Here is a 115519-nt window from a genome sequence, read left to right as displayed (position 1 = left end):
ACGAAAGTTGAGAAAACAACACTATTATCAAGTAGGCAACATTGACTACAGGGTCCTGGCCCACTGAGTCTGGATAAGATTCTAACAGTGGAGAGAATGCTACAGAATTTGTGCTTTCAGCAACTGTAACCACAGAATCTTTCACACCTTTGGAAGGCAAACCAGGGAGTCAATAGTGTAGATGAAATGGAATGACCCTCTTCACATAAGAGATGAGGTGAAAAGTGGCAGCCAGTATTACTATAACGTGGGTGACTTTCTTTTATATCATTTCAACACGATATTATTGAACTTCCCTTGTGGTGATGAGGATTGGCAAAGGCCTCCCACATGCTGAATGTAGGCTCTACCACTGAGCTGCATTCTCAGTCCATTTACTGGTGGGACAAATGCTCTACCTCAGTCATGGGCAGGGTCAAGAAAATTACACTGGACTTTTGCATACTGCAAATGAAGCCAACAAGAATTGATTTTCTTTCTTTTTGGAGGGCAGAGTGTTAGCATAGAGTGAAAGCTCAACTCATTGATGGTTTACATGTGGAAACATAAAAGTGTTTCATGTGAGATACTACTCCCTTGAAATGGCTGCTTTGCGCCCATGCTTCTTCCACGATTCTCTCACTGGAGATCCAGTTCAAGGTGCATAACTGCTAAGTGATGACCTTTCCAGTAGTTCTCATGGTGGGAGGTGATGGGAGCTGATGCTGAGCTCCTTTACACTGCACAGGCATGAGGGACTCTAGCTAGAATGGAGGGGCTTCTTAGCATCCTCCTCAGATGAGGACAAGGAGACAAAGCACACTGACCTCTCCGGAGCTTTGCCACACCGGCAGGTGGAAATTATTCCCAAAGGTGTTTGTCCTTGGTCTGTTTGCATCTCCTATATTCTGCTATGCTGCAGAGGGCAGTCACCATAGTCTTAGCTTCCTTGTGTCTGGAATTTTCATCCTCAATGGAGCAAGTTAAACTCAATCCTTGGAGAAGCTCCTTTCACTCCTATACAAGATGAAAATACTCATAATTTCTGGCACCATTAGTCTACAGACAAAACAACAACAGCAACAAGGTGCAGTTTGGGATACTGATCAGGTGTAGATGCCAGTTCCTCTGTCTGGTAGGGTCATAGGTATTTGCACAATTTGTTATGATTATTAACTTCTGGTAAAGTTGTCTCTTTGCCTTTAAAATATACAGGAAAATGTAAATTAAGAGTTCTCCATATATTTATTGTATATAAATCAATATTCGCTTGAAAGACTATCCAGAAATGGTGTCAAAGTATATGTGGTAGCAAAACTTTAGCCTTGGCATTTAATAGTTGTATTTTTCTGCAGTTGTTTATAGCACATTTTGTCTTTTTCTTTCATAGTGAATGCAGGAACTGAACAGAAGACTCCAATCAGGTAAGAGTATATGTGTTTTAAAATACACTGTATATCTGGAGATATCAAATTTGGAAATCACACTGTTTTCCTCTGTGTAAGTCAATTTCACCATCTTTATTCTTCCTTTATTCACAAGCTGAATAATTATTTGTAGAGCACACAATCTTGCAATTACTGATTACACCTGATGCACTGTGAAATACTGTTAAGAATCCATGGCTAGAGAGATGGTTCAGTAGAGAAAGTGCTTGCCATGTGTGTGTCAGACTGGGAGTTTGGATGCCCAGAAGTCACATGAGGCCTGATGGTCTCATGTGCATCTGTAATCTTGAGGAACTTAGAGTGAGTTGGAAGGGAGACAGAGAATCCCCCAAATTTGACTCAATAATTATTTGGGGGTGTGCATTCATGGACAAGACACAGCAACAAAAAAAAGGTTGAAGGTGAAGGTTGACCTTCCCCGCAGTTTGTACTCTAATTGCCAATCTATGCACCCTGGCATGCATGTATGTACCTGAAATCACATATGCATGCAAGTGCACTGCCCATAACATGCTATGCACATGTATTTAAAGTATCAGCTTCAGGTCATTCATTCAGATCACTAGTATGTTTGGGCCAAGTTATCTGTTGGCAGGAGTGTGAGTAACAAGGCAGGGTTCAAGACTCTCCCAGGCATTGCTGAAGATCTCTTCAGAATGGCCTTATGGACATGTTCTGCACAGACATAAAGAGCCTCCTCAATGAGTTCCACAATGGTGCTGAAAACCAAGGTCGGTGGAAGGTAGGAGAACGAAGAGGTTTATTATTACCAACAACAAGCCCTGAAGTCTGGAGTTCTGAACTGTAGTTTGGATAAAGTGGTGCTGAGGGGACAGCGTTGCTCCCCACTGTGCTATAAAGACTCAGCATTACAGAATTGCTTGTTGAGCATAAAAGTAGCCATTTGACAGCTTCATCATATACTTGTGAATAAACTATCAAAGAGCAGCTTTAAAGTACCAAAAATGTGGTGGCTTCTGAGAGTGCTGGCCCTTCAGTGCTTAGAGCTATGAATCAGTTTCATGTTCTACCCACCAACCTCTTGGGAGGGAGCATGAGACTCAGCGAAATACCTAAAAAGTTTCCTGATAGTGAAGGGACCATGGTGCTCTAGGGTGTGGGAAAGGAATTAAACAGGAGCATTAAGTGCATTGAGCACACAAACAAAGTCAGCAGTTCCTGCAGCCATGGGAACAAAGTGTGTGGAAGAACCCCTGGCCCCTCCTGTGTGTGATCATTAATTTCTGCCCTCATGTCCAGTTCCACTTTGTTGTGTTCTTGTTTCTCTGAGGCACAAAGATGCATCATTAAGTTATTTGAGATCGTTCTGACTCTTTTTAATGTAGGTACTTATAGCTACTGATTTCTTTCTGAGTATGTCGTTCATTGCATACCAAAGATCTAGCATGGAATATTTTAAATTCATTCAATTTTAGAGAATTTAAAATTTCTTCTTAAAGCCTATGATGTATATAACTCATTGCTCAAACAGAGAAAAATCTGAGTTAAATGCCAGAGTTTTGCCAAAGGCTTTAATCTCAGAACTCAGGAGGCAGAATGCAGGCATATCTCTTTAAGTTCAAGGCTTACATGGTCCACATACTAGGTTTCAGGTCAGCTGGGCTACATAGTGAGATCCTATATCAGATAGGGACTCAAAAGTAAAGCATTTAGAGCACTTGCTAAATGTCTTTCATACTAATAGTACAATAATGATCAATTTTAACATATGTCACAGCAAAGGAACATCTGCCAAAGAGCCAGAACAGAGAAACAAAAAGCTTGTGAGAGTCAACACAGGTAAGATTTTTATAGTGAACTACTCTATCTGTTCCTAACTACCCTAAATAAAACAAATAAGAGTGAAAATTTTAACACCCCCAATGGAGTTAAGGAAATCAAATATAAATGCAGTTATTTTGTTTTAAATTTTGTTTCCTAATATTCTGGAAATATCAGAATCAATTAAACATTTCTAAGCACTTTCAACCATGAAAATATACCATCAAAAATGTTGCTCATTTGACTTGACACTGATACATGTACTGTCTTGGTATAAAGGAGAAAACTGTTTAACCTGGCAGGGGACCTCCATAAGCACACTAGCAAATTGGACTGTTATAAAAACTGATTTTTTTCTTTCAGTTTTTATAACAAATGCTTCATCCTTTGTGCTGCATATGATTACAAACTTGAATGTTACTAAAACGTAATTATGTCACAAACTTAATAATCAGTCACTTTAATTAATTTCTTGCCTAATGAGGTAATTACAGTCATCTTGGTGTTTTATTTATCTTGCAATTTCTCACTTGAGATAGATTCCACACGCTTAACTAAGTTTATCTTTAGTCCTGTCCCATAGTAGACTGACAATGCTGAGTCATAGAAAGTGTAATAGACTTTAAGAAGACTGTCAATCCTTATATGTTCTTCTGTTCTTTGTTTCTTTCTTTGGTTTTGGGTTTTTGAAGTTCTGGGATTGAATGCATGGCCTTGTGAATATTCTAGGTTGCACCCTTCATATTTACTCTACCCTTATAACGTTTTCCCTTGAGTTTTGTTAAGTACATAAGGGTATGATAAAAACATGGCTTACACACTGAAAAGCACAATTTCCAGAGAAACTTTGGACATGAAGGGAGAGTTGAGCCAATGACATCATTCTGTATGTCAAAGAATTAGCTGCATCTCCACTGAGTCTAGAGAGACTCTCTGACAGTGGAAGGAACACTGCAGAGTTTGTATTTCAACAACTGTCATCACAGTGTCTTTTATACCTAACTTGCCACTGGCAGCCACACTAGGTAGTAAATCCAAATGCCTTCTTCCCTTCAGAGGTAAGACAAAAAGTGTCAGTATTATGGTAATGCAGGTAAATTTCTAGTATCACGTTACTGTGAATTTTGTTGTTCTCTGCACTTATAGTGATGAGGGCTGACTGAGGGCTCCCACATGATAGGCGTAGGCTTTACCACTGAGCCACAGTCCCAGCCCATTTGATAGTGGGTCAGATGCCCTTCCTGAGTCATGGGGAATGCTAAGAAGGTACAGAAAGTTCCTCTTGAAACAAGACAAAAAGAGGAGTAATTTTCATTTATGAAAGACAAACTGTCAGTGTACAGTGAAAACTTGAGTGAGTTCCTATTTTGTGGACACAGACATGTAAATTGATTCCAGGTCAGCAGGAGACCCATGGGATGTGGTGCTCCACCCCACTGATGTTCCTGCTGCTCTCTCACTGTGAGATACAGCTCGCCATACATAACTACTTGAAGGATTCATTCCAACAACTGTTTTTATGGGAGATGACGGACACTGTAATGACCGTGTTTTAAGCTGCACATGAGTTTGTGAACAGAGCTGAAACTAAGGGGCCTCTTTCCCAAAAAGGATGAGGAGAGTAAGCACATTGTTCCCTCTTCAGCTTTTTGTAAAGGTCTTTGTCCCTGGTCCGTTTCTGTCCGCCGAATTCATCATGCTGCGAAGGACAGTTGCTGTACACCCAGCTTCCCGGGCTAGGGCTATTTACCTAAACTGAACAATATCAGCTAAAGGACAGTTGCTGTACACCCAGCTTCCCGTGCTGGGGCTTTTTACCTAAACTGAACAATATCAGCTAAAAAGCTGAAGAAACTTCTTTGTGTTTTTGAAGGAAAAGAAAGAGGATTATACAGTTTAAGAAATTTTCCTTTTTGGTTTTTTATGTTATGTGACTAATCTTTTTGTTATGAAGCTCTGGCTGTCCTAGAACTCACAGAAATCTCTCTGGCTCTGCTGCCACCTTGTGTTAAGGGTGTGCACCACCACACCAAATCAAGAATTCTTTCTAGTACTTTTAGCCCAGAGTCAAACAACAACAAGAAGCTATTTTGTGACTCAGTCAGTTTGAGGTCCTGAGTCTGGTAAGGATACTGCTCTCTCTGTCTGAGATTGTTTAGTTAGGATCAACACAGATCTGCATAGGAGTTTATCTTTAGGCTTTAATGCTTGATAGATTGCTCTCTCTTTGAGTTTAAATATACCGTGAATGGAAGTAAGAGCTCTCTGTGAATTAATTGCCTACAACTGAATGTTTACTCTAGAATAGTCTACACATTGATCTTAATGGAATTGATATTGATAATGAGTTTATTTCCATTTATATATTTTTGTGGAGTTGTAATAAACCCATTTTTCTTTATCTTTAGAAGTGCAACACAGTACTGATCCAAAGCCTTTCTGCAAGTAAGATTTAAGAGATTTAACAGTACATTAACATTAGGGAAATTCAAAGATAAGAGACTAATTCCTGTTTGGTGTGCTCTGAGTTAGGTACTCTATACTGGATGCTTGCTGTGTCTTACAGTCCCTATGGTATTATGAATATAATTTTAGACTGAGAACTTGTTCATTTTTGTTCATATAGACACAAGTTTTACACTCAACTATCATTTCCCAAGCACTAACTCTCTGCTTTGGTAAAGGAACCTTTCGTGTTACTCACACTTATTAATATCAAATCGACTCTCCTTACTTATTCAAAAACATTCTGAAGTCAGCATTGAACCTAGACTTTCACTAGCAGTTATCATTTTTGACATCTTTTTTTTTTTTGACATCATCTTTCCTGAGAGCATACATGATTTGGGATCATTCTGAATTATCAGAAGGTATCAGAGGCAGCCAACATTTGACTTTCCTTCTCTGATACCAGAATTACATGCAAAGTCCCTTTGTATCAGGTATAGCACCCAATTTTCGATGGTGAAGACCCACTCCATCCTTTTCCCAGAAGAGCTCCATTCATCAATTGTTTCATCAGTGATCTGTTTTCCCCCATAATGAGTCCTATGAATCTCAAATCTTAACCACAACAAGACTACTAGTTATGTCTGTCTAAAGAGTTTTTTCCTTCCCTGTTATTTGGACATAAACACAGAGGTGAAAGCACATTTGTGTCCATGATCTGCTAGCCTAGACACTGCTTAGGTAGAGAATTTAACCTTCATTTCAAGCCAGTTCTGTCCTCGGTATAGTTGACTAGGTCCATAATAGAGGACATTGTTATCTTCTTTAATGGGGCTGTATATAATAAAACATCTGTTACATATTATTAAATAGCTGATTTACTCCAAGATTTACTCAAATCCCCAAGTTGGCAGAGTTAATTACCCATGTAATGATTCATAATTTTCTGGTAGCTACATTTCAAAGACACACCTTGAATGTTAAGTTCTACTTGGAATTCTAAATAGCTCCACAGCAAATAACAAAAACTATCCACCAGGTTTAATTTTTGTCTTCATGTTATTACCTTGTTTAGTCTTTGTAGAAATCCTTGCTTAGCACGTAAACAGCCAGATTGTGGTGCAGGATTCCCTCCTGAATGGGCTGTCAAGGAAAGGTTTGAGAGTTAGAGTGTTAGCAGAAGTGGGACTCTATTCCATGGTCTGCAAACCAAGCTCTTGGGAGGTAACACCACAGTCACTGAAATGCCAAAAGTATGACAAAGAAGGTGCTGTGGTGCTCTAAGGGCAAGGAATGGGGATGGAGTCAGGATATTAATTCCATTGAGCATGTGACTATAGAACCACCAGTTACTGTAGCCATCGAACAAAGGCTGTGAAAGAACCAGTGTTTCTTCTGTCTACCTGCCTCTGACTCTCTGTCTCTCTTTCTCTCTGTCTCTCTGTCTCTAGCCCTCTCTCTGTCTCTCTGTTTCTCTCTGTCTCTCTGTGCTTTTGTTGAGGTATTTTTTTGTGGCTGAGTTCTTTCTTTTCTTCAACACAAGAAAAAGTTGTGAGGAAAGAGTCACCCACTACAGTCAAAATGTTGAAGAACTTATTAGTAGCTGTTTGTAAATTTATAGTGTAAGTTATGTTATGAACTGAAACAACAACAAATTCAAATCATTGGGTAAATGTTTTTTTTTAAATGGTTATTAAATTATCACTTTTAAAATCTGTCACAGTGAAGAAAGACATCCAGGAGAGCTACAATCGATACTTAAAAAGCCTGTCCAGATCAGTACAGGTAAGATTAATAGTGAATACTCTATTGGTCCTACCCTAATTGAAAAAAAGAGTAACAAGTTTGTTTTTTCCAGAAAAAAAAAAGGCCAACGAAATCCAATATAAATGCAGTTATATTTTTTCTTAATTTGCTTCTTAACAGTTGTAGAATTTAAAATCTGTTAAGTTCTTTCTAAGAAATTACAGTCTCAAACCCTATCATCTGAAACATGTTTGTTTGTTTTTTAACATGAGCCATTGACGAATGTAATATTTTTGTATAAATATGAAAATGATGTTTAACCTAGTCCAAATGTCCTCTATATCCACTTCATAGCAAGATGGCTCTGTTATAAAATGGATTGTTTTTCAGTTGTTATAGTAAACGCATCATTTTTTTTGCTATGTATTATTATATAGCAATGTGATTATGTTTAAAACCAAAAATGCAATATCCAATTACCTTCATTAATTTTTGTGACTAGATGTAATTAGGATGATCAGATATTTTTCCATTCTGTAATTTCTCAATTTAGACGTATTAGACAATTGACATATTGTCTTACTGTTACCTTTAAGTATCTGCCACTTAATGTGAATGTGTCTTGAAACAGTATGTAATAGGCTCAAGGAATAACTTTTAAAAGTCAATGGATTTTGAATTTTGTAGGCAGTACAAAATGGATTGAACACTGCCATTGTGAGCATTCTAGACAAGTGCTTTCCCTATCGGCTATGTTGCCAGCACCTAGGGTATGATGACACATTGTTTATATGTTGTAAGACACACTTTCCGGCCAGTGCTTCTGGGCCCTCCATGTGCTTGCCCACAATCGCATGACTGCACGCACCCACGACAGGGAGATGCTGCAGCTTCTGCGCTCCTCCCTGTGCTGGGTGCTCGTCAGTGGCTCTCTGTTCGGACCTCCAGCGCCCGCCACGCGGAACAGCAGCCCTGGGTTTCACGAGGATTCGCTGTGCACCACGTGTCGCCGCCGCGCCACGCATTCCCACGCGTCCGCAGCTTGCCGTGGCCTGCTTGCCCCGGGGAACTGCAACCCTGGCCCCCCAGGACTGCAGTAATGGATGCGCGGCACCCTTCGCTGGAGAATGAGGATCAGAAGTGGCTGAGACTTTTAGGGCCAAAGACCTTGTCATTACATCAGCCACTGTCTTGAAGGAAAAGCCAGACCCCGACTCTCTGGTGTTTGGAGCTACGTTCACCGACCACATGCTGACCGTAGAGTGGTCCTTGGCATCTGGATCGGAGAAACCTCACATTAAGCCTTTTGAAAACTTGTCTATACATCCTGATGCCTCAGTTTTACACTATGGCGTGGAACTGTATGAAGGCTTGAAGGCCTTTCGAGGAGTCCATAACAAGATCCGGTTGTTTCGGCCTGAACTCAACATGAAGAGAATGTGCCGATCTGCTCTGCGGGCCACTTTGCTGGTGTTTGACCAGGAGGAGCTTCTGGAATGCATTCGGCAGCTTATACAGATAGACCAAGAGTGAGTCCCCTATTCCACCTCTGCCAGTCTCTACATCCGCCCCACGTTTATCGGGACTGAGCAATCTCTTGGAGTCAAGAAGAAGCCATCCAGAGTCTTGCTCTTTGTGATCCTGAGCCCTCTGGGACCTTATTTTTCTAGCGGAACCTTTAATCCAGTGTCACTGTGGGCCAATCCAAAGTATGTCAGAGCCTGGCAAGGTGGAACTGGGGAGTGCAAGGTCGGCGGCAATTATGGTGCGTCCCCTTTGGCACAGTGCGAGGCAGCAGAGAATGACTGTCAGCAGGTCCTCTGGCTGTATGGCAAGGATGACCAGATAACTGAAGTGAGCACGATGAATCTGTTCTTCTACTGGATAAATGAAGATGGAGAGGAAGAGCTGGCGACACCTCCACTAGATGGCATCATTCTCCCAGGTGTGACCAGGCAGAGCATCATAGTTCTGGCACAACAGTGGGGTAAATTTAAGGTGTGTGAGAGATACCTCACCATGGATGACCTGACCCCTGCCCTGGAGGGGAAGAGAGTGAAGAAGATGTTTGGCTCAGGGACGGCCTGCGTCGTCTGCCCGGTTTCAGACATTCTCTACAAGGGCCAGATGCGGCACATTCCAACAACGGAGAATGGTCCCAAGCTTGCAAGCCACATCTTGGGAAAGTTGACTGATATCCAGTACGGAAGGGTGGAGAGCAACTGGACAACAGTGTTACCCTGATGGAAACCCCATTGGTTTGGTGATGTGCCACAGAAGACGGACCTCTGCCCTCAACCGTGACCACCTGTTAGTAGTTTTGCATATTGCAGTTGCAGAGTTCATGTTTTACCAAGTGGAGGTTTTTTCTTGAGCCACAGAAAATTGCCAATGCCAAATGTCACCTGTAAACGTGGTAGTAATTGCTTCCTGTAGCATTCTCTGGAAAGATGATGATAAATGCCTATCCTTGTCCTGAAAAAAAAAAAAAAAAAACAGATACACTTTCCAGAAAATATGCCACAGTAGCAGGAAAGTTGAGAAAACAACACTATTATCAAGTAGGCAACATTGACTACAGGGTCCTGGCCCACTGAGTCTGGACAAGATTCTAACAGTGGAGAGAATGCTACAGAATTTGTGCTTTCAGCGACTGTAACCACAGAATCTTTCACACCTATCTTGCCTTTGGAAGGCAAACCAGGGAGTGATAGTGTAGATGAATTGGAATGACCCTCTTCACATAAGAGATGAGGTGAAAAGTGGCAGCCAGTATTACTATAACATGGGTGACTTTCTTTATATTATTTCAACACGATATTATTGAACCTCCCTTGTGGTGATGGGGACTGACCAAGGCCTCCCACAAGCTGAATGTAGGCTCTACCACTGAGCTGCATTCTCAGTCCATTTACTGGTGGGACAAATGCTCACCTCAGTCATGGGCAGGGTCAAGGAAATGACACTGGACTTTTGCATACTGCAAATGAAGCCAACAAGAATTGATTTTCTTTCTTTTTGGAGGGCAGAGTGTTAGCATAGAGTGAAAGCTCAACTCATTGATGGTTTACACGTGGAAACATAAAAGTGTTTCATGTGAGATACTACTCCCTTGAAATGGCTGCTTTGCGCCCATGCTTCTTCCATGATTCTCTCACTGGAGATCCAGTTCAGGGTGCACAACTGCTAAGGGACAACCTTTCCAGTAGTTCTTACGGTGGGAGGTGATGGGAGCTGATGCTGAGCTCCTTTACACTGCACAGGCATGAGGGACTCTAGCTAGAATGGAGGGGCTTCTTAGCATCCTCCTCAGATGGGGACAAGGAGACAAAGCACACTGACCTCTCCGGAGTTTTGCCACACTGGCAGGTGGAAATTCTTCCCAAAGGTGTTTGTCCTTGGTCTGTTTGCATCTCCTATGTTCTGCTATGCTGCAGAGGGCAGTCACCATAGACTTAGCTTCCTTGTGTCTGGAATTTTCATCCTCAATGGAGCAAGTTAAACTCAATCCTTGGAGAAGCTCCTTTCACTCCTATACAAGATGAAAATATTCATAATTTCTAGCACCATTAGTCTACAGACAAAACAGCAACAGCAACAAGGTGCAGTTTGGGATACTGATCAGGTGTAGATGCCAGTTCCTCTGTCTGGTAGGGTCATAGGTATTTGCACAATTTGTTATGATTATTAACTTCTGGTAATGTTGTCTCTTTGCCTTTGAAATATACAGGAAAATGGAAATTAAGAGTTCTCCATATATTTATTGTATATAAATCAATATTCACATGAAAGACTATCCAGAAATGGTGTCAAAGTATATGTGGTAGCAAAATTTTAGCCTTGGCATTTAATAGTTGTATTTTTCTGCAGTTGTTTATAACACATTTTGTCTTTTTCTTTCATAGTGAATGCAGGAACTGAACAGAAGACTCCAATCAGGTAAGAGTATATGTGTTTTAAAATACACTGTATATCTGGAGATATCAAATTTGGAAATCACACTGTTTTCCTCTGTGTAAGTCAATTTCACCATCTTTATTCTTCCCTTATTCACAAGCTGAATAATTATTTGTAGAGCACACAATCTTGCAATTACTGATTACACCTGATGCAGTGTGAAATACTCTTAAGAATCCATGGCTAGAGAGATGGTTCAGTAGAGAAAGTGCTTGCCATGCGTGTGTCAGACTGGGAGTTTGGATGCCCAGAAGTCACATGAGGCCTGATGGTCTCATGTGCATCTGTAATCTTGAGGAACTTAGAGTGAGTTGGAAGGGAGACAGAGAATCCCCCAAATTTGACTCAATAATTATTTGGGGGTGTGCATTCATGGACAAGACACAGCAACAAAAAAAAGGTTGAAGGTGAAGGTTGACCTTCCCCGCAGTTTGTACTCTAATTGCCAATCTATGCACCCTGGCATGCATGTATGTACCTGAAATCACATATGCATGCAAGTGCACTGCCCATAACATGCTATGCACATGTATTTAAAGTATCAGCTTCAGGTCATTCATTCAGATCACTAGTATGTTTGGGCCAAGTTATCTGTTGGCAGGAGTGTGAGTAACAAGGCAGGGTTCAAGACTCTCCCAGGCATTGCTGAAGATCTCTTCAGAATGGCCTTATGGACATGTTCTGCACAGACATAAAGAGCCTCCTCAATGAGTTCCACAATGGTGCTGAAAACCAAGGTCGGTGGAAGGTCGGAGAACAAAGAGGTTTATTATTACCAACAACAAGCCCTGAAGTCTGGAGTTCTGAACTGTAGTTTGGATAAAGTGGTGCTGAGGGGACAGCGTTGCTCCCCACTGTGCTATAAAGACTCAGTATTACAGAATTGCTTGTTGAGCATAAAAGTAGCCATTTGACAGCTTCATCATATACTTGTGAATAGACTATCAAAAAGCAGCTTTAAAGCACCAAAAATGTGGTGGCTTCTGAGAGTGCTGGCCCTTCAGTGCTTAGAGCTATGAATCAGTTTCATGTTCTACCCACCAACCTCTTGGGAGGGAGCATGAGACTCAGTGAAATACCTAAAAAGTTTCCTGATAGTGAAGGGACCATGGTGCTCTAGGGTGTGGGAAAGGAATTAAACAGGAGCATTAAGTGCATTGAGCACACAAACAAAGTCAGCAGTTCCTGCAGCCATGGGAACAAAGTGTGTGGAAGAACCCCTGGCCCCTCCTGTGTGTGATCATTAATTCCTGCCCTCATGTCCAGTTCCACTTTGTTGTGTTCTTGTTTCTCTGAGGCACAAAGATGCATCATTAAGTTATTTGAGATCGTTCTGACTCTTTTTAATGTAGGTACTTATAGCTACTGATTTCTTTCTGAGTATGTCGTTCATTGCATACCAAAGATCTAGCATGGAATATTTTAAATTCATTCAATTTTAGAGAATTTAAAATTTCTTCTTAAAGCCTATGATGTATATAACTCATTGCTCAAACGGAGAAAAATCTGAGTTAAATGCCAGAGTTTTGCCAAAGGCTTTAATCTCAGAACTCAGGAGGCAGAATGCAGGCATATCTCTTTAAGTTCAAGGCTTACATGGTCCACATACTAGGTTTCAGGTCAGCTGGGCTACATAGTGAGATCCTATATCAGATAGGGACTCAAAAGTAAAGCATTTAGAGCACTTGCTAAATGTCTTTCATACTAATAGTACAATAATGATCAATTTTAACATATGTCACAGCAAAGGAACATCTGCCAAAGAGCCAGAACAGAGAAACAAAAAGCTTGTGAGAGTCAACACAGGTAAGATTTTTATAGTGAACTACTCTATCTGTTCCTAACTACCCTAAATAAAACAAATAAGAGTGAAAATTTTAACACCCCCAAAGGAGTTAAGGAAATAAAATATAAATGCAGTTATTTTGTTTTAAATTTTGTTTCCTAATATTCTGGAAATATCAGAATCAATTAAACATTTCTAAGCACTTTCAACCATGAAAATATACCGTCAAAAATGTTGCTCATTTGACTTGACACTGATACATGTACTGTCTTGGTATAAAGGAGAAAACTGTTTAACCTGGCAGGGGACCTCCATAAGCACACTAGCAAATTGGACTGTTATAAAAACTGATTTTTTTCTTTCAGATTTTATAACAAATGCTTCATCCTTTGTGCTGCATATGATTACAAACTTGAATGTTACTAAAACGTAATTATGTCACAAACTTAATAATCAGTCACTTTAATTAATTTCTTGCCTAATGAGGTAATTACAGTCATCTTGGTGTTTTATTTATCTTGCAATTTCTCACTTGAGATAGATTCCACACGCTTAATTAAGTTTATCTTTAGTCCTGTCCCATAGTAGACTGACAATGCTGAGTCATAGAAAGTGTAATAGACTTTAAGAAGACTGTCAATCCTTATATGTTCTTCTGTTCTTTGTTTCTTTCTTTGGTTTTGGGTTTTTGAAGTTCTGGGATTGAATGCATGGCCTTGTGAATATTCTAGGTTGCACCCTTCATATTTACTCGACCCTTATAACGTTTTCCCTTGAGTTTTGTTAAGTACATAAGGGTATGATAAAACATGACTTACACACTGAAAAGCACAATTTCCAGAGAAACTTTGGACATGAAGGGAGAGTTGAGCCAATGACATCATTCTGTATGTCAAAGAATTAGCTGCATCTCCACTGAGTCTAGAGAGACTCTCTGACAGTGAAAGGAACACTGCAGAGTTTGTATTTCAACAACTGTCATCACAGTGTCTTTTATACCTAACTTGCCACTGTCAGCCACACTAGGTAGTAAATCCAAATGCCTTCTTCCCTTCAGAGGTAAGACAAAAAGTGTCAGTATTATGGTAATGCAGGTAAATTTCTAGTATCACGTTACTGTGAATTTTGTTGTTCTCTGCACTTATAGTGATGAGGGCTGACTGAGGGCTCCCACATGATAGGCGTAGGCTTTACCACTGAGCCACAGTCCCAGCCCATTTGATAGTGGGTCAGATGCCCTTCCTGAGTCATGGGGAATGCTAAGAAGGTACAGAAAGTTCCTCTTGAAACAAGACAAAAAGAGGAGTAATTTTCATTTATGAAAGACAAACTGTCAGTGTACAGTGAAAACTTGAGTGAGTTCCTATTTTGTGGACACAGACATGTAAATTGATTCCAGGTCAGCAGGAGACCCATGGGATGTGGTGCTCCACCCCACTGATGTTCCTGCTGCTCTCTCACTGTGAGATACAGCTCGCCATACATAACTACTTGAAGGATTCATTCCAACAACTGTTTTTATGGGAGATGACGGACACTGTAATGACCGTGTTTTAAGCTGCACATGAGTTTGTGAACAGAGCTGAAACTAAGGGGCCTCTTTCCCAAAAAGGATGAGGAGAGTAAGCACATTGTTCCCTCTTCAGCTTTTTGTAAAGGTCTTTGTCCCTGGTCCGTTTCTGTCCGCCGAATTCATCATGCTGCGAAGGACAGTTGCTGTACACCCAGCTTCCCGGGCTAGGGCTATTTACCTAAACTGAACAATATCAGCTAAAGGACAGTTGCTGTACACCCAGCTTCCCGTGCTGGGGCTTTTTACCTAAACTGAACAATATCAGCTAAAAAGCTGAAGAAACTTCTTTGTGTTTGTGAAGGAAAAGAAAGAGGATTATACAGTTTAAGAAATTTTCCTTTTTGGTTTTTTATGTTATGTGACTAATCTTTTTGTTATGAAGCTCTGGCTGTCCTAGAACTCACAGAAATCTCTCTGGCTCTGCTGCCACCTTGTGTTAAGGGTGTGCACCACCACACCAAATCAAGAATTCTTTCTAGTTCTTTTAGCCCAGAGTCAAACAACAACAAGAAGCTATTTTGTGACTCAGTCAGTTTGAGGTCCTGAGTCTGGTAAGGATACTGCTCTCTCTGTCTGAGATTGTTTAGTTAGGATCATCACAGATCTGCACAGGAGTTTATTTTTAGGCTTTAATGCTTGATAGATTGCTCTCTCTTTGAGTTTAAATATACCGTGAATGGAAGCAAGAGCTCTCTGTGAATTAATTGCCTACAACTGAATGTTTACTCTAGAATAGTCTACACATTGATCTTAATGGAATTGATATTGATAATGAGTTTATTTCCATATATAAATATAATTTGTGGAATTATAATAAACCCATTTTTCTTTATCTTTAGAAGTGCAACACAGTACTGATCCAAAGCCTTTCTGCAAGTAAGATTTAAGAGATTTAACAGTACATTAACATTAGGGAAATTCAAAGATAAGAGACTAATTCCTGTTTGGTGTGCTCTGAGTTAGGTACTCTATACTGGATGCTTGCTGTGTCTTACAGTCCCTATGGTATTATGAATATAATTTTAGACTGAGAACTTGTTCATTTTTGTTCATATAGACACAAGTTTTACACTCAACTATCATTTCCCAAGCACTAACTCTCTGCTTTGGTAAAGGAACCTTTCGTGTTACTCACACTTATTAATATCAAATCGACTCTCCTTACTTATTCAAAAACATTCTGAAGTCAGCATTGAACCTAGACTTTCACTAGCAGTTATCATTTTTGACATCTTTTTTTTTTTTGACATCATCTTTCCTGAGAGCATACATGATTTGGGATCATTCTGAATTATCAGAAGGTATCAGAGGCAGCCAACATTTGACTTTCCTTCTCTGATACCAGAATTACATGCAAAGTCCCTTTGTATCAGGTATAGCACCCAATTTTCGATGGTGAAGACCCACTCCATCCTTTTCCCAGAAGAGCTCCATTCATCAATTGTTTCATCAGTGATCTGTTTTCCCCCATAATGAGTCCTATGAATCTCAAATCTTAACCACAACAAGACTACTAGTTATGTCTGTCTAAAGAGTTTTTTCCTTCCCTGTTATTTGGACATAAACACAGAGGTGAAAGCACATTTGTGTCCATGATCTGCTAGCCTAGACACTGCTTAGGTAGAGAATTTAACCTTCATTTCAAGCCAGTTCTGTCCTCGGTATAGTTGACTAGGTCCATAATAGAGGACATTGTTATCTTCTTTAATGGGGCTGTATATAATAAAACATCTGTTACATATTATTAAATAGCTGATTTACTCCAAGATTTACTCAAATCTCCAAGTTGGCAGAGTTAATTACCCATGTAATGATTCATAATTTTCTGGTAGCTACATTTCAAAGACACACCTTGAATGTTAAGTTCTACTTGGAATTCTAAATAGTTCCACAGCAAATAACAAAAACTATCCACCAGGTTTAATTTTTGTCTTCATGTTATTACCTTGTTTAGTCTTTGTAGAAATCCTTGCTTAGCACGTAAACAGCCAGATTGTGGTGCAGGATTCCCTCCTGAATGGGCTGTCAAGGAAAGGTTTGAGAGTTAGAGTGTTAGCAGAAGTGGGACTCTATTCCATGGTCTGCAAACCAAGCTCTTGGGAGGTAACACCACAGTCACTGAAATGCCAAAAGTATGACAAAGAAGGTGCTGTGGTGCTCTAAGGGCAAGGAATGGGGATGGAGTCAGGATATTAATTCCATTGAGCATGTGCCTATAGAACCACCAGTTACTGTAGCCATCGAACAAAGGCTGTGAAAGAACCAGTGTTTCTTCTGTCTGCCTGCCTCTGACTCTCTATCTCTCTTTCTCTCTGTCTCTCTGTCTCTAGCCCTCTCTCTGTCTCTCTGTTTCTCTCTGTCTCTCTGTGCTTTTGTTGAGGTATTTTTTTGTGGCTGAGTTCTTTCTTTTCTTCAACACAAGAAAAAGTTGTGAGGAAAGAGTCACCCACTACAGTCAAAATGTTGAAGAACTTATTAGTAGCTGTTTGTAAATTTATAGTGTAAGTTATGTTATGAACTGAAACAAAAACAAATTCAAATCATTGGGTAAATGTTTTTTTAAAATGGTTATTAAATTATCACTTTTAAAATCTGTCACAGTGAAGAAAGACATCCAGGAGAGCTACAATCGATACTTAAAAAGCCTGTCCAGATCAGTACAGGTAAGATTAATAGTGAATACTCTATTGGTCCTACCCTAATTAAAAAAAAGAGTAACAAGTTTGGTTTTTCCAGAAAAAAAAAAAGGCCAACGAAATCCAATATAAATGCAGTTATATTTTTTCTTAATTTGCTTCTTAACAGTTGTAGAATTTAAAATCTGTTAAGTTCTTTCTAAGAAATTACAGTCTCAAACCCTATCATCTGAAACATGTTTGTTTGTTTTTTAACATGAGCCATTGACGAATGTAATATTTTTGTATAAATATGAAAATGATGTTTAACCTAGTCCAAATATCCTCTATATCCACTTCATAGCAAGATGGCTCTGTTATAAAATAGATTGTTTTTCAGTTGTTATAGTAAACGCATCATTTTTTTTTGCTATGTATTATTATATAGCAATGTGATTATGTTTAAAACCAAAAATGCAATATCCAATTACCTTCATTAATTTTTGTGACTAGATGTAATTAGGATGATCAGATATTTTTCCATTCTGTAATTTCTCAATTTAGACGTATTAGACAATTGACATATTGTCTTACTGTTACCTTTAAGTATCTGCCACTTAATGTGAATGTGTCTTGAAACAGTATGTAATAGGCTCAAGGAATAACTTTTAAAAGTCAATGGATTTTGAATTTTGTAGGCAGTACAAAATGGATTGAACAGTGCCATTGTGAGCATTCTAGACAAGTGCGTTCCCTATTGGCCTGGTTGCCAGCACCTAGGGTATGATGACACATTGTTTATATGTTGTAAGACACACTTTCCGGCCAGTGCTTCTGGGCCCTCCATGTGCTTGCCCACAATCGCATGACTGCACGCACCCACGACAGGGAGATGCTGCAGCTTCTGCGCTCCTCCCTGTGCTGGGTGCTCGTCAGTGGCTCTCTGTTCGGACCTCCAGCGCCCGCCACGCGGAACAGCAGCCCTGGGTTTCACGAGGATTCGCTGTGCTCCACGTGTCGCCGCCGCGCCACGCATTCCCACGCGTCCGCAGCTTGCAGTTGCCTGCTTGCCCCGGGGAACTGCAACCCTGGCCCCCCAGGACTGCAGTAATGGATGCGCGGCACCCTTCGCTGGAGAATGAGGATCAGAAGTGGCTGAGACTTTTAGGGCCAAAGACCTTGTCATTACATCAGCCACTGTCTTGAAGGAAAAGCCAGACCCCGACTCTCTGGTGTTTGGAGCTACGTTCACCGACCACATGCTGACCGTAGAGTGGTCCTTGGCATCTGGATCGGAGAAACCTCACATTAAGCCTTTTGAAAACTTGTCTATACATCCTGATGCCTCAGTTTTACACTATGGCGTGGAACTGTATGAAGGCTTGAAGGCCTTTCGAGGAGTCCATAACAAGATCCGGTTGTTTCGGCCTGAACTCAACATGAAGAGAATGTGCCGATCTGCTCTGCGGGCCACTTTGCTGGTGTTTGACCAGGAGGAGCTTCTGGAATGCATTCGGCAGCTTATACAGATAGACCAAGAGTGAGTCCCCTATTCCACCTCTGCCAGTCTCTACATCCGCCCCACGTTTATCGGGACTGAGCAATCTCTTGGAGTCAAGAAGAAGCCATCCAGAGTCTTGCTCTTTGTGATCCTGAGCCCTCTGGGACCTTATTTTTCTAGCGGAACCTTTAATCCAGTGTCACTGTGGGCCAATCCAAAGTATGTCAGAGCCTGGCAAGGTGGAACTGGGGAGTGCAAGGTCGGCGGCAATTATGGTGCGTCCCCTTTGGCACAGTGCGAGGCAGCAGAGAATGACTGTCAGCAGGTCCTCTGGCTGTATGGCAAGGATGACCAGATAACTGAAGTGAGCACGATGAATCTGTTCTTCTACTGGATAAATGAAGATGGAGAGGAAGAGCTGGCGACACCTCCACTAGATGGCATCATTCTCCCAGGTGTGACCAGGCAGAGCATCATAGTTCTGGCACAACAGTGGGGTAAATTTAAGGTGTGTGAGAGATACCTCACCATGGATGACCTGACCCCTGCCCTGGAGGGGAAGAGAGTGAAGAAGATGTTTGGCTCAGGGACGGCCTGCGTCGTCTGCCCGGTTTCAGACATTCTCTACAAGGGCCAGATGCGGCACATTCCAACAACGGAGAATGGTCCCAAGCTTGCAAGCCACATCTTGGGAAAGTTGACTGATATCCAGTACGGAAGGGTGGAGAGCAACTGGACAACAGTGTTACCCTGATGGAAACCCCATTGGGTTGGTCATGTGCCACAGAAGACGGACCTCTGCCCTCAACCGTGACCACCTGTTAGTAGTTTTGCATATTGCAGTTGCAGAGTTCATGTTTTACCAAGTGGAGGTTTTTTCTTGAGCCACAGAAAATTGCCAATGCCAAATGTCACCTGTAAACGTGGTAGTAATTGCTTCCTGTAGCATTCTCTGGAAAGATGATGATAAATGCCTATCCTTGTCCTGAAAAAAAAAAAAAAAAAACAGATACACTTTCCAGAAAATATGCCACAGTAGCAGGAAAGTTGAGAAAACAACACTATTATCAAGTAGGCAACATTGACTACAGGGTCCTGGCCCACTGAGTCTGGACAAGATTCTAACAGTGGAGAGAATGCTACAGAATTTGTGCTTTCAGCGACTGTAACCACAGAATCTTTCACACCTATCTTGCCTTTGGAAGGCAAACCAGGGAGTGATAGTGTAGATGAATTGGAATGACCCTCTTCACATAAGAGATGAGGTGAAAAGTGGCAGCCAGTATTACTATAACATGGGTGACTTTCTTTATATTATTTCAACACGATATTATTGAACCTCCCTTGTGGTGATGGGGACTGACCAAGGCCTCCCACAAGCTGAATGTAGGCTCTACCACTGAGCTGCATTCTCAGTCCATTTACTGGTGGGACAAATGCTCACCTCAGTCATGGGCAGGGTCAAGGAAATGACACTGGACTTTTGCATACTGCAAATGAAGCCAACAAGAATTGATTTTCTTTCTTTTTGGAGGGCAGAGTGTTAGCATAGAGTGAAAGCTCAACTCATTGATGGTTTACACGTGGAAACATAAAAGTGTTTCATGTGAGATACTACTCCCTTGAAATGGCTGCTTTGCGCCCATGCTTCTTCCATGATTCTCTCACTGGAGATCCAGTTCAGGGTGCACAACTGCTAAGGGACAACCTTTCCAGTAGTTCTTACGGTGGGAGGTGATGGGAGCTGATGCTGAGCTCCTTTACACTGCACAGGCATGAGGGACTCTAGCTAGAATGGAGGGGCTTCTTAGCATCCTCCTCAGATGGGGACAAGGAGACAAAGCACACTGACCTCTCCGGAGTTTTGCCACACTGGCAGGTGGAAATTCTTCCCAAAGGTGTTTGTCCTTGGTCTGTTTGCATCTCCTATGTTCTGCTATGCTGCAGAGGGCAGTCACCATAGACTTAGCTTCCTTGTGTCTGGAAATTTCATCCTCAATGGAGCAAGTTAAACTCAATCCTTGGAGAAGCTCCTTTCACTCCTATACAAGATGAAAATATTCATAATTTCTAGCACCATTAGTCCACAGACAAAACAGCAACAGCAACAAGGTGCAGTTTGGGATACTGATCAGGTGTAGATGCCAGTTCCTCTGTCTGGTAGGGTCATAGGTATTTGCACAATTTGTTATGATTATTAACTTCTGGTAATGTTGTCTCTTTGCCTTTGAAATATACAGGAAAATGGAAATTAAGAGTTCTCCATATATTTATTGTATATAAATCAATATTCACATGAAAGACTATCCAGAAATGGTGTCAAAGTATATGTGGTAGCAAAATTTTAGCCTTGGCATTTAATAGTTGTATTTTTCTGCAGTTGTTTATAACACATTTTGTCTTTTTCTTTCATAGTGAATGCAGGAACTGAACAGAAGACTCCAATCAGGTAAGAGTATATGTGTTTTAAAATACACTGTATATCTGGAGATATCAAATTTGGAAATCACACTGTTTTCCTCTGTGTAAGTCAATTTCACCATCTTTATTCTTCCCTTATTCACAAGCTGAATAATTATTTGTAGAGCACACAATCTTGCAATTACTGATTACACCTGATGCAGTGTGAAATACTCTTAAGAATCCATGGCTAGAGAGATGGTTCAGTAGAGAAAGTGCTTGCCATGCGTGTGTCAGACTGGGAGTTTGGATGCCCAGAAGTCACATGAGGCCTGATGGTCTCATGTGCATCTGTAATCTTGAGGAACTTAGAGTGAGTTGGAAGGGAGACAGAGAATCCCCCAAATTTGACTCAATAATTATTTGGGGGTGTGCATTCATGGACAAGACACAGCAACAAAAATAAGGTTGAAGGTGAAGGTTGACCTTCCCCGCAGTTTGTACTCTAATTGCCAATCTATGCACCCTGGCATGCATGTATGTACCTGAAATCACATATGCATGCAAGTGCACTGCCCATAACATGCTATGCACATGTATTTAAAGTATCAGCTTCAGGTCATTCATTCAGATCACTAGTATGTTTGGGCCAAGTTATCTGTTGGCAGGAGTGTGAGTAACAAGGCAGGGTTCAAGACTCTCCCAGGCATTGCTGAAGATCTCTTCAGAATGGCCTTATGGACATGTTCTGCACAGACATAAAGAGCCTCTTCAATGAGTTCCACAATGGTGCTGAAAACCAAGGTCGGTGGAAGGTCGGAGAACAAAGAGGTTTATTATTACCAACAACAAGCCCTGAAGTCTGGAGTTCTGAACTGTAGTTTGGATAAAGTGGTGCTGAGGGGACAGCGTTGCTCCCCACTGTGCTATAAAGACTCAGTATTACAGAATTGCTTGTTGAGCATAAAAGTAGCCATTTGACAGCTTCATCATATACTTGTGAATAGACTATCAAAAAGCAGCTTTAAAGCACCAAAAATGTGGTGGCTTCTGAGAGTGCTGGCCCTTCAGTGCTTAGAGCTATGAATCAGTTTCATGTTCTACCCACCAACCTCTTGGGAGGGAGCATGAGACTCAGTGAAATACCTAAAAAGTTTCCTGATAGTGAAGGGACCATGGGTGTGGGAAAGGAATTAAACAGGAGCATTAAGTGCATTGAGCACACAAACAAAGTCAGCAGTTCCTGCAGCCATGGGAACAAAGTGTGTGGAAGAACCCCTGGCCCCTCCTGTGTGTGATCATTAATTCCTGCCCTCATGTCCAGTTCCACTTTGTTGTGTTCTTGTTTCTCTGAGGCACAAAGATGCATCATTAAGTTATTTGAGATCGTTCTGACTCTTTTTAATGTAGGTACTTATAGCTACTGATTTCTTTCTGAGTATGTCGTTCATTGCATACCAAAGATCTAGCATGGAATATTTTAAATTCATTCAATTTTAGAGAATTTAAAATTTCTTCTTAAAGCCTATGATGTATATAACTCATTGCTCAAACGGAGAAAAATCTGAGTTAAATGCCAGAGTTTTGCCAAAGGCTTTAATCTCAGAACTCAGGAGGCAGAATGCAGGCATATCTCTTTAAGTTCAAGGCTTACATGGTCCACATACTAGGTTTCAGGTCAGCTGGGCTACATAGTGAGATCCTATATCAGATAGGGACTCAAAAGTAAAGCATTTAGAGCACTTGCTAAATGTCTTTCATACTAATAGTACAATAATGATCAATTTTAACATATGTCACAGCAAAGGAACATCTGCCAAAGAGCCAGAACAGAGAAACAAAAAGCTTGTGAGAGTCAACACAGGTAAGATTTTTATAGTGAACTACTCTATCTGTTCCTAACTACCCTAAATAAAACAAATAAGAGTGAAAATTTTAACACCCCCAAAGGAGTTAAGGAAATAAAATATAAATGCAGTTATTTTGTTTTAAATTTTGTTTCCTAATATTCTGGAAATATCAGAATCAATTAAACATTTCTAAGCACTTTCAACCATGAAAATATACCGTCAAAAATGTTGCTCATTTGACTTGACACTGATACATGTACTGTCTTGGTATAAAGGAGAAAACTGTTTAACCTGGCAGGGGACCTCCATAAGCACACTAGCAAATTGGACTGTTATAAAAACTGATTTTTTTCTTTCAGATTTTATAACAAATGCTTCATCCTTTGTGCTGCATATGATTACAAACTTGAATGTTACTAAAACGTAATTATGTCACAAACTTAATAATCAGTCACTTTAATTAATTTCTTGCCTAATGAGGTAATTACAGTCATCTTGGTGTTTTATTTATCTTGCAATTTCTCACTTGAGATAGATTCCACACGCTTAATTAAGTTTATCTTTAGTCCTGTCCCATAGTAGACTGACAATGCTGAGTCATAGAAAGTGTAATAGACTTTAAGAAGACTGTCAATCCTTATATGTTCTTCTGTTCTTTGTTTCTTTCTTTGGTTTTGGGTTTTTGAAGTTCTGGGATTGAATGCATGGCCTTGTGAATATTCTAGGTTGCACCCTTCATATTTACTCGACCCTTATAACGTTTTCCCTTGAGTTTTGTTAAGTACATAAGGGTATGATAAAACATGGCTTACACACTGAAAAGCACAATTTCCAGAGAAACTTTGGACATGAAGGGAGAGTTGAGCCAATGACATCATTCTGTATGTCAAAGAATTAGCTGCATCTCCACTGAGTCTAGAGAGACTCTCTGACAGTGAAAGGAACACTGCAGAGTTTGTATTTCAACAACTGTCATCACAGTGTCTTTTATACCTAACTTGCCACTGTCAGCCACACTAGGTAGTAAATCCAAATGCCTTCTTCCCTTCAGAGGTAAGACAAAAAGTGTCAGTATTATGGTAATGCAGGTAAATTTCTAGTATCACGTTACTGTGAATTTTGTTGTTCTCTGCACTTATAGTGATGAGGGCTGACTGAGGGCTCCCACATGATAGGCGTAGGCTTTACCACTGAGCCACAGTCCCAGCCCATTTGATAGTGGGTCAGATGCCCTTCCTGAGTCATGGGGAATGCTAAGAAGGTACAGAAAGTTCCTCTTGAAACAAGACAAAAAGAGGAGTAATTTTCATTTATGAAAGACAAACTGTCAGTGTACAGTGAAAACTTGAGTGAGTTCCTATTTTGTGGACACAGACATGTAAATTGATTCCAGGTCAGCAGGAGACCCATGGGATGTGGTGCTCCACCCCACTGATGTTCCTGCTGCTCTCTCACTGTGAGATACAGCTCGCCATACATAACTACTTGAAGGATTCATTCCAACAACTGTTTTTATGGGAGATGACGGACACTGTAATGACCGTGTTTTAAGCTGCACATGAGTTTGTGAACAGAGCTGAAACTAAGGGGCCTCTTTCCCAAAAAGGATGAGGAGAGTAAGCACATTGTTCCCTCTTCAGCTTTTTGTAAAGGTCTTTGTCCCTGGTCCGTTTCTGTCCGCCGAATTCATCATGCTGCGAAGGACAGTTGCTGTACACCCAGCTTCCCGGGCTAGGGCTATTTACCTAAACTGAACAATATCAGCTAAAGGACAGTTGCTGTACACCCAGCTTCCCGTGCTGGGGCTTTTTACCTAAACTGAACAATATCAGCTAAAAAGCTGAAGAAACTTCTTTGTGTTTGTGAAGGAAAAGAAAGAGGATTATACAGTTTAAGAAATTTTCCTTTTTGGTTTTTTATGTTATGTGACTAATCTTTTTGTTATGAAGCTCTGGCTGTCCTAGAACTCACAGAAATCTCTCTGGCTCTGCTGCCACCTTGTGTTAAGGGTGTGCACCACCACACCAAATCAAGAATTCTTTCTAGTTCTTTTAGCCCAGAGTCAAACAACAACAAGAAGCTATTTTGTGACTCAGTCAGTTTGAGGTCCTGAGTCTGGTAAGGATACTGCTCTCTCTGTCTGAGATTGTTTAGTTAGGATCATCACAGATCTGCACAGGAGTTTATTTTTAGGCTTTAATGCTTGATAGATTGCTCTCTCTTTGAGTTTAAATATACCGTGAATGGAAGCAAGAGCTCTCTGTGAATTAATTGCCTACAACTGAATGTTTACTCTAGAATAGTCTACACATTGATCTTAATGGAATTGATATTGATAATGAGTTTATTTCCATATATAAATATAATTTGTGGAATTATAATAAACCCATTTTTCTTTATCTTTAGAAGTGCAACACAGTACTGATCCAAAGCCTTTCTGCAAGTAAGATTTAAGAGATTTAACAGTACATTAACATTAGGGAAATTCAAAGATAAGAGACTAATTCCTGTTTGGTGTGCTCTGAGTTAGGTACTCTATACTGGATGCTTGCTGTGTCTTACAGTCCCTATGGTATTATGAATATAATTTTAGACTGAGAACTTGTTCATTTTTGTTCATATAGACACAAGTTTTACACTCAACTATCATTTCCCAAGCACTAACTCTCTGCTTTGGTAAAGGAACCTTTCGTGTTACTCACACTTATTAATATCAAATCGACTCTCCTTACTTATTCAAAAACATTCTGAAGTCAGCATTGAACCTAGACTTTCACTAGCAGTTATCATTTTTGACATCTTTTTTTTTTTTGACATCATCTTTCCTGAGAGCATACATGATTTGGGATCATTCTGAATTATCAGAAGGTATCAGAGGCAGCCAACATTTGACTTTCCTTCTCTGATACCAGAATTACATGCAAAGTCCCTTTGTATCAGGTATAGCACCCAATTTTCGATGGTGAAGACCCACTCCATCCTTTTCCCAGAAGAGCTCCATTCATCAATTGTTTCATCAGTGATCTGTTTTCCCCCATAATGAGTCCTATGAATCTCAAATCTTAACCACAACAAGACTACTAGTTATGTCTGTCTAAAGAGTTTTTTCCTTCCCTGTTATTTGGACATAAACACAGAGGTGAAAGCACATTTGTGTCCATGATCTGCTAGCCTAGACACTGCTTAGGTAGAGAATTTAACCTTCATTTCAAGCCAGTTCTGTCCTCGGTATAGTTGACTAGGTCCATAATAGAGGACATTGTTATCTTCTTTAATGGGGCTGTATATAATAAAACATCTGTTACATATTATTAAATAGCTGATTTACTCCAAGATTTACTCAAATCCCCAAGTTGGCAGAGTTAATTACCCATGTAATGATTCATAATTTTCTGGTAGCTACATTTCAAAGACACACCTTGAATGTTAAGTTCTACTTGGAATTCTAAATAGCTCCACAGCAAATAACAAAAACTATCCACCAGGTTTAATTTTTGTCTTCATGTTATTACCTTGTTTAGTCTTTGTAGAAATCCTTGCTTAGCACGTAAACAGCCAGATTGTGGTGCAGGATTCCCTCCTGAATGGGCTGTCAAGGAAAGGTTTGAGAGTTAGAGTGTTAGCAGAAGTGGGACTCTATTCCATGGTCTGCAAACCAAGCTCTTGGGAGGTAACACCACAGTCACTGAAATGCCAAAAGTATGACAAAGAAGGTGCTGTGGTGCTCTAAGGGCAAGGAATGGGGATGGAGTCAGGATATTAATTCCATTGAGCATGTGACTATAGAACCACCAGTTACTGTAGCCATCGAACAAAGGCTGTGAAAGAACCAGTGTTTCTTCTGTCTACCTGCCTCTGACTCTCTGTCTCTCTTTCTCTCTGTCTCTCTGTCTCTAGCCCTCTCTCTGTCTCTCTGTTTCTCTCTGTCTCTCTGTGCTTTTGTTGAGGTATTTTTTTGTGGCTGAGTTCTTTCTTTTCTTCAACACAAGAAAAAGTTGTGAGGAAAGAGTCACCCACTACAGTCAAAATGTTGAAGAACTTATTAGTAGCTGTTTGTAAATTTATAGTGTAAGTTATGTTATGAACTGAAACAACAACAAATTCAAATCATTGGGTAAATGTTTTTTTTTAAATGGTTATTAAATTATCACTTTTAAAATCTGTCACAGTGAAGAAAGACATCCAGGAGAGCTACAATCGATACTTAAAAAGCCTGTCCAGATCAGTACAGGTAAGATTAATAGTGAATACTCTATTGGTCCTACCCTAATTGAAAAAAAGAGTAACAAGTTTGTTTTTTCCAGAAAAAAAAAAGGCCAACGAAATCCAATATAAATGCAGTTATATTTTTTCTTAATTTGCTTCTTAACAGTTGTAGAATTTAAAATCTGTTAAGTTCTTTCTAAGAAATTACAGTCTCAAACCCTATCATCTGAAACATGTTTGTTTGTTTTTTAACATGAGCCATTGACGAATGTAATATTTTTGTATAAATATGAAAATGATGTTTAACCTAGTCCAAATGTCCTCTATATCCACTTCATAGCAAGATGGCTCTGTTATAAAATGGATTGTTTTTCAGTTGTTATAGTAAACGCATCATTTTTTTTGCTATGTATTATTATATAGCAATGTGATTATGTTTAAAACCAAAAATGCAATATCCAATTACCTTCATTAATTTTTGTGACTAGATGTAATTAGGATGATCAGATATTTTTCCATTCTGTAATTTCTCAATTTAGACGTATTAGACAATTGACATATTGTCTTACTGTTACCTTTAAGTATCTGCCACTTAATGTGAATGTGTCTTGAAACAGTATGTAATAGGCTCAAGGAATAACTTTTAAAAGTCAATGGATTTTGAATTTTGTAGGCAGTACAAAATGGATTGAACAGTGCCATTGTGAGCATTCTAGACAGGTGCTTTCCCTATTGGCTATGTTGCCAGCACCTAGGGTATGATGACACATTGTTTATATGTTGTAAGACACACTTTCCGGCCAGTGCTTCTGGGCCCTCCATGTGCTTGCCCACAATCGCATGACTGCACGCACCCACGACAGGGAGATGCTGCAGCTTCTGCGCTCCTCCCTGTGCTGGGTGCTCGTCAGTGGCTCTCTGTTCGGACCTCCAGCGCCCGCCACGCGGAACAGCAGCCCTGGGTTTCACGAGGATTCGCTGTGCACCACGTGTCGCCGCCGCGCCACGCATTCCCACGCGTCCGCAGCTTGCCGTGGCCTGCTTGCCCCGGGGAACTGCAACCCTGGCCCCCCAGGACTGCAGTAATGGATGCGCGGCACCCTTCGCTGGAGAATGAGGATCAGAAGTGGCTGAGACTTTTAGGGCCAAAGACCTTGTCATTACATCAGCCACTGTCTTGAAGGAAAAGCCAGACCCCGACTCTCTGGTGTTTGGAGCTACGTTCACCGACCACATGCTGACCGTAGAGTGGTCCTTGGCATCTGGATCGGAGAAACCTCACATTAAGCCTTTTGAAAACTTGTCTATACATCCTGATGCCTCAGTTTTACACTATGGCGTGGAACTGTATGAAGGCTTGAAGGCCTTTCGAGGAGTCCATAACAAGATCCGGTTGTTTCGGCCTGAACTCAACATGAAGAGAATGTGCCGATCTGCTCTGCGGGCCACTTTGCTGGTGTTTGACCAGGAGGAGCTTCTGGAATGCATTCGGCAGCTTATACAGATAGACCAAGAGTGAGTCCCCTATTCCACCTCTGCCAGTCTCTACATCCGCCCCACGTTTATCGGGACTGAGCAATCTCTTGGAGTCAAGAAGAAGCCATCCAGAGTCTTGCTCTTTGTGATCCTGAGCCCTCTGGGACCTTATTTTTCTAGCGGAACCTTTAATCCAGTGTCACTGTGGGCCAATCCAAAGTATGTCAGAGCCTGGCAAGGTGGAACTGGGGAGTGCAAGGTCGGCGGCAATTATGGTGCGTCCCCTTTGGCACAGTGCGAGGCAGCAGAGAATGACTGTCAGCAGGTCCTCTGGCTGTATGGCAAGGATGACCAGATAACTGAAGTGAGCACGATGAATCTGTTCTTCTACTGGATAAATGAAGATGGAGAGGAAGAGCTGGCGACACCTCCACTAGATGGCATCATTCTCCCAGGTGTGACCAGGCAGAGCATCATAGTTCTGGCACAACAGTGGGGTAAATTTAAGGTGTGTGAGAGATACCTCACCATGGATGACCTGACCCCTGCCCTGGAGGGGAAGAGAGTGAAGAAGATGTTTGGCTCAGGGACGGCCTGCGTCGTCTGCCCGGTTTCAGACATTCTCTACAAGGGCCAGATGCGGCACATTCCAACAACGGAGAATGGTCCCAAGCTTGCAAGCCACATCTTGGGAAAGTTGACTGATATCCAGTACGGAAGGGTGGAGAGCAACTGGACAACAGTGTTACCCTGATGGAAACCCCATTGGGTTGGTCATGTGCCACAGAAGACGGACCTCTGCCCTCAACCGTGACCACCTGTTAGTAGTTTTGCATATTGCAGTTGCAGAGTTCATGTTTTACCAAGTGGAGGTTTTTTCTTGAGCCACAGAAAATTGCCAATGCCAAATGTCACCTGTAAACGTGGTAGTAATTGCTTCCTGTAGCATTCTCTGGAAAGATGATGATAAATGCCTATCCTTGTCCTGAAAAAAAAAAAAAAAAAACAGATACACTTTCCAGAAAATATGCCACAGTAGCAGGAAAGTTGAGAAAACAACACTATTATCAAGTAGGCAACATTGACTACAGGGTCCTGGCCCACTGAGTCTGGACAAGATTCTAACAGTGGAGAGAATGCTACAGAATTTGTGCTTTCAGCGACTGTAACCACAGAATCTTTCACACCTATCTTGCCTTTGGAAGGCAAACCAGGGAGTGATAGTGTAGATGAATTGGAATGACCCTCTTCACATAAGAGATGAGGTGAAAAGTGGCAGCCAGTATTACTATAACATGGGTGACTTTCTTTATATTATTTCAACACGATATTATTGAACCTCCCTTGTGGTGATGGGGACTGACCAAGGCCTCCCACAAGCTGAATGTAGGCTCTACCACTGAGCTGCATTCTCAGTCCATTTACTGGTGGGACAAATGCTCACCTCAGTCATGGGCAGGGTCAAGGAAATGACACTGGACTTTTGCATACTGCAAATGAAGCCAACAAGAATTGATTTTCTTTCTTTTTGGAGGGCAGAGTGTTAGCATAGAGTGAAAGCTCAACTCATTGATGGTTTACACGTGGAAACATAAAAGTGTTTCATGTGAGATACTACTCCCTTGAAATGGCTGCTTTGCGCCCATGCTTCTTCCATGATTCTCTCACTGGAGATCCAGTTCAGGGTGCACAACTGCTAAGGGACAACCTTTCCAGTAGTTCTTACGGTGGGAGGTGATGGGAGCTGATGCTGAGCTCCTTTACACTGCACAGGCATGAGGGACTCTAGCTAGAATGGAGGGGCTTCTTAGCATCCTCCTCAGATGGGGACAAGGAGACAAAGCACACTGACCTCTCCGGAGTTTTGCCACACTGGCAGGTGGAAATTCTTCCCAAAGGTGTTTGTCCTTGGTCTGTTTGCATCTCCTATGTTCTGCTATGCTGCAGAGGGCAGTCACCATAGACTTAGCTTCCTTGTGTCTGGAATTTTCATCCTCAATGGAGCAAGTTAAACTCAATCCTTGGAGAAGCTCCTTTCACTCCTATACAAGATGAAAATATTCATAATTTCTAGCACCATTAGTCTACAGACAAAACAGCAACAGCAACAAGGTGCAGTTTGGGATACTGATCAGGTGTAGATGCCAGTTCCTCTGTCTGGTAGGGTCATAGGTATTTGCACAATTTGTTATGATTATTAACTTCTGGTAATGTTGTCTCTTTGCCTTTGAAATATACAGGAAAATGGAAATTAAGAGTTCTCCATATATTTATTGTATATAAATCAATATTCACATGAAAGACTATCCAGAAATGGTGTCAAAGTATATGTGGTAGCAAAATTTTAGCCTTGGCATTTAATAGTTGTATTTTTCTGCAGTTGTTTATAACACATTTTGTCTTTTTCTTTCATAGTGAATGCAGGAACTGAACAGAAGACTCCAATCAGGTAAGAGTATATGTGTTTTAAAATACACTGTATATCTGGAGATATCAAATTTGGAAATCACACTGTTTTCCTCTGTGTAAGTCAATTTCACCATCTTTATTCTTCCCTTATTCACAAGCTGAATAATTATTTGTAGAGCACACAATCTTGCAATTACTGATTACACCTGATGCAGTGTGAAATACTCTTAAGAATCCATGGCTAGAGAGATGGTTCAGTAGAGAAAGTGCTTGCCATGCGTGTGTCAGACTGGGAGTTTGGATGCCCAGAAGTCACATGAGGCCTGATGGTCTCATGTGCATCTGTAATCTTGAGGAACTTAGAGTGAGTTGGAAGGGAGACAGAGAATCCCCCAAATTTGACTCAATAATTATTTGGGGGTGTGCATTCATGGACAAGACACAGCAACAAAAAAAAGGTTGAAGGTGAAGGTTGACCTTCCCCGCAGTTTGTACTCTAATTGCCAATCTATGCACCCTGGCATGCATGTATGTACCTGAAATCACATATGCATGCAAGTGCACTGCCCATAACATGCTATGCACATGTATTTAAAGTATCAGCTTCAGGTCATTCATTCAGATCACTAGTATGTTTGGGCCAAGTTATCTGTTGGCAGGAGTGTGAGTAACAAGGCAGGGTTCAAGACTCTCCCAGGCATTGCTGAAGATCTCTTCAGAATGGCCTTATGGACATGTTCTGCACAGACATAAAGAGCCTCCTCAATGAGTTCCACAATGGTGCTGAAAACCAAGGTCGGTGGAAGGTCGGAGAACAAAGAGGTTTATTATTACCAACAACAAGCCCTGAAGTCTGGAGTTCTGAACTGTAGTTTGGATAAAGTGGTGCTGAGGGGACAGCGTTGCTCCCCACTGTGCTATAAAGACTCAGTATTACAGAATTGCTTGTTGAGCATAAAAGTAGCCATTTGACAGCTTCATCATATACTTGTGAATAGACTATCAAAAAGCAGCTTTAAAGCACCAAAAATGTGGTGGCTTCTGAGAGTGCTGGCCCTTCAGTGCTTAGAGCTATGAATCAGTTTCATGTTCTACCCACCAACCTCTTGGGAGGGAGCATGAGACTCAGTGAAATACCTAAAAAGTTTCCTGATAGTGAAGGGACCATGGTGCTCTAGGGTGTGGGAAAGGAATTAAACAGGAGCATTAAGTGCATTGAGCACACAAACAAAGTCAGCAGTTCCTGCAGCCATGGGAACAAAGTGTGTGGAAGAACCCCTGGCCCCTCCTGTGTGTGATCATTAATTCCTGCCCTCATGTCCAGTTCCACTTTGTTGTGTTCTTGTTTCTCTGAGGCACAAAGATGCATCATTAAGTTATTTGAGATCGTTCTGACTCTTTTTAATGTAGGTACTTATAGCTACTGATTTCTTTCTGAGTATGTCGTTCATTGCATACCAAAGATCTAGCATGGAATATTTTAAATTCATTCAATTTTAGAGAATTTAAAATTTCTTCTTAAAGCCTATGATGTATATAACTCATTGCTCAAACGGAGAAAAATCTGAGTTAAATGCCAGAGTTTTGCCAAAGGCTTTAATCTCAGAACTCAGGAGGCAGAATGCAGGCATATCTCTTTAAGTTCAAGGCTTACATGGTCCACATACTAGGTTTCAGGTCAGCTGGGCTACATAGTGAGATCCTATATCAGATAGGGACTCAAAAGTAAAGCATTTAGAGCACTTGCTAAATGTCTTTCATACTAATAGTACAATAATGATCAATTTTAACATATGTCACAGCAAAGGAACATCTGCCAAAGAGCCAGAACAGAGAAACAAAAAGCTTGTGAGAGTCAACACAGGTAAGATTTTTATAGTGAACTACTCTATCTGTTCCTAACTACCCTAAATAAAACAAATAAGAGTGAAAATTTTAACACCCCCAAAGGAGTTAAGGAAATAAAATATAAATGCAGTTATTTTGTTTTAAATTTTGTTTCCTAATATTCTGGAAATATCAGAATCAATTAAACATTTCTAAGCACTTTCAACCATGAAAATATACCGTCAAAAATGTTGCTCATTTGACTTGACACTGATACATGTACTGTCTTGGTATAAAGGAGAAAACTGTTTAACCTGGCAGGGGACCTCCATAAGCACACTAGCAAATTGGACTGTTATAAAAACTGATTTTTTTCTTTCAGATTTTATAACAAATGCTTCATCCTTTGTGCTGCATATGATTACAAACTTGAATGTTACTAAAACGTAATTATGTCACAAACTTAATAATCAGTCACTTTAATTAATTTCTTGCCTAATGAGGTAATTACAGTCATCTTGGTGTTTTATTTATCTTGCAATTTCTCACTTGAGATAGATTCCACACGCTTAATTAAGTTTATCTTTAGTCCTGTCCCATAGTAGACTGACAATGCTGAGTCATAGAAAGTGTAATAGACTTTAAGAAGACTGTCAATCCTTATATGTTCTTCTGTTCTTTGTTTCTTTCTTTGGTTTTGGGTTTTTGAAGTTCTGGGATTGAATGCATGGCCTTGTGAATATTCTAGGTTGCACCCTTCATATTTACTCGACCCTTATAACGTTTTCCCTTGAGTTTTGTTAAGTACATAAGGGTATGATAAAACATGACTTACACACTGAAAAGCACAATTTCCAGAGAAACTTTGGACATGAAGGGAGAGTTGAGCCAATGACATCATTCTGTATGTCAAAGAATTAGCTGCATCTCCACTGAGTCTAGAGAGACTCTCTGACAGTGAAAGGAACACTGCAGAGTTTGTATTTCAACAACTGTCATCACAGTGTCTTTTATACCTAACTTGCCACTGTCAGCCACACTAGGTAGTAAATCCAAATGCCTTCTTCTCTTCAGAGGTAAGACAAAAAGTGTCAGTATTATGGTAATGCAGGTAAATTTCTAGTATCACGTTACTGTGAATTTTGTTGTTCTCTGCACTTATAGTGATGAGGGCTGACTGAGGGCTCCCACATGATAGGCGTAGGCTTTACCACTGAGCCACAGTCCCAGCCCATTTGATAGTGGGTCAGATGCCCTTCCTGAGTCATGGGGAATGCTAAGAAGGTACAGAAAGTTCCTCTTGAAACAAGACAAAAAGAGGAGTAATTTTCATTTATGAAAGACAAACTGTCAGTGTACAGTGAAAACTTGAGTGAGTTCCTATTTTGTGGACACAGACATGTAAATTGATTCCAGGTCAGCAGGAGACCCATGGGATGTGGTGCTCCACCCCACTGATGTTCCTGCTGCTCTCTCACTGTGAGATACAGCTCGCCATACATAACTACTTGAAGGATTCATTCCAACAACTGTTTTTATGGGAGATGACGGACACTGTAATGACCGTGTTTTAAGCTGCACATGAGTTTGTGAACAGAGCTGAAACTAAGGGGCCTCTTTCCCAAAAAGGATGAGGAGAGTAAGCACATTGTTCCCTCTTCAGCTTTTTGTAAAGGTCTTTGTCCCTGGTCCGTTTCTGTCCGCCGAATTCATCATGCTGCGAAGGACAGTTGCTGTACACCCAGCTTCCCGGGCTAGGGCTATTTACCTAAACTGAACAATATCAGCTAAAGGACAGTTGCTGTACACCCAGCTTCCCGTGCTGGGGCTTTTTACCTAAACTGAACAATATCAGCTAAAAAGCTGAAGAAACTTCTTTGTGTTTGTGAAGGAAAAGAAAGAGGATTATACAGTTTAAGAAATTTTCCTTTTTGGTTTTTTATGTTATGTGACTAATCTTTTTGTTATGAAGCTCTGGCTGTCCTAGAACTCACAGAAATCTCTCTGGCTCTGCTGCCACCTTGTGTTAAGGGTGTGCACCACCACACCAAATCAAGAATTCTTTCTAGTTCTTTTAGCCCAGAGTCAAACAACAACAAGAAGCTATTTTGTGACTCAGTCAGTTTGAGGTCCTGAGTCTGGTAAGGATACTGCTCTCTCTGTCTGAGATTGTTTAGTTAGGATCATCACAGATCTGCACAGGAGTTTATTTTTAGGCTTTAATGCTTGATAGATTGCTCTCTCTTTGAGTTTAAATATACCGTGAATGGAAGCAAGAGCTCTCTGTGAATTAATTGCCTACAACTGAATGTTTACTCTAGAATAGTCTACACATTGATCTTAATGGAATTGATATTGATAATGAGTTTATTTCCATATATAAATATAATTTGTGGAATTATAATAAACCCATTTTTCTTTATCTTTAGAAGTGCAACACAGTACTGATCCAAAGCCTTTCTGCAAGTAAGATTTAAGAGATTTAACAGTACATTAACATTAGGGAAATTCAAAGATAAGAGACTAATTCCTGTTTGGTGTGCTCTGAGTTAGGTACTCTATACTGGATGCTTGCTGTGTCTTACAGTCCCTATGGTATTATGAATATAATTTTAGACTGAGAACTTGTTCATTTTTGTTCATATAGACACAAGTTTTACACTCAACTATCATTTCCCAAGCACTAACTCTCTGCTTTGGTAAAGGAACCTTTCGTGTTACTCACACTTATTAATATCAAATCGACTCTCCTTACTTATTCAAAAACATTCTGAAGTCAGCATTGAACCTAGACTTTCACTAGCAGTTATCATTTTTGACATCTTTTTTTTTTTTGACATCATCTTTCCTGAGAGCATACATGATTTGGGATCATTCTGAATTATCAGAAGGTATCAGAGGCAGCCAACATTTGACTTTCCTTCTCTGATACCAGAATTACATGCAAAGTCCCTTTGTATCAGGTATAGCACCCAATTTTCGATGGTGAAGACCCACTCCATCCTTTTCCCAGAAGAGCTCCATTCATCAATTGTTTCATCAGTGATCTGTTTTCCCCCATAATGAGTCCTATGAATCTCAAATCTTAACCACAACAAGACTACTAGTTATGTCTGTCTAAAGAGTTTTTTCCTTCCCTGTTATTTGGACATAAACACAGAGGTGAAAGCACATTTGTGTCCATGATCTGCTAGCCTAGACACTGCTTAGGTAGAGAATTTAACCTTCATTTCAAGCCAGTTCTGTCCTCGGTATAGTTGACTAGGTCCATAATAGAGGACATTGTTATCTTCTTTAATGGGGCTGTATATAATAAAACATCTGTTACATATTATTAAATAGCTGATTTACTCCAAGATTTACTCAAATCTCCAAGTTGGCAGAGTTAATTACCCATGTAATGATTCATAATTTTCTGGTAGCTACATTTCAAAGACACACCTTGAATGTTAAGTTCTACTTGGAATTCTAAATAGTTCCACAGCAAATAACAAAAACTATCCACCAGGTTTAATTTTTGTCTTCATGTTATTACCTTGTTTAGTCTTTGTAGAAATCCTTGCTTAGCACGTAAACAGCCAGATTGTGGTGCAGGATTCCCTCCTGAATGGGCTGTCAAGGAAAGGTTTGAGAGTTAGAGTGTTAGCAGAAGTGGGACTCTATTCCATGGTCTGCAAACCAAGCTCTTGGGAGGTAACACCACAGTCACTGAAATGCCAAAAGTATGACAAAGAAGGTGCTGTGGTGCTCTAAGGGCAAGGAATGGGGATGGAGTCAGGATATTAATTCCATTGAGCATGTGCCTATAGAACCACCAGTTACTGTAGCCATCGAACAAAGGCTGTGAAAGAACCAGTGTTTCTTCTGTCTGCCTGCCTCTGACTCTCTATCTCTCTTTCTCTCTGTCTCTCTGTCTCTAGCCCTCTCTCTGTCTCTCTGTTTCTCTCTGTCTCTCTGTGCTTTTGTTGAGGTATTTTTTTGTGGCTGAGTTCTTTCTTTTCTTCAACACAAGAAAAAGTTGTGAGGAAAGAGTCACCCACTACAGTCAAAATGTTGAAGAACTTATTAGTAGCTGTTTGTAAATTTATAGTGTAAGTTATGTTATGAACTGAAACAAAAACAAATTCAAATCATTGGGTAAATGTTTTTTTAAAATGGTTATTAAATTATCACTTTTAAAATCTGTCACAGTGAAGAAAGACATCCAGGAGAGCTACAATCGATACTTAAAAAGCCTGTCCAGATCAGTACAGGTAAGATTAATAGTGAATACTCTATTGGTCCTACCCTAATTAAAAAAAAGAGTAACAAGTTTGGTTTTTCCAGAAAAAAAAAAAGGCCAACGAAATCCAATATAAATGCAGTTATATTTTTTCTTAATTTGCTTCTTAACAGTTGTAGAATTTAAAATCTGTTAAGTTCTTTCTAAGAAATTACAGTCTCAAACCCTATCATCTGAAACATGTTTGTTTGTTTTTTAACATGAGCCATTGACGAATGTAATATTTTTGTATAAATATGAAAATGATGTTTAACCTAGTCCAAATATCCTCTATATCCACTTCATAGCAAGATGGCTCTGTTATAAAATAGATTGTTTTTCAGTTGTTATAGTAAACGCATCATTTTTTTTTGCTATGTATTATTATATAGCAATGTGATTATGTTTAAAACCAAAAATGCAATATCCAATTACCTTCATTAATTTTTGTGACTAGATGTAATTAGGATGATCAGATATTTTTCCATTCTGTAATTTCTCAATTTAGACGTATTAGACAATTGACATATTGTCTTACTGTTACCTTTAAGTATCTGCCACTTAATGTGAATGTGTCTTGAAACAGTATGTAATAGGCTCAAGGAATAACTTTTAAAAGTCAATGGATTTTGAATTTTGTAGGCAGTACAAAATGGATTGAACAGTGCCATTGTGAGCATTCTAGACAAGTGCGTTCCCTATTGGCCTGGTTGCCAGCACCTAGGGTATGATGACACATTGTTTATATGTTGTAAGACACACTTTCCGGCCAGTGCTTCTGGGCCCTCCATGTGCTTGCCCACAATCGCATGACTGCACGCACCCACGACAGGGAGATGCTGCAGCTTCTGCGCTCCTCCCTGTGCTGGGTGCTCGTCAGTGGCTCTCTGTTCGGACCTCCAGCGCCCGCCACGCGGAACAGCAGCCCTGGGTTTCACGAGGATTCGCTGTGCTCCACGTGTCGCCGCCGCGCCACGCATTCCCACGCGTCCGCAGCTTGCAGTTGCCTGCTTGCCCCGGGGAACTGCAACCCTGGCCCCCCAGGACTGCAGTAATGGATGCGCGGCACCCTTCGCTGGAGAATGAGGATCAGAAGTGGCTGAGACTTTTAGGGCCAAAGACCTTGTCATTACATCAGCCACTGTCTTGAAGGAAAAGCCAGACCCCGACTCTCTGGTGTTTGGAGCTACGTTCACCGACCACATGCTGACCGTAGAGTGGTCCTTGGCATCTGGATCGGAGAAACCTCACATTAAGCCTTTTGAAAACTTGTCTATACATCCTGATGCCTCAGTTTTACACTATGGCGTGGAACTGTATGAAGGCTTGAAGGCCTTTCGAGGAGTCCATAACAAGATCCGGTTGTTTCGGCCTGAACTCAACATGAAGAGAATGTGCCGATCTGCTCTGCGGGCCACTTTGCTGGTGTTTGACCAGGAGGAGCTTCTGGAATGCATTCGGCAGCTTATACAGATAGACCAAGAGTGAGTCCCCTATTCCACCTCTGCCAGTCTCTACATCCGCCCCACGTTTATCGGGACTGAGCAATCTCTTGGAGTCAAGAAGAAGCCATCCAGAGTCTTGCTCTTTGTGATCCTGAGCCCTCTGGGACCTTATTTTTCTAGCGGAACCTTTAATCCAGTGTCACTGTGGGCCAATCCAAAGTATGTCAGAGCCTGGCAAGGTGGAACTGGGGAGTGCAAGGTCGGCGGCAATTATGGTGCGTCCCCTTTGGCACAGTGCGAGGCAGCAGAGAATGACTGTCAGCAGGTCCTCTGGCTGTATGGCAAGGATGACCAGATAACTGAAGTGAGCACGATGAATCTGTTCTTCTACTGGATAAATGAAGATGGAGAGGAAGAGCTGGCGACACCTCCACTAGATGGCATCATTCTCCCAGGTGTGACCAGGCAGAGCATCATAGTTCTGGCACAACAGTGGGGTAAATTTAAGGTGTGTGAGAGATACCTCACCATGGATGACCTGACCCCTGCCCTGGAGGGGAAGAGAGTGAAGAAGATGTTTGGCTCAGGGACGGCCTGCGTCGTCTGCCCGGTTTCAGACATTCTCTACAAGGGCCAGATGCGGCACATTCCAACAACGGAGAATGGTCCCAAGCTTGCAAGCCACATCTTGGGAAAGTTGACTGATATCCAGTACGGAAGGGTGGAGAGCAACTGGACAACAGTGTTACCCTGATGGAAACCCCATTGGGTTGGTCATGTGCCACAGAAGACGGACCTCTGCCCTCAACCGTGACCACCTGTTAGTAGTTTTGCATATTGCAGTTGCAGAGTTCATGTTTTACCAAGTGGAGGTTTTTTCTTGAGCCACAGAAAATTGCCAATGCCAAATGTCACCTGTAAACGTGGTAGTAATTGCTTCCTGTAGCATTCTCTGGAAAGATGATGATAAATGCCTATCCTTGTCCTGAAAAAAAAAAAAAAAAACAGATACACTTTCCAGAAAATATGCCACAGTAGCAGGAAAGTTGAGAAAACAACACTATTATCAAGTAGGCAACATTGACTACAGGGTCCTGGCCCACTGAGTCTGGACAAGATTCTAACAGTGGAGAGAATGCTACAGAATTTGTGCTTTCAGCGACTGTAACCACAGAATCTTTCACACCTATCTTGCCTTTGGAAGGCAAACCAGGGAGTGATAGTGTAGATGAATTGGAATGACCCTCTTCACATAAGAGATGAGGTGAAAAGTGGCAGCCAGTATTACTATAACATGGGTGACTTTCTTTATATTATTTCAACACGATATTATTGAACCTCCCTTGTGGTGATGGGGACTGACCAAGGCCTCCCACAAGCTGAATGTAGGCTCTACCACTGAGCTGCATTCTCAGTCCATTTACTGGTGGGACAAATGCTCACCTCAGTCATGGGCAGGGTCAAGGAAATGACACTGGACTTTTGCATACTGCAAATGAAGCCAACAAGAATTGATTTTCTTTCTTTTTGGAGGGCAGAGTGTTAGCATAGAGTGAAAGCTCAACTCATTGATGGTTTACACGTGGAAACATAAAAGTGTTTCATGTGAGATACTACTCCCTTGAAATGGCTGCTTTGCGCCCATGCTTCTTCCATGATTCTCTCACTGGAGATCCAGTTCAGGGTGCACAACTGCTAAGGGACAACCTTTCCAGTAGTTCTTACGGTGGGAGGTGATGGGAGCTGATGCTGAGCTCCTTTACACTGCACAGGCATGAGGGACTCTAGCTAGAATGGAGGGGCTTCTTAGCATCCTCCTCAGATGGGGACAAGGAGACAAAGCACACTGACCTCTCCGGAGCTTTGCCACACTGGCAGGTGGAAATTCTTCCCAAAGGTGTTTGTCCTTGGTCTGTTTGCATCTCCTATGTTCTGCTATGCTGCAGAGGGCAGTCACCATAGACTTAGCTTCCTTGTGTCTGGAATTTTCATCCTCAATGGAGCAAGTTAAACTCAATCCTTGGAGAAGCTCCTTTCACTCCTATACAAGATGAAAATATTCATAATTTCTAGCACCATTAGTCTACAGACAAAACAGCAACAGCAACAAGGTGCAGTTTGGGATACTGATCAGGTGTAGATGCCAGTTCCTCTGTCTGGTAGGGTCATAGGTATTTGCACAATTTGTTATGATTATTAACTTCTGGTAATGTTGTCTCTTTGCCTTTGAAATATACAGGAAAATGGAAATTAAGAGTTCTCCATATATTTATTGTATATAAATCAATATTCACATGAAAGACTATCCAGAAATGGTGTCAAAGTATATGTGGTAGCAAAATTTTAGCCTTGGCATTTAATAGTTGTATTTTTCTGCAGTTGTTTATAACACATTTTGTCTTTTTCTTTCATAGTGAATGCAGGAACTGAACAGAAGACTCCAATCAGGTAAGAGTATATGTGTTTTAAAATACACTGTATATCTGGAGATATCAAATTTGGAAATCACACTGTTTTCCTCTGTGTAAGTCAATTTCACCATCTTTATTCTTCCCTTATTCACAAGCTGAATAATTATTTGTAGAGCACACAATCTTGCAATTACTGATTACACCTGATGCAGTGTGAAATACTCTTAAGAATCCATGGCTAGAGAGATGGTTCAGTAGAGAAAGTGCTTGCCATGCGTGTGTCAGACTGGGAGTTTGGATGCCCAGAAGTCACATGAGGCCTGATGGTCTCATGTGCATCTGTAATCTTGAGGAACTTAGAGTGAGTTGGAAGGGAGACAGAGAATCCCCCAAATTTGACTCAATAATTATTTGGGGGTGTGCATTCATGGACAAGACACAGCAACAAAAATAAGGTTGAAGGTGAAGGTTGACCTTCCCCGCAGTTTGTACTCTAATTGCCAATCTATGCACCCTGGCATGCATGTATGTACCTGAAATCACATATGCATGCAAGTGCACTGCCCATAACATGCTATGCACATGTATTTAAAGTATCAGCTTCAGGTCATTCATTCAGATCACTAGTATGTTTGGGCCAAGTTATCTGTTGGCAGGAGTGTGAGTAACAAGGCAGGGTTCAAGACTCTCCCAGGCATTGCTGAAGATCTCTTCAGAATGGCCTTATGGACATGTTCTGCACAGACATAAAGAGCCTCTTCAATGAGTTCCACAATGGTGCTGAAAACCAAGGTCGGTGGAAGGTCGGAGAACAAAGAGGTTTATTATTACCAACAACAAGCCCTGAAGTCTGGAGTTCTGAACTGTAGTTTGGATAAAGTGGTGCTGAGGGGACAGCGTTGCTCCCCACTGTGCTATAAAGACTCAGTATTACAGAATTGCTTGTTGAGCATAAAAGTAGCCATTTGACAGCTTCATCATATACTTGTGAATAGACTATCAAAAAGCAGCTTTAAAGCACCAAAAATGTGGTGGCTTCTGAGAGTGCTGGCCCTTCAGTGCTTAGAGCTATGAATCAGTTTCATGTTCTACCCACCAACCTCTTGGGAGGGAGCATGAGACTCAGTGAAATACCTAAAAAGTTTCCTGATAGTGAAGGGACCATGGGTGTGGGAAAGGAATTAAACAGGAGCATTAAGTGCATTGAGCACACAAACAAAGTCAGCAGTTCCTGCAGCCATGGGAACAAAGTGTGTGGAAGAACCCCTGGCCCCTCCTGTGTGTGATCATTAATTCCTGCCCTCATGTCCAGTTCCACTTTGTTGTGTTCTTGTTTCTCTGAGGCACAAAGATGCATCATTAAGTTATTTGAGATCGTTCTGACTCTTTTTAATGTAGGTACTTATAGCTACTGATTTCTTTCTGAGTATGTCGTTCATTGCATACCAAAGATCTAGCATGGAATATTTTAAATTCATTCAATTTTAGAGAATTTAAAATTTCTTCTTAAAGCCTATGATGTATATAACTCATTGCTCAAACGGAGAAAAATCTGAGTTAAATGCCAGAGTTTTGCCAAAGGCTTTAATCTCAGAACTCAGGAGGCAGAATGCAGGCATATCTCTTTAAGTTCAAGGCTTACATGGTCCACATACTAGGTTTCAGGTCAGCTGGGCTACATAGTGAGATCCTATATCAGATAGGGACTCAAAAGTAAAGCATTTAGAGCACTTGCTAAATGTCTTTCATACTAATAGTACAATAATGATCAATTTTAACATATGTCACAGCAAAGGAACATCTGCCAAAGAGCCAGAACAGAGAAACAAAAAGCTTGTGAGAGTCAACACAGGTAAGATTTTTATAGTGAACTACTCTATCTGTTCCTAACTACCCTAAATAAAACAAATAAGAGTGAAAATTTTAACACCCCCAAAGGAGTTAAGGAAATAAAATATAAATGCAGTTATTTTGTTTTAAATTTTGTTTCCTAATATTCTGGAAATATCAGAATCAATTAAACATTTCTAAGCACTTTCAACCATGAAAATATACCGTCAAAAATGTTGCTCATTTGACTTGACACTGATACATGTACTGTCTTGGTATAAAGGAGAAAACTGTTTAACCTGGCAGGGGACCTCCATAAGCACACTAGCAAATTGGACTGTTATAAAAACTGATTTTTTTCTTTCAGATTTTATAACAAATGCTTCATCCTTTGTGCTGCATATGATTACAAACTTGAATGTTACTAAAACGTAATTATGTCACAAACTTAATAATCAGTCACTTTAATTAATTTCTTGCCTAATGAGGTAATTACAGTCATCTTGGTGTTTTATTTATCTTGCAATTTCTCACTTGAGATAGATTCCACACGCTTAATTAAGTTTATCTTTAGTCCTGTCCCATAGTAGACTGACAATGCTGAGTCATAGAAAGTGTAATAGACTTTAAGAAGACTGTCAATCCTTATATGTTCTTCTGTTCTTTGTTTCTTTCTTTGGTTTTGGGTTTTTGAAGTTCTGGGATTGAATGCATGGCCTTGTGAATATTCTAGGTTGCACCCTTCATATTTACTCGACCCTTATAACGTTTTCCCTTGAGTTTTGTTAAGTACATAAGGGTATGATAAAACATGGCTTACACACTGAAAAGCACAATTTCCAGAGAAACTTTGGACATGAAGGGAGAGTTGAGCCAATGACATCATTCTGTATGTCAAAGAATTAGCTGCATCTCCACTGAGTCTAGAGAGACTCTCTGACAGTGAAAGGAACACTGCAGAGTTTGTATTTCAACAACTGTGATCACAGTGTCTTTTATACCTAACTTGCCACTGTCAGCCACACTAGGTAGTAAATCCAAATGCCTTCTTCCCTTCAGAGGTAAGACAAAAAGTGTCAGTATTATGGTAATGCAGGTAAATTTCTAGTATCACGTTACTGTGAATTTTGTTGTTCTCTGCACTTATAGTGATGAGGGCTGACTGAGGGCTCCCACATGATAGGCGTAGGCTTTACCACTGAGCCACAGTCCCAGCCCATTTGATAGTGGGTCAGATGCCCTTCCTGAGTCATGGGGAATGCTAAGAAGGTACAGAAAGTTCCTCTTGAAACAAGACAAAAAGAGGAGTAATTTTCATTTATGAAAGACAAACTGTCAGTGTACAGTGAAAACTTGAGTGAGTTCCTATTTTGTGGACACAGACATGTAAATTGATTCCAGGTCAGCAGGAGACCCATGGGATGTGGTGCTCCACCCCACTGATGTTCCTGCTGCTCTCTCACTGTGAGATACAGCTCGCCATACATAACTACTTGAAGGATTCATTCCAACAACTGTTTTTATGGGAGATGACGGACACTGTAATGACCGTGTTTTAAGCTGCACATGAGTTTGTGAACAGAGCTGAAACTAAGGGGCCTCTTTCCCAAAAAGGATGAGGAGAGTAAGCACATTGTTCCCTCTTCAGCTTTTTGTAAAGGTCTTTGTCCCTGGTCCGTTTCTGTCCGCCGAATTCATCATGCTGCGAAGGACAGTTGCTGTACACCCAGCTTCCCGGGCTAGGGCTATTTACCTAAACTGAACAATATCAGCTAAAGGACAGTTGCTGTACACCCAGCTTCCCGTGCTGGGGCTTTTTACCTAAACTGAACAATATCAGCTAAAAAGCTGAAGAAACTTCTTTGTGTTTGTGAAGGAAAAGAAAGAGGATTATACAGTTTAAGAAATTTTCCTTTTTGGTTTTTTATGTTATGTGACTAATCTTTTTGTTATGAAGCTCTGGCTGTCCTAGAACTCACAGAAATCTCTCTGGCTCTGCTGCCACCTTGTGTTAAGGGTGTGCACCACCACACCAAATCAAGAATTCTTTCTAGTTCTTTTAGCCCAGAGTCAAACAACAACAAGAAGCTATTTTGTGACTCAGTCAGTTTGAGGTCCTGAGTCTGGTAAGGATACTGCTCTCTCTGTCTGAGATTGTTTAGTTAGGATCATCACAGATCTGCACAGGAGTTTATTTTTAGGCTTTAATGCTTGATAGATTGCTCTCTCTTTGAGTTTAAATATACCGTGAATGGAAGCAAGAGCTCTCTGTGAATTAATTGCCTACAACTGAATGTTTACTCTAGAATAGTCTACACATTGATCTTAATGGAATTGATATTGATAATGAGTTTATTTCCATATATAAATATAATTTGTGGAATTATAATAAACCCATTTTTCTTTATCTTTAGAAGTGCAACACAGTACTGATCCAAAGCCTTTCTGCAAGTAAGATTTAAGAGATTTAACAGTACATTAACATTAGGGAAATTCAAAGATAAGAGACTAATTCCTGTTTGGTGTGCTCTGAGTTAGGTACTCTATACTGGATGCTTGCTGTGTCTTACAGTCCCTATGGTATTATGAATATAATTTTAGACTGAGAACTTGTTCATTTTTGTTCATATAGACACAAGTTTTACACTCAACTATCATTTCCCAAGCACTAACTCTCTGCTTTGGTAAAGGAACCTTTCGTGTTACTCACACTTATTAATATCAAATCGACTCTCCTTACTTATTCAAAAACATTCTGAAGTCAGCATTGAACCTAGACTTTCACTAGCAGTTATCATTTTTGACATCTTTTTTTTTTTTGACATCATCTTTCCTGAGAGCATACATGATTTGGGATCATTCTGAATTATCAGAAGGTATCAGAGGCAGCCAACATTTGACTTTCCTTCTCTGATACCAGAATTACATGCAAAGTCCCTTTGTATCAGGTATAGCACCCAATTTTCGATGGTGAAGACCCACTCCATCCTTTTCCCAGAAGAGCTCCATTCATCAATTGTTTCATCAGTGATCTGTTTTCCCCCATAATGAGTCCTATGAATCTCAAATCTTAACCACAACAAGACTACTAGTTATGTCTGTCTAAAGAGTTTTTTCCTTCCCTGTTATTTGGACATAAACACAGAGGTGAAAGCACATTTGTGTCCATGATCTGCTAGCCTAGACACTGCTTAGGTAGAGAATTTAACCTTCATTTCAAGCCAGTTCTGTCCTCGGTATAGTTGACTAGGTCCATAATAGAGGACATTGTTATCTTCTTTAATGGGGCTGTATATAATAAAACATCTGTTACATATTATTAAATAGCTGATTTACTCCAAGATTTACTCAAATCTCCAAGTTGGCAGAGTTAATTACCCATGTAAAGATTCATAATTTTCTGGTAGCTACATTTCAAAGACACACCTTGAATGTTAAGTTCTACTTGGAATTCTAAATAGTTCCACAGCAAATAACAAAAACTATCCACCAGGTTTAATTTTTGTCTTCATGTTATTACCTTGTTTAGTCTTTGTAGAAATCCTTGCTTAGCACGTAAACAGCCAGATTGTGGTGCAGGATTCCCTCCTGAATGGGCTGTCAAGGAAAGGTTTGAGAGTTAGAGTGTTAGCAGAAGTGGGACTCTATTCCATGGTCTGCAAACCAAGCTCTTGGGAGGTAACACCACAGTCACTGAAATGCCAAAAGTATGACAAAGAAGGTGCTGTGGTGCTCTAAGGGCAAGGAATGGGGATGGAGTCAGGATATTAATTCCATTGAGCATGTGCCTATAGAACCACCAGTTACTGTAGCCATCGAACAAAGGCTGTGAAAGAACCAGTGTTTCTTCTGTCTGCCTGCCTCTGACTCTCTGTCTCTCTTTCTCTCTGTCTCTCTGTCTCTAGCCCTCTCTCTGTCTCTCTGTTTCTCTCTGTCTCTCTGTGCTTTTGTTGAGGTATTTTTTTGTGGCTGAGTTCTTTCTTTTCTTCAACACAAGAAAAAGTTGTGAGGAAAGAGTCACCCACTACAGTCAAAATGTTGAAGAACTTATTAGTAGCTGTTTGTAAATTTATAGTGTAAGTTATGTTATGAACTGAAACAACAACAAATTCAAATCATTGGGTAAATGTTTTTTTTAAATGGTTATTAAATTATCACTTTTAAAATCTGTCACAGTGAAGAAAGACATCCAGGAGAGCTACAATCGATACTTAAAAAGCCTGTCCAGATCAGTACAGGTAAGATTAATAGTGAATACTCTATTGGTCCTACCCTAATTAAAAAAAAGAGTAACAAGTTTGTTTTTTCCAGAAAAAAAAAAGGCCAACGAAATCCAATATAAATGCAGTTATATTTTTTCTTAATTTGCTTCTTAACAGTTGTAGAATTTAAAATCTGTTAGGTTCTTTCTAAGAAATTACAGTCTCAAACCCTATCATCTGAAACATGTTTGTTTGTTTTTTAACATGAGCCATTGACGAATGTAATATTTTTGTATAAATATGAAAATGATGTTTAACCTAGTCCAAATGTCCTCTATATCCACTTCATAGCAAGATGGCTCTGTTATAAAATAGATTGTTTTTCAGTTGTTATAGTAAACGCATCATTTTTTTTTGCTATGTATTATTATATAGCAATGTGATTATGTTAAAAACCAAAAATGCAATATCCAATTACCTTCATTAATTTTTGTGACTAGATGTAATTAGGATGATCAGATATTTTTCCATTCTGTAATTTCTCAATTTAGACGTATTAGACAATTGACATATTGTCTTACTGTTACCTTTAAGTATCTGCCACTTAATGTGAATGTGTCTTGAAACAGTATGTAATAGGCTCAAGGAATAACTTTTAAAAGTCAATGGATTTTGAATTTTGTAGGCAGTACAAAATGGATTGAACACTGCCATTGTGAGCATTCTAGACAAGTGCTTTCCCTATTGGCTATGTTGCCAGCACCTAGGGTATGATGACACATTGTTTATATGTTGTAAGACACACTTTCCGGCCAGTGCTTCTGGGCCCTCCATGTGCTTGCCCACAATCGCATGACTGCACGCACCCACGACAGGGAGATGCTGCAGCTTCTGCGCTCCTCCCTGTGCTGGGTGCTCGTCAGTGGCTCTCTGTTCGGACCTCCAGCGCCCGCCACGCGGAACAGCAGCCCTGGGTTTCACGAGGATTCGCTGTGCACCACGTGTCGCCGCCGCGCCACGCATTCCCACGCGTCCGCAGCTTGCCGTGGCCTGCTTGCCCCGGGGAACTGCAACCCTGGCCCCCCAGGACTGCAGTAATGGATGCGCGGCACCCTTCGCTGGAGAATGAGGATCAGAAGTGGCTGAGACTTTTAGGGCCAAAGACCTTGTCATTACATCAGCCACTGTCTTGAAGGAAAAGCCAGACCCCGACTCTCTGGTGTTTGGAGCTACGTTCACCGACCACATGCTGACGGTAGAGTGGTCCTTGGCATCTGGATCGGAGAAACCTCACATTAAGCCTTTTGAAAACTTGTCTATACATCCTGATGCCTCAGTTTTACACTATGGCGTGGAACTGTATGAAGGCTTGAAGGCCTTTTGAGGAGTCCATAACAAGATCCGGTTGTTTCGGCCTGAACTCAACATGAAGAGAATGTGCCGATCTGCTCTGCGGGCCGCTTTGCTGGTGTTTGACCAGGAGGAGCTTCTGGAATGCATTCGGCAGCTTATACAGATAGACCAAGAGTGAGTCCCCTATTCCACCTCTGCCAGTCTCTACATCCGCCCCACGTTTATCGGGACTGAGCAATCTCTTGGAGTCAAAAAGAAGCCATCCAGAGCCTTGCTCTTTGTGATCCTGAGCCCTGTGGGACCTTTTTTTTTTAAATTTTTATTTTGCAATACAATTAAGTTCTACATACAGGCACAGATTCCCTTGTTCTCCTTCCTCCCGCCCTCCTCACCTTCCCCCCAGAAAGCCCCCCTTTCCAATCTCCTCCAGGGCAAAGCCTTCCCCACAGACTGAGATCAACCTGGTGGACTCAGTCCAGGTAGGTCCAGTCCCCTCCTCCCGGGACCTTATTTTTCTAGCGGAACCTTTAATCCTGTGTCATTGTGGGCCAATCCAAAGCATGTCAAAGCCTGGCAAGGTGGAACTGGGGAGTGCAAGGTCGGCGGCAATTATGGTGCGTCCCTTTTAGCACAGTGCGAGGCAGCAGAGAATGACTGTCAGCAGGTCCTCTGGCTGTATGGCAAGGATGACCAGATAACTGAAGTGAGCACGATGAATCTGTTCTTCTACTGGATAAATGAAGATGGAGAGGAAGAGCTGGCGACACCTCCACTAGATGGCATCATTCTCCCAGGTGTGACCAGGCAGAGCATCATAGTTCTGGCACAACAGTGGGGTGAATTTAAGGTGTGTGAGAGATACCTCACCATGGATGACCAGACCCCTGCCCTGGAGGGGAAGAGAGTGAAGAAGATGTTTGGCTCAGGGACGGCCTGCGTCGTCTGCCCGGTTTCAGACATTCTCTACAAGGGCCAGATGCGGCACATTCCAACAACGGAGAATGGTCCCAAGCTTGCAAGCCACATCTTGGGAAAGTTGACTGATATCCAGTACGGAAGGGTGGAGAGCAACTGGACAACAGTGTTAACCTGATCAAAACCCCATTGGTTTGGTCATGTGCCACAGAAGACGGACCTCTGCCCTCAACCATGACCACCTGTTAGTAGTTTTGCATATTGCAGTTGCAGAGTTCATGTTTTACCAAGTGGAGGTTTTTTCTTGAGCCACAGAAAATTGCCAATGCCAAATGTCACCTGTAAACGTGGTAGTAATTGCTTCCTGTAGCATTCTCTGGAAAGATGATGATAAATGCTTATCCTTGTTCTGAAAAAAAAAAAAAGACAAACTTTCCAGAAAATATGCCACAGTAGCAGGAAAGTTGAGAAAACAACACTATTATCAAGTAGGCAACATTGACTACAGGGTCCTGGTCCACTGAGTCTGGACAAGATTCTAACAGTGGAGAGAATGCTACAGAATTTGTGCTTTCAGCGACTGTAACTACAGAATCTTTCACACCTATCTTGCCTTTGAAAGGCAAACCAGGGAGTGATAGTGTAGATGAATTGGAATGACCCTCTTCACATAAGAGATGAGGTGAAAAGTGGCAGCCAAGCCAGTATTACTATAACATGGGTGACTTTCTTTTATATTATTTCAACACAGTATTATTGAACCTCCCTTGTGGTGATGAGGACTGACCAAGGCCTCCCACACGCTGAATGTAGGCTCTACCACTGAGCTGCATTCTCAGTCCATTTACTGGTGGGACAAATGCTCACCTCAGTCATGGGCAGGGTCAAGGAAATGACACTGGAATTTTGCATACTGCAAATGAAGCCAACAAGAATTGATTTTCTTTCTTTTTGGAGGGCAGAGTGTTAGCATAGAGTGAAAGCTCAACTCATTGATGGTTTACGCGTGGAAACATAAAAGTGTTTCATGTGAGATACTACTCCCTTGAAATGGCTGCTTTGCGCCCATGCTTCTTCCACGATTCTCTCACTGGAGATCCAGTTCAGGGTGCATAACTGCTAAGGGACAACCTTTCCAGTAGTTCTTATGGTGGGAGGTGATGGGAGCTGATGCTGAGCTCCTTTACACTGCACAGGCATGAGGGACTCTAGCTAGAATGGAGGGGCTTCTTAGCATCCTCCTCAGATGGGGACAAGGAGACAAAGCACACTGACCTCTCCGGAGTTTTGCCACACTGGCAGGTGGAAATTCTTCCCAAAGGTGTTTGTCCTTGGTCTGTTTGCATCTCCTATGTTCTGCTATGCTGCAGAGGGCAGTCACCATAGACTTAGCTTCCTTGTGTCTGGAATTTTCATCCTCAATGGAGCAAGTTAAACTCAATCCTTGGAGAAGCTCCTTTCACTCCTATACAAGATGAAAATATTCATAATTTCTAGCACCATTAGTCTACAGACAAAACAGCAACAGCAACAAGGTGCAGTTTGGGATACTGATCTGGTGTAGATGCCAGTTCCTCTGTCTGATAGGGTCATAGGTATTTGCACAATTTGTTATGATTATTAACTTCTGGTAATGTTGTCTCTTTGCCTTTGAAATATACAGGAAAATGGAAATTAAGAGTTCTCCATATATTTATTGTATATAAATCAATATTCACATGAAAGACTATCCAGAAATGGTGTCAAAGTATATGTGGTAGCAAAACTTTAGCCTTGGCATTTAATAGTTGTATTTTTCTGCAGTTGTTTATAACACATTTTGTCTTTTTCTTTCATAGTGAATGCAGGAACTGAACAGAAGACTTCAATCAGGTAAGAGTATATGGGTTTTAAAATACACTGTATATCTGGAGATATCAAATTTGGAAATCACACTGTTTTCCTCTGTGTAAGTCAATTTCACCACCTTTATTCCTCCTTTATTCACAAGCTGAATAATTATTTGTAGAGCACACAATCTTGCAATTACTGATTACACCTGATGCAGTGTGAAATACTGTTAAGAATCCATGGCTAGTGAGATGGTTCAGTAGAGAAAGTCTTTGCCATGCGTGTGTCAGACTGGGAGTTTGGATGCCCAGAAGTCACATGAGGCCTGATGGTCTCATGTGCATCTGTAATCTTGAGGAACTTAGAGTGAGTTGGAAGGGAGACAGAGAATCCCCCAAATTTGACTCAATAATTATTTGGGGGTGTGCATTCATGATCAAGACACAGCAACAAAAAAAAAGGTTGAAGGTGAAAGTTGACCTTCCCCGCAGTTTGTACTCTAATTGCCAATCTATGCACCCTGGCATGCATGTATGTACCTGAAATCACATATGCATGCAAGTGCACTGCCCATAACATGCTATGCACATGTATTTAAAGTATCAGCTTCAGGTCATTCATTCAGATCACTAGTATGTTTGGGCCAAGTTATCTGTTGGCAGGAGTGTGAGTAACAAGGCAGGGTTCAAGACTCTCCCAGGCATTGCTGAAGATCTCTTCAGAATGGCCTTATGGACATGTTCTGCACAGACATAAAGAGCCTCCTCAATGAGTTCCACAATGGTGCTGAAAACCAAGGTCGGTGGAAGGTAGGAGAACGAAGAGGTTTATTATTACCAACAACAAGCCCTGAAGTCTGGAGTTCTGAACTGTAGTTTGGATAAAGTGGTGCTGAGGGGACAGCGTTGCTCCCCACTGTGCTATAAAGACTCAGCATTACAGAATTGCTTGTTGAGCATAAAAATAGCCATTTGACAGCTTCATCATATACTTGTGAATAGACTATCAAAAAGCAGCTTTAAAGCACCAAAAATGTGGTGGCTTCTGAGAGTGCTGGCCCTTCAGTGCTTAGAGCTATGAATCAGTTTCATGTTCTACCCACCAACCTCTTGGGAGGGAGCATGAGACTCAGGGAAATACCTAAAAAGTTTCCTGATAGTGAAGGGACCATGGTGCTCTAGGGTGTGGGAAAGGAATTAAACAGGAGCATTAAGTGCATTGAGCACATAAACAAAGTCAGCAGTTCCTGCAGCCATGGGAACAAAGTGTGTGGAAGAACCCCTGGCCCCTCCTGTGTGTGATCATTAATTTCTGCCCTCATGTCCAGTTCCACTTTGTTGTGTTCTTGTTTCTCTGAGGCACAAAGATACATCAGATTTAAGTTATTTGAAATTGTTCTGACTTTTTTTAATATATGTACTTATAGCTACTGATTTCTTTCTGAGTATGTCGTTCGTTGTATACCAAAGATCTAGCATGTAATATTTTAAATTCGTTCAATTTTAGAGAATTTAAAAATTTCTTCTTAAATCCTATGATAAATTATTACTCAAAGAGAGAGACATCTAAGTTAAATGACATGCCATCAAATGCACCTAACAAACATCTATAGATCATTCTATCCTTACATTCAGAACCATCATTCTTCTTACCTGTGCAAGGAATATACAAAAACTTATGAAGAGTGAACAACAGAGTATTGTGTGTGGTGTTTTAATCAGGGTAAAAATTATTGCCCTGTCTTTGACATGAGGAAAGCATTCTCTAATCATAGTTAACCACTGAAGCACAAATTATTATTTTGTAAATGACTAATGTAAGATATATTGGGAAATCAAAAAGAAAGAATTAAGAGTATTTGTTAAATGTTTTTCATGTGAATTTAAATGTTACTTAAAAATACTTCACAGTGAAGCTATGCCTTTGAAGCAGATGAAGTCTGTTAACAGAACAAAGTCTGCAGAGTTCCGTGAAGGTAAGAGTAAAAGTCTTTAATGAGTATTTATGTGTGTGAGCGTTTTTCTTGCGCATGTACAAGCAATACCACATTTGTGCTTGGTGCCTGTGGAGGTCAGAAGATGGCATTGGAACTCTTGGAATCCTTGCACCTGGACTTATGGTGGTTGTGAGCCACCATGTGGTGCCTGTGAACTGGACCTGGATCCCTTTAAGAGCAAGCTGTGCCCTTAACTGCTGAGCCATCCCTCTAGCCCTAGGCAAACTTTTGAAAATGAATAACTCTAACACTAAATAAAAATAAAAATGTGAACAGTTTAAAAAGTGAGTAAAGGAAACCACATGAAAATTGTAGTTACATTGCTTCTTAGTCTATTTTTTTAGCATTTTTGAATGCAGAATTACTAAGAAAAATCTCAAATCTAAAAACATATCTCTAAAAATATTGGTGTATTTCATTTTAACAACTGATATCATTGTAAAAATAAGAAAAAACCCTGCTACACAGTATGTGTTCCTTATAGTCACACAATAACAAGTTGACTTTTTATAAAAATAGATATTTCGTTTAGTTTTTAACAATAGATACATTGTATTGTGTATGCATATTAGTATATAGTTAAATATCACTAAAATATTATTATATCACAAACAAAGGGTACAATATTTAGTCATTTTTATTATTTTATGCCTAATAAAATAATATAGTCATCTGAATAAAATATAAAGTAATGATTTATTTCTGTTTGTGGAGAGCAACAGTTGACTTATGGGGAAAGAGTTAGTGAGTCGGTAGTTTATATGTGTAGTCACATAAATTCGTTTCAGGCCAGATAATACTCTCACAAAAACTTCTGTCCTGTGTCTTCTCTGCTTTTCTCTCACTAAGAGATGCAGTTCAGGATACACAAATATTAAGGGTGGGATCTTTCCCTAGTTCTGTTTATGAGAAGCAATGGAAGCTAATGAAGATAATTATCCTTTATACTACAGGGAAGACAGGGACCAGAGTTAGAACTGGAGAGTTTATTAGCATCTTCTCCAGAAGTGAACAAGGAGAATAAGTACGTTTACCTCTCTCAAGATTTCCTACACTGGCAGTTTGATATTGTTGTTGTTGTTGATGATGATGATGATGATGATGATGATGACGATGATTTATGATGTTGATGAAGATGATGATGATGGTGTTCATGATGATGATGTGTTGTTCATGATGATGATGATGACAATGGTTTTGTTTTTCCAGACAGGACTTCTCTAATTCAGCCTGGCTGTCCTGAACTCACTCTCTAGACTGGGATGGCCTCCATCTCAGAGGTCCACCTGCCTCTGCCTCCCAACTGCTGGGAGTAAAGACATGTGCCACCACAGCCGATTCTAGATATTCCTTGGAAAGATTTTTGTCCCTGGTTTGTCTCTGTCTCCAGTTTCCATCATGCTTCATGGGATAGTCATCAAAACCTAGCTTCCTTATTCCAGAGAGTTTTCATCTTAAATGAACATTTTTTTAAATTAAAAGTTATTTTTTCATTTTGCATACCAACCACAGTTCCTACTCCCCTGCCATCCCATTTCCCACACCCTGCCCCCTCAGAGAGAGTAAGGCCTCCCCTGGGGAGTCCACAAATTCTGGCATATTAAGTTGAGGTAGGACCAAACCCCTCCCACTGCATCAAGGTTGAAGAAGTTATCCCACCATAGGGAATGGGCTCCAAAAAGTCAGTTCATGCACCAGGGATAAATCCTTGTCCCACTGCCAGGGGCCCCACACACAGATCAACTACAGAATTGTCACTCACATTCAGAGGGCCTTTTTTAGTCCCATGCATGCTCCCCAGCTGTCAGTCCAGAGTCCCTGAATTCCCACTAGCTTGGGTCAACCATCTCTATGGGTTTCCCCATTATGATCTTGACCTCCCTTGCTCATATAATCCCTCCACTCTCTCTTCATCTGGACTCCAGGAGCTCAGCCCAGTGGTTGGCTGTGGATCTCTGCACACTCTTCCATCAGTGTTATAGATGAAGGTTCTATAATGACAATTAGGGTAATCATCAATCTGATTACAGGGGAAGACCAGTTCAGGTACCCTCTCCACTATTGCTTGGAGTCTTAGCTGGGGTCATCCTTGTGGATTCCTGGGAATTTCCCTAGCACCAGGTTTCTCCCTAATTCCCATAATGACTCCCCCTAACAATGTATCTCTTTCCTTGCTCTCCCTCTCTGACCCTCCCCCAACTTGGCCCTTCCCTTCCCAACATTCTCATTCCCCCCACCCACAACATACACCCAGTTAACCCAGGAGATATTATTATTTTCCCTTCCTAGGGTGATCCATGGATTTCCCTCTAAGGGCCCTCCTTGTTACCCAGCTTTCCTGTGGCTGTGGATTGTAGCCTGGTTGTCCTTTACTTTATAGCTAATATCCACTTATAAATGAGTGCATACCATATTTGTCTTTCTGGGTCTGTATTACCTCACTCAGGAGGATTTTTTTTTTCTAGTTCCATCCATTTGCCTGCAAATTCATGATGTCATTGTATTTTTACCACTGAGTAATACTCCCATTGTGTAAAAGTACCACATTTTCTTTATCCATTCTTCAGTTGAGGGGTATCTTGGTTTTTCCAGGTTCTATTCCAGGCTATTATGAATAATGTTGCTATGAGCATAGTTGATCAAAAGTCCTTGTGGTATGATTGTGCATCATTTGGGAATATGCCCAAGAGTGGTATTGCTGAGTCTTGAAGGATATTGATTGCCAATTTTCTGAGAAATTGCCATACTGATTTCCAAAGTGGCTGTACAAGTTCGCACTCCCACCAACAGTGGAGGAGTGTTCCCTTTACTCCACATTCTCTCCAACATAAGCTGTCATTTATGTTTTTGATCTTAGTCATTCTGACAGGTATAAGATAGTATCTCAGAGTCATTTTTGATTAGCATTTCCCTGATGGCTAAGGATGTTGAGCAGTTCCTTAAATGTCTTTCAGCTGTTTGAGATTCTTCTGTTGAGAATTCTCTGTTCAGATCTATATCCCATTTTCAATTGGATTATTTGGTTTTTGATGGCTAATTTCTTGAGTTCTTTATATATTTTGGAGATCAGCCCTCTGTCAGATGTGGAGTTGGTGAAGATCTTTTTCCATTCTTTAGGCTGCTGTTTTTTTCTTATTTACTGTGTCCTTTGCCTTACAGAAGCTTCTCAGTTTCAGGAGGTCCCATTTATTAATTATTGCTTTCAGTGTCTATGCTACTCATGTTTAGGAAGTGGTCTCTTGGGCCAATGTGTTCAAGGCTACTTCCTACTTTCTCTTCTATCAGGTTCACTGTAACTGGATTTATGTTGAGGTCTTTGATACTTTGGACTTGAGTTTTGTGTTGGGTGATAGATATGGAGCTATTTGCATTCTTGTACATGCTGACATACGTTATGCCAGCAACATTTGTTGAAGATACTTTCTTTTTTTCCATTGTACAATTTGGCTTCTTTGTCAAAAATCAGATATTCATGGGTGTGTGGATTAATGTCAGGATCTTCAATTTTATTCCGTTGATCCATGTGTCTGTTTTTATTCTAATACCAAGGCATTTTTATTACTATAGCTCTGTAATAGAACTTGAAGTCAGGGTTGGTAATGACTCTAGAGGTTCCTTGATTGTACAGGATTATTTTGGTTATCCTGGGTTTTTTGTTTTTCCACATGAAGTTGAGTATTGTTCTTTTGACATCTTTGGAGAATTGTGTTGGGATTTTTATGGAAATTGCAATGAATCTGTAGATTGCTTTTGGTAAGACTGCCATTTTTACTATGTTGATCCTACCTATCCATGAGCATGTGAGATCTTTTCATTTTCTGATATTTTCTTCAATTTTTTTCTTCAAAGGCCTAAAGTTCTTGTCATACAGGTCTTTCAGTTGTTTGGACTGAGTTATCCCAAGACATTTTATGTTATTTGTGGATATTGTAAAGGGTGATGCTACCCTGATTTCTTTTTCAGCTCATTTATCATTTGTATATAGGAGGACTACTGATTTTTTTTTTTGAGTTTATCTTGTGTCCCACCACATTGCTGAAGGTGTTTACCAGTTGTAGGAGTTCCCTGGTAGAATTTTGGGGTTGCTTATCTATACTATCACATTATCTGCAAATAGTGAAAGTTTGACTTCTTCCTTTCCAATTTGTATACCCTTGATCTCCTTTTGTTGTCTTATTGTTCTAGCTAGAACTTCGAGTACTATATTGAATAGATATGGAGAGAGCGGACAGCCTTGTCTTGTTCCTGATTTTAGTGGAATCACTTTGAGTTTCTCTCCATTTAGTTTGATGTTGACTGTTGGCTTGCTGTATATTGCCTATATTATGTTTAGGTATATTCCTTGTATCACTTATCTTTCCAAGTCCTTTATCATGAAGGTGTGTTGAATTTTGTCAAAGGCCTTTTCAGCATCTGATGAGATGATCATGTAGTTTTTTCCTTTCAGTCTGTTTATATGGTGGATTACATTGACAGATTTTTGTATGTTGTACCATTCCTGCATCTCTGGGATGAAGCCTACTTGGTCATGGTGGATAATTTTTTTGATGTATTCTTAGATTCGGTTTGTCAGTATTTTACTGTATATTTTTGCATCAATGTTCATGAGGGAGATCGGTTTGTAATTCTCTTTCTCTGTTGTGTCATTTTGTGTTTGTATGTCAGGGTGACTGTAGCCTCATAAAAAGAGTTTTACAATGTTTTTTTCTGTTCATATTGTGTGGAACAATTTGAGAAGTATTGGTATTAAATCTTCTTTGAAATTCTGGAAGCATTTTGTGCTGTAACCATGTGGCCCTGGGCTTTTTTTGTTGGGAGAATGTTAATGACTTAAAATGGTTATAGGACTATTTAAATTGTTTGTCTGGTCTTGATTTAATTTTGGTAAGTGGTAACTATCCAGAAAATTATATTTTCCAATTTTGTGGAGTACAGGTTTTTGAAGTATGACCTAATGATTCTTTGGATTTCCTCAGTGTCTGTTGTTATATCCCTCCTTTCATTCCTGATTTTGTCAATTTGGATATTATTTTTCTGCCTTTTGGTTAGTTTGGATAAGGGTTTGTCTATCTTGTTGATTTTCTTGAAGAACCATGTCTTTATTTCATTGATTCTTTGTATTGTTCTCTTTGTTTCTATTTTATTGATTTCAGCCCTCAATTTGATTATTTCCTGTTGTCTACTCCTCCTGGGTGAGTTTGCTTCTTTTTGTTCTAGAGCTCTCAGGTGTGCTGTTAAATCCCTAATGTGAGATTTCCCCAAATTCTTTATGTGGGCATTTAGTGCTATGAACTTTCCTCTTAGCACTCCTTTCATAGTGTCCCATAAGTTTGGGTATGTCATGCCTTAATTTTCATTGAATTGTAGGAAGTTTTTAATTTCTTTCTTTTTTTTCTTTTTTAATTTTTGTTTTGCAACACAATTCAGTTCTACATATCAGCCACAGATTCCCTTGTTCTCCCCCCTCCCACACCCCTCACCTTCCCCCCAGCCCACCCCCCATTCCCACCTCCTCCAGGGCAAAGCCTCCCCCTCGGATGTAAAATGAATAAAAAATTCTTAATAAAAAAGAAAGAAATTCCCCACAACAGAGAATTTCTTTCTTTTTTATTAAGAATTTTTTATTCATTTTACATACTAATTACAGATCCACCTCTTTCCTCCTCCTGTCCCTCCAGCCTTCCCCTGACCCAATCCACCCCGCATGCCCTCCTACAAGAAGGTAAGGCCTCCCATGGGGAGTCAGTAGAGGCAGGTACATTCAATAGAGGCAGGTCCAAGGCCCTCCCCCTGCATCAAGGCTGTGAGAGGTGTCCCACCATAGTTAGTGGGCTCCAAAAAGCCAACTCATGCACCAGGGATGGATCCTGATCCTACTGCCAGGAGGCCCCTTAAGCAGATCAAGTTACACAACTGTCTCACTTATGTAGATTGGTGAAATTCTTTCTTTATTTCTTCCTGACCCAGTGATGATTCAGTTGAGTATTATTCAGTTTCCATGAGTTTGTAGGCTTTCTGCAGTTTGTGTTGTTGTTGAAATCTAACTTTAAGCCATGGTGATCTGATAAGAAACAGGGGTTATTCCATTTTTTTGTATCTGTTGAGATTTGCTTTGTGACTGAGTATGTGATCAATTTTAGAGAAGGTTCCCTGAGGTGTTGAGAAGAAGGTATTATTCTTTAGCGTTTGAGTGAAACGTTCTACAGATATATGTTAAGTCAGTTTGAATATTAACATCTGTTAGTTCCCTCATTTCTGTGTTAAGTTTCTCTCTGGCAGTCCTGTCCATTGGTGTGAGTGGGTTGTTGAAGTCTCCCACTATTAGTGTGTGGAGTTTGATGTGTGATTTAAGCTTTAGTAATATTTCTTTTACAAATGTATTTGGGGCATAAATATTCAGAATTGACATTTATCTTGATGGATTTTTTCTTTGATGAGTATGAAATGTTCTTCTCCATCTCTTTTGATTAATTTTATTTTGAAATCTATTTTGTTAGATATTAGGATAGCTACACCAGCTTGCTTCTTAGGTCCATTTGATTGGAAAAACTTTTCCCAAACCTTTACTCTAAGGTAATGTCTGTCTTTGAAGTTGAGATGTGTTTCTTGTATGCAGCAGAAAGATCTTTTTTTTTTTATTCATTCTGTTAGCCTATGTCTTTCTGTAGGTAATTGAATCCATTGATATTAAGGGATATTAATGATGAGTGATTATTAATTTCTGTTATTTTTGGTTTTGTTAGTATGTGTGTTTCCCTTCTTTTGGATTTGCAAATGTGAGATTATTTATTGCCTGTGTTTTTGTGGGTGTAGCTAAATTCCTTGTGTGGAAATTTTCCTTTTAGTACTTCCTGAAAGGCTGGATTTGTGGATAGGCATTGTTCACATTTGGTTTTGTCATGGAATATCTTGTTTTCTCCATCTATGGTGATTGAAAGTTTTGCTGGGTATAGTAGTCCTGGCTGACATCTGTGGTCTCTTAATGGCTGCAAAATATCTGGTCAAGACCTTCTGGCTTTCACAGTCTCCATTGAGGAGCTGGGTGTTTTTCTGATAGGTCTACCTTATATGTTGTGTGACTTTTTTCTTTTGCAGCTCTTAATATTCTTTCTTTAACTGATATGTTTAGTATTTTTATTATTATGTGGTGAGGGTATTTTATTTGGGTCCAGTCTATTTGGTGTTTTGTAAGCTTCTTGTACCTTCATAAGCATGTCCTTCTTTAGGTTGGGAAAGTTTTTCTTCTATGATTTTGTTAAATATATTTTCTGTTCCTTTGAGCTGAAATTATTCTCCCTCTCCTATCTGTATTATTTTTAGGTTTGGACTTTCATGTTGTTCCAGATTTCCTGGATGTTTTGTGTTAAGAATTTGTTGGATTTGACATTTTCTTTGACTGATGAATCTATTTCCTCTATCATATCTTCAATGCCTGAGATTCTCTCTTCTATCTCTCATATTCTGTTGGTGATGCTTGCATCTGTAGTTCCTGTTTGTTTATCCAGATTTTCCATTTCCAGAATTCTCCTGGTTTGTGTTTTCTTTATTGCCTCTATTTCAATTTTCAAGTCTTGAACTGTTTCCTTCACATTTTTTATTTTTTTCTCTGCTTTCTTTAAGGGATTTATTGATTTCTTCCAATTGTTTGTTTGTCTTTTCATTGATTTCTTTAAGGGAATTTTTTTTATTTCTACCCTAAGGGCCTCTATCATTTTCATAAGGTTATTTTTAAAATCGCTTTCTTCTGCTTCATCTGCATTGGGATGTTTAGGTCTTGCTATTGTAGAACCACTAGGTTCTGGCCATGCCATGCTGCTCTTTATGTTGTTGAATGTATTATTACACTGCCATCTACTGGGTTTGGGGTAATTATAGGCTGTGATGGGTCAGGAGGTGCGTGGAAAGTGCCCCAGGTCCTATGGCCTAGGGTACAGAGCTGTCCAGCTGGGAGAGCAGCCACTCACTTCTTCCTCCAATTGGTGCAGGTGGGGGCTGTGCCTCCGGGGCCCTCTGATGCCACGGGGGATGGTGGTGGAGCAGGCTGACCACAGAAGACTTGCCTGATGACCAGCTGCTGAGGCTATAATGGGTGGAGCTTAACTGAACAATTTTAACTAAGTAGCTGGAGAAGCTTGTTTCTTTACAAATTGAAAACATGTACTCAGTATTCGCTGGACACAATTCAGTGGTAAGCAACAACAACTACTACAACATGCTGCTTCTTTGATACAGTTATGTTATGACACTGATTCTGGTAAGGATGCCACTTTCTGTGTGTCTGAAGATGGTCAACTAGGTTCATGGCCATTGTGCATAGTGGTTTATTTTTAAGTATTGACATTCAATAAATTGATGTTTTTTCCTTGTATTGGAAATATAAAAAGAGGTATAAGTATTAATTGTCTATTCATGAATATTCACTCAGGAATATGCTATAGGAGAGGCTCAATGCAATACATACTAAAAAAATTACTAGTCTTTCCATTTTATTCTGCTATAGTTTTCTATACTTGTTGTGAAATATGTTTTTCTTTCTCTCTAAAAGCTGATGACCAGAATCTTTGTGTGGTTTGGGTATCAGGGTGACTGCGGCCTCTTAAATAAGTTTGACAACCTTCTTTTGGTTCCTATTTGGTGGAATAATTTAAGGAGTATTGGCATTAATTATTCTTTGAAGACTGAGAAAATTCTGCAATAAAACTCTCTGGCCTGGGTTTTTCTGCTTGGGAGACTTTTAATAGCTGCTTCTATTTCACTAGGGCATATAGCTCTGTTTAAATTATTTATCTGATCTTTATTTAACTTTGGTAAGTGGTACACATCAACAAAAATATCCTTTTATTTTGTGTTTTCCAATTTATTGGAGTACAGGTTCTTAAACTAGGTCTCCTTATGGTCCTCTGGACTTCCTTGATTTCTGGGTTTTATTTCTCCTTTTTTCTTTTCTTTTCTTTTTTTCATTTTTCATTATTAAGAAAGTTTCTACTCACTTCACATACCACCCACAGATCCCACCTCCTACCTCCTCCTACCCCCACCCAGCCCTCTCTCTCAAGCCACCCCACATCCCTACATCTCCCAAATCAAGGTCTCCCATGGGGAGTCAGCAGACCCTAGCACTCTGAGCATAGGCAGGTCCACTGCACCTAGGCTGCACAAGGTATCACACTGCAGGAACCAGATTCCCAAAAGCCTGCCCATACACCATGGATGGATCCCGATCTCCCTACCTGGGTGCCCCCCAAACAGTTTGAGCCAAACAACCGTCTTCCATATCCAGAGGGCCTAGTCCAGTCCCGTGTGGGCTCCACAGCCACTAGTCTACAGTTCATGGGCTTCCACTAGTGTGGCCAGTCATCTCTGCATGTCTTCCCGTCATGATCTTGATGTCCCCTGCCTGCAGAATCCCTTCTCTCTCTCATCAATTGGATTTCCAGAGCTCAGCCTGGTGCCTGGCCATGGATCTCTGAATCTGCCTCCATCAGTCACTGGACAAAGGCTTTATGATGACAGTTAGGCTATTTGCTAGACTGGTCACCAGAGTAGACCAGTCCAGGTACCCCCCCCCCCGGACCACTGCCAGTAGTCTAAGGTGGGGTCATCCTTGTGGATTCCTGAGAGCCTCCCCAGCACCCTGCCTCTTCCTATTCTCATGATGTCCTCATCTATCATGGTATCTCCCTCCCTACCTTCCCACTCTGTCCCTGTTCCAGCTCGACCCTCCCATTTCCCTATGTTCTCACCCCCCACTGCTCGTCCTCCACCAACCCCCACACCCAGTCCGCTCATGTAGATCTCATCCACTTCTCCTTTGCTGGATCATCCATGTGTCCCTCCTAGGGTCTTTCCCTGTTAGCTAGCCTCTCTGGAGCTATGGGTTGCAGTCTGGCCATCCCTTCCCTCACATCTAGTATCCACTTATGAGTAAGTACATACTGTTTGTCCTTCTGAGTCTGGGTTACCTCACTCAGGATGATATTTTCTAGTTCTATCCATTTGCCTGCAAATTTCATGATGTCATTGTTTTATTTACTGCTGAGTAGTAGTCCATTGTATATATGTGCCACATTTTCTTTATCCATTTTTCAGTTGAGGGGCATCTAGGTTGTTTCCTGGTTCTTGCTATTATGAATAAGCCACAGTGCTCTGATAAGATACAGAAGGTTACTTGAATTTTTAGTATCTGTTGAGATTTGCTTTGTGACCAAGCATGTGGTCCATTTCAGAGAAGGTTCCATGGGGTGCTGAAGAGAAGGCATATTCTATTGTGTTAGGGTGGAATATTCTGTAGATATCTATTAAGTCCATTTGAGTCATAATGTCTGTTAGCTCCCTTATTTTTCTGTTAAGTTTCTGTCTGGCAGACTTGTCCATTGGTTAGAGTGGGCTGTTGAAGTCTCCCACTACTAGTGTAAGGGGTTTGATGTGTGATTAAAGCTTTAGTAATGTTTCTTTTATGAATGTTGGTGCTCTTGTATTTGGGGCATAAATATTCAGAATTGAGACTTCATCTTGTTGGATTTTCCCTGTGATAAATATGTAATGCCCTTCCTGATCTCTTTGGATTGATTTTAGTTTGAAGTCTATTTTGTTAGATATTAGGGTAGCTACACCAGCTTGTTTCTTAAATCCATTTGATTGGACAGTTTTTTTCCCAGCCTTTTATTCTGAGGTAGTGTCTGTCTTTGAAATTGAGGTGTGTTTCTTGTATGCAGCAAATGGATGGATCTTGTTTTCATATTCATTCTGTCAGCCTGTGTCTTTTTATAGGTGAATTGAGACCATTGATATTAATGCATATTAATGACCAGTTATTGTTAATTCCTGTTATTTTTTGGTGGTAGTTTTGTATGTTTCCCTTCTTTGGTATTTGTTGGTGTGGGACTATCTATTGCCTGTGTTTTCATGGGTGTATCTAACTTCCTTAGGTTGGATTTTTCCTTCAAGTGCTTTTTGTAGGGCTGGATTTGTGGAAAGATATTGTTTAAATCTGGTTTCATCATGGAATATTTTGTTTACTCCATCTATGTTGATTGAGAGTTTTGCTGAGTATAATAGTCTGGGTTGGTATCCAAGGTCTCTTAGTGTCTGCATTACATCTGTCCAGGACCTTCTGGCTTTTAGAGTCTCCATTGAGAAGTCAGGTGCTATTCTTATAGATCTGCCTTTATATGTTACTTGACCTTTTTCCTTTGCAGCTCTTAATGTTTTTTTTCTTTATTCTGTATGTTTAGTGGTTTGATTATTATGTGGCAAGGGGGCTTTCTTTTTGGATCCAGTCTATTTGGTGTTCTGTAACCTTCTTTTATCTTATAGGCATTTCCTTCTTTAGGTTGGGAAAGTTTTCTTCTATGAATTTGTTGAATGTATTTTCTGTGCCTTTGAGTTGGTATTCTTCTCCTTCTATCCCTATGATTCTCAGGTTTGGTCTTTTCATGTTGTCCTAAATTTCCTGGACATTTTGAGTCATGAATTGTTGGCTTTAGTGTTTTCTTTGACTGATGAATCTATTTCCTCTAAAGTATCTTCAATGCCAGAGATCCTCTCTTCCATCTCTTGCCCTCTGTTGGTTATACTTGCATCTGTAGTTCCTGTTCATTCACTCAGATTTTCCACTTCCAGCATTCCCTCAATTTGTGCCTTCTTTATAGTCTCCACTTCAGTTTTCAAATCTTGAACTGTTTCCCTCACTTGTTTAAGGGAAATTTTCTTTTCCAAGATCTCTAATATCTTCTTCTTCTTTTTTTTTTTTTTTTTTTTTTTTTTTTTTTTTTTTTTTTTGCTTTTTCGAGGACAGGGTTTCTCTGTGTAGCTTTGCGCCTTACCTGGAACTCACTTGGTAGCCCAGGCTGTCCTCAAACTCACATAGATCCGCCTGGCTCTGCCTCCCGAGTGCTGGGATTAAAGGCGTGTGCCACCACCGCCCAGCCTCTAATATCTTCTTAAAGTCATTTTTAGGGTCGATATCTTCTGTTTCTTCTGTGTTGGGATGTTCGGGTCTTGTTGATGTAGGTTCTGATGGAGCCATATTAGTTTTTATGCTGTTGACTGTATTTTTGCACTGGCGTCTACCCATCTCTTTCTCCACTTGGTGCAAATGGTGTTTGTGTCTGAGCGAGCCTCTTTTGGTCTGATCGATACTCTTTGTCTAGTGGGAGCTCTTGGTCTAGTTGATGCTGATGGACTCTTTGTCTCATGGAACAGCTCTTAGTCCAATTGGTACTAGTGGGCTTTGTCTCAGGGAGTAGCTTCAGTCTTAGCACTTGGTAGATAGTGGTAGTCTGATCTGTCTGCAGGAGGTCTGCCTGCCAACTGGCCTGAAACTAGGACTGCAATGGGTGGTGGTATAGGGGTGAAGGGTTGTGCCCTTGGGCCCAAAGCCTAGGGGCTGGTGTGTTCGGGTATGAGGATAAAGACTCAACTCTTAGTCTAGTCGGGTCCTGGCCGGCTCTGTCTTGAGGTGTATTTCTTGGATGCAACAGAATTATAGATCCTGTTTTTGTATCCTTTCTGTTAATTGACATCTTTTTTTTTGGGGGGGGGGGAATTGAGACCATTAATATTGGCAGATATCAATGACCAGTGATTGTTGATTACTGTCCTTTGTTGTTGCAGTTGGTGGTGTGTATGTTTGAGTATTTGAACATGTCTTTTGGTTTTGCTGGTGTGAGATTATTTATTCCCTGTGTTTTCATTGGTATACTTAACCTCCTTAAATTGGGGTTTTCCTTCTAGCACCTTCTGTAGGGCAGGAATTATAGATATTGTCTTTATCATAAATATCTTATTCTCTCCACCTAATGAAATTCTTGCTAAGAATATTAGTCTGGGCTGGCATCTTTTGTCTCTTAGGATCTGCAGGACATCTGTCCAGGCCCTTCTGGCTTTTAGAGACTCCGTTGAGAATTCAGGTACAATTCTAATAAGTCTTCCCTGATATGGTACTTGGTTTCTTCCCTTGTAAGTTGTAATGTTCTGTCTTTGTTTGGTTTATTTAGTGTTTTGATTATTGTATGACAATCTATATGGTGTTCTGTTTGCTGTTTATACCCTTATAAGCATCTTCTTCTTTATATTAGGAAAATTTTCTTCTATGATTTTTTAAAAATATTTTCCAGGCCTTTGACCTGGGATTCTTCTCCAAACTCTATTCCTATTATTTGTAGGTGTGGTCTTTTCATAGTGTTCCATATTTCCTGGATGTTTTGTATCAGGAATATGTTAGGTTTAACATTTTGGACTGGTCTATCCATTTCTTATATTGTATCTTCAATGCTTGAGATTCTCTCTTCCATCTCTTGTATTCTGTTGGTAGTTCCTGTTCAAATTCCTAAAAATTTTATTTGTAGAATTCTCTCAGTTTGTGTTTTATTTATTGCTTCTATTTTCATTTTTAGGTCTTGAACAGTTTTATATTTTTTTTCTTTAAGTGTTTTTTTTTTTTGTATTTTCCCCTGGTTTTCTTTAGGGGATTTATTCTTGTCTTCCAATTGTTTGCATTTTCCTAGATTTCTTTAAAGGCTTCATTCATTTACTCTTTAAGGACCTCTGTCATCTTCATATGGTTGCTTGCAAGGTCTTTATCTTGTGCTTCAGTTATGTTGGAATATTCAGTGCCCACTGCGGTAGGATAGCTGAGCTCTGGTGGGGATATATTGCCCTGGCTGTTATTGAACGTGTTCTAATGCTAACATCTAGGCATCCGGGTTTGGGATGATTATAGGTCTAGGTGTTGATGTCTGGGTTTGTCAATTGGGTAGGTGTTATGTTGTTGGTTTTGTTTGTTTGTTTGTTTCTTTTCTGGATTTTCATAGAGTGTGATAGCTGTGTATTGCCTGTTTTACAGGCCTGCTCAGCTGGTGTATTCACAGGGAATGACTGCTGGTATTGGATACTGGAATGCAATGATGAGTTGGGGGGAGTGAGGTTAGGAGGAGATTGTCTATGGGTTCCACAGGAGAGGTGGGCTGGGAGGAAAGGAGGCTGTAGTTTGTGATCTGTTGATGTTCTGAAGAAGAGACTGAGTGATTAGGTCTAGAGGAAAAGAGAAAGAGAAAGAGAAAGAGAAAGAGAGAGAGAGAGAGGGAGAGGGAGAGGGAGAGGGAGAGGGAGAGGGAGAGGGAGAGGGAGAGGGAGAGGGAGAGAGAGAGAGAGAGAGAGAGAGAGAGAGAGAGAGAGAGAGAGAGCTGAGAAGGTCTGTGGGCAGCCTACCTAGTTTTCTGGCAGGTGTGGCCTGTATCTCAATAGGAGGCACCTGCTTAAGTTGAGGGCTGGGGTACAATGAATTGGGGAAGGATGTTAGGAGTGGATAGTCTATGGGATCCACAGAAGATATAGATGGGGTGGGGTGGGAGGATGAGACCCTGGAGCTAGTTCTCTTGTATCACTAAGGATAAGACTGAAGGATTTGGTCTGGGAGAACAAAGAGATCAGAAAAAGATCTGCAGGTGGCCTATAGATATAACAATATATTGTTATAAAATATATTTTTCATTTATATTTAGAAGTGGATAACAATATCGAACAGAAGCCTTTATCCAGGTAAGACTATATAAATTAAAAATATGTCATGAGTCCAAAGATAAGGAAGTATTGTTATTGAGTGTACCTTGAGATAGACACAATACTATGTGTTCAATGCTTGCTGTGTCCACAGCCAGTTTGCAAAGTATCTATGTTACTAAACCCTCTTTAGAACTGCTTAGACAACTGCTGCCCTGATTATTTGGTCTATGGTCCTGGCTCTGCACTGCATCTCTTGCCCTTCTGTACAGATCAAAGTGCAGAACCACCTCATATCAATTCAGAAAGTTAAGTTGTGTGACTTGGCTGTGGTCTATCCTCAGAAGCTGGGTTACATAGCCAGACAGCCTATGTGAATAATTTTGACAACTGCAGTTGGATCTAACACCTCATGTTTTATCGCTGAAGTTTTTAAGGCAGATATGGCAGACGTTCATAGCTTTTACATGGGAAGAATCAGGTGACCTTTGTAGATGAATGAAGAGTATCAATATGTAGATTATATGTAGATCTACATAGGCCATGTAGATCATGGCCTATGAATACTAGTTAGCATTAGCTTAGAGGAGTTGTTTATTTTTTTTTAAGAGAAAGAGGGTTCTCTAAATATCCCTAGATGGCCTAGAACTCATTTTGTAACAAAGGATGGACTCAAAAATCATAGAAATACATTATCTTCTGCCTTCCGAGTTCTGGGATTAAAGGCATTAAGTACTAACTTTTGACTTAAAGGATATTTGTAATTGATTACTTACTAATGTTGTAGATTTCTGTTTCTAGAACCACACCCTTCCTTGGTTTTTTTAAAAAGCATTTTTCTTTTCTATTTTTTTCATTTTTGAGAATTAAATATTCATTTTCATCAGTACACAGATCAAAAACATCTAGAATTTCAGGATTTTAAGGACTCTTAGAATACGTGTTAGTATTCCTTGTGTTTCATTTCCTTCCCAAGTGATGTTTCCATTGGGGAGGCCTGAAGTTCAAACATGAAAGTAATTTATGTCGACAGAGCACATGTCACAAATGAGATTTTACTCTAGCTTCTGAGTTGTAAAGCTGGTAGTCTGAAAACCCAGCTGGTAGTCTCCTCATTTATCTACAGGTGTGTGAGTGTTTAGTAATAAAATGGGAGAGCACAAGAAATGAAACCCATGGAGGAGGTAAGTGTGGGCTTAGCAGGTTAACCTCCTAAAGGAGGATGGGACTGAGTTTACAGTGGAAAGTGGAGCTTGAAGAACATTAGTTTGGGTAGCAGCGAGGGTTCTAGAAAAGTGGTGAAAACAATGGGGTGTGTGGCAGATGTGACAAGGATAACAGGGAAACTCAAGTTTAGAGACACTAAAATGATCACAAAAGCACATTAAAACCGGGAATTAAAGAGAGTCCTGAAAATGTGTTGCTGTTTAGACTGCCTAGTTGGAGGACCTGAAAATGTCAAGGTGTCTGTTGAAAGGTCCCAGTTTGGGGCTGGGGAGACAGCCCTGTCAGTGAAGTGCATCTTCTGTAAACATGAGACACTGATTCAAGCACATAAATAAAAGCCCAGGCGTGATTGCACACGCTTGTCCATCACTGGGGAGTCAGACTTACAGTTATTCCGATCACTTGCTGAAAACCAAATAGAATAATGGATTTGTTTCCTGGTGCAGTGAGACACCTGTGTATGGTGGATGGCACCCGAGGAGGAAGCACACTGATGTCCACTGTCCTCCACACACACACAAACACCAGCACATGTATCTATACACATGTGCAAACACACACACACACACACACACACACACACACAAAGATGTGAATGTGATTTGAACCCCTTAAAGAGGTCTCTGTAGCAGATATGCTTTCGGTACCCAATACTCTTTATCAGTGTACATAAATAATTAGTCTTCGCCCAGGTGTAGACAATGGACAAGGCATAGAGTGCTTAGTCTTCAACCAGAGTCAGCCACTGGGAAAGGTGCCGACAACCTTCTGTCTTGTTTTAGCAGTGGATTCATTTCAGTTCAGGTAGCAAATGTATGTACTCGTTAGGGGAATTATCAGCTCCAACTTTAAGAGAGGCAATTTGTACAGGCAAAAGTCAATATATTGGTGATTGACTCTCTCTCTCTGTGTCTCTCTCTGTCTGTGTCTCTCTCTGTCTGTGTCTCTCTCTGTCTCTGTCTCTCTGTCTCTGTCTCTCTGTCTCTGTCTCTGTCTCTCTGTCTCTCTGTCTCTGTGTCTGTGTGTGTGTGTGTGTTGCATATGTCTGTGTGCAGGCTTAGAGGTAAGAGGAGGATATTGGTATCTTGCTCTATCATTCTCTATCTTTTCCACTTGATATAAGGTCTCTCAAGAACTTGGAGCTAGACTTGCAGCCAACAAGCCCCCATGATGCCCTTTCTCTGCCACCCACAGACCTAGGGCTGCAAATGCATGCCCAGTTTTTTTTCAAAATGTTTTTATTTATCAGATTTGAAACATCAAATTGGCACAATGGAAGGGTCAAAGAAAGAGCATCATCACCAAGTCACTGTCTACTATTGCCAGTCATTAAACCTACCAGCTCTCATATGTCTATTGTGAAACACAGTAGTACACAGTTTAAAGGTCAAGTTCCTGAAGAGAAAAGATCAAATCCTAAATGTGACAGCATACAAGGTTCCTGCAAATAAGAATGTTAATGACATGCTATTTTTGATTAAAATGTTTTACTTATTTTCAATGTTTTGGACATGACACAGTGTGTGTGTGTGTGTGTGTGTGTGTGTGTGTGTGTGTGTGTGTGTGTGTGTGTAAATCAAAGGACAATAACGGGATTTGTATTTCTCTTTCTACCATGTGAGTGGGCTCAAACTCAGGTCATCAGGCTTGATGCCAAGTGAAACAGCTATTGAAACATCCTGTCAAACCAATGGAATTTTGTATTGTTACATAATACGTGACACATAAACATGAATGTGCTAGTAAAAAGAAATGGAGTACAGACTTAATTCCTAAAACTCTAACAAGATGTTTTTATTCCTACTGTGCTTTCCCTAGTCTGCCTGACTCTAGAATCAACATGAGAACTCTCATGATTTTGGATTATGGATTTATGTTTCTATTCACAGGGGAGGAAAAGTGACTCTCAGAAAATGAGGTTGTTAACTTTCAAAGAAAAACTGTTTTTGGAATTTTAGAAAGAAGTTTTGTTATAGGGCATGCCCAGTTTTTTTACACGTATGATGCAGATTTAAACCCAAGTCCTTGTGTGTAGGCAGCAAGCACTCTTATTTTCTGAGCCATCTCCTAAGCTGCTGACTTTTTTAAAAGACTGGGACTATCAGTGAGTCTTTGTTGAATGGTTTATAGATTGAAATAAGTTAAAGCTCACAAAGTCAACCAAAATTTTTAAAACATAGGATGACTTTGAATTACATAAATGTAGAAATGTCACTTAATACATTAGTACTGGATCTTTTCTCCAGAGTTTCTCAGATGACCAAATCCTGCCATTATTGCATTTTTTTTCCTAAAGGCTCTCTCACAAACCTGATCCTGATGTCCCTGGGACTACAATAGAAGACAATGACAGTACCTCTGTTGTTAAGGTAAAAGGCACCTTAGTGAAATTTATTTTTTTATGATTTTTGTTAAAATGCAGCAGTAGTCTACCTATCACAGTTTCATATAGAAAGTTGGTCTGGGTTGGCATCCATTTTATATGTATGAAAGTTCCTTTCCTTAACCTTCAAGTAAGCAGCAAGTCCCTTCAGGTTGTGGTGGCCAATGAAGAGAATGGCCTGGAAACACATAGTGGTAGAAGATTGAGTGCTGGTCTCCGATAGTAGAAGATGTTTGATGTTTGCCCGAGGATTGTTTGCAGAAATAAATGAACATTGGAGTGATTTTAAAACACAGCTCTGGTAATACACCTAAATACATAATGGTTCCGGTTAGTGATTTCAGTGATCTGGGAGTCTCCCAGTTGCCTTTACTTTTAGCATAAATGCAGGTATGTTCTATGTTCCTATTTTAGCACCATATATATAGGAGAGAGCATCTCCTATATTTCTGTTTTTGCTTCTGTATTCAGACTAACAAGAAATTGTGGAAATTTAGACATGTGTAATCTGTTCATCAAAATTTGCATTATGGAGAGTTTGCACCATGTTTTCATTTGATTCCATTAAGAATATATTTAAAACTCTTCATTTAGTTAAAAAATATGTGATTTTCCCCAATTAGCCACCAGTTTTGGAAACGATGATTCAAACTATATAGTAACATTTAAGTTTTGATTTAAAAATAATATATACTTACATTCTAGGATTTGAAATAGAAGAAGGCTTTTATTTTTTTTTCTTTTTTATTTTATAATTTAATTTTACATATCAGCCACGAATTCCCTTGTTCTCCCCCCTCCTCCCCCCCCTTCCTCCCAGCCCACCCCCCATTCCCATCTCTTCCAGGGCAAAGACTCCTGAGGATTGAGTTCAACTTGGTAGATTCAGTCCAGGGAGGTCCAGTCCCCTCCTCCCAGGCCTAGCCAAGACACCCTGCATAAGCCCCAGGTTTCGAACAGCCAGCTCATGCAATGAGCACAGGACCCGGTCCCACTGCCTGGATGCCTCCCAAACAGATCAAGCTAATCAACTGTCTCACTTATCCAGAGGGCCTGATCCAGTTGGGGGCTCCTCAGCTATTGGTTCATAGTTCATGTGTTCCCATTCATTTGGCTATTTGTCCCTGTGCTTTTTCCAACCTTGGTCTCAACAATTTTCACTCATACAAACCCTCCTCTTTCTCACCAATTGGACTCCTGGAGCTCCACTTGGGGCCTGGCCGTGGATCTCTGCATCTGGTTACCTCAGTCATTGGATGAGATTTCTAGCTCAACAATTAAGGTGTTTGGCCATCCTATCACCAGAGTAGGTCAGTTTGGGCTTTCTCTCGACCATTGCCAGTAGTCTATTGTGGAGGTATCCTTGTGGATTTCTGTGGACCTGTCTAGCACTTTGCTTCTTCCTATTCTCATGTGGTCTTCATTTATCATGGTCTCTTATGCCTTGTTCTCCCTCTCTGTTCTTGATCCAGCTGGGATCTCCCGCTCCCTTACGCTCTCTTTCCCTTGACCCTTGCCCTTCATTACCCCCACTCACGTCCAGGTTGTTCATGTAGATCTCTTCCATTTCTCTGTCATTGGGAGATCCCTGTGTCTTTCTTGGGGTCCTGTTTTCTAGGTAGCCTCCCTGGAGTTGTGAGTAGCAGTCTAGTCATCTTTGTTTTACATCTAGTATCCTCCTATGAGTGAGTACATACCATGTTTGTCTTTCTGAGTCTGGGTTACCTCACTCAGGATGATTTTTTCTAGATCCATCCATTTGCCTGCAAACCTCATGATGTCATTGTTTTTCTCTGCTGAGTAGTATTCCATTGTGTATATGTACCATATTTTATTTATCCATTCTTCAGTTGAAGGGCATCTAGGTTGTTTCCAGGTTCTGGCTATTACAAACAATGCTGATATGAACATAGCTGAACAAGTGCCCTTGTGGTATGATTGAGCATTCCTTGGGTATATGCCCAAGAGTGGTATAGCTGGATCTTGGGGGAGATTGATTCCCAATTTTCTAAGAAAGCACCATATTGATTTCCAAAGTGGTTGTACAAGCTTGCATTCCCACCAGCAGTGGAAGAGAGTTCCCCTAGCTCCACATCCTCTCCAGCATAAGCTGTCTTCAGTGGTTTTGATCATAGCCATTCTGACAGGTGTAAGGTGGTATCTTAGAGTCGTTTTGATTTGCATTTCCCTGATGATTAAGGATGTTGAGCAATTCCTTAAATGTCTTTCAGCCGTTTGAGCTTCCACTGTTGAGAATTCTCTGTTTAGTTCTATAGCCCATTTCTTAATTGGACTGTTGGGCATTTTGATGTCTAATTTCTTGAGTTCTTTATATATTCTGGATGTCAGCCCTCTGTCAGATGTGGGGTTGGTGAAGACCTTTTCCCATTCTGTAGGCTGTCGCTTTGCCTTGTTGACCATATCCTTTGCTCTACAAAAGCTTCTCAGTTTCAAGAGGTCCCATTGATTGATTGTTTTTCTCAGTGTCTGTGCTACTGGTGTTATATTTAGGAAGTGATCCCCTATGCCTATGCATTCAAGACTACTTCCTACTTTCTCTTCTATCAGGTTCAGAGTGGCTGGATTTATGTTGAGGTCTTTGATCCACTTGGACTTAAGTTTTGTCAACGGTGACAGATATGGACGTTGATATCCAGTTATGCCAGCACCATTTGTTGAAGATGCTTTCTTTTTCCATTGTACAGTTTTGGCTTCTTTGTCAAAAATTATATGTTCATGGGTGTGCAGATTAATGTCAGGGTCTTCCATTCGATTCCATTGTTCCACATGTCGGTTTTTATGCCAAGCTGTTTTTATTACTGTAGCTCTAATAGTAGAGCTTGAGGTCAGGGATTGTGATGCCTCCAGAGGTTGTTTTATTGTACAGGATTCTTTTGGCTATCCTGAGTTTTTTGTTTTTCCATATGAAGTTGAGTATTATTCTTTCCAGGTCTGTGAAGAATTGTGTTGGTATTTTGATGGGGATTGCATTGAATCTGTAGATCGCTTTTGGTAGGATTGCCATTTTTACTATGTTAATCCTGCCTATCCATGAGCATGGAAGATCTTTCCATTTTCTGACATGTTCTTCAATTTCTTTCTTCAGGGACTTAAAGTTCTTGTCATATAGGTCCTTCACTTGCTTGGTTAGTGTTACCCCAAGGTATTTTATATCATTTGTGGCTATTGTAAAGGGTGATGTATCTCTGATTTCCTTCTCAGCCTGTTTGTCAATTGTATATAGGAGGGCTACTGATTTGTTTGAGTTATCTTGTATCCTGCTATGTTGCTGAAGGTGTTTATAAGCTGTATCAGTTCCTTGGTTGAATCTTTGGGGTCACTCAAGTATACTATCATCTGTCTTTTCTGACTTTGATGTGATCATTTTTGTTTTGTCTTGTTATATTTTATTTTGTTATATTTTCTAATGATGATTGAATGAATGAATGAATGAATGAATGAATGAATGAAAAACCTAGCCAGTAGGCTAAAAGTTAACAATGGAACTGTCATTTATACCTGCTGGAGAGAGAAAATCAATTTTTCTCCAATGCAAGGACAATGATATATCCACTACTCCAGGGCAGATCTCATGTTCAGGAGTACTTGACCAACAAATAATGGACTCCACAGTTTTTCCTGTATGTGATTTTATTTGTTTATAGTTTGGTATTTTGTTGTTGTTTTTTTCTCAGTGATACTGTACTTTGTTTTATAAATTATTGGCGCTGTGTTGTTTTATTAGGTTTTGTCTTGTTTTTTAGGGAAGAACTTAAAAGTTGGGTGGGTAGGGTGTAGGCAAGGATCTGGACAAATTTTAGGGAGGGGAAGAATATGATCAAAATATATTTGAATTTAAAAATGATTTTAAATAATAAAAATTATTTTTAAAAGATGATAAAAAAAAGTGTGGTGGGATTCTGATGTGAATCCATCTGAGCCTGGGCTTTTTTTTTTTTTTTTTAGTCAGAAAAATTTTTATTACTTCTTTTAATTTTCTCATTTGTTATGGGTCTGTTTAGGTTGTTGATCTCATTTGGATTAATATTTTGGTGGTTTGGATGAACCTGGAAATTGGTGCATTTCTTTTAGAATTTCCAATTTTATAGAGGACATGTTTTTAAAATAATTTTGACCACCTCATTTCTTAGTATTTTTATATGCATGAGTCTTTTGCCTATATGTATATCTGTGCACTATGTGCATACAATATCCATGGAGGCCAGGAGAGGGCACTAAAGCCCCTGGGACTGGAGTCACAGACTGCTGTGAGCCACCATGCAGGTGCTGGGAATGGAACCCCAGAACTTCTGGAATAGCAACAGGTGCTCTTAACTTCTGAGCCACCTCTCTATTCTTAGAACAAAGGCTTTGAAAGCATTCCTTTATTATGTTCTGAATTTCTTGGTGTCTGTTGTAACGACTCTCTGTTTACCTCTTTCCTTCTTTCAGTTTGTTGGGCAAAGGTCTGTTGATTTCTCTTCTTCTTCTTTTTTTTTTTTAATTGAATCTACTTTTATTTTTTATTTATGTATTTTTTACTTTGCAATACAATTCAGTTCTACATATCAGCCACGGATTCCCTTGTTCTCCCCCCTCCCGCCCCCCTCACCTTCCCCCCAGCGCCCCCAACCCCCCCCCCACCGCAGACTGAGATCAACCTGGTAGACTCAGTCCAGGTAGGTCCAGTCCCCTCTTCTCAGGCCGAGCCAAGCGATCCTGCATAGGCCCCAGGTTTCAAACAGCCCACTCATGCAATGAGCACAGGACCCGGTCCCACTGCCTGGATGCCTCCCAAACAGATCAAGCCAATCAACTGTCTCACCCATTCAGAGGGCCTGATTCAGTTGGTGACCCCTCAGCCATTGGTTCATATTTCATGTGTTTCCGTTCGTTTGGCTATTTGTCTCTGTGCTTTATCCAACCTTGGTCTCAACAATTCTCGCTCATATAAACCCTCCTCTTTCTCGCTAATTGGACTCCCAGAGATCCACCCGGGGCCTAGCCATGGATCTCTGCATCCAGATCTCTCAGTAGTTGGATGAGGTTTCTAGCACGACAATTAGGGTGTTTGGCCATCCCATCACCAGAGTAGGTCGGTTCGGGCTGTATCTCGACCATTGCCAGCAGTCTGTTGTGGGGGTATCTTTGTGGATTTCTGTGGGCCTCTCTAGCACTTTGCTTCTTCCTATTCTCATGTGGTCTTCATTTACCATGGTCTCCTATTCCTTGTTCTCCCTGTCTGTTGTTGATCCAGCTGGGATCTCCCGCTCCCCCAAGCTCTCTTTCCCTTGACCCTCGCCCTTCATTAGCCCCACTCATGTCCAGGCTGTTCATGTAGATCTCATTCCATATCTCTGTCAAGAACCAGCTCTTAGATTCATTGCTTCTTTCAATGGTTTTGTTTGCTTCTATTTCGTTAATCTCTGGGCAGATGGACTTCCTTCTTTGGTTGTGTGTCTGATGTCAGATTTTAGCCTGCCTTAGATAAGGCCAATGCCAGAGCTGTGTGGCCAGTTATGCCAGGCAAAGCTGGGGCATGAGCTACTTGACTGGACCTTCATCAGGCAAAGCTAATGTGAGCCATGGTCTGGAGCTATGCCTATGAGTGTGGGTATGGTAGGGGTGGGAGGTGGGAGTAAGGGAGGTACTCACCAGCTGAAGTCAGAGCCTGAGGGTCCAGAGTAGGTCTTTGGGTGCTGAGATGGCAGCTGTGGGTGTGGCTATGGCAGAGAGAGGATTTACAAATAAAGTCAGAGACTGAGGTCCAGAGTAGGTCTTTGAGTATTGAGATGGCAGCTGTGTGGGTGGATGTGACTATTTTCACTTCTTAATGATAGGTCAGTAATCGTGAGTAGCTAAGCATTTATAAGGATATACAATTATTAAATTAGTAGTGTCTATTTTTTTCTGTGTCGATATCTGACGACTACTAAGGGAAAGAGAGTTGTTTGAAGACATACATCTCAAAACAAAAAAATATGAGCAAATGTATATTCCATCTTTCCTATATGCAGAAAATAACTCAAGACCAAGAAAAAACTAAATGTGACAGTGAATATAAAACTGTCGGTCTTCAGCCTCCCTCTGAGGACGCAATTGAAGAAAAATGGGTACGGATAGTTGCAACACAGTATTCATATCTTAACCAGTACCTCAGAGAAAGATTCAAGGAGAAGATGAAAGAAGGTTTTGAATCTGATACATCTGATGACGAACTACTACCTAGTACCTCTGGAGGAAGAACACACTCAATGGTAAGTAGTTCCCACTAATTTTAAAAGTGCTTGTTTCATGATGGGGGAAAGATGATGTGGAGGGTCTCTCTGTGGTACTGCAGAGTTTCCCAACAAAAGAACCCAGCCTTGGACATGCCCTCACATCTCCTTGTTTTCTTAGTCACAGGAATACTTTGGTTAGTCATCTTCCCAGCCTTACATGCAAATAATTAAAGCTATGAAAATAACAAATCTTAAACCTGCCGTGGTTTAAACACAAAGAAGAATTCTAGCACTAATACAAAAACAAACGATAATAACCACACAATAGTAGTGAGGGAACTGGGGGTCATTACAGTTGAAATGACATTTGATGTATGTAAACCAAAGCATAAGTAATTGGAAATTTGATATTAGACATATGCCTAAATATAGTAAACCCAAATTGTAGTCATTTATGCACTTCAAAGATATAATTTTATTGAATTGAAATAAAAAGACATCATATTTCTGTAGTTAAAGTTATATGTATGAGAACAGTTGAATTCTCAATTTTCTTCTCTATCTACTTAAAAAGTGTCAGAAATGTGTCTAGGTTTGCATTTCTTTTTTTAGTTCATTGAGAATTTCATATGATGCATTTTGATCACACTCATCCCACAGCTCCTCACAGACTACAGCCCCCTTCCCTTTGTCCTCAGGCTTTTCTCTAAATGCCATTGAATCGGATTTGTGTTACCACCTACTGGAGCACGGTCCACCAACAGGGGCTACACAGACCCTTACAGAAAACTCCCTCTCCCTCTCCTAGCAGCAATTATTGCCAATACCTCCTCAGTATGGGTGGGACTTCAGGTTCACCTCCCTTCTTCAGGTCTTGCACATGCTACTGCAACTGCTGTGGCGTTCATACATGCAAATACCCTGTTTTGTCCAGAAAAGACCGCTTCCTTGCAGTTATCCACCACTTCTGGCTCTTACAGTCTTTTTGCCCCCTCTTCTACAATGATACCTGAGCCTTAGGAGAGGGTATAAGATAGGTTTTCATTTAGGGCTGAGAATTCTGCAGAGACCAGTTGTGGGTCTCTGTCAATCATCATCTACTGCAAAAAGAAGCTTCTCTGATGAGGGTTAGTAGAGGCACTAATCTATGGGCTTAATGAAAGAGATTGGTAAGTCATTAGGAGTCAGTTTAATGTTGTCCTCTATGGGGATTCCAAATGAAACATGAACATCTACATATTCAAAGCTTATAATCTACAAATAAGAGAAAACTTGCAGTACTGTCTTTCTGGGTCTAGGCTACCTCACTTGGAATGACGGTTTCCAGCTTCATCCTTTTATGTGTGGCTTTTAGGACTGAATTTTCTAATCAACTGAATAAAATTCCATTATGTAAATACACCACATTTTATTCTCTTTTGATAAGTTAATGAACATCTAGGTGGTTTCCATTTTTCTGGAAACTGGGAGTAAGACAGCAATGAACATGGATGAGCAAGTATCACTGCAGAAGGATATAGAGTCCTTGGATAGATGCTCAAGGACTAATATAGAAGGACTATGTGATCAATTTATTTGTAGGTTTACAAGGAATATCTACACTGATTTCCATAGTTGGCTACACCAGTTTGCACTCCCACCAGCTGTGAAAACCTGTTCCTCTTTCCCCACATCCATGCCAACATTTGTTGTCATTTTAAGAACCTTAGCCACTCTGACTGGGGGGAGATGAAATGTCAAAGTAGTTTTAATTTGTATTTTTCTGATGGCTAAGGATATTGAACATTTAAAAAATTTTATCAACCATTTAGTTTCCATATTTTGGGAACTATTTGTTTAGTAAAACTAAACTATTTGTTTAGTCCCATGCCTCATTTTTTTAAATTGGGTTGCTTTCTTTCCCTGATGTTTATGTATTTACTTGTTAGTTAGTTAGTTAGTTAGTTAGTTAGTTCTTTTCATATTCTAGACAGAAGCCTTCTGTCAGACAGATAGCTGGTCAAGATTTTTTCACATTCTGTAGGCTTCCTTTTTACTCCAATTATGTTGTCCTTTTCTATGCAGAAACTTTTTAGTTTTATGTGTTCCCATTTCTCATTTGTTTGTCTTAATGCTTGTACTATCAGGATCTGTTCAGAAAATCCATTCTAGTGCCTATAAATTCAAGTATATTTCCTACTCTTTTTTCTACCAAATTCAGGGTACCAGATCTTATATTAAGGTCCTTGATATATATGGATTTGAGTTTTGTTCAAGGTAAAGTAATAAGAATCAAGTTTTATTCTTCTACATGTAGCTTCCTTGTTTGACCAGCATCATTTGTTAAAGATACTGTCTTTACAACAAGGTTGGCCTCTTAGTCAAAAATCAGGTAGCTGTACAATTGTAGGCTGTAGGCCTACACTACAAACACACACACACACACACACACACACACACACACACACACACACACATTTTTTAGTTATGTTCAGTGTATCTTGCAAATATATCTTCTGGAGAACATATGCATTTTGCAACTAAAGCTATCATTCTCCCATGTAGCAATTCAGGTATGCCTTACAAGTACTCTGGGTGCCTCAGACTTCGTGGAACAACCTGAAGACATTGCCCTTTAGTGTTCCCTGATACTTGTCTGGCTAATATTCTGCTCTGTTATCATTTTTCTCCTGTATAGTAAGTAGTGCCTGGTAAATAGCACTGAAACCCTGAATGTAGAAGTCCTAGGCTCTTACCTAATACAAATGATTTCAGCTTTTAATGATAGCCTAGTGATTTTTGGGTAGCTGCGCATAGATATGGATAAATTTAACTGTTAATTACCAATTATTTTCTGCTTCACTGTCTCCATAACCTTTGTCTTGTAAAGTTACAGTCATTTTAAAATACAAGCACCCCAAATAAAGAACACTGAGACTGAAACAAATCAAATTAATCTTCCATCTTCTCCTCAGCAGAAAATGTCCTCAAAACAAGAATACACATCTACACAATCAGAACATTTCTCTGAAAAAAAGAGTAAGGAGGAGATGTGGGCCCAGATGAGTGCACACCAGTATGCATGTCTTAACGAAATTCTCAGGAAAGATTTCAAGAAGAAAATGCGTAAAATGTATGAAAAGTCTGAAAGCAACATCTGTTCTAACAGAGTGCCAATTCCCAGTAAGCCCAAAGAGAAAGCATACTTAAAGGTAATTCTGTTCCCTCTGATCTGAAAATTGCATATATTTGAGCTTGTAGGAAAAGATGCGTCTGGACTGCCCATCTCTGAAGTAGGGTAGATATTTTCCAAACAACAGCAAAACCTAAATCATGAAAATAACTTGCATTTCCTCATGCTCCCAGTCCCAGGAATACACTGGCCAGTCATCATCTAAGGTTTAAGCAAAATAAACTAGACTCTAAAGATAACAAACTAAAAAGCAAACATGTTTTTAACACCATAAGGAAAATTCATACAATTATGGTGAAAGTAAATAATAGTAAAAATAAAGGCCCAGGAGTCGTTACAGTTGATGTGAAAGGAACCAACATGGCGGCTCTGCAAGTGATACCAGAACGAAGTGTATATAAGGAACTAGGGGTTAGCCAGTAGACACATGGCAAAGTCTAGTGAACCAAAGGTGTCTGGGCTTCTAGGATCATGTGACTGGAATGAAAATAGCACCACAGTTTTCCCACTGTTGACTTATCTACTTGAATAGTTGTAGCTAGAGTTTTTCACTCCAGGTCCTGCCAAGCCCCGGCAGTCCCGTAGCCCACTTATAAAATAAACATATAGACGCTTGTATTATTTAGACTGCTCGGCCATTAGCTCAGGCCTACCACTGTCTAGCCCTTACTCTTATACTCAGCCCATTTTTGTTAATCTATATGTTGCCACGTGTTTCGTGGCTTTACATGCTGCTACCTGGATGGCAGGCTGGCGTCCCTCCCAGACTTCCACGTCCCAGCCTCTCCTCTCTGTTTGTCCTGCCTATCCTATACTGCCTGCCTGGCTACTGGCCAATCAGTGTTTTAGTTATTCACAACATACAGGGCATCCCACAGCAAATAGTTGACTACTCAAGTTTGTATCTCCCTTGCTTTTACATTAAATAATCCAGAATTTGTATAAGTTTTCATCTTGAAGGTATAAGTTTATTGTATTTTACAAATATTTACCCTTTAAATCCATATGCACCTTTCATTATGTATACATTGATACTCAGTTGTGCCTTCTAAGTTTTCTGGGTACCTCAGATTTCGAGTAACAAACGAAGACATTGGCTTTTACCATTTCCTGATTCTTGCCTGCCCATCATTCTGCTCTATTACCTGTTTTCTCCATTAAGTAAACAGCATCATGACATTGAAGAGGAACTTCAGTTGGGAAAGTCTCTCCAACAGATTGCATGTAGGCAAGTGTGTGGGGCATTTTCTTGCTTAATGATTGATGTGCAAGGACCCAGTTTAGGATGAAGAGTGCTACCTTTGGGCAGACAGTCTTGGGTCATATCTGAAAACATGCTGAGAAAACCATGAGGAGCAAACCAGTAAGCAGCTAATGGGTCCATGGCTTCTTCTTAAGTTCCTACTTTGAGTTTCTGTCTTGACTTCCTTCACTAGATTGTGACCCAGGGTATAGAAGCCAAATAATTCCTTTCCTTGCATGTTGCTTTTGGTCATGCTTTTTATGACAGAAACAGAAAGAAACATCCATTGAGCCATCACCTCGGCCTCATCTTGCAGCTGTTTTGAGAAAACTGGATATTAAAAAGAAGAAACTATTTCACATGCATGTATTTGCTTTGTACACACTATTTCAAAATCAACTCACCAAAAGAGATATGTGGCCCAGAGAAGATACATATAGTTACTTGCACAAACTGAATTAGACATTACGATTCCAGAGGTTTCTTCAACAATCTGGACTTTCAATTACCTATAAGGAATTGAATCCAGTATACTTTGAGCCATGTCATTGATCAGTACCTGTGCAGAAGGTTTCCCTTCTATATGAGCCACACAAATGCATTGGTTTGCTAAAAATCTAATTTGTGCTTTTTTTCTTTAATTAATATTTTCTGAAATAATAATATAATTATATCATTTACTTCCCTTCATTTTTCTCCCCCAACTCCTCCCATAGACTCCCCTTTGCTCTCAAATTTATGGTCTCTCTTTATGTTTTTACACAAACACACACACACACACACACACACACACACACACATATATACACACAATACACACACACACACACTCTTAAATATATGAATACAACCTGCTCAGTCAATATAATTTTACATGTATGTATACATGTATTTATATAACCTCAGGGCTGAACATTGGTATTAGATGATTCATTGAGGGAGGTACTTCCCTGGAGAGGACCATCTCTCCACTCCTTAGCATTTCCCACTCACCCATAGTTCTTTATATAGAGGTGTGGCCCTGTGACCTTTTGCCCTTCTATGTTAGCTGTCTATTGATATCATTTTTGTTTAGGTCATGTTTAGGCAGCCATGTTGATAAGACTTTATGGGTGTAGCTACTTTGACTTTTCTAGGAGGCACAATCTCACAGCAAATGTCATCTACTCTCCCTCTATAAGTAACTAAACTTAACACTCTGTCATCCACTGTGATAAAAATTTTAGTATTTTCCAGATGGTTTGTATTAATTCATATTAAGAAAGTTTAAATTACATGTTAATTCTTGAATATGGGATTACATACTAGGTATTAGACACTGGTAATTGTAAGAACTTTTGTTTACAGGATAGTGGATGTTGCTCAGTGTTGGAATCCTTTCCTAGCATCAAACAATGGATTTGAATCCAAGCCTAAAAAATTCTTGTACTTCATTTATGCTATAATCATATTTCCATGAAACATATAGTGGTTGTAGTTTGGTACATTACTGTCAAACATATTATATTCCTCTCATGCCTGAAATGTGCACTAACCTGGTCAATTTATCATTCTAAATGCAATCCATATCAATAATATCTGAATTTTCCTTCATAAAGCATTGTATCTTTATTTCTAATATTTTGCCTAACATTTTTCTAGAAATACTTTATAAGGCATAAAATCTTTACACATAAACTATAAACTTAATTTTTAAAAGGACTGAAGAGATAGCTCAGAATTTAAAGCCCTTACTATTCCTTCAAGAAGACCTGAATTTAGTTCCCAGAACTTACATAGTAACATACAACCACCTGTAATTCCAATTCCACAGATCTGATGCCTGATTCAGGCCTCCAAGAGCTTCAGCACACACATGGAGACAGTCAGGCACACGTGTACATAAACAAATTAAAATAAACATAAACTCTTAAAATCTAGTAATTTCCTGTGAAACCTTATCTTAAACAGTCTTTACAATTAAGGTAAATTTTATTCTGAAAAATTTGCACTCTCTCACTTATATAATGTCCTCTAATGATATATGTATGATAAGCTTAAGCCTCCTGACAAGGTGATTGACATTATGAACAATGTGTCCATAATAACCAGCATGTTAGGATAACTTAAAAAGAATTTATTCTCTAGAACTGAAATTTGTAGTCTCATTACCATTCACACTTATGTCAAGGTTATAGAATCAGTTCTACCCCAGTTTCTAATTGTCTTTACTGCCTGTACTAAGAGATAAAATCAACACTTAGCCAGGTATCCCTGCAGAAAGAGCAGCTAAAGGACACACACATGCACACCCTTATATACATATACATATGCATACATAAAAACAGTCAAAATGGAGTTATTTATAACAGGACCACAATGACCCTACTAGACATCAAAGATTAACAATACAAAACCCATTGTTCAAGAATTGTTTTGTAATGTTAAAAATCATCCAAGTCACTATTTTTGGCAAATTTAACAAAATTAAATTTATTTCAGTTAACACTGAGCAAGTTTGTTGGTTCATGGTTTTCTGCTGATGATAGCCTAGTGACTTGAGTAGCCAAACTTATGAAGAAACTGAACTATTAAAATGTGCTTCCTGCTTTCCCCATCTGCTCCCTACAACCTGTAAGGACAAAGCCATTTTGTGAACAAGCACCCCAAACAACAACAACAAATGTGAGAATGAAGTCAAGCGAACTAATCTCCTTTTTCTCATCAGCAGAAAATGACTGAAGAAAAGAAGAAACGTGATGGACAAGATGCACGTGTGCATTCAAGACTTCCTTTGGTCAGGAGGAAGGAGGACGTGAAGGAGCAAGCTGATTGGCACCACACACAACTGAATGAACTCCTCAGAAATGATATAAAGGAATTAATAAAGGAGGAATTGGCTACAGGGCATGCAAAGATGAGGGAACTCCTCAGAAAGGATCTAGAGGAAATTAGGGGAATACTCAAGAAGGAATTAAGACAACTATTTGTGGAGGAGATGGCCCTGCTGCAAGAGCAGGAGCACTGGAATCTGCAGTACCTGAAGGAACTCTTTAGAAGGGAATTAAAAGAGATGGTTCGGAAACAGGTTAAAAATTCCAAAATTATCATTTGTCCTAAAGAAGAGCCACTACCTGGTGCCTCTAAAGGAACTGCAGACTACCAGGTAGGTCTCTCTCACTGGAAAGGACTGTGTTTGATTGACAGGCTTTGAAAGATGCATCTGTTTGCCTGAGTCAGCAGTCCTGCAGATAGTTCCTGTCAGATGCCCAACCTTGATCATATCCTGGCCCCTCATGTTCTTGGTCCCAAGAATCCAGTGGCTGGTAATCTTCCGATGTTCATGTGACTCAACTATGAAAACAATAGATCAGGAAGTGAACGTGCTGTTAACACAAATGGGCACAAGTCTGGTAATAGTACATAAAATAGAGAATAATAACAAGCCAGAGAGTAGTTATGGTTGACAGGGAAAGAACAGACATGCATGTGGTAAGTGTATAAACAAAAGCAGAATTAGAAATTATATAGCAAATGCATACTGAAGTCAAGAAAGGACACTGGTTTCAATATTTCAAAGAAATAAATCACATGACTAGTAAAACCACACTGTATGTTAACAGGTATAGATAGACTATAGAGCTGCATTAGAGAATTCTAAGCTATTTTTCTCTCTTGTTTCAGACTTCTGTGTATATTTGCATATATAATTATAGGTTTATTATACTTTACAAGTGTTTATCTTTTTTAAAAAAAAAAATTGGTTTTTCCAGACAGTGTTTCTCTGTTTAGTTCTGGAACCTGTCCTGGATCTCACTCTGTAGACCATGATGGCCTTGAACTCACAGAGATCCACCTGGCTCTGCCTCCCGAGTGCTGGGATTAAAGGTGTGTGCCACCACCACCCGGAAAGTTTATCTTCTTAAATAATTTGCTTTTCCCAAGTTAGGCTGCCTCCTCTTCTAATGAATTGATAGAGTGCTGTGCATTAACCCTTGGGTGGCCTAATTTCAGGCAACATCACTTCTTACCATTCTCTGAAACTTTCCTGCTGTCATTCTGCTCTGTCCTTTGTTGTTTTCTTCAATCCAGTCAATAGCACAGAAACACTGAAGTTGGGAAGTTCTGGGCTCCAGTCATCCCTCAAAGTACCAACTGGTAACTAAGGTCTGTGATTTTAACCTTTCTCTGCTGACAGACAGACAGAACAGGTTCCTGAATCAACCCCAATGCTTAGAAAGAGAACCTCACCTTCCAGAATGGAACCTTTGAAGTTAGAATTTCACTCTAGTACTTATCTCACTGTAACAAGAGGACAGTAGGCTACATTAGAACTAGACGTAGTAGCATGGATAGTCCGTGTACATGCAACGGCATGTTCACAGCGTGGAGTTTGAAATGAATCCTGTTGGCTGTGCCTGCTGCTTGCTGCCCTCTGGACAGAGAGTTCTACTTGTTTGTCTCTCCTCCCTGGCCTTTTAAAAATGCTTTGTACCAATACTGAACTATTTTTGCAAAACACATTTGATCTTTCTTACAGTTTCTATTTCTATTGTTAGTTAATTTAGTTATGTCTCCCGGTGTAACAGGTGTATATGGCTTTATTAATTAATTGTTGTCCCCAAAGCTTTATTATCAACTGCTTCTCCTCTTTCCTAGAAGCAGCCAAATCCATATAATCATGTGTCTCTAGTTATTTGACACACTAAATAGCTCTTCTCTTACTGTCTGTGCTCAAGTCAGTATAATACATATATGATTTTTCATGTATGATCTTCCCCCTTGAGAGGTTATTTATGAGAAAAAATCCTTAAATCCTACATGGCACTTTAAAAATCATTTTCTTCCATTTATATGTGTAGTTAAGATAGTCATCAGTTTGAGATATAATAATCAATAATTTGAGGAAGAGAATCATTGTTTAATAAACATTCCCAGGGAGCAATACTACAAGTTCTCTGAGGAAACACGTAGGTGAGGTCAAATCTTTAGGTGTGAGAATTGTTTTTACATGTTAAATCTCATCTAAATAAAAAAAATTCAAAAAATCTCATGTAATTTATGGTTTTGAATATGTGACACACCATTAGTTTATTCCAAACAACATTGACACAAAAATCACGGGTTCATGATTTTTAGTTAATTCTAGGAAAACGTAATTTGTTTTCAGTTCTTAATGAGAGCCTAGTGATTTGAGACAGACTAAACATATATGAAGAAGTTTAACTGTTAAGTATTAAGCATTTTTTCACTTTCTCATGATCTTATAACTTATGACTTGTGAAGATAAAGTAATTTTGAAAACAAGCACCTAAAAATAAAAAAATTAAAAACTTCTTCTAGGAAACCAAGCAAATGAACCTTCTATCTCTCCTCCTGCAGAGAACATCTCTGGAACAAAGAAAAAAGAAAAAACATGGAAGTGACCATGACAGTGCCCCTTCACATTCAGAAAAGCCCTCAGTGCAAACTGAAGAGGAAGTCATTGGTGGGCAGAGTGATTCCCGCCGTATGCCTCTAAAGGAACTCATTAAAGAAGATTTAAAAGAAGCACTTTGTGAAATACTTGAAAAATATAAATGTGATACATGTATGAAGAAAGAACTACCTCATATCCGTAATGGAAGAAAACAACTAAGGGTAATTCCTTCTAATTTTCAAAGCAATGTACGTAGTGTGGGGGGGGGGGAGAGGCATCTGTGAGCCCTTGTCTCCGGGCTGTACAGAGCATCTCGACAACAGGACTTCAGCCTTGCACATGCCCTACACTTCTCCATTCCCAGGACACTTCCCACCCACCTTGAGCTTATGTGAAAAATTTAGATTACAACAAATATGACTTTAAAATAAATGATGAGACTTCTTATATAATAATAATATAGAAAAATGATAAAGACCTCATGGGGTTTCCAGTTGAATGAAAAGAACTAATATGCTTTCTCTGCAAATAACATCATAAGCCAAATGTAATGACCTGGAAATTTAATCTTAGACATGTGCCTAAGTCTAGTACATTAAAGAGCCATGGTCTCAGTAATTCAAAGATAGGAATCATGGGACTTTAAAAACAGCATGTGATTCTAATGGAAAGCCCTATATCACTGGACAACTGGCTTTTCTGCCTTTGATACCCTTATTTAAGTATTTCAGAATTCTGTATAAGCTAACATTTTTAAGTCTAAATTATATTTATGGATGTTTATCTTCTTGAATCCATAAGCTTTTTCACAGGCCACATCCTCCTTGGCTGTCCATGCAGTTCTGTCTCCCAAGGCCTCTGTGTGCCTAAATTTCATATTACAAACTGAAAATATCCTTCTCCATTCCCTGGGTCTTGGCTGACCATTGCTCTTTCTGCTGTTGTCTCCATTCTAGTAAATAGCAGCTGGTGAATCGTATTGAAATACTCAAGTAGAGGAGACCTGGACTCCAGCCCTCCTTCAAAGTCCCAACCAGTCACCAAGCTCTGTCTTTCACATGTGTCTCTTTCTGCAGAGAACAGCTTCATTTAATGATGTTAGGATTCATGTAATAGCATTTTATTTATTTTAATATACTGAGGAAAAATAGATAAAGATCATTGAACATCTTGTTCATTATCTCATATGAACCATGTTAAAACGTGAGTCAGTGCAGATAGTCTGCATGTATGCAGGGTACTCTCACAGGGTATAATCTGAAGTACAATTTAAACTTTGTTGTACCTGCCAGCTGATGTACCTTCAGCAAGATGGCTGTATTTGTTTATCTTCCCTATGATTTGTTTATGATATGTTAATATACAATATACTTTATACCATATAACTATAAACTACACAGTATATAATGTAAAGTAAAATTTAGCAGTTTGTTTTTCTTTTTGATGGTGTTCAGTGATTTTGGTTAATGGTAACTTAGGCTTGCCAACAAGCTGTTTACTGAAAAACAGAAAAAGGCCTCAAATGTACTGTTGGGGCTTAACCTTTCTAGGTAGTGTACGATAATATCTCTTACGAAAGTCATCCGTTGTGATGTTAAAAGTCATGTAATCATTTGTTAGAAGATTTAACAAGTAAAGTGTGGTTATTGTAATCAACACTGTAATCAATACTAAGTTAAGTATGTTGGGTCATGTTTTTCTCCTACTCTAGATGAGAATAAATTGGTTTCACTTCTTATCAATAGCAAGTGATGGTGTAAATAGAAGAGCATTTATGAAAATATTTAACTAATAAATATTAATTAGTTGCTCCTTTTTCTTTGTCCATACACTGTAATATGTAAGGACAGAGTCATTTTGAAAACATTCTACCTTCTCATCTTTAGAAAATATCTACAAAACAAGAGCTAAGGAAGAAATATGACAGTGAGTCCTTATATTCAGAGCAGCCTGCTACCAAGACAGTGAAGGAAATGGAGCATGAGCACAGTGAATTGCAGCACGTGCATCTTAAGGAACTCATTAAAAAAGATTTAAAGGTGAAAATTTGTGATGTGCTTGGAAAATACAAAAATGTTTGCCCTGAGAAAGAAGGACTACCTCGTGTCTCTAAGGGGAAAACAAGATTAAAGGTAATTCTAATTTGAAAAGCAGTATATTTCATTTGAGGGCAAAGATGCATCTGCAAGCCCATGTCCACAGTGCTGCAGTCCAGAGAGCAGAACCCCAGCTTTGTACAGGTCCCCCAACTCCTTCACACCCTCGGGCCCAGATGCATCCTTCTACCTGATCTTTAAAGGTTTAAGTGAAAACAAATTAGACTGTGACTACAACAGACATTAACAAGCTTTTATACAAATGAGAATTCTTATAAAATAAACAATAATAATAATAATGGGGGTGATGATAAAAGACTTCTAGAGTAGTTACAGTTGAGATGAAAGGAACTAACATGTTTGATATGCAAATGAATATATTATAAATCAAAACATAATTAACTAGAAATGCAATATTAGACATGTGCCTAACTGTAGTAAACCAAAAGGACAGAGCTTCCCATGATTCAAAGAAAAGAATCATGTCACTATAAAACAGCATGTGGTTCTACTGGGAAGCCCTACATCACTGGATAACTGGATCCCCTGGCTCTTCTTTGTCTGGTGTTTGAAATTAAATGTTTTAGAATTCTGTGTAGATTTACAGTTTTTTACATATTAAACAGCATTAAAGTTTTATTTCAGTCTATGATTTGTTTAAGCTGATCACATTTATCCATTTCATCCCCAAAAGAAACAAAATGCTTCTAGCGGTGTAACACTTCACATCACCCATCCAGATAGCATCCACTACAGCCTGTAGAAAACTTGAATGTAATTTGATCTCAAACTGGGTTTTATCCTCTGGACCAAAAGCTTTCAAAATTGCCTCTTAGAAATCCATCACCAGTCAGTCAGCAGGGTAGACCACTGAGCTAACTCCTGATATCTGAGTTCCCACTGGAAATAATTTATCCTAAGTGAATTCCTAGGCCCCTAGGGTGGGGAAGACTCATGGGAGCCTCCCTCCCACAGAATGTCACCTAGAACAGCCTTTTGTTAAATCTATAGACGTCTATCTTCTTTCACTATGGTAAGTCAAGCCTGAGAGCAAAGGGCACAAAGCCAAGCTCACTGCAGGTCTCAGAGTAGAAGATTAACACAGGAGGTCCAATGAGGCATCAGCTAGATAAAACTAAAGAGGATGACACAATCAGGTTAGTCTGTATGTCTAGCTGCTTGCTTTTTCACACGGTAGTTGCAGTATTCATTCACATAAAGTGTGCTGCAGCCTAGCCTATTGCCTGTAAGACGAATTGCTGAACAGTCTTATTAATAAAAAAAACCCTGAAGCCAGATATTGGGGTAAAAACTGAGAGATCAGGGAAGCAGAAAGAAGCCAGCCATGTTCTTACCACTAGAAATCCTCAGCCAAAAATAGAGAGACCTATTTCCTGTACTCATGCCTATATGCCTTTCTGTCCCTGCCCTCTTACTTCCTCTCTCCACCCAGTTACATCATTTTCTGTCTGTCTGTACAGACCTCCAGACCTCCATGGTTAGTACTGGGATTAAAGGCATGTGCCACCACACCTGGCTCTGTTCCCAGTGTGGCCTTGAACTCACAGAGATCCAGATAGATATCTGCCTCCCAAATGCTAGGATTAAAGGTATATGCTACCATTGCATGACCTCTGTGTTTACTATAGTGGCTGGCTTTTCCCTCTGATCTTCAGATAAGTTTTATTGGGGTGCACAAATAAAATATCACCACATTTCCCCTTTTTTGTCTAAAATAAAAAAGTTATAACTAATATCAGAAAAACTATATACAATAAGTACAATAACTATATACAGTATACACAGGCAATAAATACATCAACAATGTCTAGTCCATTTGCATTTGACAAATTCAGCAAAAATATTCCATTATCTATCCTATTTTGGTGAGTCCAAAATGTACTTAATTCACTTTCTATCCTAACTTGTATTACCAACCAAAAACTATCTTTTGATGTCTTTCAAACTTATACACTTTACACCTGTTTAGTGAGCTTCTTTTCTGAAATTGTTACCAAGGAAAACGATAACTATCTAATCTTCAACTCCCTCAGAGACCCAAGAAGGAAATAATATTACCTAGTACAACAGGAAGTGTAAACAAGCAACTTCCCAAAAATTTGTGAGTTATGACAGAAACAGCAAGCTGCCTAGACAGTCACTCGAGGTTTCTCTGCAACGTTGGGGCATCCATTCTTCAACCTACAGGCTTAGCATATCTGACAGACTCATCTGTGAAGCAGGATTTTCTAAAGAGCCTTCCTACCTTGTCTTGGCAAGATTTGGCAGTCCTTTCTTTTGTGTCCTGCTTGTCCATTTTGGACAGCATACTGTCAGCAGTCAATTTGACGGCACTTTCTTGCCCAGTGGCTAACTTTTGCCACAATGAAAGTAAACATATGGAGTTTCTTCAATGCCCATCATCTTCTCTGAAGTAAATTGGTGCTGCGAGGAGCAGACATGTCTCATAGTCATAAAAAAGAATCTATGTTATTAAAACATCTTAAATGCCATAGTCTGCAGATCTCTGAAGTGTTTGAAGATGACCTGTCTATATAAAATATATCTCTGCTTGATCTTGGAAACATACCTACCTAATATGTTTGATTATAATGACTAATTACTAACTTACATTTCTTTAGATCCTAATTAGTTGGTAATAATAACTTTCAAGGACTAGCAAATTGCACTATATTGTTAAATGAACTGTATAGGTACAATACCTTGAACAAGATTAGAAATACGTGTACAGTATTTAATAATGAAGTCAATCTCAAATTTGTATCAACATACAAAATTTGTATACAATATACAAAAATCCAGTCCAATGTAAAATATTTAAAACTAGTAGTTGCCTTTTAAAAGTAAATTCAATAATCTACCGTTTTATCTTTTCATATCCATATTCTCTCTTTTTTTCTTTTCAGATTAGATTTAATAATCTACCCTTTTTATCATTTCTATATCTTTTTTCAGAGTAAGATTCAATAATCTATCTCTTATCTATATCCTCTTTTTTTTCAAACAAGAACCCTGAATATAATTTCCTTTGTTTAATGTTTTTCCTGACCATTAATAATTAACAACTTGTAACTAACCATCCTAAATAATGACTACTATACAAAACCCATTGAAAGACCAAAACCCACCCACCCTACCTCCTGGGAATGTGGATGTCATGTTCTTAAAATTACTTTCTGCTGTCTGGGGGCAAAAGCATGTTTAGGGGATCCTGGAAACAAAAATTTTTTGGGTTAATTGTCAAGTCCTGGGAGAGGTAGCTGTATCATTTGTTGTCCAGTCTCTACATAATGCAAAAGTACAGGGCTTATCTCAAGTCCTTGCTTGAGTAATCTGTGAGTCTGGATCATCTCAGTTAGCCATCTCAAAATTGTCCTGAGCAGTTTGTAGTAGAAAGCCAATCTTTGGGTGGTGTTTATCGTCGTCGTCGTCCTGATGGAATCATCATTGTGGAGCCCCATCATCTTTTTGGAGACTTCAAATTTGCTGTTAGGCATGGTCATGATTCCCTGCAGAAAACTGATAGAGACTCAAATGCAAAAACATGCAGAAGCAGCTAGATGAAGCTTTTTTTTCTGGAGTAAGTTAGTACTCTATATGACCATTAGTATTATGACAAAAGTTTAAAAGTATGCATGTAAATCTTATAAATTTTGATATAAAATTCATACCTTGAAAAAAGTTTTGAAGAATCAAAATAGAACCAAAGAATTATGAGATTAGTGGCAATAGAATAGTCCCTTAATTTTGGTTTCTTCTGTCCCATTTCAGATGGCTCTTCTGGCATGATACAGAGATTTTCCATTTTCTTTTTTTTTAATCTTTTTTTAAACTTTTTCAAGACAGGGTTTCTCTGCATAGTTTTGATGCCTGTCCTGGATCTCACTTTGTAGACCAGGCTGGCCTCAAACTCACAGAGATCCACCTGGCTCAGCCTCCTGAGTGCTGGGATTAAAGGCGTGTGCCCTCACCACCTGGCTCATTTTTTTTCAGCAAGCATGCTTGTGTTTAGAGAAAGAGAAAGCCATTCTCCAACTCCAAAGGCAGCTTTAATTTTTAATTGAACTAGGACTACATAAAGGTAATTTATGTTGTGTCTGTAGAGAACAGCAGAAACAAACATTTAGGAAGACTTATGAAATTTTATATGTGACATACCAATAGGCCAATTGACTCTTTTTCTTGAGACATTTTCTTTCAGGATAATTTGTCCTTTTTCTTCAGATGTCTCATTTGTCCAGTGTTCTTCAGATTCCTTAGCTGGATACCTTCATTGTCCTGAAAGACAACAACAAAAACCCTTCCCCAAGCCTAACTTTGGGGAGGTTTCCTTTTGGTAAGTTATATCTGATTAAATGAAAAGCATTTTTTAGTGGTATAAGTTAGTTTAAACTGAATGAGTAGTTTAAATTGATTGATGAACTGCCACCTCTTCTAATTAAGAGGTCTCTTATTCAAATTGAACCTTTATCAATTTTGATGGTATCCATAGCTTTTGTTCTGCTGTAGAACAAAAGTAAAACCTCATCCCCAATGTAACACATATCCATTCTGAGGTCAGCACATCCTTAAAGTATACAGGCTGATTTAATTCTGTAGTTTTTTCTGTTATACAATGTCTCTCCACAGCTGTTGTTCCTTTCTCATTGGCATTGAGAAAATTCAAAGTTAACAGAGCATTATGTAATCTATTTCTGGGTTTTTTTGTTACCCCTTTCTGTTTATTTAGCATATCCTTTAGAGTTCGAGTTGATCTTTCTATGACTGCTTGGCCTGTAGGATTATGTGGTATACATGTAATATGCTTTATATTGTAATAAGCAAAAAACCATTTCATTTTACCAGAGACATATGCTGGAGCATTGTCAGTTTTAATTTGTACAGGTATACCCATGATAGTCATAACTTCTAGCAAATGCATGATTACCAAATCAGCCTTTTCAAAACTCAGTGCAGTTGCCCCCTGAAATCCTAAATAATTATCAATGGTATGATGTACATATTCCAATTTTCCAAATTCTGCAAAATGAAACACATCCATCTGCCAGATTTCATTCCTCTGAGTATCTTTTGGGTTACATCCTGCTGATAGCGGAGTTTGGTTGTAAAAGGAACAAGCAAGACATTTACTTATAATTTCCTTGGCTTGTTTTCAGGTTATAGAAAAACCTTTTTTATTCTTCTCTCATATATTACATACAGACCTCAGTTTTCCCTCCCTCCTTTCCTCCTAACCTCTTCCCCTACCTCCGCTCTCCCCTAGATCCACACTTCCTCTGTTTCCCTTCAGGAAAGGCAAGCCTCCCGGGGATATCAATGAAACATGGCATATCGCATTGCAATAAGCCTAGGCACATCCCCTCATATTAAGGCTGGGTGAGGCAGTTTCCAGATGAAGGTGCAGCTGGGGTGTGACCTCACTGTTAACAGGGGAGCTGACAGGGCAGGAGTCTTCACTCTCCCACAGGGTTGAGTTACAGAGGTCAGGAAGAGCTTTTTTTAGTGTGTGATATTACAGAGAGAGACCCAGCCATTGACCTGAAAGCCCAGCATTCCAGTTCCAAGATGTTTATTGTGCTAGTTAAAATACCAGTGACAGACTCTGGGAGAGAAATGAAATTGTTGAAGCTTCTACCTAAGAACATGGATTTACCTTCAGGGAAACTCCTGCCAGCACAGCTCCCAGTGAGTGCAGAAGAGGCATTTAGATTCCTGAAGAAACCCAAGGAGGAGACTGACACTGATGAGCCTCTCATCACGCTGCTGTGATGTGGTACAGGTGGGCACCTGGGGACAGGAGGCTGCTGGTCACTGTCATTCTCCACCTAAAATGCCTCTGTGTCCCAGGAGACTTACTCTCCCAGTTCTTGTATGGCCTTGAATAAATGGTTGTTTTGCTGAAGGACTCCAGATTGTGCCCTGTCTATTTGATGAGATTAATCTTGTTAAGTGCCCTTAAGTGTGAACTGAATGGTCTGAAATGCCACAGAGTCTTCATGTTTTATATCACATATATGGTTCCCTAATGTTGGAAAACTGTCTTTAGAAAGGTGGTCTGTTTGAGGCCACTGGGAAAAAACCAAGCCAACTTTGGTATCTGTCCACAGCCCCTTGAGACAGCTTCAGAAAAGAACAGTGTACAGTATGTGTTATTGAGGGTGATGCTGCCTTTACCTGTGTTAGGGCCAGACATTTGCTATTTGATTAGTTTTGTAAAGACCTCATAAGAAAGAGGTTCATTTGCCTTAATAAATGCTGTTGGCTGAGAGGAGAGGTCAGAAGCATTTTAATGCCACTTGTCTCATGGTTAAACATACAGACTTCTTGCTATTTAAAATTCTGTGTACTTTACTTTCTGTATTTATAATAACTTGCTTGGGTGTGTAACTTGCCAAGGTTGACTTTCCCCATGCTTTGTGTAAATTCTCTACTGTTTGGCACTTGTAGCTGCAGAAGCAGTGCCAGGGATCTCTTACAGCTACAGATGCAATGCCAGGGATCTCTTGCAGCTGGAGATGCAATGCCTGGGTCTCTTGCAGAAAAATCCCCTTTTAAACCCTTACTATTGACATGATGTTTTTTATGAAATTATGAGACCTCCAGCACATTTCCTATTAATGGTCTATCAATCTCATCATTACCTTGTGCTAGAGGTCCTGGCAGACCCATGTGTGATCAGATGTGAGTTATATAGAAGGGATGATTCCTATTCCTGATTATATTTTATAACTGAATAAATAGTGAAGTTAATTCTGACTACTCAGGGATACATCCTTCAGTCTCAATATTTAAGACCATTCTTTCAGCATACTGAGAGTCAGTAACTATGTTGAGAGTTTATGAAAAATCCATTAATACCATCAGAATAGCATATGATTCTGACTTTTAACAAAATTATGAGGACTTTGAACCACTTTACTTAAATTTTCTGATTTGTAACTTGCCTTTCCTTGTTTGTTTGCATCTGTACAAACTGTAGGGTTTCTCATACAATGTGAGGTAGGATCCAATCAGCTCTCTTTATAAGTTTAATTCTATCACTTTGGGGATATTTGCTGTTAATCTCTCCCCAAAAATTACTGCAAGCTCTTTGACAAGGTTCACTTTCTGTCCATAATTTGACAATTTCATCCTTAGTTAAGGGTACTACAATTTCTGCTGGGTCTATCCCTGCTAATTGACGAAGTCTCAATTTTCCTTTTAAAATCAAGTCAGAGATTTTTTTCCACGTAAGTTCTAAATTTTTTACTTTGTTTATTTGGTAAAGATATCCATTCCAATACAATATCTTCCCTCTGCATTAAAATCCCTTTAAGAGAATGCTTAGAGGGTAAAATAACCAAATGCAATCAAGCTTTGGATCCACATGATCCACATGTGTATCCTGTATTTTCTTTTCCACCAAAGCCAATTCTCTCTCAGCTTCAGCTGATAATTCTCTTGAACTATTTAAGTCCTTGTCACCCTCTAAGACTTTGAACAAATTACTCAGTTTATTTTTTTTTTTTACCCTAACAGCAGTCCATAGACTGGCAATGTCTCCAAATAATCTTTGAAATTCATTAAGTGTTTGTAATTGATCTCTTCTAATTTTCACCTTTTGGGGTCTAATTTTTGTAGACCTATTTTATATCATAAAGAATTAATAAAATCTCCTCTTTGTATCTTTGCAGGAGCAATTTGTAATCCCCAACAAAGCAAAATTTTCTGCTTTAAACATTCTTTCTAAGGTGTCTGCATTTGAATCAGCTAGTAAAATATTGTGCATATAATGATAAATTACAGATATAGGAAACTGTTTACATATTACTTCCATTGGCTGTCTGTGGTGGTATTGTGTTCCCCAAATATTGTGTACCCGAACAAACTTATCTGGGTTCAGGGAACAGAAAAGCCACTAGATAGTTAGGATAGGCAGTGGTAGCACACGCCTTTAATCCTAGCATTCCAGAGGCAGAAATCCATCTGTTCAAGGATACAGCCAAGCATGGTGACTCACGCCTTAATCCCAGAAAATGAGCCTTTAATCCCAGGGAGTGAGCCAGAAAGCAGAAAGATATATAAGGCGTGAAGACCAGGAACTAGAAGCATTTGGCTGGTTAAGCATTTGGCTGGTTAAGCATTTAGGTTTTGAGCAGCACAGTTCAGCTGAGAGCCATTTGAATATGAGGACTCAGAGGCATCCAGTCTGAGGAAACAAGATCAGCTGAGAAGTTGGCCAGGTGAGGTTAGCTGTGGCTTGTTCTGACTCTCTGATCTTCCAGTGTTCACCCCAATAACTGGCTCAGGTTTGATTTCATTAATAAGAACTTTTAAGATTCCTGCTACAGCTGTCATACAAAATATTGGCATAGGGTTGGGCCATTTAACATTCCCTGAGGGAGAACCCTCCATTAATATCTCTTAACCAGCTGAGAATTATTATAAGTGGGCATTGTGAAGGCAAGTCTTTCTCTGTCTTTTTCTTATAAGGGTATTGAGAAGAAACAGTCTTTTAAATCAATAACTATAAGAGGCCATCCTTTAGGTAACAGAGTAGGCAAAGGAATTCCGGATTGTAGAGAGCCCATTGGCTGAATTACTTTGTTAATTGTTCTTAGGTCTGTTACCATTCTCCACATACCAGATTTCTTTTTCATAACAAATACAGGAGAATTCCAATGGCTGGTTGATTTATCAATATGCCGAGCATGTAACTGCTCTTCTACCAGCTCTTCCAAGGCCTGCAGTTTGTCTGTTGTTAAAGGCCATTGCTGAACCCATATAGGCTTGTCTGTTAACCATTTTAAATGTAGAGCTGTTGGTGTCTTTGAAAGATCAGCAGCTATTGTGCCCTGTTGTTGTGCAATCTGGATGGTTGGTGACCTTTCTTTATAATAATACCTTATAATTTTTCTTAGAAACATATGTTAGTTTATGATTTGTTTCTGAGGTTGGAGGAATGTTAATCTGGGTATTCCATTGTTGTAATATATTATGGCCCCATAAATTCATAGCTACACTAACCACATATGGCTTTAATTTTCCTCTCTGTCCTTCTGGCCCTATCCATCTGTGCTCTGTTTCACTTCAGATAATGTTCCAATCCCTAACAGCTAAAAATTTACTTCCTTAAGAGGCCAATTTGGATGCCAAGATTCTTGTGCAATTATTGTTACTTCTGCACCTGTGTTGACAAGAACTTCAATGAGAATGTCATTTATTGGTATTTTTAATTTTGGTCTTTGTTCATTTATAGATGTTTGCCAAAACATTCACTTTATGGTTTCTCTTGAATTTTTTGTTCTCTCTGCTACAGCTGTTCTATCATCCTGAGCAGTATGGTTTTTTATAATAGGCATTTGGTTATTTAGTTGCTCTGAGAAGGGTTTTTTTCTATGATGGCAGGAAATGACTGAACTGAATTTGCCATGGGGGGCTGCAAGAGGCCCCTCAGGGAGTTTTCTGACTGCAAAGGTAAAGGATTACCTTGTCTGTCCCTTGTTGATCTACATTTGTTAGTCCAATGTTTGCCCTTACCACACCTTCTGCATAATCCAGAAGGGAGGGGCATTCTGTTGTCATTGTTCCTTGAAGAAACATTGTTTCTAGGAATGCCCTATTTACAGTCCCTTTTTAGGTGACCTTGTTTACCACAATTAAAGCATGGACATTTTTTTTTTCTTCAGGCCTCTGGAAATCTCCTCTCCTGTCCAAGTATCCTTGGTCATGGGATTCAATATTAATTGTACCTCTGATCCATTCTTCTAAGGGTGCTAGTCTTTCCTTTAATGCCTAATTAGCCTTTTACATGCTGTATTGGCATTTTCCAAAGCCAGAGATTCAATTATTATCTGTCTAGCTTCTGAATTTGGTATCATTCTATTTACTGCTGAAGACAGCCTTTGTAAGAAATCTGTGAAAATTCTTTGGGCCCGGTATAACTTTTGTAAATAACTCAATTTTCTTCCTTGCTTTTTCAATTCTGTCCCACACATTCACGGCTGCGATGTGGCATAGAATTATGGTGTGGTTATCACATAAAGATTGTCTTTGTATATCTGCATAATTGCCTTCTCCAAGAAGTTGATCTTGGGAAATTTTCATATCTCTAGCCCTACATCATTGTTCTATAGTCTTAGCCTCCTCTTTCCACCAGGTTCTCCACTCTGTGGACTGGCCTCTAGGATTGCTGTAACCAAATCTTTCCATTCCTGGGGGATAATTCTATTATAAGTTGACCACAAGTTTAATATCTGCTTTAAATTGCATATCATGTGAGACTATAACTTCTTTAAGTATCCTCATATCTAACATTTCCACTGGAGTCCAGTCAGCTCATACACAGCCTTGAGCATTTGGCTGTTCCTGTAAATTTACTGGATAGATTAAAATTGGTTGTTTGAAAACAGGCTGTTTCTCTGTAACTGTGTCATTCAACACTGAGATAGATTCACCTTTAAATTCTTCTGTCTGGGTCTCAATATCTCTATGATTTGTTTTAACAAGTTTTTCTAAACTTTTATCTTGGCACTCAAATTAACCAAACTTTTTAATGCTAAACCAAAAATGACCAAACAAATAATATTCATAATTGATGTTATGTAACTCCCATCAACATTACTTATTCTCTCATTTAATTGTTCCATTTTCAGACTGCCTAATGTGTTATCAAACAGAGACCAAATTCCATCCATTGTAAAAATGTTTCCCTTTTTTAATGTGGTAAAAAATATTTTCTTTTGACTAATTTTTTCCTCTAAGTTATCTTAGTTGACTCACCAAATTTGCTGACAATGATGTTATATCACTACAGTTTCTAAGTTCCCAGTAATATCCCCTCCTTCTCCTTATTCCCAGAGCAGTAAAGTTTGTCCTTGAACTTTGAAAGTAATACACACACATACACACACACACACACAAACACACACACAAATTAGTATTTCTGTCAGTGTCCTTTTCAGCATGATTCAGAATTGCTCTTGAGTGCCTTCTCTTTTGTAATATAAATACTATGCTGTTTGAAGTACATATGAAGTTTAATTTCTGTTCAGTGTTCCTTAATTTCCATTATGAAAAGTTATTTCTGAAGAACTGAAACCCCAAAAGGTAACAGCCCCCTCCAAAAGAAACATTTAAAACAAAATTTTAAATGATGAATCAAAACAAGACTTGAGTAGTACTTAAGAGACAGGGTGGCAAATGTAGTCTCTGAAGGGGATCGTTCTAATTATTATCTAAAAAGCAAAGTCACACAAGTTTGTCAAAGTCATAAGATAAACTGGTACTTGAAAATTAGGTTGACTGAACAGAGGAGGGGGGATTTCAAAAAACCCACTGAAACAGGATAATGAAAAGGATTTTAGAATGACTTGAACTAGAACAAAGATCCATCAGCTCTCAATGCTTCTGGTGCCTTAGCATCTGTATCACATTGTTTCTTGTCCCCACTGTCACCAACACCTCAAAGGAGCATTCTTACGGAACTAAGTAATCTCTGTTATTTTGTTAGGATTCAGAATTTCAACCCAGTAGCCGTCAGGATCTTGAATGAATGCCAGACCTTTCATTTTACCATTGTCGAGTTTCTTCACAAACTTGACTTCCAGTCATTCAAATCTTTTCAGGCACTGTAGACATCAGGAATGGCAATCCCAATGTGACCAATTCCCTGAGGGTCTGAGTTGCTTTTGCGGTAACTCTGGGTTTCATCATCCTCTGTGGCCCGGTTGTGTGCCAACTCAAGTGTAGCTTTTCTGGAAAATGTCCATGCTGTTCTTTCAGTCTTGTCTTTAGGAATGTCATTCTTATTTTTGTAAGCCAAAAAATAGAGGGAAAATTTCATTGAGGGAAAATCAAAGTTTTGGAGTAACGTCAATCCAAGAACTCTAGTATATAAATCCAGGGATGCTGGGCGGTGGTGGTGCCCACCTTTAATCTCAGCACTCGGGAGGCAGAGGCAGGTGGATCTCTGTGAGTTCGAGGCCAGCGTGGGCTACAGAGTGAGTTCCAGGAAAGGTTCCAAAGCTACACAGAGAAACCCTGTCTCAAAAAACAAAACAAAACAAAACAAAAAATACAGGGACTTCTTAGGGTCCTTAGTTCGTTTGCTGCAATAGAAAGCCCTTGGTGCTGGGGTCTAGATCTGAGCAGCAACTGAGGGCAACTTCATCCGTGAGGCCACTGGAGGCGGGATGTGGCTCTGCCATGGCTGCCTTGGAGGATCACTGACCAGTTCTGCCAACAAACCAGTGGGTCATGACCTCTGCAAAGACCGTGTTCCATCTTTGCACTAGACAGAGTGACTGGCCCAGGAGCGGACAGCCATGGCTCTCAGCCCTGGATTTATATTTTTAATTATATTTTACAAATATTCATTTTCTCGAATCCATGTACTTTTTCCAAGTAAGGCCACCTCCCCCTACTCCATTGAGTTAGTTCTTTCTTCCTAGTCCTCTGAGTACCTCAAACTTCATATCACAAACTGAAGATAATGTCCTGACACTTGTTTGGCTCTTATCTGATTCTGTCAGCTGTTGTATCCACCTTAGTTAATATCACCAGATAAATTGTTTTGAAATATTGACATAGGAGGAGTTTTGGGCTCCAATCATTCTTCATAGACCCATCACCAAGTACTGTGTTTATTCCCTGTTTCTATTGATAGAGAGAATATATTTATTTTTTAAATTTATTTATTTTATTTTAATGTTTAAAAATGTTATACATACATATAACAAATTTTGATCAAATGCACCACAGTTTACAACCGTCCAAATCTTTCCTATATGTCACCAGTACTATTCCTTCCCAAATTCATGTTTTCTTTAAAAAGAAAACAGAGTGCAATTAGTGTGCAAGGAAGTAATAAAATTACTGGATCATGGATAGCCTCAACATGCTGCATCCCTGAAGAAAGCTGAGTCTCCTTCCTCAGCATCCATCAGCTTTCAATAGCTCCTCACAGGGTGGGACTTCATGAACCCCTCCCTCATTAATGCTGGGATGTTTGTTGGCCAGATCTTGTACATGTCTGTTGCATGCAGTTAAAGTTACTATGAGTTAATTGTGCAGCAACCCTGTCTCAGCTAGCAAATACTGTTTTGTTGTGGACATTCACTACCTGTGGGTCTTATCATCTATTTCCTCCCCCTTCTTCTGATATGCTTCCTAAACCTAGGGATTTGAGGCTGTGATATAGCTGTGTCATGGAAAGCTGAGCGCTCCACAGGCCCTTATCCTCTGTACACTGAAAAACTGAGGTTGTAGGTATCTAATAATTATTGTCTACTGTAAAGAGAATCTTTTCTAACAATGGTTGGAAGATGCAATATTCTATGTGTCTAAAGTTAAAACTCAGGAGACAGTTCAATGTAGCAAGATAATAGTAGGATCTCCCCTAGGGCCTATGTGTCACCCAGCTGTGGGTGTTTGACTCTGTCAACATTCTCAGCTATAAGTCTTTGTGGAACTTTTCAATCCAGCGAGAAAGTGGTTGGTTACTCCCATAGAATTCATACCATTATTGCACCTGTGTGCATGGCTTGCCAGGCTGGTGGTTATTGTAGCTCACAGGGTTGACAAATGGGTAAGACTGTTGATGATCTTTCCTCTCTGGTAGTGTGAAAACCACCTTCTAATACTTTGAAAGCTAGCCCAGAGGGATGGAGCTTCCAGGTTAGTACCAGATTGATTTCTTCATGTTCTATGACTCAAGTACATAACATCTTCAGCAAAAGACTCATACCATTGAGTTTTGAAGGTTAATCAAGAACCACCACAATATCTCCTAATTTGGAGAGGGAGGCTATATATGGGACTGAAAAAAGTATTACTACGCCTATACTGAACTTTTTGATAGACTATGGTGTCTAGGAGAAAAACTGATCCCTATTATATAGTAACACCATTAAACTTCACTTATATGAATATATGTATATATTTTAACATCTGTATACTACAGAGGGTGAAGCTGTCTACTACAGCATGGTCTTGTCTTGCCATACTGGTCATTATCGCAGTTCACAAGATTCATGGCTGGGTGAGACTCTTGATGGCTTTTCCCCAGCAGATTACGTTGCATACAGCCAGGAGGGTATCAATAATTCAAAATGCTAAGTGAAAGAGGACAGACACAAAAGATTGTATAGCATACAACATCTCATAGGGACTGGGCATAGACATGTTAAAATATTTATGTAAAAATATCCCTCTAGCCTCTGACACTAGACATGAATCAGTGATCAGTACAGTATGGGAACTCCCAGATCTCAGCTACTTAAGGCATCTCTGGAAGAAATTAGGTTTCATAATGGAGGTCTTATTTCCATATCTATCCCATGCAATTCCCCCTTTGTCAGCCTTTCTTTTTTCATGCTGGAGAAGTTAATACAAATATTATTTTGCACTGACATTTGCTTTGAGTATAACATTGTTTTCCTTACAGCTATTAGTCCTTTGCAGACATTTATAAGAGCTACTAAAATTTTCCAATGGGTGTTCTTTTAATGAATGGAGTCTGGCCGCTTAAGGATTTCTTGACCCTTTATTTTTGTTCCTGTCAACAACACAGTGACCTCAAATAATCAGTTTTTTTGTATTGTTGTTGTTTTGTTTTGTTTTAATTGAAGCTAGGCTGTATCCTATCTCAACATGTCTATTAAACTCGCAGACCCTGACATCATTAGTGTGGCAGTGTTCTACACTGAGATCCATCTAGCTTATTGTCTATAAGAACAGCAGTAAGACTCTATTTAGTAATTTAACTTCACTCATCCTATGGAATCAATTGTCCATTTAACAGTCTGAAGAAACTCAATGTGAATAAGGGATAAATTAATGAGTTAGAAACAGATTGTTTGAACCCTTTTATCTATATTCTAGCATTTTAATAAAAATGATACTACAGAGAGAAAAATTCACACATAAATGCTTTCTTTGTACACAAGCTATTGGAAACCATTGACATGAAGGGACTGGGTGTAGGCAACAGCTGGTACCACTTAGTTCCTTCCACAAACTGAAACATTGCAAGAGGTGTTGCTTTTGTTTCTACAGGAGAAGATAAACTGTGGATACCATCAAAATTGATTAAAGTTCAATTTAAACAAGAGAGACCTCTTAATTATAAGAGGTGATAGTTCATCAACCATCATGACCATCCAATTTAAACTAACTTATACCATTAACACATGCCTTTTCAATTAATCAGATAATAACTTGCCAAAAGGGAACCTCCCCAAAGTTAGTCTTGGGGAAAGGTTTTTCTTTTTGTCTTTTAGGAGAATGAAAGCTAAGGAATCTGAAGAACACTGGACAAATGAGACAACTGAAGAAAAAGGACAAATTAACTAAAATAAAAAGGTCCCAAGAAAAAGAGTAAAGTGGCCTATTGGTATATCATCTATAAAATTTTATAAGTCTTCCTAAATGTTTGTTTCTGCTCTTCTCTACAGACATTTAACACTAATGGTCTTCTTATAGTCCCAGTTCAATTAGAATTTAAAGCTGGCTTTGGAGTTGGAGAATGGCTCTCTCCTTCTTTAGACCCAAGTATGTTGTTAAAAGGAAAATGCAAACTCCCTGTATCATGCCAGAAGAAAAGAGCCATCTTCTGATACGGGACAGGAGAAAACAAACAAACAAACAAACAAAAAATTTAAGGGACTATTCTATTACTACTAATCTCAATTCTTTGATTCTATTCTGATTCTTTAAACTTTTCTTAAAGTATAAATTTTATATCAAAATTTACAAGATTAATATATATATTAAACTTTGTTAAGATGTTAATGGTCATATAGAGTACTAACTAATTCTAGAAAAAACGGCTTCAATTAGCTGCCTATATATGTCTTTGTTTCAAGTCTTTATCAGTTTTCTGCAGGAAATCATGGCCAGGCCTAACATCAACTGAAATCTCCAGGAAGAAGATGGGGCCCCACAACAACAATAATTCCACATGGACAATAATAATAACTCTAAGCTGACAAACATCATCTACAGATCAGCTTTGGACTACAAACTGCTCAGAGCAATTTTGAGATGGCTAGCTGAGATGATCCAGTTTCAAAGACTACTTACTTGAGATAAGCCCTGAACTTTGGCATTATGCACAGACTGGACAACAAAGGATATAGCTACCTTTCCTAGAATTTGACAATTAACCCAAAATTTTTCTTTCCAGAATAAAGATGCCTTTGCCCATATCCAGCAGGAAGCAACTTTAAGAATACGACGCCCACATTCCCAAAGAGTTGGCGTGGGGCGGGTGGTTTTTTGGTCTTTTAATGGGTTTTGGGATGATTTTCATTGTTTAGGAGGGTTGGTTACAAGTTGTTGTTAAGGGTTAGGAAAAGGGCTAAGCAAAGGAAATTAGATTTAAGGTTCTTATTTTTTAAAAAAATGATATATGGAAATGATAGAATACAGGGTAGATTATTGAATCTACTCTAAAAAGTAAAAAGAAGATATAGATACAATATAGATAAAAAGATAGATTATTGAATCTACTTTTAAAAGACAATTACTAGTTTTAAATACTTTATATTGGATTGGACTTTTGTATATTGTATACAAATTATATATATTGAGATTGAGATTGTTAGAAAATGCCATACAAATATTTCTAATCTTATTCAAGATATTGTTCTCATACAATTCATTTAACAATGGAATGCAATTTGCTAATCCTTGAATGTTATTATTACCAACTATTAGGATATAAAGAAATGAAAGTTAGTAGTTAGACATTACACTCGAACTGGTAGTCATATTAGATATGTTTTCAAGATTGAGCAGATATATTTGAGATAAACAGGTCATCTTCAAACCTTTCAGAGATCTACAGAATATGGCATTTAAAAAGTTTTAATAACTTAGAAATTTTTTATGACTATGAGACATGTCAGTTCCTGGCAGTACCAATCTACTTCAGAGAAAATATGGGCATTGAAGAAACTGCACATGGAATTAACTTTCATTGTGGCAAAAGTTAGCCACTGGACAACAAAGTATCCTCGAATCAACTGCTGACAAACAGGACAAAACAGACAGACAGGACACGAAACAAAGGACTACCGATTCTTGCCAAAACAACTGTGGTTATGGCTTTATCAAAAGGTATCTTCTGAGGCCAGGACAATATGGCACCATCCCTGAAGTGGCCTTCACAATCCGGAAAAGGTACAGTGCCCTTTTCTTCTCAGGCAGCTGAACAGGCAGTGGGCCGATGGCTTCTGATGTGCAGTGGAACAGTAGCTGAAACAGTTATTCTTGAAAGAGTAACTAAGCTGACAGAGTCTAACCTCTCAATGGTAGACTCACATTTAATAAAAGAGTTAAAGCCACCCACAAGCTGAGAAGAACAGGATGCCGAGATGAAGCCACATACAAGTCAAGAAGAAAGGACAGCTGAATTTAAAAAAAAAAAAAAAAAAAAAAAAAAAAAAACCATGAGCAATTTCCAGAATTTAAAATCCTGAATCATGACAGGACACTAGTGGAATTCAGTTATTTCTGGTACATGTACTGCTCTAACCAAATGTGAGGTCGAACTGTTGACCTTGTGTACATCCTACTTCACAAATGAGTCTTTCAGATATGCTAAGCCTGTAGGCTGAAGATGATGTCCCAACGTTGCAGAGAAACCTTGGGTGACTGTCCAGGCAGCTGGCTGTTTCTGTCAACTCACAATTTTTTTGGAAGTCACTTGTTTGCACTTCCTGTTGTTTTAGGTAATATTATTTCCTTCTTGGGTATCTGAGAGAGTTGAAGATTAGATAGTTATAGTTATAGCTAGTTGAAAATTCGTAGTTATAGTTATAGTGTTCCTTAAGAATTTTAGAAAAGAAGCTCACTAAAGAGGTGTAAGTGTATAAATTTGAAAGACATTATAAGATAGTTCTGTTAGTAATATAAGTTAGGATAGAAAGTGAATCAGGTACATTTTGGACTTACCAAAATAGGATAGATAATGGAATATTTTTGCTGAATTTGTCAAAAGCAAATGGACTAGACATTGTTTAAGTATTTATTGCCTGTATATATTGTATATAGTTATTGTACTTATTGTATATAGTTTTTCTTATATTAGTTATAACTATTTTCCTTTTTTATTAGAATAGAAAGGGGAAATATGGTGATATTTTACTTGTGCTGAAATGTGATTTTATTTGTATGTTAATAAATAAAGTTGCCTGGGGATCAGAGGTCATAGGCATTAAGTAGAAGTCTGGCAGTGGTAGCACACACCCTTAATCCGATCACATGGCAGGCAGGCAGAGTCTGTGTGTTCAAGGACACAGCCAGCATGGTGACCTGAGCCTTTAATCCAAGTACCAACCATAGAGACTTGGAGGTCTGTATTGACAGGCAGTGATGAGAAAGTCATGTGGTTGGGTTTAGAGCCAATGAGAAGGCAGAAAAGAAAAGTAATAAAAATACAGACACACAGGAAGTAGGTCTCTTTCTCAGGGGAAGGATGGCAGCAGAGTGGTGAGAAGGTGGTCTCAGCTCTTGGCTATTGCTCTCTGATCTCTGAGCTTTTAACTCTGCATTTGGCTCTGTGTTTCTTATTTAATAAGACCATTTAGAATTACATCTACAAGTTAAACTTCCGGAAATTTCATGAACAATCAGGGTTTTCAGTTGATCATTTTTTAATTTTATTTAATTTAATTTTACATATCAGCCACGGATTCCCTTGTCCTCCCCCACCTTCCTTCCTTCCAGCCCATTCCCATCTCCTCCAGGGCAAAGACTCCCCTGGGGATTGAGTTCAACCTGGTAGATTCAGTCCAGGCAGGTCCAGTCCCCTCCTCCCAGGCTGAGCCAAGTGTCCCTGTATAAGTCCCAGGTTCCAAACAGCCAGCTCATGCACTGAGCACAGGACCCGGTCCCACTGCCTGTGTGCCTCCCAAACAGATCAAGCTAATCAACTGTCTCACTTATCTAGAGGGCCTGATCCAGTTGGGGGCTCCTCAGCTATTGGTTCATAGTTTATATGTTTCCATTCGTTTGGCTATTTGTCCCTGTGCTTTGTCCAACCTTGATCTCAACAATTCTTGCTCATACAAACCCCCCTCTTTCTCGCCAATTGGACTCTTGGAGCTCCACTTGGGGCCTGGCCGTGGATCTCTGCATCTGGTTCCCTCAGTCATTGGATGAGGTTTCTAGCACGACAATTAGGGTGTTTGGCCATCCTATCACCAGAGTAGGTCAGTTTGGGCTGTCTCTTGACCATTGCCAGTAGTCTATTGTGGAGGTATCTTTGTGGATTTCTGTGGACCTCTCTAGCACTTTGCTTCTTCCTATTCTCATGTGGTCTTCATTTATCATGGTGTCTTATTCCTTGTTCTCCCTCTCTGTTCTTGATCCAACTGGGATCTCCCGCTCCCCTAAGCTCTCTTTCCCTCGACCTTTGCTGTTAAAGAATTGAACCTGATGTCCTTTGATCCAGGGTTACAGACTGGTACCCTACAAATGAGGCATGCATGTGCATCAATGTGCTAAGGACCAGACTGTACTTCTTGATGTCACTCACTTTGCCACTATAAACATTAGAACTTAAAAACTCTTTGTTATACATCATACAAAGACTTTAGTGTTTTTAAGGTGGTTAGTACTGACTTATATTGAGATGGTTTAAATTATTGATAGGTCTTCAAAATGGGATTGAATTTAGGGTTCCGGATGTGGCTCAGTGTTAGAGCATTTTGTCCATGAATATGAAATGTGGCTTGAAGTCCTATCACTAAAACAAGCTTCTACTTCCTTTATATTATAAAAGTTCTACTCCTACAAGAGAATATGTAAGCTTTAATAGGTTAATAAAGATATTACATCCCTCTCTTTATTCTTGCTTTTTCAAGGTGCTCTGACTTAACAGCTTCATTGCTCTAAATACTATCCATATGGATCATATCTAAATTCTCCTTGAAAAAACCATTGCATTTTTATTTATGGTTTATAATTTGCATAAAAATTTAGTATAGAGACCAAGAAAATGTACAGAAGTATAGAAATTTACAAAACAAACTCTTAGAATTTGTAGTAACTTCCAGATAAACTTGATTTTTAGAATACAGTTATAATTGAGGTCAGTTTTACTCTGAAAATGTTTTTTGACCTGTTTGTAAAGTGTCCCCAAATGATACATGTATCTTAAAATTTAAGCCTCCTGATTAACAATTGATGTTATGAGCAATGTGTCAGTAATAGGCATTAAGTTAGTTTGAAGTAAAAAGATCATTCCCAAGGCTTAAATGTGTAGTTTCCTATTACCAATCACTCACGACAACTTTAGAGAATTAACTCTGCCTCCTGGTCTCTAGGTGTCATCAGTGTCTATACCGAGAGAGGGAATAAAGGCATAAAATCAACCCAGTGACTCTTAACATAGGTTATATATGTAGTTAATTTTCTACTGCTATAAGACAACATGACCAAGGCAACTTATCAAAGAAAGCATTTGGTTGAGGGCTTGCTTACAGTTTCAGAAGGAAAATCCATGACCAACATGCCTGGGATCATGGCAGCAGGCAGGTAGGCATGGCACTGGAGCAGCAGCTGAGAGCTTATATCTGATCCAGAACCATGTATGTCATTCATTTTTTGAAAAAAATAATAAATATATAAATAAGCATGAAATAATATGTGTTCATTCTTATCAACATTTACTAGGTTAAGTTTGTTGAATCATGTTTCTCTCCTAGTCTAAGCTAAGGCTATAAATTATTTACATTTATTATTGATAGTCCAGTGACTTTGGAGTAGCTGATCATATATAAAGAAATTCCTGTTAAATATTATGTAGTTTCTTATTTTTTTCTGTTCCCATATCCCATAAAATGTAAGGACACAAAAAAGCCATTTTGAAAACAAGTGCACCAAAACACAAAACCCATGAGTCTGAATCAATCAGAGTAACCCTCAATTTTCTTGTCTATAGAAAATCACTGAAGATCAAGAAAAGGAGAAGTGCAATGTTGAATATGCATCTTTATGGTCATGGCCTTCTGTGAAAACTGATGAGGTGACAATAGACCAGCAGAATTCACTACAGTACAAACACCTTAAAAAGTACATCAGAGAAAATGTAAAGGAGATGGTTCATGAACAACTTGAAAATGCTGAACTTATTATTCATCCTAAGGAAGAGCCTGTACCTGATGACTCTAGAAGAGAAATATCCACAAAGGTAATTCCCACCATGTGGAAAAGTACAGTACTTTACTGTAAGATAAGATAGTATCTTCTGAACAGCTTGTCTTTTCAATACTGTGGATTGTTGCAGACAAAAGAAACCTAGCTTGAAAATGTTCTTGAACCTTTCTTATGTTCTTCATCACGTACGTTCACTTTCCAGTCATCTTTTAAGATTTAAGTGAAAATTCATTAGACTGTAAGAGTGATAACCCAGGAAGTTAACATACTTAATATAAATAGAAGAATTTAATACTAATGTAGAATTTTTATGATGATGCGGAAAGTAAACGATAATGGTGTTGAGTATGACAACTATGCAAGAGTTAGAGTGGGCCTGAAAGGAATCACATCTTTGATAAGCAAATGATTAGAATATGAACTCCAATAACAATAATCGTAAATAGATATTAGACATGCCAGAGTCTGGCAAACCAAAAGGACTATAGTTTTCATCCTTCAAAGAATTAAATCATGTGTCTGCAAGAAAAAAGACATCACTTTTCTACTCTTAAACACACTGAAAACCAAACTAACACAAGACTTTCCCAGAAGCCACCTGCTAATAGCAGTATAAATAGTATAAAGTCACAGTCTGAGATAGATAATATCAGTTCTCCACCACATGCTATCGGATTGCCAAATAGAAGTCTTTGTAAAGAGGTATAGTCACACCAAGGTTATAATGACACAGGTGTGTACATGGATGATACCTGGCTTTGAAAAATGAGAAAGCTCACATGCCAAGTTCATGGTTTTCTCTTTATCATTTTCATTCTGAACCGATAACAAACAAACTCACATACATATATGGGCCAGAAACACAGCTCAGAGGGTCAGAGCACTTGCTTTGCAAGTCTAATGACCTGAATTCCATCCCAGAAAGCACTACAAGTAGCAAGTGTCTGACATGCATAATCCCAGCACCCCTAAATCCATAATGGAGGCTGAGAGCATAGAACAGCTCTGAAACTCACAAGCCAGCCAGACTGAAACACACAGAGTAGCAGAAACAGTGAGAGACCCTGCTTCACCCAGAGAAGGAGAGAGCCAGATCCTGAAAGTTGTTCTCTGGTCTTCACACACAGCAGCAGCATAACACACACAAGCACATGAATACACACATACATGTATGCCCACCCCCCAGTGAAACATCCCCTCCAACAAGGCCACACCTCCTAATCTTTCCAAAATAGTTCCACCCACTGGGGACCAAGCATTCAAATGTTTGAGTGTATTGGGGCTGTTCTCATTCAAGCCACCACAGTGGTGCTGGAATAGGCCACTGCTCACACATATAACAGTCATGGTTAAGGTGTAAGAGGTCAGAAGGCATCTTCAGAATCCATACTTGCAGCTCAGCAGCTCCCCACTGCTATGGGTAGTGACACACTTTGTTCACAAATGTTCAGGTCACTTTCACTGTTTCGCTATTCTCAGGGTCCCAATGAACAATTGTGAAAGGCCATAAGGAAAGGACTACGTAGTACAGAAGGGAGAGGTTCCTTTCATTCCTGAAGCTCCTCCTTTCACATTCTATTAATCTGGCTGGAATGTAAAATCCAGGTCATAACATTTGGAGAGGACACATTTTGTCCTTTTATTTTTATATCTCCCCATTATACAGAGAATGATGATGTTAGGTAGCCAAGAGCAGAGGAAGAAAGGCATAAATCTGAGAAGGTTCCTTTGGAGGTTCCTGAAAATCCTGGGCCTTTTACTCAAGCACAAAGGAAGCAGAGGTTACAAGATATCAGCGACTGTAATGATAAAATTAGACTAAACAACAAACATTTGGAGACAAAAATCAAGACTGTGACATTAACAGACAAGTGCTAAAATGAAAATGATTTATGAAAAATCATAAAATTTTTAATGAAAGGTAATATCTCAATATTTTTTAAAGGTTAAAGAAAAGAAGTCAGGGTATCTGCATATACCCGTTTTCGAGTCTTTTGAGCACAGAATCGCTGCACTGCGGGCTACCGCACATGTTGAACCAGCTCCTGCTGCCTGCCCTCGTGATGCAGGTGACTTGGGTGACATGGACAAGGCTTTCAAGGCTCAATTGGCCCGTGCAGTTGCTTTGGCTGACAGCACTGAGCACCAAAGATGGCAACCGCACACTGACCCTGAGCTTGCTCCTGGTCACCGCACTGGTGACGCCAGGGACCCTCCTCACAATGCTGACCTGGCTCTTGACAAGCTCAGTATTGATCTAGAATCTGCTCCTCTCTGTGGTCCCAGTGACACTAAGGATCCTGCTAATGACGCTGACCTAGCTTTTCACACTGCACATCCAACTGGCCGCTTCAGACCAAGCATGAGCACCAACAACAGGTCTGACCTATACATGGGTGATATACCAGATTCTACAAGGGTAGTCTGGAGATCTTACCAAGAAGCTTCCAGTAAAAAGAACGATGGCCAGGGTAAGTTAGTCCACAAACAGTGGTTTAAAATAGATGATTTTTGTCCCAGAAAACTAACTCTCTTTGGTGCTAATACTTATGATTAATAAATTCCATGCTTTATATGGGGCTACATAGGCTTTACCTGGTACCAGAAGAAAGTGATTTTCCCCCAATTGTATTGAAAATATATAATGTAAAAGTAACAAAGTCAGTTCAGTCCACCAAAACTGACCAAATAATGTTAGCTGGATCATGGTTGTCTCCTGTTCTGGAATGAGAATTATTTTCTCTCCCAGTGATAACCTTGTGTTTTTGGAGTGGCTAAGCATATACAGAGATATCTAACTGTTAAATGCTAGTCAGTGTCTGCCTTTTCTGTGGACATACACTGACTTGTGAGGATAGCATCATCTCTGAAACACTCCAAAACAAACAGCATAAAACAAAAAAAAGGAGCTTCCAATTCACACACCTTATACACAATGATGCTGATGATACTGCATGAGATGATGCCATTAACGACACTGATGCTGCTGCCCATAATCCTCTTGATGATGCCACCGATGTTCCTGATGATACTGCTAGTAATTCTGGCTTTTGCTTTTCTTCCTAGTTGGTGCTGCAGTTGATTGACAGTCCTTTGAAGCAGTCAAATTGATATCTACATTAGCAAGAATTTTAAAACATATAGAAATTCAAAAGAAAAATATTCCTCTGAAAGAGGACATTCTATATATTGAACTCTGTACACAAATTTTTAATGATTTTCAATTAAAATATACTATGAAAAATTTTAAACTGTTTCTTGGCATTAGATAAACTGACTCTATAATCACTCCATTGTATAGGTAAGGGGAAGGTTTTTATTGTAAGAGAGAGAGACAGAGAGAGAGAGAGAGACAGAGAGAGAGAGAGAGAGAGAGAGAGAGAGAGAGAGAGAGAGAGAGAGAGAGAGCAGCTAGAGGCATCCGGAAGAATTCAGAGCAGAAAGAGAAAGAAGCAGACTGAACATAGCCAGCAGACAGGAACTGTCTGTGAGAGAAGCAGAGCAGGACAGAGAGAGAAAGAGAGGTGGGGAGAGGGAGAAGGGAAGAGAGAGGGGGGGAGAGGGGGGGAGACATAGAGGGGGAGAGGGGAAGAGGGAGAGAGAGGAAGAGTATTGCTCTTTCACAGAACTTGAAAGAACAATACTCAACTTCATATGGAAAAACAAAAAACCAGGATATCCAAAACGATCTTATAAAATAAAGGAACTGTATTGGGATTTTGATGGGGGTTGCATTGAATCTGTAGACTGCTTTTGGTAAGATTGCTAGTTTTACTATGTTAATCCTTCCTATCCATGAGCATGGGAGATCTTTCCATTTTTTGATATCTTCTTCAATTTCTTTCTTCAGAGACTTAAGTTTCTTGTCATACAGGTCTTTCACTTGCTTAGTTAGAGTTACTACAAGGTATTTTGTATTATTTGTAGCTACTGTAAAGGGTAATGTTTCTCTGATTTCTTTCTCAGCCCATTTATCATTTGTATATAGAAGGGCTACTAATTTTTTTGAGTTAATCTTGTATCCTGCCACATTACTGAAGGAGTTGATGTGTTGTAGGAGTTCCCTGGTTGTGGGAGCCCATTTTCAGGTTCCTTGTGCCTTTACCCAGCGGGTCCTCATAGAGAGAATAGTTAGGACCACGGGCTGAGTGTAGGTGTCTGAGATGATCTGCACTTGGCTGTGCTGAGGGGAGATCTTTTGCTCTACCCCTTGGCGTTTCTATAAATACCCTGGGACAGAGACACTCAGGACCCATTGGAATAGGTTCCAGGCCCTCTCGAGGCTATCTTGTATTTTCTATTTGTTTATCTCCACAACCTAAATCCTTCTAATATTTCCTGCTACTCACACTCAAGAAAACTCTGGGGAATTGTGGGTTTGGTGGGTAAACGCCCCACAGAATGGTGCCATGAACAGGGACTAAAAAAGGGGGGGAAGGGACTAAAGACAAAGGAAAATAAGTTTTTTTTTTTTATTTTGCAATACAATTCAGTTCTACATATCAGCCACAGATTCCCTTGTTCTCCCCCCTCCCGCCCCCCTCACCTTCCCCCCAGCCCGCCCCCCATTCCAATCTCCTCCAGGGCAAAGCCTTCCCCACAGACTGAGATCAACCTGGTGGACTCAGTCCAGGTAGGTCCAGTCCCCTCCTCCCATGCTGAGCCAAGGGACCCTGCATAGGCCCCAGGTTTCAAACAGCCAACTCATGCAATGAGCACAGGACCCGGTCCCACTGCCTGGATGCCTCCCAAACAGATCAGGCCAATCAACTGTCTCACCCACTCAGAGGGCCTGATCCAGTTGGTGACCCCTCAGCCATTGGTTCATATTTCATGTGTTTCCGTTTGTTTGGCTATTTGTCTCTG

General features: G+C 39.6%; 1 protein-coding gene, 2 long non-coding RNA genes and 6 pseudogenes across 14 annotated transcripts; 6 read left to right on the top strand and 3 right to left on the bottom strand.

Annotated features, from left to right (window-relative positions):
• The first annotated feature begins 1633 nt into the window (after positions 1 to 1633).
• Positions 1634 to 113904, top strand: LOC131894475 (triadin-like). Of its 12 annotated transcripts, none has more exons than XM_059244749.1 (32): positions 2123 to 2169; positions 3166 to 3227; positions 5618 to 5654; positions 7381 to 7442; positions 11309 to 11342; positions 13105 to 13166; positions 15559 to 15595; positions 17321 to 17382; positions 21251 to 21284; positions 23038 to 23099; positions 25492 to 25528; positions 27255 to 27316; positions 31183 to 31216; positions 32979 to 33040; positions 35433 to 35469; positions 37195 to 37256; positions 41124 to 41157; positions 42911 to 42972; positions 45365 to 45401; positions 47127 to 47188; positions 51259 to 51292; positions 53161 to 53225; positions 67751 to 67787; positions 71272 to 71344; positions 77376 to 77615; positions 80537 to 80770; positions 84702 to 85139; positions 87356 to 87613; positions 89279 to 89524; positions 110439 to 110687; positions 112599 to 113124; positions 113720 to 113904. In XM_059244749.1, exons 1-32 carry the CDS (start codon positions 2129 to 2131, stop codon positions 113737 to 113739), a joined length of 3402 nt encoding a protein of 1133 aa, XP_059100732.1. In that variant the 5' UTR covers positions 2123 to 2128; the 3' UTR covers positions 113740 to 113904. The 12 variants fall into 12 exon arrangements, with proteins under 12 accessions (XP_059100730.1, XP_059100732.1, XP_059100731.1 ...); XM_059244748.1 differs by having other exon boundaries at positions 80534 to 80770; positions 84705 to 85139; XM_059244746.1 differs by having other exon boundaries at positions 80534 to 80770.
• LOC131894485 (uncharacterized) lies at positions 6670 to 11177 on the bottom strand. Its single transcript, XR_009374923.1, has 3 exons — positions 10746 to 11177; positions 9809 to 9878; positions 6670 to 6800 (listed from the first exon to the last, which is right to left on the bottom strand). It is a non-coding gene; the product is annotated as an uncharacterized LOC131894485 (long non-coding RNA).
• On the top strand, positions 8210 to 9899 carry LOC131894478 (branched-chain-amino-acid aminotransferase, cytosolic-like; annotated as a pseudogene).
• LOC131894484 (uncharacterized) lies at positions 16634 to 31051 on the bottom strand. Its single transcript, XR_009374922.1, has 6 exons — positions 30620 to 31051; positions 29683 to 29752; positions 26598 to 26674; positions 20688 to 20877; positions 19751 to 19820; positions 16634 to 16741 (listed from the first exon to the last, which is right to left on the bottom strand). It is a non-coding gene; the product is annotated as an uncharacterized LOC131894484 (long non-coding RNA).
• LOC131894480 (branched-chain-amino-acid aminotransferase, cytosolic-like) lies at positions 18165 to 19841 on the top strand (annotated as a pseudogene).
• Positions 28084 to 29773, top strand: LOC131894479 (branched-chain-amino-acid aminotransferase, cytosolic-like; annotated as a pseudogene).
• LOC131894477 (branched-chain-amino-acid aminotransferase, cytosolic-like) lies at positions 38039 to 40533 on the top strand (annotated as a pseudogene).
• On the top strand, positions 47644 to 49613 carry LOC131894481 (branched-chain-amino-acid aminotransferase, cytosolic-like; annotated as a pseudogene).
• On the bottom strand, positions 100940 to 101697 carry LOC131894482 (lactoylglutathione lyase-like; annotated as a pseudogene).
• Positions 113905 to 115519: the final 1615 nt, after the last annotated feature.

This window comes from Peromyscus eremicus, chromosome 17 (genome assembly GCF_949786415.1).
Source record: "Peromyscus eremicus chromosome 17, PerEre_H2_v1, whole genome shotgun sequence".
In the NCBI taxonomy this organism is placed as follows: Eukaryota; Metazoa; Chordata; class Mammalia; order Rodentia; family Cricetidae; genus Peromyscus; species Peromyscus eremicus.
This window is presented reverse-complemented; position numbering and strand designations above follow the sequence as displayed.

Bases quoted from the DNA above. Each gene is read 5' to 3' on its own strand.
- LOC131894475 (XM_059244747.1), top strand. From the start codon at position 2,092: ATGGACATGTTCTGCACAGACATAAAGAGCCTCCTCAATGAGTTCCAC. The intron at 85,140-87,355 runs GTAGGTCTCTCT...CTCCTCCTGCAG, and splicing joins AAGGAACTGCAGACTACCAG to AGAACATCTCTGGAACAAAG. The intron at 110,688-112,598 runs GTAATTCCCACC...TATTTTTTAAAG, and splicing joins GAAGAGAAATATCCACAAAG to GTTAAAGAAAAGAAGTCAGG.